This window comes from Xyrauchen texanus, chromosome 23 (assembly GCF_025860055.1).
Source record: "Xyrauchen texanus isolate HMW12.3.18 chromosome 23, RBS_HiC_50CHRs, whole genome shotgun sequence".
Taxonomy (NCBI): domain Eukaryota; kingdom Metazoa; phylum Chordata; class Actinopteri; order Cypriniformes; family Catostomidae; genus Xyrauchen; species Xyrauchen texanus.
Genome location: NC_068298.1, coordinates 36,312,820 through 36,434,953, shown reverse-complemented (window position 1 = coordinate 36,434,953; position 122,134 = coordinate 36,312,820). Strand labels below are relative to the sequence as shown.

The 122,134-nt window shown below is 39.0% G+C and overlaps 1 protein-coding gene across 2 annotated transcripts; it reads left to right on the top strand.

Moving 5' to 3' along the window:
• Window positions 1–5,070: 5,070 nt before the first annotated feature.
• Window positions 5,071–117,263, top strand: LOC127663352 (storkhead-box protein 2-like). Of its 2 annotated transcripts, XM_052154900.1 has the most exons (4): window positions 5,071–5,822; window positions 95,893–96,045; window positions 107,438–109,697; window positions 114,000–117,263. In XM_052154900.1, exons 1-4 carry the CDS (start codon window positions 5,495–5,497, stop codon window positions 114,187–114,189), a joined length of 2,931 nt encoding a protein of 976 aa, XP_052010860.1. In that variant the 5' UTR covers window positions 5,071–5,494; the 3' UTR covers window positions 114,190–117,263. The 2 variants fall into 2 exon arrangements, with proteins under 2 accessions (XP_052010860.1, XP_052010861.1); XM_052154901.1 differs by lacking the exon at window positions 114,000–117,263 and having other exon boundaries at window positions 107,438–111,923.
• The last annotated feature ends 4,871 nt before the right edge of the window (window positions 117,264–122,134 follow it).

Here is a 122,134-nt window from a genome sequence, read left to right as displayed (position 1 = left end):
ACACCTCCACAAGGCTGGAAAGGGCTACGGGGAAATTGCCAAGCAGTTTGGTGAAAAAAGGTCCACTGTTGGAGCAATCATTAGAAAATGGAAGAAGCTAAACATGACTGTCAATCTCCCTCGGAGTGGGGCCCCATGCAAGATCTCACCTCGTGGGGTCTCAATGATCCTAAGAATGGTGAGAAATCAGCCCAGAACTACACTGGAGGAGCTGGTCAATGACCTGAATAGAGCTGGGACCACCGTTTCCAAGGTTACTGTTGGTAATACACTAAGACGTCATGGTTTGAAATCATGTATGGCACGGAAGGTTCCCCTGCTTAAACCAGCACATGTCAAGGCCTGTCTTAAGTTTGCCAATGACCATTTGAATGATCCAGAGGAGTCATGGGAGAAAGTCATGTGGTCAGATGAGACCAAAATAGAACTTTTTGGTCATAATTCCACTAACCGTGTTTGGAAGAAGATGAATGATGAGTACCATCCCAAGAACACCATCCCTACTGTGAAGCAAGGGGGTGGTAGCATCATGCTTTGGGGGTGTTTTTCTGCACATGGGACAGGGCGACTGCACTGTATTAAGGAGAGGATGACTGGGGCCATGTATTGCGAGATTTGGGGAACAACCTCCTTCCCTCAGTTAGAGCATTGAAGATGGGTCGAGGCTGGGTCTTCCAACATGACAATGACCCGAAGCACACAGCCAGGATAACCAAGGAGTGGCTCTGTAAGAAGCATATCAAGGTTCTGGCATGGCCTAGCCAGTCTCTAGACCTAAACCCAATAGAGAATCTTTGGAGGAAGCTCAAACTCCGTGTTTCTCAGCGACAGCCCAGAAACCTGACTGATCTAGAGAAGATCTGTGTGGAGGAGTGGGCCAAAATCCCTCCTGCAGTGTGTGCAAACCTGGTGAAAAACTACAGGAAACGTTTGACCTCTGTAATTGCAAACAAAGGCTACTGTACCAAATATTAACATTGATTTTCTCAGGTGTTCAAATACTTATTTGCAGGTGTATCATACAAATAAGTAGTTAAAAAATCATACATTGTGATTTCTGGATTTTTTTTTTTGATTATGTCTCTCACAGTGGACATGCACCTACGATGACAATTTCAGACCCCTCCATGATTTCTAAGTGGGAGAACTTGCAAAATAGCAGGGTGTTCAAATACTTATTTTCCTCACTGTATATACATGATGTAAAAGGACAAATCTGCTGGGTGTTGAGTTCCTAATTTTGTCCTAGGTGGTAAGTCCCTTTTTCTCATATTTTCTTTTCTGGCTCACAGAATTGGAGTTTGTGGCTACTTCATATTTCAGATTGACACTCTTTGGATTCCATAAAACCCTTAGTGTGTGTGTTAGTGATAGAGAAAGCAGTAGCTATCTGAGAAATGTCAAACACAAAACACAAAGGCTGCATCCAAATATGCATACTTCCCTACTATGTAGTATGCCAAAAGATGTATGTCAGTGGAGTAGGGTGTCCAGATCCTCAGAAGGACCTATTCACATAACCGTAGGTGAGTTACTACATCATGTATTCAGGTCACGGGACAATGACAACGTTCCTGGGTGAAGTCTTGGATTGTACTCTATTCTTAATTTTCACCAGCATGCTTAAAAGTATGCAACTTTTTTTAAAGGCTGAAAGTATGCACCTTTTTTAAAGGCTGAAAGTACATTCTTCATCAAAAGCAGTGTAAACTGTGACCGTATGAAAATTGGGATGCAGTCATGGTCTTTTCTCAATTTATGTCTAATCTGCTGTTAAACTCCTTTTATCAGATTTAGGTAGCCTAAGATCATCTCATTACTGTAATATAAAAAAGCAAAACAAAATCTCATCTTGATAACTGTAATGTGAAGAAAAGAAATGAAAACCCTCACTCATTGCTGTAATGTGAAAAAATTCTAAAACAAATATCATTGTTATTAATGGAATGTGAAAAAAGCTAAACAATTTCATCCTGATAACTAATGTGGGGGCGGGGGAAATCACTAATTACTGTAATGTAGAAAAATGCTATATATATATATATATATATATATATATATCTCATTCTCAAAAGGGTAATGTGAAAAAATACAAAAATCTCATTTGCATTACTGTAATGTAAAAAAAGCTAAACAAAAGCTCATCTTGATAACTAATGTGGGGTGGGGGAATCACTCATTACTGTAATGTAGAAAAATACATAAAATAATATATACTTTTCACAACAGGAATGTGTGAAAATGCAAAACATTTCATTTTCATTGCTGTACTGTGAAACAATTCTAAAATTATCATTGTCATTAATGTAATGTAAAAAAACTCACTTATTAGCATAATGTAGAGAAAAGAAATCATATATATATAACTGTAAAATGTAAATGATTTAATTCTTATTACTGTAATGTGAAAAAATGCAATAGAGAAAATCTCATTATTATGTGAAAAAAAATGAAAAAAATCTAATTTTCTTTATTGTCATTTAAAAAGCAAAACAAAATCTCATCCTGAAAAATGCACAAAAAACATCTCACAACGGTAATGTGAAATAAAATCTGATTCTAATTCATGTAATGTGAAATAGCAAAAACAAAAAAAAATCTTATTCTCATTACCGTAATATGGAAAAGTGCAAAAAAATAACTGTAAAATTCAAAACATTTATTTCTCAGTACTGTAAGGTGAAAAAATCCCAAAGATAAAAAAATCTAATTATCTTAATGTGGAAAACATTTCATTCTCCTTACTGTAATCTGAAAAGAAATGCAAAAAAAATTTTTTTCAGTAATGTAATGTGAAAAAGCAGAAAACTCATTATGATTACCATGTTTTTATTAAATTGCAGAAGAATCTTTCATATCATTTTCATTACCGTAATGTGAAAAAATGTCCTCTTCATTACTGTGAAAAAGGCCAAAGAACCTCATACTCATTATTGTAATGTAAAAAAAGATTACAAAAAAATATCTCTTATACCAGTAAAGTAAAAAAAAACATAAAAGTATATGTTTAAAATGATTTTAAAAAATTATGCACTTTATGCATAATGGTTGTTTTGTTTGTACTAAAGTACTAAAGATGGTTCTACTGCCTTTAAATGAATTGACTTTTCATTTGCTGTATTACAGAATTTTTTAACTGTAGGTAAAAATGAGAATCTTATGATAATCATCATTGAATATAATTGATAATCATCATTGTCATAACACAAAAAAAAATCTTAATAGTTCTAAAATAGGCTTATTTGTTTTCTATGTAACGCATAATAATATATATATATATATTTTTTTCTGATTTTAGAGTGAATTGTGACCTGTGATATTTACCCGTCATCTGTTTATTCATTTATTAATATAACAAGAAATACAAACAAGGAACAGGTCTGTGTTCTGATTTTGGATTATGATTGTGTCATGGTAATAACTGCCTCTGAAACAAACAAAAAACTGTTGTGAAGTCCACGGGCAGGTTTAACATCCTCCTGTAGGTTAGCAACATACTCGCAGTCCTCATACTGAAGCATTACATTACACAGTACCTGTGGCAATAATGAAACAGGAGAAGCAAATAGCAAAGCAGAGACATGTTTACATGCCTGAGAAAACCAGAACAAAACCCTCAAACTGACATCCTCATCTCCGCTTACTGTAATGGATATCTTGTGTTAGTAACATAATGTGCTTCGCCCTGCTCTAGATGCTGTAATTCGATAATAAAAGTTCTGACACCACCCGCAAAGATGTATGTTTGTTGTAGTCTTCACAATGGCAGTGAATCTAATTCTGAGAACCTGTTGCTGAGCTAGGGGTCAAATGCATTGGTATTTGTTGTGTTTATATTGTCCATTTCAGCAGTGTTTTCTTTTACAAGTACTCTACCTGCATGTGTGGTGTACATGACATGTAATGTACTGTGTATTGTATGTTGTATGCAGTGCATTATTGTACAGTATGTCTCTGTTGTTCTGTATTGTACAGTGGCCCAGGTGTACACAACATAACACAATTAGCAATGTAAATAAAAGCTGAAAATACACTAAATTATAACACAACACAACAAAATTAAGCCACGACACAACAAAATGATCAGACAAGAAAAGGCTTCATTTCGTAGTTTTAATGTTTATTTGTGTGTGTGTGTGTGTGTGTGTGTGTGTGTGTGTGTGTGTGTGTGTGTGCGTGTGTTGTGGCTAAATTCCATCATGTTGTGGCTTCATTTTGTTGTGATATAGATTAAAATGGTTGTCCTAAAGCTTTTTTTTCCATTGTGTTGTGGCTTTATTTGGTTGTGATGTGGTTTTTCTGCTATTTTGTGATTACATTTTGTTGTAGTGGCTTTCCTGTAGTGTTGTATCTTAATTTTGTTATGTTGTGGATTTTCTGTTATCTTGTGACTAAATTTAGTTGCGTTGTGGCTTTTTCCTTGTTGTGTTGTAGCTTAATTTGGTTTTGCTGTTGTTTATTTCCACTGTGTTTTCAGCTTTTATTAGCTTTGTTTAGTTTGGTATGGTGTGTGCTCCTGGGCCACCATAGTATTGGTGTGTATGTTGTGTAAATTCTTATATGTTTGTGTGTATATTGTTCTGTGTTGTATTTAGCATCTTCCATTGTATGCTATGTTGCATTGTGTTTAATATTTGGAGCAAATTCACTTAGCGTACCAAAAAAGAAAAGTGAAAATACAGATAAATAAAAGATAATAAAAAAAAAAAAAAAAAAAAAAATAGGAAAACATGTCTTGTACTAGTTGAAATTCCATTTTTGATATCAAGAATCGGTATTTTCACTAATAGTAATTGTATCGCTGATTGTAGGTAGCGTTTATTCATATCCTGCACGTGATTCAATGTCCAAACGGAAGTTTGAGTGAGGAATTGCGCTTGCAGTAACTGCCCTCCGCCAGTAGAGGGCGTCACTGTGTGAGCTGCGGGAGCTTCAAGGTAACAACCTGCTCATACGCGGTAAATCACACAGGCATCGTCACGCACCGGCCTGCAGGGATACACCGCATCTCGACGAGTGAAAACCCCCGCGAGAAATCTCAATCCTGCTTTCGGCCATAAACATCTCTTCCCCATTCTGCGGACATTTGAATCCTGGAATATCGACAAATAATGTTTCACTGCATCCCGCATCCCTGCTCGAAGTGTATGACGTTATTTTCACGCCGCTCTCTCTGATGTCTCCGGTGAAGGTGAGGAATGGATAATATGCGGCGGTTTCAGCGGAGAATAACATGAGCATTCCTCCATTACGCTAAAATGACATCGTGCACCCAGCCAGCTTTTTGTTTGGAATGATAATGATCTCATCCTGTACACATCACCCTTATGTTCTTATAGTAGGCTATAATAATAATTGCATCACCTTGTGTAGGCAGGTCAGATGAACTAACGCGCAAAAGCGCTCTTTGTCTGGCTGCGGGTGCGCGTGTTGGCGCACGCGCTCAATCAATCAATCAATCACATCAATCGCCTTATTTTCTTCGCGTGGATCGATGGAGCCGTTCCTGCAGATCGCGCCGCACTCGCTGGCCATCGTGCTGTCGCGCGTCGTGGCGAAGGACGCGCCCGGGGTGACGGAGAGCGAGGAGCCGCCGCACCATCACACCGGCTACGAGATATTCGCCGACTTCAAAAGCCTCAACATGAAATATTTCTGGAATAAGATGGTGGCCGATGCCATAGCCGAGACCTTTTTCCTGGGCTGGATCGATGAGCATGTGTTACTGATCCAGGGGAAGGAGGATCACCTGGAGGTGTTGAGGGAAGCATGGATGAGAAGGTCCCTCAAACCCCCGCAGGGCTTCGACATCAAATATCTCGGTAAGAACGATGTGTATGGTGCATGTATTGTATTGTATTGTATTATTTATATATTTTATATATATATATATATATATATATATATATATATATATATATTGCATTCCGGCATGGTATGTCTTGCCATGTTTTCTGGACACGTTCCGTTGTAATTTGTATTCTTTGAAGCAGCTTGGTGTACCATGGTGCATGAATATAGGAATCGAAAAAAAGCGGTAGCCTATAAATCAATGTACCATAAAATTATAGTTTAGGACATATACCGTAATAGTACCATTTAAAATAAATAAATAAAATTAAGTTTTCTTTTAGGCATCTTATTAGTGCCATTGATTTTGGAGATGTACCATGGTAATTCTGTTGTATTATTTGAAGTACCATGAAATATGAATATGGTAGATATTCAGTATCATGAGTTATTATTAAGTCCCATGGTAATATCATATTATTTTTGGACATATTCCATGGCAATTTCATGTTATTCTTTGAATTACCTTGTTAGTTTTACTGAATCATCCCTTGTTCATATTACTCAACAGATGCAAGTAATCAAGTAAACTTAATGTAACTGGTGTGTTTCAATGGAAGGAAGTGTCAGCTTTACTTAATACATTTTTGTTGGCATAAACTGCAGTGAATTGTAGTTTCCAGCATGCTTTGCAGGAGGCTTGATGAAGAAAGTAAATGTTGAAATTAAGTGTTAGGCCTACTTTGTGTTTTTTGTTCAAGATGAAAAGTGGAATGTTATGTTGATTTAGAAGAGTTTCTGTAATGTAATTTTGGGGCTATCAGTGTGGTAAAATATGGAGCTTGAGTATAGGTTGAGGAAGGCAAATACTTCTTGTTTTAATATTGCTTTGTCCAATGATCTACTTGTGTGCCACTTACAGCAAGTTGTAAGAAGCAACGAGACTCATGTAACCGTTATAGCTGAGGGGGCTCAGCCCCTGACTTTTGACAAATAAGTACATTTTAATATGATTTTCTTAATCGTAGTGCAATCGGAATATTTTAGCCCCTTGCGTTAAAATCAAGCCTTTAAGACCAAGCAGAAGCCTCTGCAAGTTGGTTGCATCCACAGTATACATTATGTACGCTGCACATGCACATAACATAGGCGTTCCGCTTCTGTGTTGAGTGTGATGTCAGTGAATGTGCCTTGTGCTTTCCTGGCGATAACTGATGTAAATGTAGGTTGGAATGAAACGAGGAGATCAACAGTGCTTTTGTCATGTTGTATTTTAACACACTATAACAGTGTGTACTTTGACTATTGTAAGTTAATGTTGTTAAACAAATGAAAAGATAAAGTTTTCAAATTCTTACATCTTTGTTGTTAGTTTCACAGAAACACTTAATGACCACTAATGTCTCATGCATAACCACCAGCCAAAAGGTCAGTGACCGAGTCAACAGTGTAGACAGACCAGCCTGTCGCCATTATTAAATAATCGTCTGAGCTGTGATTACTGCGCTTTTCAAATGCCAATCACATTTTTAATGACCAGTATGATAATTGTAAGCGAATAATATAATATATATATATATATATATATATATATATATATATATATATATATATATATATATACACACTGTATAAAAACCATGAGCGGCATGATTGTGTCATTCAGTTGAGCTCTGAGCATCACTGAGCCACACCGCAGACGTCAACTGGAGCAGCTCCTATGTGGAAGAGCTCGTGAAATCCACAACAAACGCTCTGATGCTCGCACTGTCAGCAGTGGTTGCCGCAAAACTGCCTCAAATATATAAACTAACAAATATACACTTTGATATTGCACACAAAGCACTCTGATTTTATGATTTAAAGATCGTGTAATGGCAAATATTCCTTGTCATAGCGGGTTTATACATGCAGTGTTAATGACATGCTGTGACACAGAAAAAGAGCCGCGCGCTTCCTCTATTTCTGTGGAGTGATAAAATGATTAAACAAAATCTGAAAGGTTTTGTATTAAGAGAAATAAGGGCTCGTGGTTTTAATCAAAGAGCAAAATAATGCGTGAAAGTGCAGAAATTGGGAGAGGAATATTTTACTTCTGCATGATATAATATAAAATAAATGATCTAATATAAATATAAAAAATACATAATTTAAAAACTAAAATAGAATAATGAGTTTCAAAAACAACAGTCTAAATGTAAAATTGACCAAAACTAAAGTTGACCAAAAAGAGAGACGTACTGTATATTAAGAATTTAGAAATATTTTGATATTTAAAACATAATTTATGTCATAAGATTTTAAAGCCTTAAAGAAATCATATATTCCTATTTTATAATTGATATATATATTTGAATTTAAATACGTAAAAATGACTTCTAAAGATGTGAAGCACACATGTGCCTCAAGAAATATGACAATGAATATAACAATTAACCGAGAAAGCCCTAAAACGGCGTAATAGCGTGCGTACGCATATATATACAACAGTTAGTTCCGGTCCTCGAATCTGATTAGACGAAAGACGTTCCATGATTAGGCTACTGATGGTCTGACACCATCAGCACACTGACGCTTCACTGTGTGTGTATCACTCCGCTTGTGTTCGTGCCGTTCTAAACTAAAGTGTAAGAGCAGTGCAGATCTGTTAAGAGCTATTTATTTGATCAGTTTTTTTTTTTTTACAGGTAAACTTTTTTTTTATATATATATATATTTTTTACATTACATATGTTAGCCAGCCCGTGGTGGCATTTGATAATTTTTGTGTGTAATATGAGCAGTTGGTGACTTGAAGTGAATTCGTCAGTCATTGTTTACATACACCAGTGCTCCGTGATCGTTCGTATTACTACTACATTACATAAGCTAGAAAACGGCTTTAAATGGCTTTAAACGAACAACTGAAGCATTACGGCTCATCAGCTCACAGCTCACAGCTGAGAGGCACAATAGCCTGATCAACTGTTCAAAATGGCGGAGGACATTGCGGTTTCTATAGTGAAAGTTTCTTGCACTCCGGCTACCATGAAATAGGGAGAATTACCCCCACTTGGACGGCTACTTTTCCACTGAGAAAGCTGATCTCCAGAAAGCTGACAGCATCTCTGCTTCCAGTGTGGCAAAAGGTGATTACACACTCTCTCTCTCTCTCTCTCTCACACACACATCCATCCATCCAATAACTTGGTAGAAACGGCACAAGCCGTGATACTATTTTTGAATTACAAACGGAGGCTTTGATGCATCATTTGGTTTGAACCTGCAATGGCATATTCTGATCCGCCACGTAATAAAGTAGTTCCATGCACAAATGCGTTTTTATTTCCGTACTCAGTTTTTCCTCATTTTTAAAAATTTACTTGTTCATTGAACTGTTGTATATAAGCAATATCACACTCGCAATTGTGCTATATGGCCCTACATCAGGACTGCTGTGATTACCTGTGGCCAAATCACATCAGTGCTGATGGAGGGACATATCGCACTCTTGCTCATGTGATATTGCTTAAATATAATTGTGATATATAGGGTTAGACGCCCCCTTAAGAACCAGGTTTATTTAATATCAGGAGATCAGCAGTTACCAGAGGTGGGACCAAGTCATTGTTTTCCAAGTCACAAGTAAGTCTAAAGTCATTGCATTAAAGTCCCGAGTCAAGTCCCAAGCCAAGGCAGGCAAGTCCCAAGTCAGGTCCCAAGTCAAGGCAGGCAAGTCCCAAGTCAGGTCCCAAGTCAAGGCAGGCAAGTCCAAGTCAATTTACAAGTCCTCAACTTTTAGCTTCAAGTCTTAAACAAGTCATTAGTGCGCTTTTTCCAAATTAGTGTCAGAGTATTAATTACTATAGTAAATGTATACAAATTTTATCTAGAAGTTTCTAATTTTATTTTACTTTTTTTTATCGATATCTACCTGTAAAGACCAAAGAGGGTAATAAAGACGATACGTGGATCTTATCTTTGGACACACATTAAGGCAAACCAAACTTTTACTCTAAACATGCAGTGAAAGGACGCTGAACTGGTGAATGAAATCTGAAATATTACCAGGCAGTGGCTAATTGCAGACATTTAAGTTGCATATACGAGTTATATACTGTAAAGGGCTGCGAACAGAGTAAATTATCGGTTTTGTGATTTTTAGAACCATAACCAATATAATTAAATAAATATAGCTAAACGCATAACAGAGGACCAGCACGTCCGCAAAAGAATGAGTGTGTTTACATGCATGTTCTAACCAGTTATGCTCAAAAAGCACCAACGTGTGTGGTCACAATAATTGGCGTTCCTTTATCGAGGTCATACAACGGCGTAATAACACCGGGTAGATTTTGTCCATTACACCAATTGCTATAAAACGTTAAACGCTACTGACCGCGGTAAAAAGTAGTTTGCGGTTCGATATGCAGACTTTGTTAGCCTGTATATCTGCCATGTGCTGCCATAGACATGTATGTTACTGAACCATAGCTGACGTAAATTAGTTAACAACTTACCTCTGTCTGTGGATTATCAGATGCCTCACAAAATTGGACGTTGTCGATGAGGTGTCTGTAATTTTGGAACCACAGGTTCTACATGTTGCAATCCTTTTGTTGCCTTTAACGCTGTATTCAATATATCCCAATTATATCACCTTTGGTATCATTTTGCTGTGTCCTTGTCCTTAAATGCGCGCTGCGGTCTTCAAACTTGGTCCAGATTGGTTGGTTTTCTGATTGGTTGAATATGGAGTGTTGATTTGAACACTCCATATTCTTATCTTCGGTTTTAAACAGTACAAGTATTTCCAAGTCAGATGGCTGAGTCTTTTTTGATTCTGTCGAGTCGCGAGTCATCAAATTAGTGACTCGAGTCTGAGTCAAGTCCAAGTCACGCGACTCGAGTCCACACCTCTGGCAGTTACAGAAATACTGCCCGTCTGATAATGTTATTATCTAATCAACCAATCATGTAGAAGTAGTGCAGTGCATAAAATCATGCAGTTACAGGTCAGGAGCTTCAGTTAATGTTCACATCAACCATCAGAATGTGGAAAAAATTTGATCTCAGCGATTTGGAATGTGGCATGATTGTTGGTTCCAGACGGGCTGGTTTGAGTATTTCTGTAACTGCGGATCTTCTGGGATTTTCATGCACAACAGTCTCTAGAATTTACTCAGAATGATGCCAAAACCAAAAAATCATCCAGTGAGCGGCAGTTCTGTGGATGGAAACACTTTGTTGATGAGAGAGGTCAACAGAGAATGGCCAGACTGGTTTGAACTGACAAAGTCTACGGTAAATCAGATAACCGGTCTGTACAATTGTGTTGAGAAGAATATAATATCAGAATGCTCTTCTGAGAAACGGATTGGCGCTGTTTCGGTGGCACAAGGGGGACCTACACAATATTAGGCAGGTGGTTTTAATGTTGTGGCTGATCGGTGTAGATAGATGGATAGATAAAACAAATGTCAAAAAAATGTCATAGTATTTTGAGGATTTCCCTGTCTGAGCTGCTGGAGCTGAAAAAACTGAACTGAAGCGTTCGTTGGGTTAATCACCTTTTTTTCAAATGCATGCTAAAGACAAGAAATTTGAAGATGGTTTAAGGAAGTGATGTCTTTAGGTTCCTTGAACATTTCCTGCTAGTTTTCGAATTCAGACTGCGTTCTAAATAGGATATATCACCCTCCGAATGGGCACTTTGAAGGGAGAACAGTCATGTTAGTTATTCTGTATAACAGCTTTATTGAGCGGCTGTCGCTGAGGAAATAATAGTGTGCATCTAAACTATGATATAAATTCATCGCCTCTCTTGCGTAGATGCTCAGTATCAACAACACGTCTGGATAAGTCACTTCAGGTAAATGTTTGATTTTCTTTGAGAAAATATGTTAGTGTCTTATTTAAAGGATCCGTTAATGATTCCAGAGGTGCTTTCGGATCAGTCGCATTCTAAATCCTTTGTTATTGTTTACTTGCTTGAAATGGTCTATATGTATATGACATTAATCAGATATCAATAACTTGAATATAATATTACAACTTCCATCTGCACAGATTATAAAGCAAATGCACTGGTGAACTTGAACAGGTTGCATGCTATTCGTAACTTGTGTTATGAATGGGCCTGTGCCACTTCAACACCGCAGTGGGGTGGTTGTCACTGTGACCCTATCAGCCTGATATACAACCATCAATTTGATCACCTGTAAATCTGAAACTGTTGTGTCTTTTTAAGAGTCCAATGAATAGCCTGGTCTCCACTTGTAAAGGCTGTGATGTGGTTTGGTAAATCCCATTGGAAATTTGCTGAGTTTTTGAAGTTGTTGATCAAACTACCGGTAGCTTTGTGGTACTTGCCCGTGCAAAACCCTATGGTTGCCAGAACGTTGGTATGTGGTTGCTAGATTGATCTGGCAGGTTGCTTACTGGCCAAGTTGCCAATCCTTAAATCTTATGGTCCATTGATATGACTCTTTCTGTGAACTGTTCCTTTTAATGTTATGTTACACAATGAAATATTCTTTTTAAAGTATATATGCAAAGTATGTCTCGGTCCATCAATGGAAGTTTTTTTCTTCTCTCTCTTTATTGAGGTCTCTGCTGTTCCGCAAGACATGACAAACACAAAGAGGTGGATACAGCACAGCTCTTTCTCTGAGAGAGAGAGAGAGAGAGAGAGAGAGAGAGAGAGTAAAATAAAATCCTGATGCCTACAGCGACAGTTCTGAAAAACCTGCTGGTCCAAGAGCTCCTTCCACATCCCTGTACTGTTAAGAACACTCTACAATACACAGAGACATCCCATAATACTGCAGTCACAGTAATGGTTACATTCAGATAAAGAGTGACGCTGTCCTCAGTTTGTCCAGACAGATGAATGTGGGACAGTAGTTTTCTGCACTAATTAGTCTGAATAATGGAACTGAACGTCAGGGGTCCTAATGAAGAAGTGAGGACCGAACTTGAGCTAGAACTTCAGTGTAACGCTAAGGAAAGCATTACTGTTATTGTTGCTCATTTTTAGGTTTAGGGGGCGTGCAAATGTCAAACATTATTTATCTTCGGAGATTGAATTACATCCTGCACTGTTTGTTCCAAGCAACAACCTGAATACCTTTGCAACCTAGCAATATGTTAAAATCACCCAGAACAACTTGATAACCACATACTGTAGTAATGCTATTACTATTCTCAACACGCTAGCATCAAGGTGGCTTTACACAGTCATGTTTTTTTTTTTCTCTTCCCCATATCATTTTTAAATCTTGTAGGTTAAACTTGCCAAGACTGATTTGCTTTGAAGCTTTATTGGTGAAATAACTGTCCATTAGTTATATTTGGCTTTAACAAAGTTCAAGACAATGTGAGACAGATGTATGTCAGACAATATAATATCATAAGCCCTGATAATGTTAGGGTGTGCAGTTGGGTTGTGCAGATTATACATTTTCTTAACTGCACCCTTAAATTAAATAAAAAAAGAAAAACCTTATTTTTATTTCAAATTACACCATGACTAAATCTAGCATGCCTTAACAACAGTACACAGTGTTTAAATTAGGCTATGTGTGTGTGTTTGAGAGAGAATGAGACAATTCTGATTTGCCTGTAGCTAAATGAGGGTTGTGTGGTCTCCCCTGGGTGCATTTTTCACTGAGTTCTCTCAGGTGTGTGTCTGTACAGGCCGGATCTGGGGAGGAGTGAGAAGGGGAGTGAAAAGTCCATGTCCCTGACTGATACTTCTTGTAAATCTCACCGCAGTCTGAGAATTTTCCTGTGCAGTGATCCAAGATCAATTTATTGTACGGAAATCTAGAGTTTAGTAATTCTAAGAGAAACTACAAATCCATAGAGAACAGTGTGAAAGCAGCATATAGCTGTATATATTTTAAATCTAATAGACTGTGCTGCAATGCATTGCCTTCAAGTCATGGGCTGCACTTAAGAGCAAACGACAACTTGACCTATAGCCATTTCCTCTTTCTTTCTCCATCTATATGTTTTAAATATAACCTTCTCTCTCCCATATACTGTGTGTGTGTGTGTGTGTGTGTGTGTGTGTGTCACACCACATTTTTCTTAAATCAGCATCTCAACATATAAGGTAGCCATTCCTCCAGTGTCTGTTGAATTCCAACACTCTTTTGCTTAATGAGTTACTGATTAGGTGATCACCTGAACCAAATCTTATTTAATGAGGAAAAGTATAAAAACCACTTCTGTGGTCATCACCATTATCTTGGAATAGGACCAGTTGGATGGCAAAAACAGTGCTAGTATTACCTCAAAATTAACTTAACTATTGACCATTCCAAAAGAGTTGAAAAGAAAAGTTTTCAGTGAGGAAAAGGGTTCAATTCTAGCTTTACTGGCAGAGGGATACAGTGAGCGTCAGGTTGCTTCCATCCTTAATTTCAAAGACAGCGGTTAATAAGAACAAGGTAACGCAGCAGACATTGTCTGCTTGACAGCAAAGCTACAGACTGGCAGAGGGTGAAAACGACTCTCCACTGATCGGGATGACTGCCAACTCATTTGAATGTCACTCGACAACCTATGGATGACATCAAGAGACCTACAAAAAGAATGGCAAATGCAGCTGGGGTGAAGTGCACGGGGTGGACTGTTTTGAGACCTAGGGAAAGAAAAGGAAAGAAGAGCCAGGCTGAGTTTTGTAAGAGACCATAATGATTGGACCATAGACGACTGGAGTAAGGTCATCTTCTCTGAGTCCAGTTTTCAGCTTTGTCCAACACCTGGTTGTCTAATGGTTAGACTGAGACATGGAGAGCCCTACAAGCCAAAAGAGTAACATATGTAGTTTTATCTGATGTGCAAATATTAAAATGTAATTCATTGATAAAGAGAGAACACTGTTAATCACGTTGTCCTCACACAAGGATAGTGGGACATTATTTATGAAAACTCAAGACCCAGTGGGTGTAACAACCATAGGAAATCAATGGCTGTCTTAAAGCTGGAAAAGGCTGCCTTTGGAAGCTGTAGGATCAACATAATATGCCTTTCAAATTGTCCTGAGACCAGTGTGTTCATACAAAATGCTTTAGGTTAAACCATTAACTGATAGGCAGCTTACATAGCTTTCCTATGCAGCTAAGTGCATTAATTCCTGACTTTATCTTAAGAGTTCAGTTCCAGGCTACAGATGATGTTTGAACCGATTGGCATTCATTGGACTATGTTGACCATTACTTTTATTAAGAATTGATGAAGTTCAGAACTGATTTGGGATTTTTCAAATGCTACAGCACTGGCTACCACTTGTTTGTTGGACAATTTACAGAGAGTGGATTGAGAAATTGTTGCCAAAGTAGAGAAATAAATAAATTGCTATAAACCATTTGATACATAAAGCTGACATTCTACAACTTGGAATTAATTAAAAACGTTAAATCATGGACCCACTGTCCCCATATGTGGACATCCATTTTTAGGCAAACTATTTGCTGTTATAAGAAATTGCTTTGTTTTTATGGTTATCAGGCAATTGTAGTTACAAATCATGAAGGGAAATGGAAAAGCGATCTTGTCAGGGTTTCAGGAGGTTAATTGTCTGTCGAACACTTTTGGTGGTAAACTATGTGTTTTTAAGACGCTGTCAAGTAAAAGGTTGTTGTAACTTTGTAAATCTCGTCTCGAGATACATTTAGTTGTGCTTCGTCCAGCTGTAAAGAATACATTCGTCCAGTGTGACTGCCTCTCCTCCTGTGGTTGAGCTACTTGCAACCTGGTGAAAACGTGACAATATATACAATTTTGCAAAACTCGATATACGTGACTCCAGGTACAAATCGCTGCGGTTTCTAGATGAAATGAACACTAGAGGAGCTACAACACTTGTGTTTTATTCACATTCACTCTTTAAGAATAAGGTCAAAAGCTCATTAGGACTTAATAAACACTACTTTTTCTCTCTATACTCATACACTGCTATGTTAAGATATCGACACACTCTAACGCATCATTTGAAAACAATATATATTTTTTTTTTTTACACCTGTATTATAGACCTTCCTACTTATATGCGCTTATTCTGATATAATCAGCTTGCATGATAGAGCACTGGACTTTGAACCCAGCAGACCGAGTATCAAGACCGCTCAAGAACGCAAGCTGACACATGACACCACAGTGATATGGAAAGATGTGCTTACTTCATAAATTGTGCTTTTCGTTTTGCTTATGGATTTTTTTTTTCTCTCCCCTTCTCCCCAATTTGGAATTCCCAATGTGCCCAAGGAGGTTACCCCATGTGACTCTACCCTCCCTAGCAACAGGGCCAATTGGTTGCTTAGGAGACCTGACTGGAGTCACTCCGCATGCCCTGGATTCTAACTCGAGACTCCAGGGGTGGTAGGCAGCATCTTGCTGAGCTATCCAGGCCCCTCGCTTATGCATTTTAAAACACTATCTGTTCGGTTTAGTGATTAGGTTGTCTTTTTTTTTTATTGTATCATTTATATTTTAAAACACTATCTGTTGGGTTTAGGGTCTAGAGTAAATTTTACTCATTTATTTTAATACCAGTGGTCCATCTCTGCTAAAATGTCTCTGCTGTTTTATATTGCCTTTAAGTGATTTTAGTATTAATGGTGGCCCACATTTAAAAGTGCACCCTGTTGATATTGTTTCCATCTGTTGGCTTCTGTTGACACGGCAACTCAGTTGTGTTCTAGATGCGCATTGCAGTAGCTATACCACAATGCCATCTAGTTGGTGATTTATATGGATGACTAACACCAAATCGGACACATTCCAGAGCTCCTGGATTGTCGTGGCTGTATATTACGGTGTTTCACTGACAAACCGTCATAAATTCATAGAGATGGATACATTTCGAACCATTTTATTTTTACAGTGGCAGCACTCTTTTCTCAGGATGCTGGTGCCACAGTTATTGGCAGTGAGATTGCTTTATAAAGTGGTTTCCAACTAGTTGTGCTTATACCGGACATCAAGTGGTGACCCAGCATAGAACAAAAATGTCCTTAGAATCATGACATTTATTAAAATGACCATGAACTGTATAGGCCCAACAAATGCGCAAAATTATTACCATAGTTGAATTGTGAAAATTGCCATTTTTGCTTTCTAAATATCTCTTTTCAATGGTTTTATGCTGTCGACAGTTTATTTTCTAGCACAAAATAAATAATATAAAACTTGGTTGTTAACAGGCTTGACAGACATGATTTATGCAAAGAAATATGGATTGGACTGATAATCTATAACTGGATTAATGCTGGTCATTGTATATTTAGTTAAACCTGCTTCAATCATTGCCCCCTTTCTGGTGAACTGCATGGTGACACGACTCGATAGACAAGCACACATAAATGCATCAGCGTTGGCAGTGACTCAGTTTGATGAGACTCACAAAACTGAGAATTACCTGATTGGTGTTATGGTGTCTGTGGTAGTGAGGTCATCCCGATCTCATCCACTTACAAACGATCTTCAGCATTGAGATGCATTGTGTACAGATCCCCCTGGTGGTGCAGTACTGATATGAATCCTCAAGTGCTCAGCACATCCTGTGGTTGCATATATTGGAATGCCTGAAGATTTACTTAAGCTTCATGTATGGGGGAAATTATTGTTGTTCACTGCTGGATTGTGATTGTGTGCAGATATATTTGGATGATGCTAAACATCATGCAATTCTAAGATATACTGATCCTGGTGAATTTCCTTGCTTTAGTTTGCATGGAGATTTTGTAAAAAAAAAAAAAAAAAGGAGCTTTTAGAGTAGTTTAATGCTAGTGAACAGTCAAGTCAACGTGAAATCAGAATGTACCCTATTTACTTTAAGCATATTTCTGGCCTTAATGTGCACCATTTATGTGCACCAGTGCATATTATTCCATAGAAAATTTTGAAATTACTTTTCTTTTTGGCTGTTGGCACTTAGGGCACATGGGCTTTTGGTGAAGGTTACAGCCAAATATTTAGGCATTGTTTTAAGCAACTGTTGTAAAATCTTCTCAAATCTTGCTTCGGTTTAATCTGGAAATATGTCACATTACAGAGGTAGTGAATGTAGATTCAAGTTGACTGAGCATTGCCTGTTTAACTGAATTTCAAGTCATGCCCTATGCTGTGGTGGTGTAGTGTTCTCCACTAGAGGGCAGAGTTGAATAGCTATTCATCATCAGTGGTTGGACTAATAGGGCTGAAAGTGCAAAGCTTGAGTGCTAGACTTCATATAATCAATACTGTGAGTAACATTTAAAAGAAATATATATGTATTTGGGGTTTAATAACGCACCTGTACTAAAGTTCATATTTAAATATCTACTTTTTAAAAACAATATTTTGAATTTGGCAGATGCTTTCCTAAAATGCTTTTCAAAGCTTAATCTCAAGTGCCAAGATTAACACTCCTTTGCCAACAAGCTTTTTGTTTTTTTGTACCGCTGTCACAATGAACTCATTCTTTTACAGAGTCCCTCAAATCCTTTGCAGTGTTGTCACAGTTACATTTTTGTGGTTGACTTTAAGACTGATCACAAGAATTCTTAAGAGCGCCACAGTCTGATTCCAGAAGTAAAAGTATAATTTATTTTCTCCATATGCGAATACATTTTATATAAACCTTTAAAGCACAACCTACCGTGCGCTTCAAGGTTGCTAATCAAGGCTATATGCTTCTGTTGAAGCCATCTGTCCACATATCATCTTTATTTTGATAAAATTGTGTATAATAGAGCAATTCCTGGTAAAGAACTACAGTACCCATGATCCTGAAGAGAAAAATCCACCAATCAGAGAATCGCAGTCAACAAATCATGCCAAAAGAGCTCTGCAGGGACAGCCTGCTCCCATGATGCACTGTGAATTAGAGCTGCGTATTGATACAGATTTTTCAAATCGATTCTGATTCACAAACTTTTGATGTGATATCGATTCAGATGGGAATATTTCAGTTATAATGTCCATTTGCGTGTCAAAACAACAGAGCTGTGTGTGAAAAAATTAATGAAGATTGCAATTATATAGCACCTGTGACGGCAGCCATAGTGTGCCAATACGCTCCCCCAAACACCAGCTATTGATGGAGAGGAGATAGTAGAGTTATAGAGCCAATTTATGGATGGTGATTATTAGGAGGCCATGATTGAGAAGGGCCAATGGGGGAATTTGGTCTGTACACCGGGGTTACACCCCTACTCTTTTCAAGAAGTGTCCTGGGATTTTTAATGACACAGAGAGTCAGGACCTCAGTTTAAAATCTTATCCGAAGGATGGTGCATTTTTACAGTATAGAGTCCCCATTACTATACTGGGGCATTAGGACCCACAAAGACTGCAGTGTGAACACCCCCTGCTGGCCTCAATAACACCTCTTCCAGAAGCAACCTTGGTTTTTCACAGGAGGTCTCTCATCCAGGTTATCATCTGTTATCATTTTTAAAATTTAAATTTTTACTGCAAGTGTATATCTGCCCCAAATATCAGTTATCGTTCTCCTTGATGATTAATAATTGTTATCGGTATCAGCCCTGAAAAAAACATATCAGTCAACCCCTGATGATGATGATGATGATGATGATGATGATATTATTATTATTATTATATATATATTATTATCTAAAAATAATAATAGTATAACAATAGCTAAATAGTTAAAAATTCAATAACGATAATTAGTAGTTTAATAAATATATAAATGGATAATAGTTTAATAAAGTCAAAACACCAATATTTAAAAACTTGAAAATGTACTATAAAGTACTGGTGAGACCATGGACCAATCTATATACCGATATTTATCATGGTACTGAATGATTTCCATATTAATTTACCAGGCTATTTAAAACTAAACATTGTTTTTGTGATCTGTGGTAAATGGTAGAGAATGTGTAGTACATTTTGTTTACTAGTATTTTCTCTGTATAATATTAGCAGATGGCAGACTTTTTTACATTCTCTTCTCAAACAAACATAACTTTTCACACTCATTGCCGGAAAGCCTTATTTGTTTTCCATGTTCACTGAGTCTGTCTCTCATTTGATTCATAGTATAGATAATCAATAACAGTCCAGTGTGACCGAGTTACAGCAGTTGTGAAAACTGAGGAATCTGTTTATACACTATATTTAAAATGAGTATACTAAATATAATGGTGAATTAAACCTTTTTGAATGTATTTTCAAATTTAATTCAACGAAACTAGCATGAGAACACTAGCATGAACTTACGCACTAAAGCCAATCCATAATCCAACTTTAGAGATCTGTGCACATGTGTAATTCTCACCCTATCTAGGCCAAATTTTGAAATAAATAAAAAAACACATTAACTGAAGCAACCACATCCTTTTGTGTCGCTTCTATGCCACTTTTATGCATCTTCAGGTGGATTCGAACCACAGCCAACATGCCCAGTCCAACACACTATCAGATGAGGTACCAAGCAAATTGAAGACAATTAGGAATAAGTGTGTATATGTAGGTGGGTCTGTAAAACAAGTGTTAAAATATTAATTTTTCCGAATCATGCGCTAATGTTAAAGTGTTTTGATATCATAACATATTTACAAGTATTTACATTGATATGTAGAACACATGGTAAACCAGTACTGTCACTTTAAAAATAGCGGCATCTGAATAGATGGCCCTATGAAAATTCTGTTTTATTTTTTTTCCAAAATGTTATCATAACTGTCTAATCAAATTAATAGAACTTGAATCAGATGAAAACAAAACCATTACTTTTCAACATACCATTGCATTAATTTTATCAAACGAAGTACTTGCAGAAACTCTCAGCACATTCCAAAACACAACTTTGGAGTTATTTTTATTGATTTATTTAGTTTTTATGTAAAATACAATTCTGCACAATGAAACATTATTAATATGCAATATCCCACAAGCAAGAGTGCTGTTGTACTGAATAAACTTGCTCATCAACGTTTTCATTAATAATGTTTCATTGTTTCACAACCCTCTTGGGCATGGAGTTCACCAGAGCTTCACAGGTTGCCACTGGAGTCCTCTTCCACACCTCCATGACGACATCACAGAGCTGGTGGATGTTAGAGACCTTGTGCTCCTCCACCTTCTGTTTGAGGATGCCCCACAGATGCTCAATAGGGTTTAGGTCTGGAGACATGCTTGGCCAGTCCATCATCTTCACCCTCAGCTTCTTTAGCAAGGCAGTGGTCGTCTTGGAGGGGTGTTTGGTGTCATTATCATGCTGGAATACTGCCCTGCGGCCCAGTCTCCGAAGGGAGGGGATCATGCTCTGCTTCAGTATGCCACAGTACATGTTGGCATTCATGGTTCCCTCAATGAACTGTAGCTACCCAGTGCCGGCAGCACTCATGCAGCCCCAGACCATGACACTCACACCACCATGCTTGACTGTAGGCAAGACACACTTGTCTTTGTACTCCTCACCTGGTTTCTGCCACACACGATTGACACCATCTGAACCAAATAAGTTTATCTTGGTCTCACCAGACCACAGGATATGGTTCCAGTAATCCATGTCCTTAGTCTGCTTGTCTTCAAACTGTTTGCGGGCTTTCTTGTGCATCATCTTTAGAAGAGGCTTCCTTCTGGGACAACAGCCATGCAGACCAATTTGATGCAGTGTGCTGCGTATGGTCTGTCCACTGACAATTTGGACATTTTCACTTAGGGGTGTACTCACTTTTGTTGCCAGAGGTTTAGACATTAATGGCTGTGTGTTGAGTTATTTTGAGGGGACAGCAAATTTACACTGTTATACAAGCTGTACACTCACTACTTCACATTTCTTCAGTGTTGTCACATGAAAAGATATAATCAAATATTTACAAAAATGTGAGGGGTGTACTCACTTTTGTGAGATACTGTATGTATGTATGTGTGTGTGTGTGTATATATATATATTAGTAGTGCTGCATGATTAATCATATCGCAATCGCGATGTCAGCATGTGCGATTTATATGACGGCAAAATGCTGTGATTTTTATTAAATAAGTGCATGTGTGGACGTGACAGTCCATTCTCTCTGAGAGCTGTTTGCCCATTTTCTACACTGCTAATAAAAAGATGACCAGTCAGTTTAGGGAGTGGCACGTGCTGTCATGTGAGTTTCCAGTGTTCAGCATGGAAATCAGATGAAGATGGACGCCGAGCAGACCGACACTGAACTGGTGGCCAGAAAAAATAACACAGAAGCACAGATCACAGCTTGGTGATATATCTTTATTTCATCAATAATTAAAGTTAATATAATACGTGAGTGTGACATGTAAATAAGCACAAACTCGTTCTCTGTGCGGTCAGAGCTGCTTCAACCAGTCGCGGAACAGACACAATCTGAGCGGGAGTCGATAACGGGAGAGATATAAAGTTCCGCTGGGTGATGCGCACTCTAACGCGGAGACGCTCGTCTCTCACCCGCACTGTCTGCAGCTCGCAACGTGTAGCATCATTGATGAGATCATCATGATAAGATCAATCTTATGTGAAAATAAAATGACAACAACAATAAAGTGTGTGTGTGCACGCACAAGAGTTTATAGAACGTACATGTTACATCCTGATTAAATGTCCCTGTTTGTTTGGATCTTATGTTCTTATTTATTCTTTTATTTGGGTGTAATATTGAGAAAATAACACGTATGCAGTAATGCAAACATATTATTATTTTTTTTAAATATTATTTTAATTTGAAAACACTGCATTTATTGTTGTTGTTGCTAGTTTGTATGTTTGAGTTGAGAAATACACATTTCCGCATTATCAGTAATCTAATTGTGCATTTTCCTTGATAACCAAGCAAGTTGACTTATGATACCATTTGTTTATTATATCGCAATTGCATATAGCGATATTAGCCTCAATCGCAATATGACATTTTCCCCAAATCGTGCAGCCCTAATATACACACACACACACACACACACACACACACACACACACACACACACACTCACTACCTGTCAAAATTTTGAAACACTCATTCTTTATTGTATTTATAATTTTTTTTTTACATTTTAGAATAATAGTAAAGTCATCACAACTATGAAATAACATATGGAACTATGGGAATTATGTTGTGACTAAACATATTCCAAAATAAATCAAAACTGTGTTATATTTTAGCATCTTCAAAGTAGTAACCCTTTGCATAGAATTTGCAGACATGAACTCTTGACATTTTCTCAAACAACTTGAGGAATCCCGCTGGGGTACTTTTTAAACGCTATTGAAGGAGTTCCTGTCTATGTTGGGCACTTATTGTCATTGTAATGATGTGAAGAAGAGGCAGACGGGAAGTGCGGATCCAAACGCGGTTCTTTTATTGACAACAAAACAGGACAGGTTCAAGAGGCCTGGAAGGCGGCCACAATGTGGGGATTGGCCTGGGGGGCCTGGGAGCTGGCCACAAGGCGAACACCGGGTCAGGAGGTCTGGGAGTGGGCCATGGGGCTGGGGCAGATTTGGGTGGCCTGGGAGCTGGCCTCTGGGCAGGGGCCGGTACAGGAGACCTGGGAGGTGGCCGCAGGACAGAGGCTGGCGGAGCCGTGTGAGGCGGAGCCAAGGAGGACTTCGGAGGCGGAGCTGTAGAAGACTTGGGAGGCGGTGCCAAAGGAGGCGTAGGCAGGGCCGTGGGAGGCTCGGGAGGCGGAGCCGTAGGAGGCGATGGCTTAGAAGGCTCAGAAGGCGGAGCTGAGGGAGGCTCAGGAAGTGGAGCTGAAGGAGGTTCTGGAGGCTGAGGAGGCGGAGCTGTGGGAGACTCAGGAGGCGGAGCTGTGGGAGGCCCAGGAGGCGGAGTCGAGGGAGGCGGAACCATGGAAAGCCCTGGGGTCTCAGGAGGCGGAGCCGAGGGAGGCTCAGGAAGCGGAGCCGAGGGAGGATCTGGAGGCTCTGGGAGAAGAGGCATAGGAGGTTCGAGGGGGCGGAGCCCTGGAAGGCTCAGGAGGTGGAGCCCAGGGAGGCTCGGGAGGAGGAGCCCTGGAAGACTCGAGGGACTTGAGAGGCGGAGCCCTGGGAGGCTCGGGAGACGGAGCCCTAGAAGGCTCGAGGGGCGCTAGCTCTGGGACGGTCATGGCTACTGCCGCTGGTTCTTGGACGGTCATGCCTACTGGCGCTGGCTCTTGGACGGCCGAGGCTACTGGCGCTGGCTCAGGGACGGTCGAGGCTACAGGCTCAGGCTCGCTGACCGTGGCTGACGAGGGCTCAGGCTCGCTGACCGTGGCTGACGAGGGCTCAGGCTCGCAGACCGGGGCAGGCGTGAGCTCTGGCTCGCAGACCGGGGCAGGCGTGGACCGGGAGGCGGAAGCCCGTCTTCTCTTCCTCCTCCGGGCAGACGAAGTGGACCGTGCAGGCTCATGGGAAACGACTGGTGTGGGGGTTTGCTCACTGGCAGATGGGGCAGGCGTGATGGGAAGAGCCATGGGCGAGTGGGCCCACAGTGAGTGGCGAGCCGCTGACCAGCAAAGTCTCTTCCACGATTTCCTGCAGGGTCCAGCCACGCGTCGCCGGGGGCAGCCGCTCCTTCAGCATCGCGTTCAAATTGCCCCTAAAGAAGACCACCAGGGCTGAATCTGGGAAGTCCGAGACGTGTGCCAGCTCAAGGAAGTCCTGGATGTGGTCTTCAACCGGTCGGTCCCCTTGCTTTAAACAAAGCAGCTGATAGTTGGCCTGTTGGACCGCTGGATCCATTGGGGGTCGGTCGTTCTGTAATGATGTGAGGAAGAGGCAGACGGGAATTGCGGATCCAAACGCGGTTCTTTTATTGACAACAAAACGGATACAAACACTGGAACCAAAATAAAGTTCCACGAGGGGAAAAATAAACTAAACACGGGATACATACAAAGAGTGAACGGACAGCGAACATCTACGAGAGGGTAGGGTTATCCTCGAACGAACTTCACACAGCAGGGAACATGAACAAGGAACGTGAAACTTCAACATCCATGTGCAGTGCAAACAACGACCGACAAGGGAATGGAGGAACAAACAGGGTTTAAATACACAAGGACACAATAAAGACTAAACGAGACACAGGTGAGAACAATGATGAGTGCAGGCAGTGAGGGAGGCCGGGAATTGTGGGAATTGTAGTTTTCTACAAGGACCGTGAGACTCGGGGCAGACAACAAGGAAAACGTGACATGGAATGTGATCAGTGAAGGGTGAAACGGAAAACACGGGGCAGACAACAAGGAATCGTGACAGTCATCAGTTTAAAAGTTTTCTTTTTATTATTATTATATTTTAGTTTAGTAATGATATAAATTAATATGGTGGTACAATTATATTTTTGCCTACAAAACTAATTTCAAACATTTAAGCATACATTTCAGTCTTATGGGAAAAAAACACTTTTGAAACAAAAAATCAAAGAAAGGTTAGAGTGGGCAAAGAAACAGACATTGGACAACAGATAATTGGAAAAGAGTGTTATGGATCTTAACACCATTGAGTTTTTGTGGGATCAGCTAGACTGTAAGGTGCGTGAGAAGTGCCCGACAGGACAGACGCATGTCAAGTGCTACAGAAAGTGTGGGGTGAAATGTCACCTGAGTATCTGGACAAACTGACAGCTAGAATGCTGTAATTACTAATTACTGTAGTAATTAGTAATTACTATTTATATATTATTATTATTTATGTTATTTATACTATATTGTATATTATGTTTTAAAATACAGTAGTATGGTTTCTTTCGTAATTTCACACTTGTTAAATTGAGCTTTAATTTTGGCAGCTAGCCGAATGTTGAACTTTTAAGTTTTTATGTTGTGTTGTATGACGACGACAGCATCACACTTTTGGAAGCTGTTCGCTATGTGGCTATGTCCTTATCAAACCACTAGTCTTTAATTATAGATTTAATTCTATAAATATATAGTCTGCATGTGCTGCACGCTTAACAGTAAATGTGTGCTCTGCTTTTTTTCATCTATTACATGAACGACCATCTTCACTCACTTTTCAGCACACACCATATGCAGACTTTATATTTATTAATTTGCATCTAAGCCTTTTGTGGTTTAATTATTATACTTCGGCATATCACGATTTCACTTTAATTGTGCAGTTATAAATTCATAAAATGTAATATTTTTGTAATGTACCAAGTTAGAAGGTACCCTCTATATTGAACACCATTATCTGAGCGAATTTCATATATAAGCAAAATGGACATTTATAACCAACTTTAATTGAATCAAGAGTTGTGAATCAGAATCCAGTTAAATCAGGACATCTGTATCAATACTCGGCCCTATAAGCTGCATTGTGTTCTATTTTTACTGAAATATATGAATAATGCCAAGCAGGGACTTCCAAAAACATTTTTTTAAGCAACAGCACAAACAAATCGTTCAATCAAGAGTTTTGTATCAATTCACTCAACTGGATAGTTTGATTCATGGAATTAAGTCAAGTCAAGTCAAGTGAGTTTTTATTGTCGTTTCAACCATATACAGTTAGTACAGTACACAGCAAAACGAGACAACGTTCCTCCAGGACCATGGTGCTACATAAAAACAACAAAGGACCAACATAGGACCACATGAGACTACACAACGAAATAAAATACCTATATAAACTACCTATATAAAGTGCACGTGCAAACATGTGCAAAAAGTACAGGACAGTACAACAAATTACTGACAATGAACAGGACAATAGACAGTGCAGCGCCGACCAGTACTCAGTAGTGCAAAAAGATGACAGTTTCTAAAAATGTAAACATAACATACTATGAGATAATGTTCTATGCACATAGCAGTTATTGAGGTAGCAGACAGTTATAAAGTGACAGTAATTAAAGTGCAACTCAGGACACGTGTGTGTCAAACCAGTCTCTGAGTATTGAGAAGTCTGATGGCTTGGGGAAGAAGCTGTTACACAGTCTGGCCGTGAGGGCCCGAATGCTTCGGTACCTCTTGCCAGACGGGAGGAGGGTAAAGAGTTTGTGTGAGGGGTGTGTGGGGTCGGCCACAATGCTGGTTGCTTTTGTGGATACAGTGTTTTTGTAAATGTCTTTGATGGAGGGAAGAGAGACCCCAATGATCTTCTCAGCTGTCCTCACTATCCTCTGCAGGGCTTTGCGGTCCGAAACGGTGCAAGTCCCAAACCAGGCAGTGATGCAGCTGCTCAGGATGCTCTCAATAGTCCCTCTATAGAATGTAGTGAGGATGGGGTTGGGAGATGTGCTTTCCTCAGCCTTCGAAGAAAGTAGAGACGCTGCTGGGCTTTCTTGGTGATAGAGCTGGTGTTGAGGGACCAGGTGAGGTTCTCCGCCAGGTGAACACCAAGGAATTTGGTGCTCTTGACGATCTCCACAGAGGAGCCGTCGATGTTCAGCGGAGTGTGTTCACCTTGTGCTCTCCTAAAGTCAACAACCATCTCTTTTGTTTTGTCGACATTCAGGGACAGGTTGTTGGCTCTACACCAGTTCGTCAGCCGCTGCACCTCCTCTCTGTATGCTGACTCGTTGTTCTTGCTGATGAGACCCACCACGGTCGTGTCATCGGCTAACTTGATGATGTGATTCGAGCTGTGCATTGCTGCACAGTCGTGAGTCAGCAGAGTGAACAGCAGTGGACTGAGCACACAGCCCTGGGGGCCCCAGTGCTCAGTGTGGTGGTGGTGGAGATGCTGTTCCCGATCCGGACTGACTGAGGTCTCCCAGTCAGGAAGTCCAGGATCCAGTTGCAGAGGGAGGTGTCCAGGCCCAGCAGGTTCAGCTTTCCAATCAGGTGCTGGGGAATGATTGTGTTGAATGCTGAGCTGAAATCTATGAACAGCATTCGAACGTATGAGTCCTTATTGTCTAGGTGGGTGAGGGCCAGATGGAGGGTTGTGGTGATGGCATCGTCCGTTGAACGGTTTGAACGATACGCAAACTGCAGTGGGTCTAGTGAGGGGGGCAGCTGGGTCTTAATCTGCCTCATGACGAGCCTCTCGGAGCACTTCATGATGATGGGTGTAAGTGCGACGGGACGGTAGTCGTTGAGGCAGGACACTGAAGACTTCTTTGGCATGGGGATGATGGTGGTGGCCTTGAAGCACGTTGGAACAACGGCGCTGCTCAGAGAGATGTTGAAGATGTCGGTAAGAACATCTGCTAGCTGGTCTGCACATCCTCTGAGCACTCTGCCAGGAATGTTGTCTGGTCCAGCAGCCTTCCGTGGGTTGACTCTACCTAGAGTTTCTCACATCTGCCGTGGTAAGACAGAGCACCTGGTCGTTGGGAGGAGGGGTGGACTTCCTCGCCATCACGTCGTTCTGCACTTCAAACTGAGCGTAGAAGTCGTTCAGCGCATCTGGAAGGGAGGCATCTTTGTCACAGGCAACTGATGTTGTCCTGTAGTTGGTGATGGCCTGGATGCCCTGCCACATGCGCCGCGTGTCACCGCTGTCCTGGAAGTGACTGTGGATTCTCTGGGCGTGTGCGCGCTTTGCCTCTCTGATTGCCCGTGACAGTTTGGCCCTAGCTGTTCTTAGGGCTGCCTTATCGCCTGCTCTGAAGGCGGAGTCTCGGACCTCAGCAGCATGCGCACCTCCGCAGTCATCCACGGCTTCTGGTTGGAGCGTGTGGTGATGGTCTTGGAGAAAGTGACATCATCAATGCACTTGCTGATGTAGCTGGTCACTGATGCTGTGTATTCCTCCAAGTTGGTAGAATCGCCATATGTTGCAGCCTCCCTGAACATGTGCCAGTCAGTACACTCAAAACAGTCCTGAAGAGCAGAGATGGCTCCTGCTGGCCAGGTTTTCACCTGCTTCTGAAGCGGTTTTGTGCGTCTGACGAGCGATCTGTATGCTGGAATTAACATAACAGAGATGTGGTCTGAGTAGCCGAGGTGGGGGCGGGGCTCCGCCCGGTACGCGCCTGGGATGTTTGTGTAAACATTAATTGGACTTCCCTGCTAATAAGACTAGCTTAACCAGCATGCATTTCCCATGTTGGTCTAGGTTGTTTTATACTGATTTGGTGCTTGTCTAGCTGGTGGAATAGCAAAATCATGTTTTTCACCAGCAGAACTTGGCTGGTAAAGCTGGTTGAACTAATATATATATAATTTTTTTTTATTTTTTTTCTGGTAATGCTGGTAACCAAGGAGTCTTTCTGGTTAAGCTGATCAAAAAGCCTTGTTGGAACACCAGCATCACGTGTTGTTGATCAGCATTCATAAAGAAACATTTGCTGGTGGCCAGCTATATATATGTATATATATTTTTTTTTTACCAGACACAAGAGTAAAGCTGCAAGCATTTAATATCTCTTTTAATAGAGTTTGAGATTTTGTCCGAACCAGCTATGACAAGCAACAATTGATAGGATGCTTCTTTATCATTATATTTGATGTTTTGCTGGATAGCCCTGCCGATTGTAAGATTTAATTGGTCCAAAATCCTACTCCACACAACTGTGCATGAAACATCAAATATTAAACAAAGGACACTGCTGTAATGCTGGGTTTTTTTTATACTTCAATTGAAATGAAACACTGTGTTGCATCATCTGTTTTAACACTTTCATATTTGCGAGGCAAGGAATGATTGCGATACAAGTCTAATGAGTCTTCAGGAAACTCAATGGCCAAATACAAAGCACATTAAAATCATTATGATGTTCACGGAGTTGCTTTTATTTTATATTGCTTAAAGTCACCGTGAATAGTCAATATATATCGGCAAGCCCAACAACAAATATAAATCAACTGTGCCACTCTAGTGGATTTCATTTGGAAGACATCCTGTGAGCATTATGGCAACTACAGGCCAAATGATTCTGGAATTCAATCTCAGGTTTTTTCTCACAGATGAAAAACAAACCTCAGCTGAAAAAACAAACCAAAAAACTTCACATACTTGGCTCTGATTTCTTTGTTTTCTTTTGACTTGTGACCTGCAGTTATGAATGGGCAGCTCATGAGGCGATGACTTTCACTCACTCGTGTCCTAACTTTCTATAACTCACTTCCTGTCTCACTGTCTTTTCTACAAGCTCAGTGTGGCCTCCAAATGAGCTGACATTTGCACATATTTAAAAGCTTTTTTGACCAGGACAAAAACTTCCAGGTTCAATACAAGTAAAGTTCAATCAACGGCTTTTGTGGCATAATGTTGATAAGCACAAATGTATAGTCCATCTCAAGTGGTCCAATAAATGTAAAGTTGGCTGATTGACCATTTAAATATTGTTTTTAGTGACTACCTCTATGTATTGGTATTGCAAAACCACTAGTTTTGTTATTTTAATTTTACTTTGTTTAACCAAAACAGCCAGATTTGTGTCATGGCACACGACACATTTGGTTATACAGCTGTTAACGTAAACCTCAGTATCTCTGCTCAGGATGGTCCTGGCTTCTTGGAACAAAAACTGATCTCTAGCGCACATTACAAGGTACATGGACATATATAAACATTTAGCACATTCTTGTTTCTTAGACTTAAAACTTAAGTCCTATTGAAATTCTTAAGATTGACCCACATTTAGGGTCAAGTTATATTGGGAAGGTCTCAGTCTTAATTTTTTTTAGGGGGTACCTAGGTAACCATAGTGTGCATGCAAAACATTTCAGGTTTGAGACTTTTTTTTTTTTTATGGACTCAAGAATGTGCAATGTTTTACAATTCCCCTCGATTTTGGGTTGAATATCTCTGGTGGGGGACCAGATAGGAACCTGAAATGTTCACAGATATAAGTCCTCGATTGTAGCATTCTGCTGTAAATATGTTGAGTTTGAGATTTCACTGGTAACCGAGCTAAGCCTACTTTATTCATGCATTTTTTGATATAAGATAAGCATAACAAATAATACAAATGAACATTATTTTACATATTTACCTGTGCGTGTTTTATTAGAAGCTGTTATATTTCCTCACTCAGTCTGTCTGAAATGTTGTGGGAGCATCCGGTTATGTATTTTTTACATAATCGGCATCGGCCAATATCCACGCATATCAAGCCGATTATTAGGCAGGCGCATCTGTGGGCAGCCTAGTGTTGTTGTCGAACACGTGTTCGACGCACGCTGCCCCTAGAGTCATTTTCCAGCAGAGTGAGCAGACCTCATCCAGTGCCTAAGGAAGGAGCTAAGATCCTTGGAGAAAACAGTAAGGATTAAATTTGTATAACTTCTTTATATTTAATTAAAAACTTTTGATATGTTACTGCCAACTTCAAGAAAAACGCGACATGACGTTCGGCTACTTTGGATATTGATAGCGTAGTTGAAGTTGCATTATCACAGCAGAAGGGTTGCTATCATGTCACAATAAGGAAGCAAGAATTTTGCAATTACAGACAGTGAATCTGAGACTTCTGTTTGTGTGTCTTATATTTGAGAGGGTTGTCACTCAATGCAGAGAAATAAGTAATAAAAAGATACCAACGCAGTATAGGCTATTGAAGGACTGGCTTTGGTAAGCTCGGACGTTATCGGTTCTGCTGTCAGTACTGGAGAAATTAAGAAAATACATTTATTATTGCTATAAAGAGAAAGTTATTTTATCTCGCCAGCCATTTCTATGTATAATAATATGAAACCATTTGTCTGTGATGCAATTTAGCTATTCGCAGTCAGAGAGAGAGAGAGAGAGAGAGAGAGATCTCTCGCGGTGCTACAGCGAGCACAACACGAGCCCAACACGAGCCCAGCTTAATGAGTGACAGAACTAAACATTCAAACATAGCCTGGTTTAGATATGTGATTATTAGTCTGATTTTATTTTAGATTTCGCCTTCCAAAGATTATAAAAAGAATATTTATACATAAGCCGCATTCTGTCTAGCACAACTTCCTTCCCTTCACAGCGGTTCACTGACATTTCTGCCTAAAACTCAAACTTAACGTCAGAATCAGCACGATCGGTGATTGTTGTAAAATGCAGTCTAGCTACTGTTGCTAAATTGCGGGACGCGTTTAATAATAAAAAGAGCGCAAGAGATACCGTTCCCAAGGCGGTGCGCGCTCCGATACAGACCGCAAAGAGACAAGCAAAGTATAGACTACTTTTGTTTCATGTGCGTGTCTAAACGATCAAATATACACAAAAATATGTCAAAACGACCGGTTTGGAGATTCACTTAAACACAGTTTATGTCTTAAATGGACATAGTTATGGAAATAGTTGGGAGAAAATATGCTGCATCAGGAGCCTTTTAGACTTGGTCTTAAAGGGGAAGCTGTCTAATAAACATGTGACGATTGAGCCATTACTGCGAATCAAACAACAAAAAGCAAACAGAAAATCACTTACAGCTCTTGAATGAATAACTTCTGCATTAATAAGCATTAATCTATCTATGATAAACTATGCAGTGTTATTTTACAATTGATTACTTTATTAGATTTCTTTTTAGACCACACCTGAAGAGTGATGTTAGTAGACCTTCCTGAAATTAAATCACTGTGCCTATATAACGTTTATCTTTGTTTAATATATATATATAACAAAAAGAACAGTTAAGAATACCGTTGAAGTACCGGATCGATAAGCAGTATCGGTAAGATAGTAATACCATTAAAACCTTAACGATACTCATCTCTAGTTATGCCTGTGCTTCTCTTGGATGCTCTGAATATTGGATTACGTGTCTGGATTGCTCCTTAATTAAAGCTGCATTTGGATCTCAACCTTCGTGTCTCGGAGCAGTTCGTAACACCTGCTTTGTTTATTTAATATATTTGTTATACATTTTTTATACAATATGTTTTTACATTATACATTTTTAATTTAAGTGTCAAGTGTTCAATAAATGTATTTGTTGAGAAATTTTGTCTATCTTAAGTAATTATTTGTGTTACATTTTATCTTTCAAATAAAAGGTTCAAATAAGAGGTTAAAAACAAGCACATATCGGCCAAATATCGGCCAAAATAAATCGGCAGCATTAATCGGCCATCGGCCGACTCAGATTTCAAAAGATTGGCATCGCATCGCCTGATAAAACCAATATCGGTCGACCTCTAGTCATAACTGTTTTTGTCACAGACTAGAAGTTCCAGCAGGTCCTTGTAGTCCACTTTTAGCTTTGCTGACTCAACCATCAGTTTGATGTTCTGTGTGTATGGAGCTGCCACCCATATATGGTGGCATTGTCTCGTATTTAAAGATATTATGTGCCCATATCATATAAATTCTGGATGTGAATTGTCCTGTATTTAAGCTGGTCAGCTGGCGTCACAGCTTCTCAACATTGTTCCAGATCATTCATTTACCATTGATTTAAGCTGGACATTTTTCACACATTCTGATTGAAAAGTGCTAATACTGTGGAGGGTGTGGTAAGGGACTGAAGAACAGTCTACACATTGTGCAAAAACATTTTTTTTTCTATTGAAAAACAGAAGGTTCAGTATACATTAAATGTTCAATAAGATGTACAAAATTACACGGATCAAACCATGTATGAAAACATTCACTGAGTCATAAAGACAAGAAGTACAGGTGAAGGAAAATATAAACAAAATTAATAAATAAATATACATATAAACCAACACACATGCATTTATAAATGGGATAAAGACAGATTATCGAAGAAATAAAAATACAAATATTTTTATTTGCATATAAGAATGGTTATGCATTTTGTTAGTGTTTATAACTGTCAAAGCATTTATTGCTAAAACTGTGGAGGATATGGTAAGGGACCATCTGAATATGCCACATAAATTCTCCACTGGTGAACAACTTTACAGAGAGTGTCCCATATTTACAAAGAGTGTCCCGTATTTACAGAGAGTGTCCCATATTTACAGAGAGTGTCCCATATTTACAGAGAGTGTCCCATATTTACAGAGAGTTTCCCGTATTTACAGAGTGTCCCGTATTTTACATCTTCAGAAGTTGCAATCCTAGAGGGGTTGCTAGGGCATTGCTGTGCCATTTAAGGGATTCCGAGTGGATACCATTTTTGCTATGCTGTTGGCATGTGTACTGGGTGGTTGCTAGGGTGTTCTGGATGGTTACTTACTGGCCCAAGTCAAAAGAGCCCATCCAGAAGACTTTATCATATTCTGGTATTAAGATATGGCTTCAATCTCTCCTTCAATGTAAGATGAAACACTTTGAGTAAAAAAGACATTTGCTTGTCAAAGTTAAACAACACTTAAGCATCCAAACACCATCAGCTAACATTATCACACTGACTTTATGAAATGGTAATCATACAGAACCACAGCATAAAGACATCTAATACCTTGAAATCATTTTGCATAACATGTCATGCTTTTAAACATTTCAAATGCTATTTGTTTTTTATCTGTGTCTTGCACATCCAAACGTCTCGATACAGCATTTAGCAGTTTCCCAGAAAATATCTGCCAAGCTTCATAAAGTTCAAAGACGAACATAATTCAGCCATTTAGACAGAGCTTTAATGGTTCGCTCACTGAAATCTTTTCTCCAGTGAGTGAGAACAAAATCATCAGGTTTTCATTATTCCAGCATTTTTGTGCCTGGTTAACAAAGAGCAGTCTGTCTTTTGATAATGATGATTATACAGTAATGACTATCACAACAATGACAAAGAATCCGCAGCCTGGATATGCACCCTCATTAAATAAAATAATGTATATGAACAGCTTTGCAGCTTGTTGGAACAGACCCCAGTCTCTCACACACACACACACACACCATTTGTGTGTGCGAGATTACTTGTTATTCTAGCTGATGAAAGCATTGATTGCAACCATTTTTAAATGCTGGAGCTGCCAATTTGCTACAGGATACTGGCAAACCTTTTCTCTGTCCTTTTGCATCTGTAAAAGAAATGTAACGTTTTAAAGGTATAGATCTCCCAAAAATATTGTCATGACATACTAGGCATGGGTATTGATTCAGATTTCCTAAATTCATTGATTCAATTTGATTAGATTCAGATTACTTTGGGTATATTTCAGTTATAAAATCCATTTTGTTTACCGTGCATATTAAATCAATTTGACGATTTGCTAAACCAATTTGGAAACCACAACAAAATACAAATGAGTTTCAAGATATCAAGTAATTATTCAAGACAATTAAACGGTCAGTAGTAAAATAAAAACAACAGAACAAAGATACAAATTAAGAAAACTGTGCTTTAAAAAATGGATAAAAGTAATGAAATGTAACACAAAACTACTTTAATTACTGGTCTTTAATATATGATTGGATACTTTCTTTGTAATGCTTCTAAAGTTATCCAGCCTGGAGCAGTGAGTGGTTTGATCATCAGATGATCATAATGTATTTTTTACATTTTGCCATCAGTGAAGTCTAACCTGGTGCTGTGCATTTAAAGGCGACATTTTTGAGTTGAACACAAGTTCAAATGAGATTTGTGTGGCCCAGTTGAAGGGACGATTAAGTGAGAAAGAACAACAATTTTATTAATCTAATTAATTATTCCAACTAACATCTCCTTTTGTGTTTCTTGGAAGAAAGAAAACCACATGGGTTCAGATCAATATAAGGGTGAGTAAATGATGATAAAATGTTCATATTTGGAAGAACTATTCCTTATGTGGAGTCAAGACAGGTGTGGCTCTGCTGTTGCTCACTGAAGCCCAATTTAGGAAATATTGAACAATTTCTCACTTTTTAAATGTTTGCACATGTCTAAACTGTATTTTCATAAAACTGGGTTATGTTATTTTAAATCTGAACTGATATAAGCATTTATTTTCTTTGAAATTTTGTTCTATTCTGTCATGATGGTGTGTTTCCAAACTACACACAGCAGAGCTGCAGTCGCCCTATTTCTGCATGTCTTTTGTGAGTTACAAAAAAAGCAGGGACTCCTAAATTACCCCTGGACTGGAGTCAGGCCTTGGACCCTGGGAATAAATTACTCCAATATTATATTGCTCCTATCATGAAGTTTCCATCCCGGGCTACGAGCCAATGCCCATGTGCTGCACCACGGTGGAAATGGAGAGAACAATGAGTGGTAGAGATCTTGAAAAATATAACTTACCATTCTGTTCGGTGGCTCGGTATGTAGCACTGTCATCTCACAGCAAGAAGGTCACCAGTTCGAGTCCTGGCCTTGTCCGGGCCTTTCTGTGTGAAGTTTGGATGTTCTCTCCATGTTCGCATGGGTTTCCTTCAAAACTGAAAAACATGCAGGTCAAGTGAATTGGAGACTTTAAACTGGGCGTAGGTGTTAACCCTGTGATTTGATTGGCCACCTTTTGAGGGTGTTCCACCGCTTTCGGCTCGGGACAGCTGGATAGGCTCCAGTACTACCTGCAGCCCTGGTGGAGGATGAATCTCAGTTGCCTCCGCGTCTGAGACCGTCAATCCACGCATCTTATCACGTGGCTTGTTGAGCACATTACTGCGTTGACATAGTGAATGGAGGCTTCACGTTATTCTCTGCAGCATCCACAACTCGCCATGCGCCCAACCGAGAGCGAACCACATTATAGTGTCCACAAGGAGATTATCCCATGTGAATCTACCCTCCCTAGCATCTGAGCCAATTTGTTTGCTTAGGAGACCTGGCTGGAATCACTCAGCATGCCCTGGATTCGAACTTGTGTCTCCAGGTGTGGTAGTCAGCTTCTTCACCTGCTGAGCTACCTTGTTAAAAAAAAACTAACAAGGTTAACAAGACACAGCTGGGATCAATCAAATGGAACAGAGACACAACATGGAAAACACAGAACTTCAAACTAAAGGTATGTGACCTCTAGTGGCCGCTAGGGTGAATGTTCCATGTGTTACAGCAATAAACATTCTTTATTCCCGTGTCCCGACTCCTAACAGAAAACCGAGTGACCATTTGTGAAACCTCAGTTAACGGTAACCTTGCACACTCCCATGCACACTTGTAATACAGGTAGTAAGTTGTTTGGAGTTGTCCTGTTGGAAAACCGTTTCTGAATCTCCAATTGCTTTAGACGTGTAGACGTCTTAAAATCCGTCATTCGTCTGCAATGGATATCATGACATGGGCTCGGAAATACTTATGTAAACTTTTGTCAGTCAACATGATTTGCTGTTGCATCCGCAGATGCATGTTAAAGGCTTTACTATGGAAAGCAGAAGCCATACATCAACAATGTCCCGAAGTGCCACTGAGCTCTCTGGGCTCTGTCTCATCATAGATTGAAAGAATAACAGTGGAATTGAGTTTTGTAGTCCACATTTCAAGTAGTTTTTGAAAATGAACAGCCGTGATGTTCTCTGGGACAAAGAGTGAAAGGAGTATCCAAGCTGTTATCAGCATCAGGTCCAAAAGCCGGTGTCTGTCATAGTATGGGGGTGTGTTGGTGCCCATGGCATGATTAACTTGCACATCTGTGATGGCCTCATTAATGCAGAAATATATGTAAATTTTGAAGCAGCCATATGCTGTCTTTTCCAGTGACATCCCTGCATTTTCCAGCAGGACAACGGGAAACCACATACTGCCCGGATTACAAGTGCATGGCTGTGTAAGCGGAGAGTACAGGTATTAGATTGGCCTACCTGCAGTCCTGACCTTTCTCCAATTGATAAAGTGTGGTGCACTATGAAGTGCACGATACGGCAACAAAGGCCCTGTACATCTGAACAGATGAAGAACTGTATAAGGGATGAATGGGGAAATTCTGCTTGCTAAACTTAAACTTGTGTCTTAAGTGTTTTGGCACTGAAGTATTATTAGAAGATTAGAACAAATTTTCCATACTCTCCCAACTTTTCCGAAATTGAGGTTGTATAATCGTTTGTTTATAACATTTATCTCGCAATGTCCACAATCTTAAATATATTTTCTTCTCTGTGAAAGATCGATGTGATGCTGCCTTAAATTCGTCAAAAAAACAAGATTATATACAGGTGAAACTCGAAAAATTAGAATATCGTGCAAAAGTTCATTAATTTCAGTAATTCAACTTAAAAGGTGAAACTAATATATTATATAGACTCATTACAAGCAAAGTAAGATATTTCAAGCCTTTATTTGATATACTTTTGATGATTATGGCTTACAGCTTATGAAAACCCCAAATTCAGAATCTCAGAAAATTCGAATATTGTGAAAAGGTTCAGTATTGTAGGCTCAAAGTGTCACACTCTAATCAGCTAAACACCTGCAAAGGGTTCCTGAGCCTTTAAATGGTCTCTCAGTCTGGTTCAGTTGAATTCACAATCATGGGGAAGACTGCTGACCTGACAGTTGTGCAGAAAACCATCATTGACACCCTCCACAAGGAGGGAAAGCCTCAAAAGGTAATTGCAAAAGAAGTTGGATGTTCTCAAAGTGCTGTATCAAAGCACATTAATAGAAAGTTAAGTGGAAGGGAAAAGTGTGGAAGAAAAAGGTGCACAAGCAGCAGGGATGACCGTAGCCTGGAGAGGATTGTCAGGAAAAGGCCATTCAAATGTGTGGGGAGCTTCACAAGGAGTGGACTGAGGCTGGAGTTACTGCATCAAGAGCCACCACACACAGACGGGTCCTGGACATGGGCTTCAAATGTCAAACGTCTTACCTGGGCTAAAGAAAAAAAGAACTGGTCTGTTGCTCAGTGGTCCAAAGTCCTCTTTTCTGATGAGAGCTAATTTTGCATCTCATTTGGAAACCAAGGTCCCAGAGTCTGGAGGAAGAATGGAGAGGCACACAATCCAAGATGCTTGAAGTCCAGTGTGAAGTTTCCACAGTCTGTGTTGGTTTGGGGAGCCATGTCATCGGCTGGTGTTGGTCCACTGTGCTTTATTAAGTCCAGAGTCAACGCAGCCGTCTACCGGGACATTTTAGAGCACTTCATGCTTCCTTCAGCAGACAAGCTTTATGGAGATGCTGACTTCATTTTCCAGCAGGATTGGCACCTGCCCACACTGCCAAAAGTTCCAAAACCTGGTTCAATGACCATGGTATTAGTGTGCTTGATTGGCCAGCAAACTCACCTGTCCTGAACCCCATAGAGAATCTGAGCATTGCCAAGAGAAAGATGAGAGACATGAGACCAAACAATGCAGAAGAGCTGAAGGCCGCTATTGAAGCATCTTGGTCTTCCATAACACCTCAGCAGTGCCACAGGCTGATAGCATCCACGCCACGCCGCATTGAGGCAGTAATTAATGCAAAAGGGGCCCAAACCAAGTACTGAGTACATATGCATGATTATACTTTTCAGAGGGCCGACATTTCTGTATTTAAAATCCTTTTTTTTTTTATTGATTTCATGTAATATTCTAATTTTCTGGGATTCTGAATTTGGGGTTTTCATAAGCTGTAAGCCATAATCATAAAAATTATATCAAATAAAGGCTTGAAATATCTTACTTTGCTTGTAATGAGTCTATATAATATATTAGTTTCACCTTTTAAGTTGAATTACTGAAATTAATGAACTTATTATAAAATTATTCTAATTTTTCGAGTTTCACCTGTATTAGGGCTGTCGATTTAACGCGTTAATTCAGTGCGATTTAATTTGACAAAAAATAACATGTTAAAATAATTTATGCAGTTCAACGCATGCCCCCGGACCATAATAAGGAAGATTCCTGAGAAATGCAAGCTTGTAGTACCACCTGTTTACTCCAGAGGACAGTAAGTGAAATTTCAGCTGTGTGAGCAACACACAGTTATACAGTGAAGAAAACAACCAGACAGCACAAAACAGACATTCGTGACGTTCTTGCGTTCAAAACAATTGATGGAGTGCAAATCCAAACTAAGGGATCTCAAGATGTGTTTAAAGATTGAGTATTAAACTATATTTAACTTGACACAGTGACCTAAACATTTTATGTTTATGATGCAATGCACACGAGATGCTACACAAGCATGTCTGACGCAGGTGTACATTGACGGGTCCTTAAACAAGCCCTCATAATAAATATCCAACTGATTGACAAATTCACTTGTGTAATGGATTGCTGTGAACTGTATGCCAATGATTGACTTATGATCAATCACTAATATGGTAGTAAACAATACATTGTATTCTAAAACCGCTTTTTGTATTGTCTTAATATGTCTGTCTGAATATGTATTATATTTTTTATATCTAATATGTATATATATATATATATATATATACATATATATATATATATATATATATCAGGCAATGATTCCACTGCCTATGTAGGCAGCTCACTAGAATTTTGAAACAAAGCTCACATCTCTGATAATTTGGAGAGGCTGGATCAAAGACAGCTCTTGTTTAAGGATTTCTGGACATGACTCAAATTGGCCTCGCCAAACGTATGGCGCTGTCATGAAGACCTCTACAATAAAACTTTGGCACCACACTTATTGCTAAACCATGATTAACCTTGGCTAGGAGAGCTACGTGGCCCTCAGAGAGACGAGCCATATTGTTGCCAGCCAAGTCCTTAACGTACACTATGGTGCATTGGAGAGGGTTAGGACCGGAGTGCTTCACAATCAGACCATGAAAGAAGGGCTCCATGCGTTTAAAGCCAGCACTGTCTTCCGTGTTATTTATGAGAGCACAGCTCAACAAAGACGTTACAGTCATTTCTCGGCTGTGAAAATAGTGGGGGGCAACAGAGAAATCTGTTCCTGCTCGTCCCCAATGCCTTTGAAGAGCTGAGGGGTTTCCCTTTAATTGCATGGTCTGCTATCTACTTCACATGATGGATTCTGTTTGAAACAGCTGTGCCGAGCTCCCTAATGAAGCAGCGAATGGGCCCACACTCAGTGGCAGGATGCCTGACTGAAGCGACCTAGTTGCATAAATTTAGCACCGCCTCTGAGGCAGAGTTCGAACGGAGTTCACGCCACTTTCAAATCCATTGATCTTGCAGGCTGATCAAATGTCCTATTTATTTTTGTGTCTCTACGTGTATGATGTTTTCAGTGTTGTCTGGAAAATATGGTTTGTTTTCAATTTGGCCTCATAGCATGTGACATGTTCTCTGTGAACAGCCTTTAATATGACTAGCGCCCACTTACCTGACTTTCAGAAAATCAGTTAGGACTATTAGCAGAATGTTATGTCAACTAATTAATATTCACAAGCAAGGCTGATAAGGTTTACAATGTGTCAACCCCCTTTCCAGATATACCCCTTACAACAACTTTATCAGACATTTTCAGTCGTTCTACTTTTCTGAGTCTAATGGAACTGTTCTGTTTATGTTTGACAGCATTAGGTATTAATACTAACAGGAAGAAGGCAGGAAGACACTAAGCAAGACTTAACAAACCTGTCAGACAGCTTTATTTAGGATCTGCTTATATAAAAGGCCAGCCTGTAAAATGTTGTAGAACGGGATGGAATTAGTATGGACAGATTTTGTGTGTGGTTTCAGGGAGTAAGTTGATAACAGTTGTTACGTTTATGTGGGTCACCTTGATGACATCACTGCTCTGTGAGCATTGTATGTAGTTGAAAATGGCAAGTGGAGAAAACAAGCTGCTGGTGGAGAATCACCATGTGTTATTCAGGTCTCCTGTCTGGAAACATTTTCTTTTTGCAGTCAATTACAACAGCGATGGTCAAAAAACCTTTACAAAACAGGCACTGTTCGCAGACATTGCTCGGCACGAGTGCTGTATAATGGTAATGCATCGACGTATGATCATTTATGGCAAAATCACTGGGGAAAGATTCGAGAAAAGGTTTTTTTTTTTTTAGTTTAAGACCCTTATGAAAATGTTACTATAGTAATATTGTTGTAACCATGACTACTGTCACCATGGTTTTCTTTGCAGAAATCATGATTTTACAACAGTAATACTGTAGTTTCCATAAAATTCCATATAAACCATGATTATAATACATATTGTAAACACGACAGTAACCATGTTGATTTTGTGGTTACTATTTTTTTTTTTTTATACAAAGACCATAGTTAATCTATGGTTACTCTAAAACAATGGGTTTTAATTTGAACTGTTACACAGCTAATATATAAACGTGTGTGTGTGTGTGTGTGTGTGTGTGTGTGTGTGCACGCAACATCCACCTGGATGATGTGACGGCAGCCGTAGTGCGCCATTACGTGTTACAAGAAATGCTTTGTGATTTTTAATGTTCACAGAGAGTCAGGACCTCGGTTTAACATATCATCCATAGGATGGTACCTTTTTACGGTATGGTGTCCCCATCACTATACTGGGGCATTAGGACCCACACAGATCGCAGGCCTCACTAACCTCTTCCAGCAGCAACCTTTGTTTTTCCACAGGAGGTCACCCATCCAGGCACTGACCCGGTCAACCCTGCTTGGTTTCAGTGGGCAACCAGTCTAGAGCCACAGGATGATATGGCTGATGGCATAGTATGTGTGAGATGGAAGTGCTGCCTCAGAGAAGAACGAATTCTACAAAAACAGAAAATGGCCCCTTTTAAAATGGCCAAACCAAATCTTTCTAGGTTTTTCTACTTGGGATGATTCTAACCACACGATATTATACTGGGAACTCCATGCCATCCATTTATTTGCTTTCTAATCTATTCAATATAATTATATTATTCCACATTCATAACATGTACAGAATTCTTAAAAATATGTCGGGCTGAAGTCCCCCCCAAGATCCACTGAACTGCCTAGAATGGTGAAAACATTGAGCTCAGGTACTTAATGAATGCTGAAGTTTCTCCTGTATGGGTTTGAGCTTTTGGCCGAGCCATCGAGTTGTGCTTTGGCAAAGGTCATTCTGTGCTGGGTATATATTTCATGGAGGGCCATTATTACTCACTGTTTGCTAAAATTAGGCTGCAGCAGGAGTCCAGAGGCCTGGCCTCATTGGCAGCAGTGTGGCATTGGCAGTTTCCTATAGGGCATACGCATAGTTTGCTCTATTGTACACACTAAATCCACATGTATTGCACATCTTGAAATTCTCATTGCTTTCATTTCAAGGGGCCATATTCAACACTTATGTAGCATTTTGTCCCTTGAAATCCATTTATAATGTTTGTCAAGGTTTCTTGCACAGGAAGCAGTTGTTATTTAGTTTTGCATGGCTATTTTAAACCCTCTCTGAATTAAACTGACCGTTTTTGCTACTGTGCTTTTAAGACTATGTAAAAATGACCTCTGTTTCACTAATCTGACTCCAAGGTTCCATGGTATTAATCACCAATACCGGTCATGGAGTAGGGCTATGTAGACAGAACATGTAATTATTATTTTGATAATCGACTAATCTAACAATTATTTAACGATTATTCAACTATTCGGTTGATTATTGCAACGATTAATCATTCACTCTTAACCGACTCTTCAGCTTGTGCCTCAACTTTAAAGGTTGTATTAAACGTGCTTACTAACAATAAAGAGAAAATCTAAATCATCTTTTAAAAATACCTCTAAATGGCGTTCACTGAATTACAAGGAAAAGTTTAATAACTACTCTCTCACATTTAAGTTCACTTCGATCCATCTTTAAATCACAAAAACAAACTCTCTCTTCTTAATAGAGCTGTGTATCGCTGATTTTCTTAACAAGAAGATATACATTGTGACACATATAGTATATTATGATACAATATGTCACAAGTCATCACGTTATAATCTAGCTGCAGCAAACGCGAGTGTGTATCAGCCGGGTGCAGTTTCAATCTCTCCCCCTTCACGAGACTCATGGAAGTGACACTGACCGCACAGAGAAATGCCATTTTCTGAGTTTATGACCCACTTATTATTTTAACTTTAATAAAGGATGCTTTAAAGATATAATGCTAGGTTGTTTGCTTTTTAGACACTCTGACATGCAAGTTTTGCTTCTGCAGAATTCCAGATCCAGCTCTGCTTTATTTCATGATGACAGTACTTCTTTATTTACTTATTTTGTATTTTTGCATACTTTGATCTACATCACCTTAAGCTGTTTGGAAGGTTTGGAGTGCGTCTGGACTGTGACCGGTGTAATTCTTCCCCTCCTCAGTCAGGCGTGAGCTGTGGTGCTCCTCTAGCGCATCATCATTAGAGTTTAATGTGAACTCATGTTACAATAAATAACATCAAACAACTATTTGACATGAACATATTTGTCGACAACGTTTTATTGTCAATGTTGTCGATAACGTAGACTAATCATTTCAGCCCTATCATGCATTTACTATTGAGTTGAATCAAGTGTGTTAGATAAATAAGAAATCCCAAATGTGCTGTGCTGGTGGCCCCCAAGAGCAGGATTGAGAAACACTGTAGAACACCACAGAGTGAATGTAACTAGATCAAGAAAATACAATAGTGTGGCATCTCATGACTTCAACTAGGGATTAAACCACAGACTCTGTTCATTGTTGCTAAATTGTTTAACCTTGAGGCCAGTGCTGCACAATGGTTCCCAGACGTGAACCCTACTATACATTATGTAAAAAAACAGCAGGTCAAATGAGTAGCATGTCATGAAACACAGTATTTATAAGGATACTGTAGGAGAATATCCTGGAAATCTACAAAATGTAAAGGCTTTTTTTTTTTTTTTTTAAATCAATGGTTGGGAAGTTCTTCATAATGTTCATTACTTAAACAGAAAATATGGACACCGTTTATAGATCAGATTGTTCAAAATAATTTGTTTCGTTATCGCATTGCCTCCTGTTTTACACCAGTCTGAACATGCAGTCAGGAGTACATCACGTCTGGGAACCATTGTGCAGCACTGGCCTCAAGGTTAAACAATTTAGCAACAATGAACAGAGTCTGTGGTTTAATCCCTAGTTGAAGTCATGAGATGCCACACTATTGTATTTTCTTGATCTAGTTACATTCACTCTGTGGTGTTCTACAGTGTTTCTCAATCCTGCTCTTGGGGGCCACCAGCACAGCACATTTGGGATTTCTTATTTATCTAACACACTTGATTCAACTCAATAGTAAATGCATGATAGGGCTGAAATGATTAGTCTACGTTATCGACAACATTGACAATAAAACGTTGTCGACAAAAATGTTCATGTCAAATAGTTGTTTGATGTTATTTATTGTAACATGAGTTCACATTAAACTCTAATGATGATGCGCTAGAGGAGCACCACAGCTCACGCCTGACTGAGGAGGGGAAGAATTACACCGGTCACAGTCCAGACGCACTCCAAACCTTCCAAACAGCTTAAGGTGATGTAGATCAAAGTATGCAAAAATACAAAATAAGTAAATAAAGAAGTACTGTCATCATGAAATAAAGCAGAGCTGGATCTGGAATTCTGCAGAAGCAAAACTTGCATGTCAGAGTGTCTAAAAAGCAAACAACCTAGCATTATATCTTTAAAGCATCCTTTATTAAAGTTAAAATAATAAGTGGGTCATAAACTCAGAAAATGGCATTTCTCTGTGTTTAATACAACCTTTAAAGTTGAGGCACAAGCTGAATAGTCGGTTAAGAGTGAATGATTAATTGGTTCGGAATCCAGTTATATTAAGCATTTGCAGCAGTGGATTTGTTGTGCACTGGAGCTTACATGTGCAGACATATGTGAAACTTCGATTCATGTAGGCTGCATTTAAAAGTGTGTAAACACATTTTGTGTGGTATAATATAGCACAGGCATAAGCACAGAGCAGTCTTCAAATGAAACGGCATGATTATACGGTTACATACAATGTGGAATGATTGCTGACTTTTTGTACATCCGAATTGCTGTTTTAAAGCTGCCCGTAACTACTACTCTAGGATCAGTTTGCATCTGAACTTCTGTGTTAAAACATTTAATATTCAACATTAGGTTGAGTGAAACGCAACTGATTCATGCGTAAATACACACTGCGTTAAAAAAATCAGTAAACACGTTTAGGCAGAGGGATTATAAAGCTTGTCTAGGCCACGACATGATACAGAGGGTGAAATACTCGCTCAATTCACTAACTTAAACATCCGAACTGCTCCGTGTTACAGCTCCCGTTAACTAGGAGAATGGGATGAGAAAAGCTGACTCTGGATCAGCGGCTACGAACAACATACTAAATGGTTTGTGTACACAGACAAAATCTCTTAATTTCTTAAAATATTCAAAAACGTTTATTTATAATAAACAAGTAATGTGATTTGTGAAACATACTATTTTTATGACATTTTGGTAGCATTAAAAATGATTCTATAAATGTAAAATTGTGCCTAAATGATTTGCATGCGCAGAGTAGATTTGTGAAAGCTTAAATCAAATTGCAAGTGTAAAAATAAATGGCGTGTCCACAGAACATTTTGTAAAGGTGTAAATCAAGTTGCAAGTGGAAGAAAAAATATTAGCAATACTTTAATGCTTTGTATAAGAGTAATTAATGTGTTGTGAATCTGTAATTGCATATTAACAAAGTAAATTTGATGTGTATTCTTCTGACTTCCTTTTTACGCGCTTAAACTTTTGGCACTGTTTTTTCACCTAAACATGGCCAAAAACATTGCAAACCTGCAATCAGTGATATGCAAGCAAAGAAAGGGTGTCTTGAACAGCTAAACAGATTGACTGTGTAGAAATCAGTCTCTGTGTAAAGAAAACTACAGCAAATGTGTAAATGACTTTGAGAAATATTATATAAAAGAGAATAATAGAAAATATTTTCCAGAAATAATCTGGTATACACTGTTCCGTCTTCCTTTGTTGCGCTCACATTTTTGGCGCACATTTCTCACTGAAAAGAGTTTTTCAAGTGCAAGGGGGAAGGGGGTCTATCTGCTTCTAACAACCAATCAAATTAGGTTTACCTCGACCAGTTTACTCTGACCTGATTGGTTTAACAATGTGACTGACTGCTTGTTCTTCTTATGGCTCAGCATTATTCCTCTGGGTATCTCTCCTCTCTTAAATATTAAACTGAAATATTAATACATATTCTTTTTTTGTGAGTGTAAAGTTGAGCTGACACCATTTTTTTTTATTTAAATATCAATCTGGTGTTCAAATGTTTCTTGTTGCTGTTCATTATTTTAATTATATTTTAACTACTTTAAATGGATGGATGGAATTGCTGATGCGGGGAAAAAAAAGGAATGCACACCAAATTTACTTTGTGTTCATATGAAATTACAGATTCACAACACATGGATTGCACTTATGCAAAACATTAAAGTATTGCTAATATTTTTTTCTTACACTTGCAACTTGATTTATACCTTTTACAAAACATTCTGTGCATGCAATTTATATTTATGCTTGCAATTTGGTTTACGCTTTCACAAATCGTACTCTGTGCATGCAAATTTTACTATCATGCTTGTAATTTCATTTACTCTTTTACAAATCTTACTGAAAGATTTTTTTAAATATTCTAAAATTAATGCTACCCAACACTGCACATAGTTGGAGAAGAGTAGTCCATTTGCTTTATTAGTGAGCATTTAGTGATTTGTGATATTTTTGGAGGTAATGGGCAAACAGAGCTATCTGTGTAGCTTGGAGCACTTTCTGACACTCACTAATGGAGTTATGTTTGGGATTGTTTGGCATGGGAGTATCAGCAGTGTGATTCTTATAGTGTGGGGTGCTGAGATTGAGGGAGACAGAGTTTGTGATGTTACTGGGAGAAATGAGAGCATGTGAGAGTGAAAACATTTGGGTTAGAAAGTGGGGGGCAGGGTTGATAATTCAGAACACATTTCTCACAGGTATGGGGGTCTTGCTACATGGGTGCTTTCTATGAGCTTCCCAGATTTGAAAACCCCCACAGCCTACAGTACCAAGTGTGGGTTCAGTCAGAAAGCGGACAGGTATGGAATGAATATGACTGGGCAGATGGCAATAGCAAGGTTAAGAAAATAAGTGTTTTAAATCTGTCCTAAAAAAACATGGTAGCACCATGGTACTTTATGTAACTTTATGTTGCTCATAATTAGGGCAAGGTAGGGTGCACTCTGTATGATTTTTATGATCCCTTTTGATCATACCTTGTCAGAAGATACAATATGATACTAGTAAGATCTTTTGTTAAAAGCCATGGCATACTGTGGGACATTTTGTTGGACTTTACAATACACATCGTAGCAAAGACTTTGGTAGCAATCAATTACCATTGGCAATGCTGACTGGGTGTTTTATCTTATCTGGTGTTCGTAAGAGCAGTCACACTGCATGACCGTGATGTAAACTTACTGAAACTGCAAGAACTAAGGCAATCAATCAGCCATTGGTAAACATGTCACATTAAGTGATCAAAGACTGACAATTTTGCCCGGTGACAAGAGGAATCTTATTACGATCTCGAAATATGTCATAAATGGCAAAATTTTTGAAAAAATCGTGCAACCAAATAACACCCCCCTACAAGAATCCATAACGTCCTAGCATTGTGGCAGCAAGCTTTACATGGGCAAGCACCACTCCCATTCTGTTAAAAAAGTACACATTTTAATTTGCTTATGTTTTTACCCTCAATCAATAAACCTTAGACTCTGTGAACTATTTTGACTCATTACAATCTAAACAAAAGCAATCCGCATTTTATGTCATTTTCTTTAGACACAGTTCCCTCCATCCCTCCCACCCTATGTGTTTTGCGCTATGCTTCACTAACACCCTCTTGGGGTCACGCTGTCACTTTTCTCTGGAAGGAAAGGCGTGCTCCATGTGACCATGTCTGCATTCTGGTTATCACTGGTGGTCCTGACATAACCCAATCAGAAATATAAGCCACAAAATATCCAGGAAATGTGAACTCAAACCCAGAAAACTTGCACCTTGGCTTGGACCGAGATTACCGCGTCAAGGCGAGAACTTCACTGTGGCCCTGCCATGGAGAAGTTGAGGAATGAGGCTTTAAGAGTTTGCAAGGCATGACATGGCTGCAAAGAATTTTTAAGTTAAACTGTCTTGCCAAAGATGTCCATGCAGTGGAACACATTTATTGGTTGATTCAGAAACAACAGTTGGATGCACAAAAATAAACCGAACCAGCCATCTCCGCTATCCAGGACTTTAGCATATGAGGTCTGGGGTGCCGTAATTGGTCATAGAATGCTAAACTATCAAATTCTGACAATCTGAAAGATGCATTTACATTTATGCATTTGGGAGCCACTTTTATCCAAAGCAACCCTGGGAATCAAACACCTAATCTTGGTGTTGCCATGCTCTACCTGTTGAGTTACAGGAATGCATATCTTATTAATACATGTAGCAAAATCTAGATAGATGTATTGTCTTCCTCTAATCTGTCCAGACCTCCTGGAAAGTTGTAAATGGTATTTTCCAAGACTCCTGCAAAGTCTGTACATGCGAGCCAAGGTTGAAGTTGACCTACAGCAGGTTTTTGCGCTCCATGACTCTGTAGTTTTCCATTTAAAAAGTCTGTAACCCAAAACCCACTGCCTGCAAAGCATCAGCGCTCAACTAAACTGCTTCAAAACTTGGATGACACCAACACTTTCACAACACAATTTAGTTTATCAAAATTGTAAACAAAATGTTTGCTTCTTTAAATGATTATTTTTCTGACCCAAGTACTCTGTTTGGATAAGAAATTATAAAAGTGTTAATCACAAAGAAGGTTGGTTTCTGAGTTTGATTCTCAGGTTCTCCTGGAAGCAATTCATCTGGCAGTGTCCTTCGAATGCAGACATTTCTTTTGTTTCCATTCAGAAAGATTCATTCTATTTTAGAAAAGATGAACAATTGTTGATAATGAGAGTGAAGTTGGAGATTTGCTTTATTATGGATGGCTGAACTTTCACCTCTGACTTATTGGAATGACATTAGTTTCTCACTGCTCAGTTGGCTGGATAGAGAGGGAAACCTCTCTCTGTTTAATGATCTGTAATGAGAGAGAGAGGAGAGAGAGAGAGAGAGAGAGAGAGATCCCCAGTTAAAGGAATAGTTAATCCAAAATAAAATTCTGTCATCATTTCTTCGTTAAGTCATTTAGGTTTAAAATCCCGTTAACTTCAGTACCACTGCAGCCAGATCTTGGAGTTCATGTTTGTTGAACTCTAGAACTGTATCAGTCTGATCACTTTTCTGATACTTTAATGGTGCTTTTGTGCCTTTTTTTTTTTTTAAGCTTAAACTCTAGAATATTCAATCTGTGATGTACAGCTTTGAGCTGTTCATATGTACCTCTGTGTACTCTGTATTCCCCTGTGCAGCGCTGACTAAATAATGTAATATGCTTTTCCACTGAGAGAGAGGGAGAGACTCAGTCATAAAGTGATTGGCTGTGTTTTCAAGCAGCTGCACATTTGCGAACCTGTCAGAATGAGGGAGGGAGGGGAGAGAAAGAGAGAGAGCGCGAGTATACAAGCGAGAGAACTCAATTCATCCGCTCTGCTCCCTGAACCCCAGTTCCCGCTCGAGCTGCAGAGGAGAGATCTCTTTAATTATATTCCAAAGGAATTTCTCTTCAAGCTGATGTTTCAACCGTCCATTATGAGTGGGAATTGTGAATGACTCTAACTTTGTCATGTGGAAGGAGGTATTTTGGTTGAAAAAGAAGTTCTGAGGGAAAGGGAGTTTGCGTTTTTTGTCACCCCTGCCTTGCTGATTAAGGATTATCTTCTGTTACCTACACACATTCTTTACTGCAACGGTTTGACAGGCCTGGGAGCTTGAGAGACAACAGTGTGTGTAAATAAAGCACCATTCTTCTAAAGGCTGTGCAGACTGCCAGAAAGAGAGAACCAAAAAGAGACAGCAAGAGAGAGGGTGAACCCTGGAGGTTTTATTTGCGAGAAGCACATCCTGAGTGGATAGACGATTCTGAAGACGGACAGCTCCTCCAAAAGCATCAACGTGTGGAGAAGAATATGTGTTTATGAGCCTGTGGTGCACGGGAGGCGAGTTGGACAACACAGCCAAGAGAAAAACGAGAAGACGCTTTGCAACTCGCAGTCTGGTAGCCATCATCTAGACAAGTCCCACACATGCATTCCTCTCAATATTTGACATGAGTTGTGAATGCATCAGAGATCTGCTCTACATTTGTTTACACAGTCCTGTCTCCCATCTTAGTCCAGGTCACCAAGATGTCTTTCTGTGACATCATGTCTTTCGTAACTGATCAAGCACTGTCTTTCCAACCCTGGATTTAAATTGGAGAAAGAGGAGAACTTGGACCTTGTGTCTCTTACATATATTTTTTGTTTCTGCTTGTAATTTTTTTTCATGGTTAAAGGACCCCTGCCCTGCACACGTAGAGACACACTGAGACTTTGTATCCTCTGTGGTTCTCCGGTCTTAAAAGTCTAATTTGTTCTTTTGTCTCGATGGCTCTGCACAAGTGGAGTGAAGCTTGGCTGAATTGATCTTTTGTCTGGATCTAGGGTCCTTCTCACGGTTTGAAAACCCTCAGCCTCCACTCAGACTCCTGCAATCCCCCCACATCACGGACGAATCCCCTTCCTCCATCTCTCCCACATGAGTCCTGTCATACCCTTCCTCCCTCCACTCCCACATGCCTCCTCGTCTTTCATCCACATGCTGCTGAAATCGCAGAGCATGTGAGAACGTGCATGTGTGCTTCTCTTCGCACGTGAAGCCAGAAACGGTGTAAGCTAGGATTAGGAGCATGTAGGGTAATGCATCGCTGAATGCATCTGTGGCTAACTGATTCAGGAACGAGAGAGGAGGACCCAAAACCATTCTTAAAGGATTCTAGGACCGTTTTGCAAACTGAGAATCTGTAATTGTGTGGTGTTGGGGTGCATGTACTTCTCCCTGCATGTGTGTGTTTTGGAATCATGTAAGAAGAGTGAGGCGGAGAGAAAGTGTCAGTGGTGGAGTATCCTGCCATGTCAAAAGTGTGATTGTTGTGGTGTGATATTAGAAGTTGGGCTGGGGTGGGCACAGCCAGTGGCATTGTGCTGGATTTATCTGAGCTCATCATGAAAAAAACACGCAGCATCACACTGCGGAGGGCCTGGCCCAGTTCCGAATTCTCAGACCGAGCCTCCGAGCGCACTCGATCACGGAGCGAGAAAGATTACCGGCTCCACAAGCACTACCCTAAACACTTCATCACTCACTCCCCCGGAGGATTAATGATAACAGGTCAGTCGTTTCTCCATTCTACAGGCAGAGTGATGCTACATTAATTTGTGTATCTGGTTTTTAAGATATCCTACATTTCTACTTAATCCCCACCTATCCTTTTTGAAAGCTGTTGCAGAAATCGTAGCTTTTTTTTATTTTTTATGATGATGATGATGTTGTTGATGATATTGCTGGCTTTCAGTCAAGCGTAGGATGATGGTAGGATGATTATGTCTGGTGTATTACATATGCAGGTCATCTATTTTTAGTTTTCACTCCATACTGCCGCAACATTCAATTGCATGTGAGTGTCGGCCGGGGTTTTTTTTTTTTGTCTGAAGCTAGTGCACTAGATAAGAACACTCTATAAACAACACTAGTTAGTGGTGCATGTTAAGGCAAGGGATCTTTTGACTTGGCCAGTAAGCAACCACCCAGAACACCCTAGCATTATGGCAATGTGTTTTTCACAGGCAACCACCTCTTAAATTTTCTTGAGAACATTATTTGATATATTTGTTAGTTTTATGTCCTCTGTTAGATAATGTCATGGTTCAGTCTCGATATCCTCAAAAAGCGCATGATGTGCTGATGTGATCAGATATGCTGGATGTGCCGAGACCATTTGTAGCTATATCATATTTAAGCTATGTTGATTACACATGTGTTCCATTCGTGATAGTTGAAACGGCTTATTCAGACCCAGAAGGAACTCTGTAAAAGTATAAAATGCATCTCATATTTTGATCGGCTAATTAAGGTTTCCTGTTGAATGTCATATCAAATCACTGCAGACAAATCCCAGACACAAGCTCTAGGCCTAAAACAACAGAGTTCAGTCATAAATATAAATACACTTATTGTCTCCATGCCAGAACCCATCACCCCCCAGGATTACCCCATCCGTTTGATTAGTCTATGTCCAGCAGTAGTCTATATATAAGATGTGTTCTAACCGTGAACATTTCTGAGTATTCTACTGCATTTGTAGAGCGAGTTGTACCTTCACATTTAAAAATGCAATAAAAAGAAATATATTGCAAGTTCCCGGATGATCGAATTTTCAACAGAAAAAAAAAATAAGGGTGAAATATATTGGAAACTTCATGCACTCAGTGGTCGTGGCTTGCTTGGTTGTAAACTAGTCAGTAGTTTGAAATGTAGTCAACAACTTGACCATCCTGAAGCACTTTCGACTTAAGGTAAAGAAACTAGCTGAATGGGAGCATGGCTAAACCACATTGGTGGTCACTGTAGAAATTTGAGGCACAAAGCACTCACATCAGATTCAGTGTGTGGGGCTGTGAAACTGCCTGTTTCATTGGATAGTGGGAGGTCTGTTTTAAAGTGTGTTAAAATGGTTGGACATCTCCCTCTAGATTTATAGTCCTTGTGAAACTTAAATTGATTGCACTGTACAATCAGTCCTTTAAAACACAGTGAATCTTCATTGAGAGACTAACCACTGGCTATTAAGAAGCCATTATTAAGATAGTTCTAAAGACTGATATCAAAGCACTGTCATTTTGGTTGTGATGTCTCCAGTTAGTTTGTTAACCCCCTAAGCCCAAGCACGACTGCTGTGCATTTTTCCCAATTTGTATCACTTGGATAAACTTGTAGCACTTAATAAACATGCACAAAGTAAACTGCATGTGAGCAGCATGGTCAAACTAGATTCCTTTTGTGTGAGATTTGACGGTGAAGTGGCATGAAGGCGAGTTATTTATGCAGGCAGTGATGAACGAGTGAATTTAGTGCAGGTGTGGTGAATTAGAAATCGAGGGACGAGGAGTGCTGAGGGAGGCGTGACAATGACAAAGTTTTCACACATACCAGAGTTTGCTAGAAAAACAGCACGGCACAGTCGATGAATTCAGATAATAGACCCTTTGTTTCTTTCAATGGTCTAGAATCCTCAGGGGTAAGATGTTCACTGCACACCCTCCAATATTTGAGAGAATGTAGGGGTGAACTGATATCCAGGTTCAGCACGATAAACCAGAGCTTCAGTCGCTCATGATCATGTATAGGCAATCGATGAAAAGTTCATATTTTTCCCGGCATGCGTTTTCTTTTATGTGTATTGGGAAAAGCACAAATGACTGTTACAATGTGTTTTTTTTTCTACTTTGGCAGCCAAATCTGTTTGTTTTCTCTTTGCACTGTCAAACAAAAAAATATAGCCAGTCTGACGCATTTTACCAATTATAAATTAGAATAATTCATTCTGATTCAATCACTGCCAGCCATGTTCAAATATTCTGAATCTATGTATTGATTACTATTGTCCCATGTCTGCCAACCATGTTGAGTGGTACAAACATCATCTGCAGCCTGAAACTGAACTTTTCACCGGATGTTGGTAGTGAATGCATTTGGCTGCATAACAAAGCTATGGGATGCTCCCTTGCAAGTGGATGACTTAACCTACTGTGTTCTCTATGTGATCATGCACAGTGAATATTAGACTAATTTATCTTAGAAATCCTATAGTCCTTGTCAGAGTTTATCGTGTTTAGCAGTGTGCTGTTTCGAGAAAAATCGATGAAACCTTTAAAATGGCATGTCAGATGAAACTTGAGATGTTATTATTTTAATGCAAACAGATTTCAATGTAAAAACTTATTGAGGTTTCTTACCAGATGTTTTGTCTGCGTTTCTCCCACAGAAAATCTTCACTGACATCTGCGCCATGATTTGTCACATGACTGCGTCGAAAATTGAACCCTTTAATGACAGCCCAGAGAGTGTCCTGAACTGGGATCAGTTGGTTTAAATGTAATATTGCATAGCGTATAGTGAAGACAAAACACAATGTGTAACGTGCATGAGGATGCAGAGTAGCACAAGGTTATGGAGGCAGCCTTCTTTGGTTGTTTTTGATTTCTGCAATCAGAAAGAATATACCTTATTCACAGTAGAGCCATATTTACATTTTGTATGAAAAAGAGGCTGTGAGGGATAGACTTATAGTCTCTTCAGTGGCATGTACTGTATAAAGTTAAGCTCATAGATAATGTCTAATTTTCCACTACTCTTGCTTTTTGGAGTATTTTTGTCTTCTGAAATTTTTAAGATGTTTTATCAATGAGTTTTCTACTGGAAGAATCCAAAATACTGTCAACAATGGTACAACCAATTAAAGAAACTAAGTCCATCCCTCACAGCCTTGTTGTCATTCCCATCAAAACTTAAAGATGGGGCTGTTGTGACTAAGGTCCATTGTAGAAAAATCTGCTTAATTCAAGCTTGGATCAAAAAACACTGTTTCATTAACGTTAAATCCTATTTTGTGAATTAACCATTACTTTAAATTTAATGGGAAGTGTTACAGATTATCGGCTGTGTATCACCTTCATTTTCAGTATTTATTTATGAAATTGTTTGTATTCATTGCAAGTCTAATCAATACTGTAAACTTAAAACACAAATGAGGTCTGTAACGATTGCATCACCTGACTTTATTTAACCGCAATTATCTGAGAGAACGGTGACTATGGAACATTTGAAATTCTAATCGCATTGTACTATCCAAATGAAGGATTTTTAAGGGAAAATGGCAATCATGAACGCATTTCATGAATGTCGAGTCTCATTTTCTGGTGATGTGAGCGCTCCAGATAAAGTGATGCTGTTTCTAACCCGCACCTTGGTCTATTTAAAGCAGCTTCAAAGAGAGTGTGAAGATTTAATGATATAACTGTGCAACATGAAGTGAATGACAGAATTTTCAGTTTTGGATGTACTAAATAGTTGAAGTTATTTGGTTAGACTGTTTTACATATTTGGATCCACCTGGTTCCTGATATCCATTAAAAATCACAGAAAAACGTATGACTTCTCACACGGCTTATGTGATATTTTTAGTGTGGCGGTATAGTGTAGCTGGTCGACAATCTGCCTGACTTCTGGCCTGCTTTCTTGTGGATGAGTGTTGCTTGGGAGTGGGATGGTAAAACGATAAATGACAAAGGTCTTCGTGTTGATGCTAAGGTTGACCCTGTGCTTTTTCTTGTCTTTCAATATTTCTCTGCATTTTCTGTCACACAAACCTGCCATTGAGCACCAATTCATGCAGGTCAACAGGGCAGCTGCAGTATTCAAATGTGAATTCAGTTGGGTCGAGGGACCAGGTTGACAACATGCAGCTGTTGTCAGACAGTTTTGTGTGGTTTTAGATTTTCTTTGCTATTGTTTTGACTGGCTTCACATGTAGGCTACTCAAGTCATATTTTTTGTTGCCTGAAGTTTTTTTGTACCCAGTTTAGTGTTTTCTGTCATGGGTGAGTTAAGAGAGAGATTTACTTTTATCTTAACTGGCTATCTTTCAGCTCAAAATTACCCAGACTGGCTACAGGGGACCTTTTGGAGGCATTCCCAGCGTCATTAGGAAAATAATGTTAGTGTGTTTCAGGAAAGTCTGCTTTTGGTTTTAAATGTTTAATTCGTTTGTTGCATTAAGCAATATATTTTTGGTTGCAAAGAAATACAGTGAAAAATGTGTGCTCTAGGAAGAGGAAAGATTTGTGGATCGCAGTTTCAGGAAAATCCATCATATCTTTCAAATATGGAAAATGGAAATATTCTAAAATGGAAACTTTTAATGTCAAACTAGGACTGGATGTAGAGTATGACAGTATATTACTTTGCAGTGATAGAAATGTGTCAACCAGTAGAGATTGTGTTTAGATAAATTTGCATGGCTATCAATGGGAAGATCTGTTTTGCATTATTTAGCCTACATTTGAGAGCAAGAGTTTAGTTATAGCTTTTGAGCATTGTTGCAGCTTGACGCATTAATAAATCCAACTGATATCTTTTTTGCACTAATGCCAGACCATACCATTCATTTGTTATGAATAATCTGATGTTTTGGTTTGCGTCCATCAAATTCCAAATAACAATGATAAAAGACTATAATCAAATGAGAAGATGTTTATTTAATTGGAAAGCATTTATTTCACCAGATTATCCAGATATAGGCATAACCTGTTTATATTTTTTGTGTGTGCATGCATACACACTAGGGCTGTCAACGAATATTCTAAATTCGAATATATATTCGAATAGTTTTAAAAAACAGAAATTCGAAGGTGAAAATTAATATTCGAATGTGGAAAAAAAACGCGCCCGCGGTAGCAGATGTGCGGCTGTCTGCTTTGCGAGTGGGCGTGCTGCCTGAGGGGTCTTTGTTGTCACATTTCTCGGAATTGTGTGCCTCATTTTATTTAACGTTAAACAGAAACATGACTAAAATGTAAGGCTACTGTACTGACTGAATAGATGTTGCATGAATAAGGTAGGTTAGATACAGCAGTTTCATGCACTGCAGGCTTCCACTGGTTTGATTATTTACCGTTTCATGTCAAGGAAAAGTTCCATGTTTACCACAGCACAGCTCGCTCGGAGCGTTCAATGTCGGTTCTATATACTGTAAAACTTCAATTAATGTTAATAATTTGTTTTAATCACTGAATGAAGCTTGCTATATTTGGGACAAGAGTCGCGACCTTATATTGCTTGCACAAAACTCTTGATCAGCACTCAACATTTGTTTATTGTTGTTGTTGTTCTTTTAAACCGTTATGCGCAGAGAGCGTGAGGGCGAGAGAGAGAGAAAGAGTGCCTGCGCGTGCGAGCGAGAGTGAGGTCTTGGCCATTAGTTGATTTACTTGTTTTTGTGTAGGTAATACGTTGTCAAATATGTTTAAACTTAAATAAACTACCTATACAAATAGTTATGTCTCTTTGTATTAATTTGTCCTGTTATTGACGTAATGCGCGTCATTGACCAAATGCGCAACCAGATATTCGAATAGTTCGAATATATGTGTTTTTTTTAGAGGGAATATTCGAATGTCATTTTTGAGCAATTTTGACAGCCCTAATACACACACGCATATATAATGTTTGTTTAATTAATTATTTAAAATGTTTGTTACATTTCCAGCAAAAATACCTTTCATGATGATATACCATTATCATGCTATAATATTACTCCCTCCATGATGAAAGATTTTGGTTATACTGCCCACTCCTAATTCAAACCATTAAACATTTTTGATCTGCTGAGACTGTCAGATCCCCTGTACACACACACGTATGCATGTTTTCTCACTCACAGTGACAACTTTGAAGCTCCGTGACAGCTCAGGGATTTAAGCGGGATTCACTAAATGGTGACGAAATCCTAGTTTTGTTAGTTACTTAATCAGGACATCTGTTTCAGGATAGACTTGCACAAATGATTTCCACCTGCAATTCCTTCATGCTCTTAGACAAACTTACTCATGCACCATAATATTCCAAGAAAATGTGCATTAAACATGTTTTTTTTTGTTGTTTTTTTTATTCGGAAAAGCTAAGTGCCCAGACCTGAGCCTTTCTTATCTGGAAAGACTTCTTAAATCTGAAATCAGACTGACTTTTTGTACACGGCCATTATTTTTTATCTGATCCCAGTGGCATAATACTTGACATGGTGTTTCATAACAGCTCTAAAGTACATAACAGCTGGCCCTGGAGTTTAGAGCATACAGAGTAGTAGTTTGTAATTTTTGAGATGGGATTAACTTAGATGTCAGTGAACCATGTGACTGTATTTGACCAATTAGCTTCTCCACCTCTCCAGATTTTATTTTTTCTCACAGGGGAAAATGTTTCTTCTGTTACTCGTATAATTGTCTGGTGTTTTTTCTGTATAAGTTTTACTGCATACAGATACAATATTTTCTCATGGGTATCCTCATTGTGATGTAAAGAATATTGTATGCTTGCAAACGTACAAGCATTGATGGGAATAAAAAAATAATAATTTAATGGAATGAAGTATTGGAGCTACACTTTTTCAGCAAAGCTTGTCAGGACATGATGTGTTTTGAACTATTATTGAGCCCAGAAGCACTTGACAAATATTATGCTACAAAAGTCATGATTTATTGTATAATTATATGTAGGCCAAGACTATTAATTATACATTGTAATTTATGTATAAATTACTATATTACTGTCTGTATTTGTGTATTGTGTCCAGAATTTAAAGCGGTTTATATCATTTAGAAATCAGAATTGATATTTTTAAATGAGAGTTCATTTACTGCACCTTTCAGAATTTAGAAACTTCCTACCCTGTCCAAAAACTCACATTAAGTGGAATTTAGCTGCAAAAACGACTCATTCTGTGAAGCATTCATTTGAGAATATTATGACTTCCGATATATACACGTCAATGGCAGTTAATTATTCGCAAACTTGGCTCTCTTATTCATGGTGAAATAAGTAGGATAGATACTGTTATTCCTAAATGTATAGGAAAGTCCGACAAATTGTGTGTTCTTGGCTGTGTTTAGCACCTGTTGCTCTTCATATATTTCTAAAGCAACTCAACATTAGGAAAGAAAGGCTGAAGTTGAAGGTGGATAGAGGATGGACAAGGACACACAAATTTTAATTATGTATATTTTTTTTTTAGGGGCAGAAAACCTTGACTAACATTGTATGTGCACCTCAGGAGTTTATATGAAAAATGCATGAAAACAAAGGATTTTTAAGCCTTTTGTTAATGGGAGTCTTATTGCACATACAACTCTACCAGCAAACGAGAGATAAACTTTTAAATATTTTTGGCTGCTCTTAAATTCATTGTGATGTCTCCTTGTCATATGCATTCAATTTACTGTTTTACAACAACAGCCATAGAAATGCCATGAACCAGTAAGGCCTGTAATGAATTAATGTGGATGTGTTGAGGAAAATGCTACACTGTAATTCCCAGTCACTCATCAGAGTGGCTTTTGAGACAATGTTATTCACTACAAGCTGTTTTAAATGTAGAGTGTTTTTGAATGCTTTGTGTTTGTTCTGGTGCCCCATGCTTTTCCTTCCAGAATCTTAAGAGAGTCGCTTTGGATGCTGTGAAAAGGAAACTGTTCTCTAGCTGTCTGAATTAGATGGGAATGCTGAAGTATTGGCGGGCCACTCAGAATTGCTTTGTACCCACCACCCAAGAACACACGCACAACCTCAAACACACATACAATTGCACAATGTTTTCATTACATTAATTATTTGGATTCTGGAGATGTCGTAAAGTTCTCAAGAGACTTTCCTGTCAGTCTGTCCCACTCTCTCAATATTTCTGTCACAAGTGTGAGCGCCTTTTTATGTCCAGTCATGGCAATTCAGCTTTAGAATATAAATGGCAATAATGTATAATTTTGTAACTATTGCACAATGGTGTTCATAAACCATACATTATTGTAATCCAATACAGGTTGAAAAGTAGTACAAATAAAAACCTAGTTTCAACTGAAGACCACGTGAAATGACTGTACGAGTGCAGTTTTCTTTCCTGTGTTGACGTATTTCCTATTAAAACAGGACGTTGGGGCAGAACTCATCAAAATGTTTGGCCCCTTTGTTAAAGAAATACCCAAAAGCCTTTTGTTTATGTTACAGCCGTTAATCAGGATTTGGTACTAACTTTTGCTGGTCAGAGGCCGGTTGTACTGGGGGAGGTACATTCTCATTCTAAAGAGCATTTTAATTTGGAAAAACATCTGGATATGTCAGTGAGTGCAAGATGAGTCATCAGCCAGTGGATTTTGGTCTGATTTCCTGTAATATATTTGGGACATTTTCCCTAGCGGCCACTAGTTTAAGACTTTTAGTTTGAAGTTTGGTTTTTGTTGTACTTCTGTTCTCTGTGTTCCTTTGATTCATCCCAGCTGCGTCTTCGTTCTTTTGTGTGTGTATGTGTGTGTGTGTGTGTGTGTGTGTGTGTGTATATATATATATATAATTTGTCTTGTATTATTTGATGTCCTTGTAGTTTGGAGAGTTCTTGCTTGTTTTGCTTAGTTTTTGTTTGCTTAGCTCCGCTCTCATTCGTTTTGACCTTTTATTGCTTTTGGTTTTCTTTTACTTAATAAACGTGCTGCTTTTGGTTTCTAAACTCCTACACGCCAGACCCTCATAATTACAGAATGCAAGACCAAAAGATGAACCCAGCTGAACACATTGTATGTCTAAATCAAGGATCCATGACAGTGGTGGATTACAGTTTAGCTTTTTGGAGGCTGGCCTCTCGCTCTGGTGTGGGGGAGAGAGCACTAAGGACTCTGTTTTGGTGTGGGTGGAATAGGACTGTTAAAGAACTAGTAACATTGGACTGTGACTATTTCACTAATAGAGTTTGTTACTTAAACAGTTCTGGCAAAGAATCATCAGAGAAGTACTCTCTTGCCAGAGATGGTGGTCCCAACTTTGGTAATCCAGGGGTCCGTGCCTGCCGCAGACCATTAACCAGCGACCACGAGCCAGCGCCCACGCCTGCCATGGTCAGTGAGCCAGTTCCTGAAGCCTTGTCCGTCCCAGTGCCAGAGCCTGAAGCCTCGGCCATCTCAGTGCCAGCATCCTCTGCCATGGAGGCCGTTCCCACATCTGTGCTCCCGAACTTCCGAAAGAGGAGGATGAGGAGAAGGGCTCCTGCTCTCCAGTCTCTGCCAGCTCTCCCGGCCACGGAGGCCGTTCCCCAGTCGCTGCCAGCTCTCCCACGTCAGCTATGGTAAACGAGCCAGCGCCCATGCCTGTCATGGTCATTGAGCCAGTTCCAGAAGCCTCGTCCGTCCCAGTGCCAACGCCTGAAGCCTCGTCCGTCCTAGTGCCAGCGCCTGAAGCCTCGTCTGTCCCAGTGACTGAAGCCTCGGTCATACCAGTGCCAGCATCCTCTGCCACGGAGGCAGTTCCCACAGCAGTGCTCCCGATCAGGAGGAGGAGGAGGACTCTTGCTCTCCTGTCGCTACCTGCACTCATGGCCATGGAGGTCGTTCCCCTGCCGCTTCCTGCATTCACGGCTACAGAGGCTGTTCCCCAGTCACTACCAGCTCTCCCGGCCACGGGCAGTATGACACCTGTCCATCGCCCGCCGCTCAGTCTGCTGACCCCTGTCCAGCGGCTCCACCCTCCAAGTCTTCCATTGCTCTGCCCCTTGAATCCTCAGCTTCCCTGGCTTATGAGCCCTCTGAGTCCCCTAGTGCCTTGCTCTTGGAGTCCTGGAGTCTTGGAGATTTTTTTATTTTGTTTATATGTGTTAAGGAGCTTCAGAAGCTGCTCTAAGATAGGGGGTTTTGTAATATATCTGGTACATTTTCACTAGCAGACTTTTAGTTTTAAGTTTGGATTTGGTTGAGCCTCTGTTCTCTGTGTTCCCTTTGATTCATCCCAGCTGTGTCTTGTTACCCTTGTTAGTTCTCGTGTGTGTGTGTGTGTGTGTGTGTGTGTGTGTGTGTGTGTGTGTGTGTGTGTGTGTGTGTGTGTGTGTGTGTATATATCCCTTGTCATTTGTCTTGCATTAATTTATGGCTTTGTAGTTTGGTGAGTTCTTGCTCTTTTTGCTTTGTTTTTGATGCTTAGCTCAGCTCACGTTCGTTTTGACCTTGATGGCTTTTGGGTTTTGACCTTGATTGACTTAATAAAAGTGATGCTTTTGGATTCTTAACTCCTACTCATAATCTATTATTACCCGTCATTTTAATTTTCATATTTTAACAACACATTTAATAGCTTTTATTTTAGTTCACATTTTCATTTTAATCATGAACTTACAGGATGAGTATATAGCAGATTTATGAATTTATTTATGAAGAGAACAGATAAACAACAGAGACACTACAGGAAGCAGATGAATGTTTTTCCCCCGCAATGACATCGGAGACAACTACGACATAAGAACAACGCAATATTACAAAAAAAAATTAAATAAAATATGATTAAAATATGAACAAAACACGTAAAAAATGAACTGAACGGAACTCAATCAACAAGTCAAATCTTCCACCTGGTCCTCATCGACTTAAACTCGCCAGTGCGTAATCAAACGCATCAAGGGAGACTGATGCTGAGGGATTTGTCATTAGATTTTGTGTCTTTGCCTCGGACAGACGACTTCTTGTGGCAGTTTTAATTTGGTTCTGGAGGCAGAACTCCGCATTGCCCTCCACATGACAAGAGTTGCAGAAAGCGTCACAGAGGGGCGATTTTACGAGTTTGCCACATAGAAAAAAAGCCTGCAGTTGCTTTGAAAGAAAGTAATAAAAGGACTCGTTTATGTTTAGGTCTAAGTGTTTTCTTAGTTAATTTAAATTAGTTCAATAACTGGGGTCTCTGATATTCGTAAATGATAAGGTAATATTTAACTATAAGAAATTATGAGATATTCAATATCTCCACAAATTTGGACTGTTTTTAAATAATTCTTGTTGCTTTGTACTCTCAAAGACATTACTGGTGAAGCAAAAACGTGTGTGAAAAACACTTTGGTGTGACGTCACTTCAATGTATTATTTACTAAATTACTTCAATGCAGACACGAGTCATGAGAAAGACCCTTAGTGCCATACTATTCTTCATACACTCAAGAGCTGTCTCCTGCTCTCTCGCCTCTCTGTGTGTTGGTCCATCACACGTTTTCTTCGTTCTCTTCCATTCCTTCTCTAGCTTACACCAGGTCTCAGTAAACTGCAATATCTCAGTTGGCCCAAAACGAGGGCCTCTCTTGAGTTCTCCAGCTCACAAAAAAGCTGTGGTGTGGCCCTCACCTCACTTTAACTTTTTTATTCTTTTTTTATTTATTTTTTTCTTAGTTATTGTGGAAGTGACTGAAAATGTAAACCCTGTTGCTTTCAAAGATGACTTCAGCCCACAAATTGACTTTCTTTTATTTGCCCACTTTGTTTCCTCTCAGGTATTCTTTTAATCTTTGGATTCATCAAGTCTGCATTGAAACTCCTTTCAAGCCAAAAATTGCAGATTGTGCGAAAAGAATACAGGCATAAAAAGCTGCTTTAACATGGGCAAGGTTGTCATCACCTCTTTTTGAGAGGGGCTGTGCTGTGTCTTCCAACCATTCCAATGAAGGAGCATTAGACTTCAAACATATCCAGAACTCTTTGTGGTTCCCCCAGCTTATGGCTGTAGAAGGGACAACATTCATTTTGGAGTATGTCATGTTTATTGCCATTTGTGGGCCTCTTGCCATAGGACTGAATGAGTGTTGCAGTTCAGTGCTTGTATGGTAAGATGATGCCTTGACTGTGAAGTCTAATCAGTATGATGTTAATTTGCACAATGTACGGTATATCAAAATTTCATTTCCATTTGGCCACAATGTTGAGTTTTGTTGGGAAAAAGGTTGTGTTATGAGGTCATAATTTATATGGTGTCTGATTAATTTAGATTTGTTTACTGAAGGTCGGCCTCAGTCATTATTAGACCAAAAGCCTTTTATCCAGATGTTTTCACTGATTTGTTGGCGTAGTCAACAGACAGTAACTGGTTTGATCTGTTGTTGCTTTTATGCACAATCTGCATTTTATAAAAATGTTTCTGCAGTTGTTCAGTTAAAGGGGCGTTCACACAGAGCAATTCAATTGGATGCCACAAAGTGGTTGTACTATTTGTATCTAGTAGTAGTCAATATCTGCATTTCTGTGACATTTGACCGCTGCTATAGAGCACAACAGTAGGTAGGGATATTTGACTGCTGCTTTTAGTGGTGAGCAATACTGAACTGCCTCACAGCCTCTGTACAAGCACGGGATAACTCTCTTCATTAATGAGCTAATAACTAAGAGAGTGATCGCTTCATCTCCTCTGGGGATGTGCATCTAGGTAACGTAAATGCTTACAGTTTGACAGTCTGAATTTGCAATTGCATTTCAACTTTTACAAAAGTATGCTTCCATAAATGTAAGTAATTATTTTCATGCTGTTGTGTGCATTTGTGTTGATTTCTTTTCAATAGTTTCACCAGACACACATGGACAGGCATACAGAGGTGTGCTTTTCTCAACTGTAAGCACGACCTTGTTATCATCAATGTTTCATCATCAGCCACAGTTTACATTCAATGTAATTAAACATTTTAATAAAACATAATTAAAGATGCCAGAGTTAAGTTGTGATTTGGCACTGCTCTTCTGCATGGATGAATCTCATGGTTTGAGGACACAGAAATATTTACCTACAGAGTCATGAGGTTTCATTTTCATATTGAATATTATGTTATTCGTTAAACATACACATTTTGAGATTTTAGATTAATAGTAAAGTCATCACAACTATGGAATAACATAAATGGAACCTATGCTTTTTAAACAGTATTGAAGAAGTTCCTGTCTGTGTTGGGCACTTATTGGCTGCTTTTCTTTTTTATTTGGTCCAAGTCATCAATTTCAAAACTTTTTTTTTTTTTTAATTACATTTTAGTTTTATAGTAAAATAAATTAATTTGGTGGCACAATTATATTTTTGTCTACAAAACTAATTAAATAAATTCTGCATTTTCAGATCAAAAGATTTTTCAGATCATGAGAAACATGATTCAAGTGTTTCAAATGTTTTGACCAGTAGTGTATATATCCAATATATAACTTTGGGCCCATTTACACATGGTCACTTCATGTGTTTTCACTGATCAGACTGCTATCTGATTGAAAAAGCATATTCCAGTTACACCTGGCCAAATCAATGTGTCTCCGCCAACGGATATAAATCCGATCTTCAATTCTCGTGCTATATGCAAATAACACTTCCGTCAAGTTCACTTCTGTGATTATGCTCAATCATAAATGATGTGATTTATTATTTGATTCCAAGTGACTTTGAACAGTGCATGTGTGTTTCTGTTAGTGTGCAAGCTGTGTATTTCAAACCTCTGGGCTTGTGAATCCGTGTAACAGCATTTTGTACATGGATGTACTCCCTCAATAATGAACTTTTATTCATTTTAGTGCAGCTTTAAAGTGACTTCTCGGCCAGGATTTTTTGTCTTTTTTCCTCTTTCCGACAAAACACGATAAAAGCATTTCATTACATTTTGGGCAAAACATTTTTGCCACATCCCTTAATAGCAGCCAATCGTTTTGATTACAGGCTTTTATTGTGGCATTTCAGAATAACGAGCAACATTTGAAATGTTATGCAATAATATTGATGATTTTCTCGAAGTAAATTGTTACATGAAAATACTAAAACAAGTCACTAATAAAAAAAGTCACAAATGTTTTGATGCACAGCTGTATTCCTATATTTATAGTATTTTCTCGCACTTTGGAGATTTTATTCCCATCTTGGTATTTCCAGCCAGCATTTTGTATCCGATATCCAAACATCCACATAAAGACATGGATGGAAAAATTGCTACTGTTGCTCTGAGTCAAATTGCCAACTCGCATTGAAAATCCAACCGCATCAAGCAGCGGAACATATTGTAAGATACTGGAGACAATAAACACAACCAGTGTGACTGCACAGTAACTGTTTTACTGAAGAACACGGAACTTCCTCGTTGCTGGTGTTTACACACAAGGCACTGGCCCAGCCAACCCAACAGCGCGCTCTAGCGGCAACACAATACATTACATCTCCCCTCCTTCTGCTTATTTGTGGGGATACAATATATAGTAAACTAATATAACTGAAGGTTTCTTAAGCAAATTTAAAGGCAAAAATAAGCAATCCTCAAGGTACCTTCAAACTTATTAATGACATTATACAGAGGCACCACACTTGACATATTTCTTTAACTATTCAGGAGCAACTACAAATTCAGTCTTTCAGGGGGCTTAACCACTCTGCCAATCTTAGTGGTGTAGGGCAGAGTAGGCTGAGGTTGACCCACATTCAGGGGTTCCTTGGCAGGTGATGCTGTATTCCCAACTAGGGGAGGAATCAGTTCCTCTTGTTCTGGACGGACATCAGGAAACTCCTCCCAAGGCTCATCCTGCATGAGGTGACGGGACTGATTCAGCTCTTGCAGTGCTTTTGTGAAGGTGCTGACAGTTCCGGTGAACTCCATGCCACCAGAGTTTACTGATGTAAGACCTGGGTGTGCGGCTATGTTGCTTGATGACAACAGCTGGAGACCACTTGGAGTGGCCGGGGTAGGGCTGCATTCTGACTTCTTCACCTGGCACCAGCGCAGGGCGAGAGTGCATCGTCCTGCCTTTGTCGTAGTAGTACTTCTGGGAAGCTTTGGACCTATTGAGCAGGTGCCTGACTTTCAAAGAGTCGTAAGCCTTTGGGACAAGCAGTTGTTGAGCTGCAGGGAGTTTGTTTCTGGGTCTTCTGCCCATGAGCAGCTGCGCTGGGGACAACTCAACTGCCTCCAGCGGGGTTGTTCTGTAGTCCAGCAATGCCAAATGTCTGTCTGGAGCTTTGTTCCAAAGTCTTTTCACTGTTTGTACTGCACGCTCTGCCTCTCCATTTGAGTGAGGTGTGTGAGGTGATGATGTAAGATGTGATATGCCATAGCTCTCACAAAAGTCTCTGAACTCCTCTGACGCATACTGGGGCCCATTGTCTGTTCAGTAGGATAGTAGGAATCCCATGACGACTGAACTGTGATTTCAGTATTTCAATGGCAGTACGGCTTCGCTGATCTTTAAGCTCATCCACTTCAATGTATTTTGAAAAGTAATCCACGAGAAGAATAAAGTGCTTGCCATCAAATTCAAAGATATCCGAGGCCACTAGCTCAAATGGCAGTTCTGGGGTTTCAGTTGGTTTTAGAGGCAATTTTGGTAGTTTGTTTTGGAACTCGGCACATTTGCTGCAATTCTTCACTACCTCCTCTATCTCTGCACTCATGCCTGGCCAGTAGAGCACTTCACGTGCTCTCTGCTTGCTTTTACAATCCCTAAATGAGACTGGTGTATGAGTTTTAACATGTGCTGTCTCATAGTGGGTGGTATGACTATACGCAGCCCTTTGTATACTACTCCATCACATATGGTCAGTTGACTTTTGAGTCCCAATATGGCTGAACAATAGTTGGGGCATCTCTCCTGTGCTCCGGCCAACCTTGCTGGATGATGTGCTGTAAGGAGCTCAGTTCTTTTTTGTGCATTCCTGTAGCTCAGCGTACTTCTCTTCACTTACAGCCACATAGTTCAGCATGGATACACATTCCAAATGTTCCAATTCTGGAGTATTGTGTGACAGTTGCGCCCTGGATAGTGTATCAGGCAGCTCCATATCCTTTCCTTTCCTGTACCTGACAGTCAAATCATACCATTGGATGCATGACGCATCCTCTGTATCGCATGGGGGTTGAAAGAAGTGATTTCTTAAAAATGTCCTCCAGTGGTTTGTGGTCATTATACACAGTGACTGACTTTCCAAAGATATAGTGATGAAATTTAGTGCATGCATGGACGATAGAAAGCATCTCCTTTTCTATCTGTGCATAGCGGGTCTCAGCATCGGTCAGAGACCTGGAGGAGAACGCAACAGGGTGATTGTCCTGCAAAAGCACAGCACCTAATCCACTGCTGCTTGCATCACAGAAAATTTCAACTGGCTCTGATGGGTCAAAGTACTTCAGTACAGGGGATGTGAACAGAGTTCTTTGAGCCTTGCAAAGGCTCTTTTCTGAGCCGGTTGCCACGCAAACTCAACATTGCTTTTCAGGAGCTGACGCAGTGGTGCATCTTCCTCACTGAGATTCGGTATGAATTTTGACAAATAAGTCACAAACCCCAAAAAACGGCGAACCCCTTCCTTGTCAACAGGTTCCGGCATGCACCTTACTGCTTGGACCTTGGCTGGGTCAGGCTTCAGACCATCTGCAGTCAGTAAATGGCCAATATATGGGACTTTGCTCTGCCGAATGTGACACTTATTGAAGTTAAGCTTTAAGTTGTAGCTTGTTGCTCTCTCGATGACTTTGTGTAGGATTTCATCGTGCATCTGCACAGTGGGGGCCGCAATCAGGATGTCATCCATAATGGCCACTGCTCCCATAATGCCCTCTAGCATGCCATCCATGATCCGCTGATAGATTTCGGGGGCACATTTTATTCCAAACGGTAGCCTCAACCACCTAAACCTACCAATGGGTGTGTTGAAGGTTGTAAGGAATGATGATTCTTCATCTAACTCAATCTGGAGGAATCCTGACTTGGCATCAAGGACTGAGAATATTCGTGCTCCAGGCATAGATGACACGACTTCTTCAACAGTGCGCATGGGGTAATGTTCTCTTTTGATTACCTTATTTAAGTCGCTGGGGTCTATGCAAATTCTTAACTTGTCTCCCCGAGAGACCGCCACCATTGAACTGACCCACTCAGTGGGCTGCTCGACTTTTTTTATATAGCCATTTTCCTCCATTTCATGCAGTTTCTGGACAATCTGTCCCTTGAGTGCAGCTGGCTGTCTGCGCACAGGGTGGACAACACCTTTAGCATTGGTCTCTATTTTGATTGTGTACTTCCCTGGCAGAGTCCCTGTGGTGCGTATTAGCTCAGGAAAGTCACGAAGGCCTTGAGGAACAATGTCTTGTTCGAGAATGCCCTCCACAGGCGAGTCAGCCTCAGGTTCAGCAGCATTTTGTATGGAGTTCAGCCTTGTTATCAAACCTAAAGCTTCAGCCGTGGCTCCGCTGAGCACATTTTCCTGTGCAATATCCACAATTTCAAACTCTGCATCGGTGGCACACTGTTTGTAGTACACTGATAAATCTAAGGCAGCGACTGGTTTGAGCTTATGATTAGAGTAGGAGCGCAACAGCTTGTTAGAACGCTTCAATTCACCAGTGTGCCCGAGTTGCTGGTAGCTATCAAGAGTCAAAGTGTTACACTTGGCACCAGTATCTATCTTGAACTGGACTCTCTGTGAAAGTATTATCAAATGCACTGTCCATTTGTCCACGGTTAATGCAGCTGCTGGAAGCACAACGTCTGTTAGGCTAATGTTCAGTATTTCATCATCAGTCTCCTCCAGCGCCTCTACATTCAGTGTGTGGACAGCACGTTTACTGACACACCGCCATCCAGTGGTTGGGTCTGTGACAGTAAGAGCACGTTGAGCCCTTGGCTGGGCACTTTCCCTCGTTCCATTTGTGATCGGGCTGTTTACCGCAGCTAGTACAGAAAGCTGAGGGCTTTGACTGAGTGAACTTGCGATCTGGATAGCGAGTTTTTCTGCTTTGGCCAGAAAATTTAGGTTGAACACTTTCTGCTACAGTGGACACCTGAGAGCATGTAACATCATCTCTGACTATTTTCAATTGTTTCTGAGACATCTCATATTGCTGAGGGATTTCAATGGCTTTGGCTAGCGTTAATTCCTCTCCTTTGTCTAACAGTCTCTCTTGCACTCGTTTTTCACGCACGCCCGCGATAATCGCGTCAACCAACATGTCGTCAGGGTCGGGATATGCACAATCCATTAACAGTAGTCGTAAATCTTTAACGAAATGGTCGAAGCTCTCACTTACGTCTTGTTTCCTCTGCTTAAAACGATGGCGAGCTATCCTCTTGTTCTTCCTCGGTCTGATATACTTCTCAAACTTTTCTAGCACTTTCTCGGGATGCTCTTTCTCACCTTCAGCCCAGGTGAGCGTTTTGTAAATTTCTCTGCCTTGTCCGCCTATCCATGTACCCAGCCAGCCGGCTTGCTGCTTTGCAGTTAGTTCTGATAGTGGTCCATCAAAAACAAACGTAACGTGGCTCCGAAAACGGTCAAATTCCTGATATAAATCCGCAGCCTCCCAGTCAATCTTCGGGTGTTCAAACTGTGGGGTAGACATGCTACACTTCTGACACCATGTAAGATACTGGAGACAATAAACACAACCAGTGTGACTGCACAGTAACTGTTTTACTGAAGAACACGGAACTTCCTCGTTGCTGGTGTTTACACACAAGGCACTGGCCCAGCCAACCCAACAGCGCGCTCTAGCGGCAACACAATACATTACACATATGACCTCCTCTGTCTGCACTCCCATTGGGAGTCACTGTAAAACTATGTTCAACTTGAGTGCATTTCCTATACATTATTCAATCATGTTGCTAAATTGCCAACTTGCATTAAAAAAAGATTGATTTCCGGTCACTACTGTTGGCTTGTATGTGTTTCTGCTTGACTGCTGTATGCAACTATCAAAATGCTGATTTCATAAAACGTTTGATCTACACTCCCTTTGGTAGTTGCTGCATGCCGTTGCAGCACATTTGCATGAATTGAAACATAAATTTGATCACATTTTACAATCAATCTAGTCACCTCAAATGGCCAATGCTCATTGAAAATGAATGTTGCTTTGTTGCTGCTTACCAGCATCGGTGTGAACTCTTCTTTCCAATCATTGTGCTGACCCTGTCAGACTCTTTCTGTGAAATACATTATCCTCCAAATTAGAGGTCGATGCCGATCTTTTGAAATCCGGGTCGGCCGATGGCCGATTAATGCTGCCGATTTATTTTGGCCGATATGTGCTTGTTTTTAACCTCTTATTTGAACCTTTTATTTGAAAGATAAAATGTAACACAAATAATTACTTAAGATAGACAAAATTTCTCAACAAATACATTTATTGAACACTTGACACTTAAATTAAAAATGTATAATGTAAAAACATATTGTATAAATAATGTATAACAAATATATTAAATAAACAAAGCAGGTGTTACGAACTGCTCCGAGACACGAAGGTTGAGATCCAAATGCAGCTTTAATTAAGGGGCAATCCAGACACGTAATCCAATATTCAGAGCATCCAAGAGAAGCACAGGCATAACTAGGGATGGGTATCGTTAAGGTTTTAGTGGTATTACTATCTTACCGATACTGCTTATCGATCCGGTACTTCAACAGTATTCTTAACGGTTCTTTTTGTTATATATACAGTGAGGAAAATAAGTATTTGAACACCCTGCTATTTTGCAAGTTCTCCCACTTGGAAATCATGGAGGGGTCTGAAATTGTCATCGTAGGTGCATGTCCACTGTGAGAGACATAATCTAAAAAAAAAAATCCAGGAATCACAATATCTGATTTTTTAACTATTTATTTGTATGATACAGCTGCAAATAAGTATTTGAACACCTGTCTATCAGCTAGAATTCTGACCCTCAAAGACCTGTTAGTCTGCCTTTAAAATGTCCACCTCCACTCCATTTATTATCCTAAATTAGATGCACCTGTTTGAGGTCGATTAGCTGCATAAAGACACCTGTCCACCCCATACAATCAGTAAGAATCCAACTACTAACATGGCCAAGACCAAAGAGCTGTCCAAAGACACTAGAGACAAAATTGTACACCTCCACAAGGCTGGAAAGTGCTACGGGAAATTGCCAAGCAGCTTGGTGAAAAAAGGTCCACTGTTGGAGCAATCATTAGAAAATGGAAGAAGCTAAACATGACTGTCAATCTCCCTCGGACTGGGGCTCCATGCAAGATCTCACCTCGTGGGGTCTCAATGATCCTAAGAAAGGTGAGAAATCATCCCAGAACTATCACGGGAGGAGCTGGTCAATGACCTGAAAAGAGCTGGGACCACCGTTTCCAAGGTTACTGTTGGTAATACACTAAGGCGTCATGGTTTGAAATCATGCATGGCACGGAAGGTTCCCCTGCTTAAACCAGCACATGTCAAGATCCCGTCTTAAGTTTGCCAATGACCATTTGGATGATCCAGAGGAGTCATGGGAGAAAGTCATGTGGTCAGATGAGACCAAAATAGAACTTTTTGGTCATAATTCCACTAACCGTGTTTGGAGGAAGAAGAATGATGAGTACCATCCCAAGAACACCATCCCTACTGTGAAGCATGGGGGTGGTAGCATCATGCTTTGGGGGTGTTTTTCTGCACATGGGACAGGGCGACTGCACTGTATTAAGGAGAGGATGACCGGGGCCATGTATTGCGAGATTTTGGGGAACAACCTCCTTCCCTCAGTTAGAGCATTGAAGATGGGTCGAGGCTGGGTCTTCCAACATGACAATGACCCGAAGCACACAGCCAGGATAACCAAGGAGTGGCTCTGTAAGAAGCATATCAAGGTTCTGGCGTGGCCTAGCCAGTCTCCAGACCTAAACCCAATAGAGAATCTTTGGAGGGAGCTCAAACTCCGTGTTTCTCAGCGACAGCCCAGAAACCTGACTGATCTAGAGAAGATCTGTGTGGAGGAGTGGGCCAAAATCCCTCCTGCAGTGTGTGCAAACCTGGTGAAAAACTACAGGAAACGTTTGACCTCTGTAATTGCAAACAAAGGCTACTGTACCAAATATTATCATTGATTTTCTCAGGTGTTCAAATACTTATTTGCAGCCGAATCATACAAATAAATAGTTAAAAAATCATACATTGTGATTTCTGGATTTTTTTTTTTTAGATTATGTCTCTCACAGTGGACATGCACCTACGACGACAATTTCAGACCCCTCCATGTTTTCTAAGTGGGAGAACTTGCAAAATAGCAGGGTGTTCAAATACTTATTTTCCTCACTGTATATATTAAACAAAGATAAACGTTATATAGGCACAGTGATTTAATTTCAGGAAGGTGTACTAACATCACTGTTCAGGTGTGGTGTAAAAAGAAATCTAATAAAGTAATCAATTGTAAAATAACACTGCATAGTTTATCATAGATAGATTAATGCTTATTAATGCAGAAGTTATTCATTCAAGAGCTGTAAGTGATTTTCTCTTTGCCTTCTGTTGTTTGATTCGCAGTAATGGCTCAATCGTCACATGTTTATTAGACAGCTTCCCCTTTAAGACCGAGTCTAAAAGGCTCCTGATGCACCATATTTTCTCCCAACTATTTCCATAACTACGTCCATTTAAGACATAAACTGTGTTTAAGTGAATCTCCAAACCGGTCGTTTTGACATATTTTTGTGTATATTTGATCGTTTAGACACGCACTTGAAACCCAAAGTAGCCTATACTTTGCTTGTCTCTTTGCGGTGTGTTTCGGAGCGCGCGCCGCCTTGGGAACGGTATCTCTTGCGCTCTTTTTATTGTTAAACTCGTCCCGCAATTTAGCAACAGTAGCTAGACTGCATTTTACAACAATCACCGATCGTGCTGATTCTGACGTTAAGTTTGAGTTTTAGGCAGAAATGTCAGTGCACCGCTGTGAAGGGAAGGAAGTTGTGCTAGACAGAATGCGGCTTATGTATAAATATTCTTTTTATAATCTTTGGAAGGCGAAATCTAAAATAAAATCAGACTAATATCACAGATCTAAACCAGGCTACGTTTGAATGTTTCGTTCTGTCACTCATTAAGCTGGGCTCGTGTTGGGCTCGTGTTGTGCTCGCTGTAGCACCGCGTGAGAGATCTCTCTCTCTCTCTGACTGCGAATAGCTAAATTGCATCACAGACAAATGGTTTCATAGAATTAGTATACATAGAAATGGCTGGCGAGATAAAATAACTTTCTCTTTATAGCAATAATAAATGTATTTTCTTAATTTCTCCAGTACTGACAGCAGAACCGATAACGTCCGAGCTTACCAAAGCCAGTCCTTCAATAGCAGCGCGTTGGTATCTTTTTATTACTTATTTCTCTGCATTGAGTGACAACCCTCTCAAATATAAGACACACAAACAGAACAAATAAAAGTCTCAGATTCACTGTCTGTAATTGCAAAATTCTTGCTTCCTTATTGTGACATGATAGCAACCCTTCTGCTGTGATAATGCAACTTCAAATACGCTATCAATATCCAAAGTAGCCGAACGTCATGTTGCGTTTTTTCTCGAAGTTGGCAGTAACATATCAAAAGTTTTTAATTAAATATAAAGAAGTTATACAAATTTAATCCTTACTGTTTTCTCCAAGGAACTTAGCTCCTTCCTTAGGCACTGGATGAGGTCTGCTCACTCTGCTGGAAAATGACTCTAGGGGCAGTGTGTGTCGAACACGTGTTCCACAACAACACTAGGCTGCCCACAGATGCGCCTGCCTAATAATCGGCTTGATATACTTGGATATTGGCCGATGCCGATTATGTTAAAAAATGCAAAAAAATCGGCCGATTAATCGGTCGACCTCTTCTCCAAATACTCTCTGTTACTCAGACCTGCATGCAACATGACATATATTAGTGCTCCTGAGCCCAGTGATCATTATGGGTGATTCTGTCATTATTGGCTTTATCGGCCGTTAACAGCGATGTGCATCACTGCATGTCTTTTCAATTTCTGGAGCACTGGGGTGAAGCAGTTGTGAATGGATTTCAGTATTTACAGTTGTGCTGTTCAGTATTATGTTTGATGACACTTGACATATACACACACATTTATTCACACATCATCTCCTGCTAACATGCTGGCTCCCACGCAAACAGTGCAGCATAAAGGCTGCAGCAGTGCATGCCGGGATACAGGATGAACCCGTTAACCTACTGCTGCCAATTGACTGCCTGATGCAACAATGCCCCCTACGGAGAATCACAATCAGCATTATCTCTTAGAGATCAATTCAAAGCTCTCTCTCGATTTTATTCTATCTCTCCCTTTCTATTTCTCTCTAAACAAACACACACACACTTTTTACTGTCTAAATAAAAATGGAGAAACTGAGGCTTATTTTAGGACCATAAATGTTTTTGTGACATGTTCATGCCAATTACTGTAAAAATCTCACTCATTTATTTAATGCAAAAATAAAATATATTTTATTTAAATTGTAAAGTAAATAATGGTAGTTTGTTAAAAAAAATAAATAAAAGTGTGTGTATATGTATGTATGTGTGTATGTGTGTGTATATATATATATAATTTACTAAATTACTCTTAATTTAGTAAAAATGACTGCATTATAGAATTGAGAATTTAATCAACATTGATAATAATGGGATTTACATATATCACAGGATTGATTTTTAATTGCATCTAACGTAAATCACAGATATAATTGTAGCGTGTAACTGGTGCTGTTCTGACCTGTTTTATGTGGCATGTCCTGAACGATGTATGTATTTTGATCCCTCCAACACATGGGAGAACATTTGTTAAATGATAGATGAAAGCCTATCAGCTGTGTATGTGTGTCATGCATTTGTGAATTTATGATTGCAGAGCATATATAAGTATATATACCCTAGATATAACATCACACATGCGACATGCATATGCATGTCAAAATATCTGACATGCATATGCACAATATTAAATATGCAATACCATTCACGTATAGGCTCCATCTTTCCTTTGGTTAATTTTCTTGCCATCTTTAGACAACTAAGACCTACAACCCAAAAGACAAGTGTCATTATGAGAGATATAGAGCACTAGAACACAGATTAGTGTGTTTCCTAATCCAGAGCTCTATGTAGAGTGACATGAGGCAAGTACTCAGTCCTGTCAGGCGTGAGTATGCTGGATCTGATCCTGCTGTCGTTCATCGTCTGCACACACATTAGACTTCAGGGTCCCTTTATACTGACATGTAAATCTTGAATGAGATTTAAAATGTGTAGTTTAAGGAGTTGAGCTTCTTTAAATGGATGCAGGTTAAAGCTGCTGCGTGTAATAAATTAAAGACCCCATATAATTAATAAAAATCAGACTTTGTAAAAACTCTTTGAATTTAAATGCACATTCCAGAAATAGTAATAGCCACAGTATATAGAATCGATTAATCGAATGATTATTAGAACGATTATTCGACTACTCTGTGATTGTTGCAACAATTAAACATTAGCTCTTAACCAATTATTCAGCTTGTTCCCCAACTTAAAAGGTTGTATTAAACGTTCTTAACAAAAAAAGAGGACAAAATCATCTTTTAGAAATGCCTCTAAACGACATTCACTGAATTAAAGGAAAACAATTGTTTTATAAGTTTAATTCAGTAAAGAATTTCACTGCAAAAAATCCTATTGTATCCTAAGTGTTTTTGTCTTGTTTTCCATTTAAAATAGTCTAAAAATCCTTAACAATATACATTTACTAAGCAACATATAAGATATTTTGACTTTCTTTAAGAGAATGTATCTTAAATATAAGTGTATTTTGAATATACACAGGTGGCCAAAAGTTTTGAATAATGTACAGATTTTGCACTTATAGAAATAAATTGGTACTTTTATTCACCAAAGTGGCATTAAACTGATCACAATGTATTGTCAGAACATTATTAATGTGAAAAATGCTATTACAATTTGAAAACAATGTTCAGAACTTCTTAAACTACAAAGATCAAAAAATCCTCCATGTGCAGCAATGACCGCTTTGCAGATCCTTGTTATTCTAACTGTCAGTTTGTCCAGATACTCCGGTGACATTTCACCCCACACTTCATGTAGCACTTGCCATAGATGTGTCTGTCTTGTGGGGCACTTCTCACGCACCTTACAGTCTAGCTGATCCCACAAAAGCTCAATGGGGTTAAGATCCATAACACTCTTTTCCAATTATCTGTTGTACAATGTCTGTTTCTTTGCCCACTCTAACCATTCCTTTTTGTTTTTCTGTTTCAAAAGTGGTTTTTTCTTTGCAATTCTTCCCATAAGGCCTGAGCACCTGAGTCTTGTCTTTGCTGTTGTACATGAAACTGGTGTTGAGCGGGTAGAATTCAATGAAGCTGTCAGCTGAGGACATGTGAGGCGTCTATTTCTCAAACTAGATACTCTGATGAACTTATCCTCCTGTTTAGTTGTACATCTGGTCTTCCACATCTCTTTCTGTCCTTGTTAGAGTCAGTTGTGCTTTGTCTTTGAAGACCTTAGTGTACACCCTTATATGAAATCGCCAGTTTTTTCAGTGTAAGTGTATTTTTTCACTTGTTTATACTTCTGCGAGTGCAGTCAAGACATAATATACTTATATTCAAGATCTATTCTCCTAAAAGCAAGTATAAATATCTTATATGCTGCTTCTCAGGTGAACGCATCTTTTTTTTTTTTTTAGACATTTTAAAATGTTTTTGTTTTTATAATATATTCAAGATTCTCCGATAACAATTTATTCTTCTGCAGTAAAGCTGCTAAATAAAATGTTATTGTAAAGGAGTTTTAGATATTTTTATTGATATTAGATCAATAAATCAGGATACTTCACGCAACTCATAGAAGAGGCGCTGACCGCACAGAAAAATGCTAGTTTCTGAGTTTGTAATTGTTTACATGATCTGCTTCCATATTATTTTAATTTTAATAAAGCTATAACATATTAAATATAACTGCATTTAAGATGTAATGCCGGTGTGTTTCCTTTAAAGAGCTCCAGCTCCACTTATTCCACAATGACAGTGCTTCTGTATTTACTTATTTGGTATTTTTGTATAATTTCCTCATCTGGACCGTGAGCTGTATTTTCTTACTCTCAGTCAGGCACTAGCTGCAGTGCTGCTCTCGCACACCATTATTGGACTTTAATGGGATTTTACGTTACGTTAAATCAGATCAAACAACATTTCAACAACTAAAATGTTTTCAGCCCTAGTTGGCACTAATAAGTAAAATAGAAAAAAAATATATATATATATAAAAAAATATATATTTTTTTTTTTTTCTTTCTCCTTAAGTTGTTTTTTTTTTTAATCTTCAGCTTTAGTGTGTTAATAGGAATTATACATTTTAGACTCACAAACATTAATTTTGCATATAGAAAAGATTAGAATAGAAGAACAGGGAGCCCTGCAACAGATGGCATTGCCCCCACAAATCCCCCCCACTGAACATCGTGTCAGTCTGAGATTACATAAAGAGACCTAAATAGATAGAAGAACTGTGGCGAATTCTCCAAGAAGCTTGGAACATCCTATCTGCCAACAACCAAGAAAACGTGCATCTCTGAGTATTGGTGCAGTTTTGAAGGCAAAGGTGGTCACACCAAATATTGATTTAACTTGTTTATTTTTACTGTACTGTATATGACGTTAATTGAGGAATATCAACTATTGATGTTATTATTTTTAAAGAAATTCTCTCATTTTCACAAGTGCCTAAAACTTATTGTGAGAAGCTTGTGGAAGTCTACCCAAAATGTTTGACCCAAATTAAACAATTTAGAGGCAATGCTACCAAATACTAACAAAGTGTATGTAAACTTCTGACCTACTGGGAATGTGATGAAAGAAATAAAAGCTGAAATAAATAATTCTCTACTATTATTCTGACATTTCACATTCTTAAAATAAAGCAGTGATCCTAACTGACATAAGAGAGGGAATGTTTTCCATGCTTATTAAATGTCAGGAATTGTGAAAAACTGAGTTTAAATGTATTTGGCTAAGGTGTATTTAAACTTTATATAACTAATTTATAATTATTTTGTAAATGTATCTGCTGTGTTTTGATGTTTTGACATTTATTCTCTTTAATATCAAGCCAGTTGTTCCTGTTTAATTGAGTTTGTTTGTTTGTTTAATGTTGCTATAGCGCTCTGTCTGTGAATGGGTACAATTTGAATGACAACGTAGAGGCAACTGGAAAGCCCTGGGCACTGCTGGGACTTGGCAAGACAGTCATTGTCATTCACATCAAAAGCTTTACTTGTCAATAGAATCATTTGGTAGCCTTCAGTGTTTTTGTAAAATGAAGGGTAGATTTCTATGTGTTCAGCTCAAATTGCATCATGGTCGTAGGATTGAAGTGATCTTTAGAGGGTGCGTGGAGGTCAGTCATATTTCGAGCAAGCAGTCGTTTGCTTTGATGTCTCAAAGCCATGAAACATTGTTAAAAAAAGATGTGTCAAACAGTCTGAGCTTCTGTTTTCTCCGAGACGACTGCGGCTCTCATTCATTTAGATTTGGCCGTGATTGAAGTCAGGTAGATCCACGGGGCATAAAGATGAATTTGAGTGGAGCTGCAAAAAAAGCAGTCTGTCAGCTTTTGGATGTTTCGATCCATCCTGCCAGTGAGAAGCAAGATTGAAGTAACCATATAATTCTGCCACATGTGTGCTACTTCAGAAGGAATTTCTTTAAACTCCACTGTCTTGGACTTGCACACTACTACTTATCACCATCTAGTGTTTACTAGGGCTGTCAATCGATAAATGTTTTTTTATCAAATTAATTACATGGTGTCCCAATTAATTAATCGCATATACAAATATTTGCTGAGAAAGCCCCTCATGTAAATATAATTCAATATGTAATGATGAAATGATACATAGTTATCTTTAAATATAAAAATATGTATGTGTGTATGTATGCGTTTAACGTGCTCAGGGTTGCCAGATAAGAGATGCAACAGCCCAATTTGAGATTTATACTTGTGCAAATTAGAAATATTCCACCTAATGCTATACTTGTTTTGTGCAATCTGGCAACCATACACAGGAGTGTGCTCTTTCTAGCTCTCGCTTTACCCTTGGAACAACTTGGTGATCTCTAGTGCGATATTCTGCTCAAGGAAATGTGTTATACGGCCACTCTGTGATAAACATTCTCTGTGATGAAATTAAAATATATAAGTAGATCTTGCATAATTGACATGTGGAATGGTAATCATTGACACGTGAGCAAAAGCAAGTGAGAGATGTATTTGTATTTTTTTTAATTGTGCAATTTATAAATGTTGGAGTCCCCTTGTGCCTGTATGTTAATCTAACTCTTGCATTAATTATTTATCATAGTCATGCAGCCTGTTTTATTCAGTTGTGTGTTGAATGGAAACTCAAACCACCCTTTTAAGCGTGTAAATGGGAAATGCTTTGAGAATAAAATAAGTTAACTCGCTCACTTTGTGACACATTAAGTTCTTTTTTTTTTTTTTTTAAACAGACCCCTGATATAGTGTTTAAATGATTAATGAATTAACAGGGAATTATAGTAATAATTTATAATGCCTGATAGAAAAGTATCTATCTTTGTACAGCAATGCAATACTTTAGGCAATTGCAGAATAGTCGTATTAGTCACAGATACACTCCCGAACATTGAGTACACAACTATTTCTGGGCTTAAAAGATACAAAAACCAAATCAATGCAGAACATTGTATCTCAAAAGCAATACAATGTGGCCCCCCCATGCACTACTTAAAGCCCAATGTGGCCCTTTTACCAAAACCGTTGCCCACCCATGCTTTATATCCTCTGGAACTATTACTTTTAATATCTTTTCCATTTTTATCACAAACTGGGGGTATGAGTTAAAAATTAGACAGGGCACAGATGCTGAATATTCCTTTATTTCAAATTTGTTTAATTATATTTTCTTGCTGTAATAGAAGAATATCCTCCCCTAAAGTGTCTCTCCACTCTTTCAATAAACCCTATTTCGGTATTTAGTCCCACTTTAAAGTCTAATGAATAAAAAGCTCTGGTCCCTGACTCTTGTTTATGATGGACCCTGCAATGTGCTAGCGGTGTGATTTTGGAGAAGAAACTCTTGCTCACCTGTTGATTTGTTAATGTGGCATCTGGTCTCTGCTGTCACATATCCTGACACTGCGCCAACTGTGCTATGCTATTCCTGTGCGTGTGAATTTACATTAGAGTACAGTATGTGTGTTTTGTTTTTTAATATGGCACGCTTTTCTTATGTAATTTTCTATTTTAGTAACTTGTTATTGGGGGAGGTGTGTACAGACATCTGTTATGCTAGTTAGATTTATAGGAGAAAGCTGTCTAATTTGGGAATTTAGTATGGAATTTGGGAGAATTAGCAGGCTCTATCAAAATCACAGTATATTTTAATTTAAAGGTTTGTTTGTATGAGATCGGGCCCCTACATTGATTCCAGGCTAATGGTTTGTGGGATTGTATGTTTTGTTTTTCTCTGAATAAAGTTTTGCAGCAAGTTTACTTTTAACCTCAGACTGAGGTTACTAAACCTCAGTCTGAGGTTTAATCATAACCTCAGACTGCAACATTTATGTTTTTTTTTTTTTTTTTTTTAATCTTTTCAAGCTCTTTAAAATTTTAATGCAAAGAAAATATGAGTGGTGTTTGCCTATGTAAAAGTCAATGCTAGGCTTAGCTTTAGAGTTGCTAGGGTATTCTGGTTGGTGGTCTGGTGGTTACTATGTTGCTCTGGGTGGTTGCTAGGTGGTTTTAGGGTGTCTATGGTGTTCAAAGTGGTTACTAGAGTGTTCTGGGTGGTTGTCATGTGTTTACTAGGGTGTTTTGGGTTGTTTCTGGGTTGTTACTATGGTGTTCTGGTTGATTGCCAGTTGGTTATTAGGGTGTTCTGGGTGGTTTTGTTTTTAGTTGGTTGCTATGATGTTCTGGTTGTTTGCCAGGTGGCTGCTAGAGTGTTTTGGGTGGTTGCTAGGGTGTTCTAGTCGGTTGCTGGGGTGTTTTGGGTGTTTTGATGTTGTTGGTTGCTATGCTGTTCTGGTTGTTTGCCAGGTGGCTGCTAGGTTGTTTGCCAGGTGAAATGGTGAAATGGTAAATGTTCTGCACTTATATAGCACTTTTTTCTAACCTCAGAGGTTACCAAAGCACTTTACACTGTGTCCCAATCACCCATTCACACACACATTCATACACCAATGGCGGCAGAGCTGCCATGCAAGGCGCTAGCCTACCATTGGGAGCAACTTGGGGTTCAGAGTCTTGCCCAAGGACACTTCGGCATGTGGAGTCGTGTGGGCCGGGAATCGAACCGCCAACCCTGCGATTAGCAGCCGACCCACTCTACAACCTGAGCCACAGCCACACCTGGTGGGTGGTTGCTAGGGTGTTCTAGTTGGTTGCTGGGTTGTCCTGGGTGGTTGCCGTGTGGTTCTTGTTTGTTGCCATGTGGTTGCTAGGTGTTCTGGGTAGTTTAAGGGAGTTGCTACTATGGTGTTTTGGGTGGTTGCTAGGGTTTTCTGCTTGGTTGCTTTGAGGGTCCTAGGGTGTTCTGGGTGGTTGCTAGGGCGTTTTTTTTTTTTTTTTTTTTTCTAGGCGGTTGCTGTGGTGTTCTGGTTGGTTGCCAGGTGGCTGCTAGAGTGTTTTAGGTGGTTTTCTTGGTGGTTGCAAGGGTGTTCCGATTAGTTTTCAGGTGGTTGCTGGGGTGTTTTTGGTGGTTGCTAGGTGGTTCCTAGGGTGTTTTTGTTGCTTACAAGTTTGTTGCTTACTAGCCCAAGTCAAAAGACCTCACCATCTAGTTTCTATGATTTTCACCATATGAAAAGAAAAGTAAAGTAGTACACCTCTCCTCAAGCCACATTTTTTTTAGGTATCATTGATGTCCATTTCACAAACAGTGCTGGACGAGTTAAGAGGTTTGTTCAAATGATCTTTAAGTACAATAATAGTAGCTTGTAGTGCTGCTTGATTTGGCAATCACTCTAACAATTGATTTAAAGATTGCATATCCTTTTGCCATCTAATCTCATCCATCTAATAATAGCCTATTTGTAAAAGTGCTTATTTATTTTCTATTTTAAGTAAATAGATTATAGTAATCATTGCATTGGGCTATGCATGGTTTATCATACTGTATTAACTCACAATGTGATTAACGGCTCCTTGTATGGGGCCTTTTCTCAATCAGGTCTGGGAACCTGAATTCATTAGATGGGTCAACAGCATGAGACAGCAGATCCTGTGTTTCTGAATAAACCCTGAGACCGTTGTGATTCCCCCATGTGTCTTTTAAGAGATCACCCTTCCCCCTTTCACCCTAACCCCCTCCCCCTTCTATCTTTCAAACCACTGATCTCGCACTCCCTCACCATATAACAGCTTCACTACAGTTCATTAATTGCCAGCATGCAGATACACAATCTTAGTTTACATTTACACAAAATGGAAAGATGTTGGATTCTGGTGTAAATGTTGTTTGTGATGTGTGTTTGTGGGGCTCCACACACGGTGCAGCAAGGACATTATTGTTTATGAAAATTATTACCAAAGTGAAAAAGTTAAATAAACAGGGTTCACATGATCAGAGAAAGCCTGGAAATATCAGGAAATGTAAAAATTATGTTTGTCAGTACTATACTTTTTCCTAGTTATGCAGATCTAAAATATTTAAACAACTAGTAAAGTCTGCTTGCAAGCCATGGTGATGTCTGATTTGGGAGCAACTCGTTCTTTTGAGTTGGTTATTTTCAGTAAACTGTTCGAACTGGTTCACAAATCAGAAAGATTCATTAGCAAATCAGGCTGAATTTGAATGATTTATTTGAATGACTATCTGTGTATTCTATCAAATAAACAAAACACTGACTAGACAAGAAGTGTCTGTCTGACAAGTAAAACAACCAATCACGGTTCGCTTGTTAGATTTTCTTATCAAGTGTCGTGGTGCCACCCCAAGCAGATAAAACGATTGGAGGTGCTGTGTTTTTGAACCCTTAATTAAAACATATTTAGACTTTTAAAGCCACTTTTTGTATTGTTTAAATGCTTTGTCTGCTGCCGCAATATATGTATATGTTTCAATGTATTTCAATGTATCAGAATAATTGTTTTTATTATTATAATCATTTAAATTATTTTAATTGGGGGCCTTTCTTAGTAATACTGATATATTATTAATTTGATCAATTAATTGGAACATCATGTAGATAATTTGATTTACAATTTTTAATCAATTGAGAGTTCTAATACTAATGGATGAAAACTAATACTGAAACAAAATAAAATTATTTGAAAACATTTTAATTTTCCATAAAATCAAAGAAAAGAAAATGTATTTATGAACAATTAACGCTAAAACGAAACTGAAAATCAAAAATACAAAACAAAAGAAATTATATAATATAATGCGTATTATATGTGATGCGTTTTTATATACAGAAAGCACTACAAAATCAATATATACATTATACTGTGTATATATACATACACATACATATACATATAACACAGAAAAGTTAGTGGAGTATAGTCAAATAAAATGAAACTCAGAATAAAAAAATCAAAACCACCATAACCCTGTAGTGGTGTAAGCCTCACGTCAAGCTGCTTTGGTCTCTTTGGCCAACAGCCAGCATACGGCTCTGCTCTTTAATTGGATAAAAAGCAGGAATCGCCTTCCCCCACAATGCAGTTCTTCCCACATGTGTTTCGTGAAGAAGTGTGTCATAGGGCTACACTGTTCTTTCACATCCCGACAACTGCTTTGAGCCTCATTCCCTTTAAATATTAATTAATAGAATGGCATGGTGGGAAAAACAAGGAGACACTGAAGTTGGAGAGTGACAGAAAGAGAGACAGTATATAGCTCTAGGTACACCGTGGATGCATTGCCATAACTTTTTCCAAGAGGACCTCCCACTAGATTGTGTGTCAGTGGGCATTCCTGGGAGTGAGCAAGTGTTGTAAGAAAAAAAAAAAAAAAAAAGAACAGTGCAAGCTCAGCCCTATAGTGTGATTGGTCACACCTCCCCTCTTTTTGTGTGGACCAGAGCATGCTGGGTAAAGACCCTGGATTGAATGCTCATTTGTCTCTGGAAGCCTCTAGAAGGATCCCAAAGACTTGCTTGGATTTTAGGAGCTGGAGCCACACAGAATTAACCAAGGTAGAGCAGGATTTAATTCTCTCTTTCATTGCGGCCGTCTGTGTTCGGTTTGCACGCTGTAATTAGAATGCGTGCCGTCGTGTTGTCAGAATGAATCACAAAAGAGGGGGTGGGGTTGATCGGGTGCTGTTTGGACAAAGAGACCAAGCTGTGGGGGATTGTTTACTACGGCAGCGTCAAGCGTGAGCACGTCTTTTGCGTATGTCCTCCTCAATTATCACTTCTCCGGCAGCTCCATTCAATGGTGTACACCTCTGGAGTAAAACACATGAATGTTTGCAGATTCAAGTATGGCTGTCTGCAAGTAAAGCTGTGTCTTTTTATCTCTCATTTAGTCGACTACTTTCTCTTTCTTTTTTTTGTGATTTGTTGTATTACATTAAACCTCTGTTTTAGCAGTGAATGGGTACGTCACATTCAGTGTGTGATGCAGCTGTTGCAGGAGGATCAGATAAACTGGCTGTGTTTTCAACCTCAGATCCCCTGCACTTGTGTCCATTCCCCCATCCCAATCAGATGAGCCCCCTGCTCTGGGCCTATTGTTTAGAAGGGGAGGGGGGTGGACAAATGCAGCAGGATGGTCTGAAAATGTCTGCCACACTCTTCAACCCTTACAGCATATCACACGTTTTCCATTTTATTTCTGATTATGCATCTGGAAGTTTAATGCTACGTTTCTGTTTCAAGCTGTTTAAAGCAAAGAAAAGCAAAAGTGACTTTTCAGAGTTGGATGAATTCTGTGGCTCCACTTTGGCGGTGTTGTGATACAGGTATTGGATCAGATGGTAATACCATACTACTTTGATATGTACAATGGTCCTGAATGATTATCATATTCATATACTATAGTATTTGCATTATATTTGTACTCCAAGCAGGCTTTCCAATTTGCCATCAGTTTGCCTTCCGTTTAATGTAGTCTGGCGTAATACCTTTAATTACCAAAAAGATTATGCCAATGGTGTAGTATGTCCAAATCCACAGTATTCATGAAGCAGTAAGCGAGAAGTACACAGAAGACCTAATATTTCAGAATCTGAAGTGCGGATCAACTGGATGCTTAACAATCCCATCCTTCGGGAGCGGAGGCACGTTCAAAATGCTGGATTTAAAAAAACTGCAGTGAATTGCAAGTCAGACGGCTAATGTCAACTGTAAGTGCTATATATACCAATATAATTGTTCATTGTGCTTAAATGCTGCTTGTTAAACAAAACCAGAGCAGATAATTTCTTGCATCATATATGCTGGTCACAGGTCAACGTCCACATGTCCGGATGTCCAAAATCTATTTATACTACTCGCATACCTAAAAGAATGTACAATTTTGCCTGCAGATAAGTAATTTATCAAATCCAGTACAGGTGGTGACATTATGCGGTTTCGGATAACCATACACACAAGTTACGAAGGTTTCTGTACTTCAAGAATGAACAGAGTGACATTGAGGTGTTTGCAGGTTAGTGTACAAAACTGGTGTAACTGCGCAAACTAAACAATCAGAAATGGCAACGTTTGTCATGCTATTTCTTTATATGTAGCTTTAAATGGGTTTCATTCAAGCTGTCACACAACAAAAATACATACTTGTAACTGAAAATACATTGTGTAGACTTTTTGAATGCACAAAATATCATCCAATGATGGCTAGAATAAATAATGTCCTTTGATGTTGATTTGGGTCGAATTTAATTGAAAGCTATGACACCGACAGACACTAGAATTGTGTGCATACTTTCATTGAAAATTCTTTTTTCAAATTTTAGAACATGCCATGCAAATTGGCTGATGCGTCCAGTGTGCAACCACCTTTAAATTACTTTGCCGCTCACACTTTACCAAAGTTGTTTTGAGAGATACTTTATTTATGTAGAGACAAAACTTATTGTGCAACGATTAGCCCTGTTTATATCTGAAACAATTTTCTGATTATCAATGTGTTTGAAAGGCATCGATTCCAAGTCTGGCCACAGCAGTTCACATATCAGTCGGATTGATTAAAAAAAAAGTCATGGAAAAGTTGGTCAAGAAGGGTGGGAACCCAATGTACATATAAGAATACCATGGTATTACCACAGTAACCTTGGCACAATACAAAACATTGCAATACTAAAGAACTTGTTTAGAATGGTCTCCTTCACAAAATGATCTCCCTACTACAGTTATTGATACTACTGTAAATCATCATAATGTTGTAATTTATTTTTTAATGACAGTAGATCACAGTTTTACTTTAGTAAAAACATCTAAAAAATGTTTTTGGTTGTTTTGGGTGGTTTCTAAGGTGTTGCTTGTGACGGATCTCCAAGTATCAATGATATTCTGGTTGCTGGATAAGATATGGTGTAGGTCTCTTTCAATTCATGTCTGTGGGATTTTTTTCACATTTCATTGTGAAAATTCAGAAAGTCCAGTCGCTTTGAAAATGAATGGCACACCTCTATTAGTGTTCAGTGAGTGATACCAGGGTAAATTATTTTCTTCAAAGCTGCTTTGTAACAATATTGTTAAAAGTGCTGTGCAAAAATTTTTTTGAATAATATGAACTGATATTTGTTTCTAGTTCAAATGAAAATTACACTGGGAAAAAAAAAACTGGTAACCTGCATGGATCGAACCCATAACATTACTTTTGCTGGTGCAACCTAATTTGTCAGGTTAATTTAGTCAGATTAAATTTTTTGTCTTGAATGAAACCAGTTAATTTGGATGTTACCACATGAAGTACAGTTCTTATGTTATCTGACCGAACATCACTATATCACTATGAGTACAGTATTTAAATAGTTTATAGTTTTCAATTCTGATCATATAACAGAACATGGAGATTTCAGTCCAAAAACACTGACAGATTGAACTGCTGGTATCCTGCTGTTGAATACTATCAACACCATCACAAACACGCATGGACCATCAGAGAGATATCAAAGACTTGCAGACTTGCTCAGGAAGCAGACCACAGCACATCCCCTTTGTCCTCTATCACTACAGCTATTGTGTAATGAAACCAATTCTTCTGGAACAAGGCCTAGTTCGAGAAAAACTAGGAATTGTGTTGTGGGGAGTTTTGGATAATTTTTGACTTTTTTTGCACCCTTGCTTGGAATTTAGAAGAGACTCAAATAGAGCTGTTTTACACTTCATTACTTTAACCCTTCACTTTACCTTTGGGGAATAACACGCAACCTTTCGGGACAGATATGGTACAAATACATTCCGATTGACATCTAGAGGGTACAGTGACTAGCTGTTGTACCCCTAAAGTTAACAGTTTTGCAAATTGTTTCTGACAGTGTATAAGGTGGTCTAGTAGAGTAGTTCTCTTTTTTAGAACATACTGTAGTGATGTACAGTGAGCAATCCCTCTGACCGCTGGTGCAGTGATGTTTGGAGCGGAGTACGGTTACTGTACAGTATCTAGTCAGCAATGAATGGGTGGTAGGACCACAGTCTCAGTCTGCTGGTTTGAGCTTTCCTGGAAAGGAGAGAAAAATGGGTCTTTTCCACTGTGGATAGTACCTGTACCTGATACTGTTTTTAGTACCACCTCGGTGGAGGTTCCATGCGAGCCGAGCCGATACTAAATGTTATGTCAAAATCCTGCAGATCACTGATTGGTCAGGGAGAATCGTTCTTACCAGCGTCACTGGATTTCCGACACGCGACATCAACCCACTAGTTTTAAAGTTAGCAACAGAGATAACAGTATCATTTGTTCACGTGACTTAGGAATTGTGAAAAAAGAAATGGCTGTGGGCAAAACCACGCCGTGGTCAATAAATGTGGTGCAGACGGTCCACTCGTTACCAATGAACGAAAAAGTCTCTCAGGAATTGTGTCAGCTGTTGGCCGCACACGGCTACCACCGGACCTACCAACAGTGTAGGGAAAAGTAAATAAAAACTTAAGTGACTACAGAACCATCAAGGAAAAGTGGAAGTGGTTCGACTAAATGGACACCATCTAAACTGGCGAGCAATGGAGGGAGAGTACCCTGGACTGGCGTTGCTCCACGATGGAGGATTGTATGTTTTGTTATGTTAACTCTATACTCTGCTGAAAGCTTCACTTTATTTAGTTGACCAGCTACTGGAAGCTTCTAAAACAACCAGGCCAATTTAACTGATACACTCGTGTAAAATCACCATGCAACAACTGCTTTATGCAGCGCAATGAGCTAGTAGCTAACAGCTAGCAGTCTTGTTATTGTTTTGGTCATGTCAAGATGTCATGGCAGTAGAGGCGGCGCAACAATGACGATCAGCCTATAATTCCACCAGTCCCGGCGCCATGGGCGGGCTTGGGGGGGCTGGCCCACCCTGTGAGTCACTAGTGCCCGCCCTGGACGATCCTGTCTCCCTTCATCAACTCTACGTCACGTCTCACATCTCATTTAATCGCGATCTCACAAAGATCTTTTATTATGCAGCATGCAGAATTCAGCACTGAACAAAAACTCCAACGTTTTGAGCGGTGAGTGGATTTTGTCTGAAATGCATCTGATTGGCCACTGCGTTTTAGAAATCAACACATGTCTGTGATTGGCTACATTGCACAACGCTGCAAAAACACGTTATAGGCTAATGAGAACATCTACTTATGCTTGCGACTGTAAATCGTTATTTTGTTTAGATGTTCTTATTGCTTTTGTGCATTAGATGAATAACAATGTATTTGTTTTTGGATGTTTTATTTAGATAGGGAGTCCCACGAATCGTTTTATTCTCCCGCAACCCATTACCGCCTGTGCCCGCACTCGACCATCAAATCTAGTCGTAAATGTTAGTAGTCCCGCGGGAGTTGACCAACCAGTCCTTGCTTGTTTGCACTTTTATTTATATATTTTTTATCAATAGGCTACTGTAACTTTCGTTACAAGTTGGTAAGTTGTCGTTTTGTATATACATGATGAATAAACTCCTGAATAAAAATAAAAATGTGTTTGGTCTGATTTAAAAAATAATATTTTTAAATGGATTTGATTGGTTTGTCGATGTTGAGCGCGGGAATATTTGTTTGTGTACTAAGCATAGTAGCGCTTAATAACGATAGCTGTTATTTTTTTTTAAACAACTATGCTGAGCTATTTCGTGTGACAGTTACCATGGATATACGGCGTTTCTTTAATCAAAGACCACCAAAGTTGGCAGAAGAGAGCAGCGAGGTAAGGGGAGAAGACCCAGGGTGTAGCAGTTCACAAGAGGTCGATCCAACTCCCAACACTGCAGAGGCTAGCCATTCCAGCGATACTAGTTGGTCTAACGTTACTTGCCAAAGCCATAGCCTCAAGCAAGGGACGTCACGGCCACAGGTGGCTGGCGGTTGACTGTGAGATGCGTTCTGTTTCTGCTGGGATCTTTGTTTTAAAATAGAACAAAGTCAATATTGCATCTAAAATGTAAGTGACTTAATATGAATTACTTGTTTATTGAACTGTCGAAATCAGTGTTACATTTTCAATCGTGATGGTATTCAGCACTTGGTTGTATGGTGTTGCTTCATGTTATAAATATAAAAACTAACTTGCACATTTTGAATTTTTTACCGCAGTATGCTAACTGAGATTCTTTGTGTGAGCTGCAGTTAGGCCTATTTGTTTCATCGAGAGGCTGCACGAGCCTAAACAGCACAAATCTTTAGCGTCAGTTATGAATTTGAATAGCGTCAGTACATTATGTAACAGGCTACTATCGATCATTATCATTGTATCATACATATTCAAGTCATAATCGGTCATATCGGTCTGAATTCCACCCATGTTGAGGAGGCACTAAACTACAGTGGAAATGCAAACTCAGAAAAGTAAAGCGAGTAGAGTTGAGGCGAGTCGAACCGTAACGTGCCGTGGAAAAGTGCCAAAACAGTGATGTCATTGTCTTGGGAGGGTATTAATCTGTCAGGTTGGTTCTGCGATGGTAAATAATATTTGTGCTTGAACTAAACCAGTCAATTTAGATGTAACCACATGAAGCACTTTTTTAGGTTAAAGGATTATCGTACCAAATTCATGAAGAATTTGCTAGGCGAACTGCTGACGAAAGGTGTAGTCACATAGAGACAGAAACCAAGAAAATGAAAAAACGTTTTACTGCTGTACCGTAGGCATTCTGCTTTATATCTTTGTTTTCCTGTTCGGATCTTATTCATCTATCAGTGCAAAAGATTAATATTTTTAAATGTTGTTAAGGCATGTATTTGGCATAACTATTTAATTATGTTCTTTACAGATTTGAATGCATTTTAGGGAATATAGAATCTGTTTTTTATACAAGAAAGATGAGTAATTGATCAATGCTGTTGTGTAAATAAACGTCCTCTTTATATTTGCACATGTACTTTGCTATGAGAATATTCCAAACGTAATTTTGTACAAAAGGCAGGTGATATAAATATTAAATGATGTACATTAAGACTCACCAGGGATATTATCAAATATGAGGTATCAGCACATTACATAAATATTCTTAAAAGAATACATTTACAGATTCTATACTATTTATTTACTGGATATTTGCATAGAGTAAAATGGCACAGCACCTACTATACAACCTGCTGGATTGTTCAGCTGCAGTGACTCTGAAAAGTTCTTATTTCATTGGCCCATCAGTTTTCTTCACAGTCTGAAGAAAATAAAACTGACTGCTCTCCGGAAAAAAAAATTTTGGATTGACGGTGGACGATTTGTCGGACCCAGTGTGAATGGTGCCATGGGAATCCATTGTTCATAGTCAAAAACTCTGAACTGCAAAAAAAAGGCTAGGGGTGAATAGGCCTAAACATATGTTTTTTCAGTCCGTGTACACTGTAAGAAGTGGTAACCTGCAATTGTTCATTCTTTTGGAGCAATGTCTACCTTATGTCTACCCTAACCTGGTAAAAATCACTCTATTTGGTGTAACCTACTGTATTCAGGTTGATTTATTCATGTTAAAACATTTAACTTAAACCAGTATATGTAGATAAAGTATTTTCTGATTACCTAACAAAACTAAAGTGTAAACTCCATGGACCCTTTTCACATAAATTGACAATAATTACAATTTCTAGATTTATGCTGCTAAATTAAGGCAGACATGTGTCATCACAGACTGTGAAAAGGGTTGACAGAAACTACTGTGTATTTAATCATGCACCTTATTCCTTAATCGAAGTAGTGGTGCAATGACAACTTTTAATCCAAAATATCATTTACATTTGTGTTAAGTAATATACTTAGTACCTGGTCATTTGTCTGTTAGTCTGTATCTATCGACTATCGACGTATGGTCTGTTCCACTTTGCAGCTTTTGCCGCCCATGACCTGCCCACTTAGACAGGAAGAGTGTTTGACTGACATGCCGTTTAGATGAAATGTGTGTGTGCACAGAAATGTGTGTGGACTATGTAATCAGAATTTATTCCAATCCCAAAAAAATAAAATAAATTATTTCACAAATGTAACTCGAACAAAGCTAAAAGTACCATTTTGCTTGTGGATATTAAGGTTTACCTATTGTTAAGGGCCTCAAATAAAACTCTGAAAATCTTTCAAGTTGTAATGCAAACTTCAACAGATCCAGTGATTAGTTTTCCACAAGAGTGCTTATTGTATCAGCCATGAACCTTGCAAAAAAATCACTTTCAGACAGACTGGTAAAAATTGTGCACCCTGATTCTAAGAATTTGGGAAAAGCCAGCCAATCATATTGAAACTGAGGATTTCATCCATTTCTTGCCACTTTTCTGTACCACGTGCATGACAGACTGTGAACCACGGGCATAAAGTCTGCTCATAATCATGTACGGATAATTGTGAGATTTATGTTTCACAAATCCTGAAGTACAGTACATTTTTAGACTCTTTTGATTCACACTTAGGTCAGATATTTCTCGTTTGACCCCTTGCAACAGGCTATTCTTTATTGTGCATATTTCTGTGAAGAGATTGCCTAGAACCCACATCGCTCACTACAATTGTATGGAGTCCTGTTGATCTCATGTCGCTTGTACACCTGTGTTATATGAGCTGGTTTGACAACTTCCTTGACAATTGCACCATGTGCTAATGGCACCAAGCCAAACTATATATGGGACACCCATGGATACTGTATCTATCCTGTGTGTGTTATTGCACATCTATGATCTACAGCCCCTCATTACCTGCATCTAGTGGTGATAATAAAGAGATCTTGGTCAGTGTTTCATCTTTATCAGTCTTAACCGAGTTATTCAGTCCTACAGATTGTATTGAAATGTCTACTGCAAGATGTTGTTGAACAGGACGATTCAAGAGTCAATCCCAAACACTGACACGGACATGTGCAATTCTCATATGTGCTTTTTGTCCTAATCAGCTCACTGATGTTATATACCGGCCAGGAAGGTGTGTTAACTGTGATTCTATCCTCGCTTTGCCTCCATGATAAGCCTGATTTGGATCGTAAGTGTCAGGGATCCTTGCTGAGCTGCTTACCCAGGTGCCAGGTCCTGCTGGTGGGGAGCTCTGGGTGCTTCTTCCAGAGTGTTATTTTTGGGTAAGATCTTTGAGGCTCGGAGTTGTACAGAATGTGGGTCAGTCGTGTTCTGTCGGTAGTTAAGGATGATCGAGTTGTGTCGAGGGCAGAGATTTGATTTCAGGAGGGGAAAGATGGAGCACTTTTCTATGTGTTTGGATTTAGACCTTTAGCCAAAAGCTAAAGATGTAAGATTTAAAAACATTGTCTATGTTATGGATGGAATACTAGTGTACAACTTGTTGAATACCGCACAGTATATTCTGTATGCAGCGAATTCTCTGGGCCAACAAAGCCTTCTCTGCTGGCCTAACATGCCTAGTAAATAGGTTTTTTTTCATCCTGTCATTTTCATTCACCTTTTTGCCAATGCATTTGTAATTTGCTTTTCACAATTAATTAAACTACAAAAGAATAGGGAAAAACAAATTTTATCCAATCAGAATTTACTCCTCGACACTTACAAGCGAAGCGTGACGCCTGTTAGACCTTCAGAAATTTCTACAGCATCCCTCATCTGTGCAAATGAATAGGCATCTATTATCAGATTCATCAGCCAATCAGATTGATTTATTTCTTCTTTGTGGGTGTGATCTTTTAGATATGTCCTTGTCGATGCCTTCTAGCTGGCTTTGAGTGACGCAATCACACATTAAGAATTGTATGCAATTCGAGAGCGAAGAGCGCGAGAGGCGAGATCAAGATTGCTGTCATCACTCACTGCCGTTATTGCCATGGACAGGGTTTCTGCAGGTCCTGAAGTCTTAGACTTAAATTTACTTTTTTAAATTTAAGGCCATAAAAAGTCTTAAATATCTTAAATTACAAGAAGTATTAAATTACATTTGCTGAGGTCTTTTTTTGTATAGAGCATGTATAGAGATGCTTAAAACAGCAGAATCTAAAAAGTCAAGTCAAAATCATCTCTCTCGTGCATCCATCATTTTGCAGCTGACGCTTAAGTTTAGCGTGAGCGTGTGCAGGGAAGCGCATTTTTACCGAACTTACCATGTTACACATGTATAAACATTCATAAACCCGTTAATCAAAAATACAAATGGTGTTTTTTTTTTTGCATCTCTGTAAGCGAGCGATGCTCCTGTTTATAGTCAACAAAGCTGTCAACGTTACAATTTGCAAGTGCACGAGGTTGGAGCGGTCTTTTGACACCTTTCAAATCTTGGTGTTTCCTTATTTTACATTATCTTTGACAGTAATTGTAAAGATAACAGAACTACTCAGCTGCAGAGTTACACCTGTTACATCTCTCATCTCCATCTCTCTTGAGCTCTGTCTGACATTTACAGGTATATTCTCTGCCATCTGAATCAAGTCATTTAAAAAAAAAATTGCTCAACCCCACCGACAGTGTTTTAATCATTGTGAAACTGTGTTTTCTTAATGGCATGAATCAAACTGAAGGCCTAGACTTAAAATGCACAGGCCGCCACTGGTATACAGCCTACTAAAAGTAAAAAATAAAATTGTATGTGAAACAGAGTGCAACACGCAGGTTTTCATACAGTAGTATGCTACATTGTTGTCACATGACCACATCATGTATGTCTAATTCATTAAGTGCAGATCAGTAAGTTCAGTCATGACATCTCCCAAAAGATTTGGCATGTTAATGCGGGTATGACATATTGATAGGATATTGGTCTTGGTGGACTAGATCTGTTACGCTGTTGCTGCTGCAGAGAAAGTACGAGGACTTGATACTGCTAGAAATTACACAGACATACCGAGCATGTGGACATGTTGCTGCTGCTGTTGCACAATCAAAAAAACATAAGACATACTGCATCGAGTGTGTATGACATCCTGCTTCACAATTACACATACAAACAATCCCCATGTTGCAGATCTAGACCTGTGCATCTGGGGAGGAGGAGGGTTTCAGAGAAAACTCACGCAGCGTGCTGTAGTGAAACCGGCTTATTGCAAAATAAGTACATTTTAATGTTAGGCAAAAAGAGTACGCATGTTGATTTGCTAACAGATTACATATCAAAGGACCCATCAGCTTACACAATGCGAGCTGATTGGCTTGACATATCACATGTGAGTGAGCTGACTGGCTAACAGATAACAAGTTCACAGAAGCTATCAGCTTGATCCATTCTGAATTTCATGCCTGAACTTTGTCATTTACATTTCTGGAAAGTACCATGAAATTCTTTGAAATACCTTTAAGTGCCATATTAATGCTATGGATTGGATGCATGAAATGTTAATCGTACTATATTTGGTATATATAAATGTAACTATATGGTATTACTTTCTGATATCATCACTGCACCATGGTACCACCACAGTACTTTTTCATAAGGGTCTTGTTCCCGCTTTAGGGCACAGAGTAAATCTCTAAATTTAATGCCAGCAAATGTGATCTATAAATGTTTACCTGTTTGTTTTCCTTGTCCACTATAGAAAGTCATGATGCCTGCTCCTCACTCCGGAAACTCTCTACCACTGTAACCTTTGTGCCACTCTGAGTAAACCTTTGACCTCTGATCTTTGTGCCCCTACAGGTGATGTGTCTCCCATCAGCATGTCTCCTATCAGCCAATCCCAGTTCATTCCGCTGGGAGAGATCCTGTGCCTGGCAATCTCTGCCATGAACTCTGCCCGGAAGACTGTCACGCAAGAGACGCTCATCGAACACTTAGCAACATGCTTCCCAGGTAACGTTGCCTATCAGAGAAACATCAGTGAGGCTAACTGAACATCTTTCAAATCCCATTTAATTAAATATCCTTTATTAGTTTGTTTCAGCAGGTGATTCACATTTTAAAATGCATCTGTGACTATTATTAGGCATAAGCTTTGAATACACCTAGTTATTAGTTTTAAATAAGCAACAAGAGGTTGCACTATATCATGAATATACTAAGGGTTGGGTGAAAATATAGTTTGTCTTCTGCATTGCGATCTTCATTTGACGATCTCGATATCATTTCATAATTCAAGATCAATCTTTCACTCAATAGGGGGCTAAATAAATAAAATGATTCTGTGAGACTGTACGGAGGGGCTAAACTGGGGCCAAACTTTTGGTCTGCATTTATTTTACCTAACACATTTTAACTAACATGTTAACATGGGAAAGAAAAACTGTTAATAATATGCATTTATTTACATTAAAACATGTAATATATATATATATATATATATATATATATATATATATATATATATATATATATATATATATATATATATATATTTTTTTTTTTTTTTTTATTTATTTTTTTTTTTTTTTTTTTTAAAGGTATTTAATTAAATTAGGTCTGGCTATAAATGAAAAACAAAAATCACCTCACACTTAAGAGCATTTAGATCTGCTTAAGTCTGAATCTTTCACAATATCAACCCTCATAAGAGGAGAACTGTCTTATTACACAAAATAATGTAGCCTAAAACTGAAAAAGAGCTTTATGTCTTTTTCCTTTTTTCTTTATTATCCTCCCAGTCGGTGAGGCGTCAGTTAGCCTTTTCTTGTCCTGGCCCCTGCACACATGAATTTGCACACAGGAGCCAGATACTTGTGCAGATAATAAATAATCCGAGAATGTTTGAGAATGTTCAGGACTGTGAATGCTGACACACATCTGTATACAACTAAACTCTGTCAGGATTTATGCAAAGGCAAGTTCAGTGACACTTCACATAATATTTTATGAGCACTACAGAAAAGAATTGAGAATAAAATGCAAATTTTCCTGTGTATTTTATTTGAAGCTTTGGTTTTCGTCATCGAAAAAGATAACAGTAACAGCTTTGAATTTTTTTTTAAAGTCTGTAGAATTAACTGCACCCAGCTGCTAAACAATTTGCATAAATGCATTTGATTGTATAAGACTCGATAAAATGCTATCACCCAAAAGTTGCTGGTTCATGTTTTGGAGAAGAGTGTAACTGAACTATGTCCAGACAAGCTTAAACGCGCGTGATCCTTCGGAACTGGACCACGGATCACTTAACTAGCACCGATGCTGTTGCACGTCTTGAGTGCTGTTAAACTCACCGCTGAGTTTTATGCAGAGAGGGCTCCGATGTTTTACCATTTGGAAGCTCAGATAAAAGTGATTGGCTGGCCTCATCGAATCACTGACTGACATTAAATAAAGACATTACGTTGTACCAGGAGACTCTGAGAATTGGTGGGATGCCAGTAAAACTGCCGGTACTCTGTAGACAAATTTAGAGAAGTGCAGGTACCACTGCATACCGCCCCACTTTAAGCACTGTTGTTAAAGAGACAGTACCATGTGTTCAACAAATCAATGTAAATAGTACAAATTATTTTAACAATAAATATGTAACAAATAATATATGAAAAATATCTTATTTATTGATTTAATACATTTATTTGTTCATATTTAAAAAGCCAAAATGTGACAGGATGAAACATTTATCAAATATAATTAGTAACATTAATATTTTCCTAATGAACATAGTTTAAAGGTCCCTGTATATTTAACAGCAATAGCTGGGAGATAATATATTTTATATGTAAGTAAAAGGGACATTATAACTGAAATAAACCCAATTTAATAGATATCGAAATTGGAATTGAATCGAGAGCTTGTGAATCAGAATCTAATTGAATCGGGAAATCTGTATCAATACACAGCCTTAGAATATAGTCTTGGTTAAATGGTGTTATTCATTTTCGAAAATGATTACTACATAAAAGAAATACTAATGACACTAATCATCACGAACTAATGCATTTTCATTTAAATATAAATTTACTAATTCAGTCAAGTTGAATTATTTAAAGGAATAGTTACCCAAAAATGAAAATTATACAAAAGGAGATATTATATATAATATACTGGTCTACAGTTTTAATATAATGGCAGTGGATAGTGCTTCACTTTAAAGCATTATTAAGAGTTTAATACAAGTTAAACTCAATTGACAGCATTTGTGGCATAATGTTGATTACCACAAAAATCATTTCAACTTGTCCCACCCTTTTTTTAAAAAGAAGATAATTTCAAAAGAATATGCTGACATCTAGGGCCAATTTTTTGAAGGGGTTAAAGGCAGAAATGTAAGCTTACAATTTAATAAAAGCCCTTAAATGTATTATTCAGTTAAAACTAGTGTATTATTTGAGCTATAAAGTTGTTTAAGTTGTCATTTTTTTCGTGATCACAGGGTTTAAGCTGTTACGTCATCATGGTAGTGAAATAGTCAAATTGAATATAGCCTAAATTGGCAGAAGTTAGTAAGTGATTTTATCACACTAAAATCTTGTACACACTTACGGTTTATGTGTTGTGGCTATACTTTTGAAACAGAGTATTTTAACATTTACAAACTGGCCACATTCACTTCCGTTTTATGTGCTTCACTGTAATTTTAATTTTAGTTTTTTAAGAAAAGGTTGGGCAAGTCAAAATACATTTTTTGTGGTAATCAATATAATGTCACAAATGCTGTTGATTGAACTTAACTTGTATTGAACCCAGAATATTCCTTTAATGATACCTTTGTGTGCTTTTCTATCTTTAAAGAAGTCCATGTGACACATGCGTTGTATTCCAAGTCTTCTGAAGGCATACAGTAAATCTGATGATCTAGAAAAGCTATTGATAGTGATTCAAAAATGTATTTGCCCCTTCCTGATTTCTTCTGTTTTTAAGTATTTTTTTTATACTTCAAACAATATATAGCATGAAACAAAGGCAACTTGAGTAAACGCAAAATACAGTTTTCAAATATATATATATATATATATATGTTTTTATTAAAGCCAAAACGTTATCCAACACCTATATCACCCATGTGAAAAACTAACCTCCCCCTTAAACTTAATAGCTGGTTGTGCCACCTTTATAAGCAACAACTGCAACCACAAGCTTCCAATAACTGGAGATCAGTCTTTCACAACGCTGTGATGGACGTTTGGCTCACTCTTCTTTGCAGAACTGCTTTAGTTCAGCCACATTGGAGGGTTTTCAAGCATGAAGTGACCGTTTACGTTCCTGCCACAGCATCTCAATCGAGTTCAAGTCAGGACTTGTGTGTTTGTATGTGCATGTATGTATGTATGTGTGTGTGTGTGTGTGTGTATGTGTGTATGTATGTATGTATGTATGTATGTATGTATGTATATATATATATATATATATATATATATATATATATATACAGGTGAAACTCGAAAAATTAGAATATCGTGCAAAAGTTCATTAATTTCAGTAATTCAACTTAAAAGGTGAAACTAACATATTATATAGACTCATTACAAGCAAAGTAAGATATGTCAAGCCTTTATTTGATATACTTTTGATGATTATGGCTTACAGCTTATGAAACCCCCAAATTCAGAATCTCAGAAAATTTGAATATTGTGAAAAGGTTCAGTATTGTAGGCTCAAAGTGTCACACTCAAATCAGCTAAACACCTGCAAAGGGTTCCTGAGCCTTTAAATGGTCTCTCAGTCTGGTTCAGTTGAATTCACAATCATGGGGAAGACTGCTGACCTGACAGTTGTGCAGAAAACCATCATTGACACCCTCCACAAGGAGGGAAAGCCTCAAAAGGTAATTGCAAAAGAAGTTGGATGTTCTCAAAGTGCTGTATCAAAGCACATTAATAGAAAGTTAAGTGGAAGGGAAAAGTGTGGAAGAAAAAGGTGCACAAGCAGCAGGGATGACCGTAGTCTGGAGAGGATTGTCAGGAAAAGGCCACTCAAATGTGTGGGGGAGCTTCACAAGGAGTGGACTGAGGCTGGAGTTACTGCATCAAGAGCCACCACACACAGACGGGTCCTGGACATGGGCTTCAAATGTCAAACGTCTTACCTGGGCTAAAGAAAAAAAGAACTGGTCTGTTGCTCAGTGGTCCAAAGTCCTCTTTTCTGATGAGAGCAAATTTTGCATCTCATTTGGAAACCAAGGTCCCAGAGTCTGGAGGAAGAATGGAGAGGCACACAATCCAAGATGCTTGAAGTCCAGTGTGAAGTTTCCACAGTCTGTGTTGGTTTGGGGAGCCATGTCATCGGCTGGTGTTGGTCCACTGTGCTTTATTAAGTCCAGAGTCAACGCAGCCGTCTACCGGGACATTTTAGAGCACTTCATGCTTCCTTCAGCAGACAAGCTTTATGGAGATGCTGACTTCATTTTCCAGCAGGACTTGGCACCTGCCCACACTGCCAAAAGTTCCAAAACCTGGTTCAATGAACATGGTATTACTGTGCTTGATTGGCCAGCAAACTCACCTGACCTGAACCCCATAGAGAATCTATGGGGCATTGCCAAGAGAAAGATGAGAGACATGAGACCAAACAATGTAGAAGAGCTGAAGGCCGCTATTGAAGCATCTTGGTCTTCCATAACACCTCAGCAGTGCCACAGGCTGATAGCATCCATGCCACGCCGCATTGAGGCAGTAATTAATGCAAAAGGGGCCCAAACAAGTACTGAGTACATATGCATGATTATACTTTTCAGAGGGCCGACATTTCTGTATTTAAAATCTTTTTTTTATTGATTTCATGTAATATTCTAATTTTCTGAGATTCTGAATTTGGGGTTTTCATAAGCTGTAAGCCATAATCATCAAAATTATATCAAATAAAGGCTTGAAATATCTTACTTTGCTTGTAATGAGTCTATATAATATATTAGTTTCACCTTTTAAGTTGAATTACTGAAATTAATGAACTTTTGCACGATATTCTAATTTTTCGAGTTTCACCTGTGTATATATATAAATAAATAAATAAATACTTTTTCACACATGCCCAGTTGGTATTGGATAATTATTATTTTTTATTTTTGCTTCAATAAATAACATTAAAAACTGTATTTGTTTTCTCAGATTGCCTTTTGTTTTATGTTAGATTTTGTTTAAATTTATGAAACAATTTAGGATGAGAGATACATAAAAACAGAAGAAATCAGGATGTGGGCAAATACTTTTTCACAGCACTGTATATTGTATATTTTAGCACAAATCAAATGCTATATTAACAAATCAGAACTGTAAATATCCATTCCAATTCTTTTATTCAGTTCTGTGGAAATAAAGAAACCATTCCTAATTTGGTACTATTTATTGATACAGTTATGGATATAGGATAGTAAATGATTGGGAGTAGAGAGGGCAATGGGAACGGGAAATGTTACAACCCATATGCGAATTTGCATACCTGTATTAACACCACAGCTCAATATGTAAAAGCACATACATATGTAAAAGAACAGCTCTGACATCTTTGCATCTTTGCCCAACTGTGTAACTGTTCTTTACATAGTATTTCCATGTTTTTAAAGAACTGTTGCATGCATACAAACAGCACATGTTATTTTCACATGCTGGGTCTATTTTGTAAAGGTTTAGTGCTTTCGTTTACTTTAGTTTTTGCCAGTAACACCAATTATAACTGTTCACAATCATTTGCACATGATAATAGCCATATCCTGGAACCTCTGGGCACAGCCTCATATTTAGAGAGCTGCAAAGCAAAATGTGGTCATGGCAGTGAAATGGAAAGTTTCACGTCAGTTGTTATAAGCCGTTTCTGTAGAAACAAAGCACAGGATAATGGTGCTTTGCTGAAATTAGTGGTTAGATTATGGGGGAAATGTGTGCTTTTAAAATTTTATGGATATGGTCATACCGAATTGTTAACGCAGATGTTATCACACACATGTGTAGTGAAGCTTTTAGAAATTATTCTGGACTGTTTACACCAAGAGTGATAAAAATAAACATTTGTTGCATAAAATATGAAGTTTTCTTTTATAACAAACCATTCAAACCGATGCCAAATGTCCTTAATGCATTGTTTGGCATCCAAAAAAAATGTAATTTAGGTGATATAAAAGTAATAAGCCTCGAGAGGGCTACATACACTGACTTCACCTTATGTAAAACACTTGAGTTAAAAAAACAACAACCTCAATATATGTAGTGCATTTACAGTTACAGTAAAATCAAGCTACAGCAATTTTTGTGTAGTCCAGCTACAGTCTTCGTCTGTCTTTCCAAGAATGCATGACACAATGCATAGTCATATATTTAAAATATCAGGAGAGGAAGTGCCATTAACATGTGCTGTGCTTTGAGGCCTATTGTCTATACTTGCTAGACGAAGCAGAGCTACATTCGCATTATTATGGACTATATGTCCAACTTTGGAAAACAAAATCACTTAAAAGTTATTATATGATTCTTAAAAAGACAATTTACTTATTTAGTCCAACTGAAATCAGACTTTTATAGTGCATGTACATATATTGAGTAAAACTAACATTGTAAAACTGATAGTTCGGACTATAAAATTTGATTGGGTGAGACTCATTCGAAGCTGTTTTAAAAACAAAGCTGTGTTCACACCTGTGAATGCACATCAATGGTATTATGTTTTTCCGTCAAATTGCATCGTTGCTTGGCTTTATGTTGTCTCACAAACACCTCTTAATAACAAGTTTTCCAGAGTGTCCTGGGTAGCTCAGCGAGTATTGACACTGACTGCCACCTCTGGAGTCACAAGTTCGAATCCAGGGCGTGCTGAGTGACTCCAGCAAGGTCTCCTAAGCAACCAAATTGGCCTGGTTGCTAGGGAGGGTAGAGTCACATTGGGTAACCTCCTCATGGTCACTATTAGCGGTTGTCGCTCTCAATGGGGTGTGTGGTGAGTTGTGTGTGGATCACGGAGAGTAACGTGAGCCTCCACATGCGGAGTCTCTGCGGTGTCATGCACAACAAACCACGTGATAAGATGCAGACATCTCAGAATTGAAGGCAACTGAGACTTGTCCTCTGCCACCCGGATTGAGGTGAGTAACCTCCACGAGGACCTACTAAGTAGTGGGAATTGGGCATTCCAAATTGGGAGAAAAAGGGGTTAAAAATAAGTTCTTCCTCTTCTTGACTTGTTTGGGACACACCCCACTGTGCATTTTGCATTACTCCAATGTCTTTGCCATTTATACATAAAAATAACCTAAAATCCTGCCCAACGGTAGTAGAGGTGGACCAATCAATCGGCCAGTCTTCATCTTAAATCTGTCATTAGACTATCTTTTTTTTTTTTTTTTAATTGCATCATGCATGAAATCACACAAACTCCGCAAAAAAAGGAATGTCCTCTCTCTTTCAACTGCTTTTATTTTCAGCAAACTTAACATGTGTACATATTTGTATGAACATAAAAAGATTCAACAACTAAGACATAAACTGAACAAGTTTCACAGACATGTGACTAACAGAAATAGAATAATGTGTCCTTAAAGAAAGGGGGGTATCTGGGGGTAAAGTAACAGTCAGTATCTGGTGTGGCCACCAGCTGCATTAAGTACTGCAGTGCATCTCCTCCTCATGGACAGCACCAGATTTGACAGTTCTTGCTGTGAGATGTTACCCCACTCTTCCACCAAGGCACTTGCAAGTTCCCGGACATTTCTGGGGGGAATGGCCCTAGCCCTCACCCTCCGATCCAACAGGTCCCAGATGTGCTCAATGGGATTGAGATCCGGACTCTTCGCTGGCCATGGCAGAACATTGACAGGAAATCACGCACAGAACAATCAGTATGGCTGGTGGCATTGTCATGCTGGAGGGTCATGTCAGGATGAGCCTGCATGAAGGGTACCACATGAGGGAGAAGGATGTCTTCTCTGTAACGCAGAGTACATCCCGCTCCAGAGTACAGGCCTCGGTGTAATGCTTATTCCTTCGACGATAAAGGCACGTTCGACCGTCACCCCTGGTGAGGCGAAACCACGACTCATCAGTGAAGAGCACTTTTTGCCAGTCCTGTCTGGTCCAGCTAAGGTGGGTTTGTGCCCATAGGTGACGTTGTTGCCGGTGATGTCTGGTAAGGACCTGCCTTACAACAGGCCTACAAGCTCTCAGTCCAGCCTCTCTCAGCCTATTGCAGACAGTCTGAGCACTGATGGAGGGATTGTGTGTTTCTGGTTTAACTCGGGCAGTTGTTGCAGCCATCTTGTACCTGTCCCGCAGGTGTGATATTTGGATGTACCGATCCTGTACAGGTGTAAGTACACGTGGTCTGCCACTGCTGTCTTAGGCGTCTCACAGTACGGACATTGCAATTTATTGCCCTGGCCACATCTGCAGTCCTCATGCCTCCATGCAGCATGCCTAAGGCACATTCACGCAGATGAGCAGGGACTCTGGGCATCTTTCTTTTGGTGTTTTTCAGAGTCCGTAGAAAGGTCTCTTTAGTGTCCTAAATGTTTATAACTGGGACCTTAATTGCCTACCGTCTGTAAGCTGTTAGTGTCTTAACGCCCGTTCCACAGGTGCATGATCATTAATTGTTTATGGTTCATTGAACAAGCATGGAAAACATTGTTTAAACTCTTTACAATAAAGATCGGTAAAGCAATTTTTGGGATTTTTACAAAATTATCTTTAAAATACAGTGTCATGAAAACGGGACGTTTCTTTTTTTGCTGCGTTTATATGGCTACTCTCATAAATGAACACTTAATTAGCTGTAATTCAGATAAATATACTGGTTTTGCTTTAAAAATGTGTAGGTATTACATGTGTATGAGTTGTATGCTGCCTATTTGCAAGAGTCATTATGGTAGTATAGATGTTGTAAATGGATATAAAAATGAATTAAACAAATAATAAACATGCAATTTCCAAATTTTGAGTGATAATGCACACTGTTTTACTCCTTCAACACATGTTTTTTGGTGTGAGTCAAGTTTTGAGCTTGTAATGGATTAAACTCATACCGCCTAGTCCTACAAGCATCACTGAGTTGTAATATGTTATTCCATAGACCGCATTTGATACTCTGTCATGTAGCAGTTGCACCTCGCTGCACATATCACCAAGCTCCCACTGTACAATTTCTGTTTTGGGTTTGGTGCAACCCCACCAATGTTTATTTTATTGTCATTTATCTGATGATGTTATATCCATGACATTGAAATGTGTTTTAAGGACTCCCATTGCTGTCTGTAGATTTCAGTCCTTTATCTTCAGGACGTAATTGCAGAGGATGTTTTGCTTGAGTTCTTTCTAAATCGGCAAGCATCATCAAGTTCCGTTTGATTTCTGACTGATATACAGTGCTTGCAGAATGATGTTGGGCATCATGTCTCTTAGCATTTGCATGCATGGAGAAAGCTGTTATTAGCAGGATGTTGCACTTTTCAGAATTCTCTCTCTCTCTCGCTCTCTCTCTCTCTCTCATATATATATATATATATATATATATAATGAAATACCAAATTCAGAAATATGGACAAGATGGATAGAAAAACATACGCACATGTGACGTAATCGCTTTGAAACAACTGAGAACTGACACACGTGCGACACGGCTGGAAGAGCAGCGCTGTTTACAATTGAGGAGGAGGAATGCTGTACAGAAGCTTCAGTAGTCTTGGTTTAGATCTGTTTCATTAGTCACAATGGTGCGTTTGTGTGCTTATCCTGGATGTCTCAACTGAGTGGAGAACGTGAGATTACATCTGTATCATGCCAACACGAAAACGTAACACGAGAGACCGTGTGATCTCCACCCTCTCGTGAAGCTTACCCTCACGTTGGATTATAGTTAAGTACTTAAATGTTTATATTTTTTGCACCAAAGTGATCCTATCCATTTAGAAGACATTAATTTATCCACTGGTGTTGTATGGATGACGTTGATGCTGATTGTCTGTGATTTTTGGAGCATCAAAAGAGAAATCTCCATTCAATTGCATTTTAAGGACCGACTTTTCTTTTTTTTTTTTCAAATGTATTCTGGTGAAGAAAGTCATATACAACTGGGACATCATGAGGGTGAGTAAATAATCAGAGAATTTTCATTTTTTGGGTGAACTATCCTTTTAGTTCCAACATTAATTATACTGTACAAAAACCTCTGAATGTATTCCACTGCTGGTTTAAAAGAGTGGAAACTTAGTTTGGTTGGATGTGTCTTGATATGCCCTTATAGTTTTTATAAAGTTTTTTTAGGTCACTAAAGCAGTAAGCCATGAGAGGCTGTGCTTTACAGTGATTTTACCACCTGAAAGGGGTGTTCCTCTTAACCATGGTACAGTCCCTCTACCATGAGCCTATCTTCAAAGTTTGCAAAGGTGGATCTTTACTTCTCAGCTTATTCACTGAGTGTTCACAGAGCCACTGAGAAATGCTCTAGGACTTTGCAACAGAAGTGAATTTCTGTGAAAAGTTGTTCTCAATTGGATAAGACAGTCGCCTAAGTGCGTGTGTGCGTGCATGTGTGTGTGTGTGTGTGTGAGAGAGGTAGGGAGAAAGTGTTTGTAAGGATGAATTAGGATTGCACCTCATTGACAGGGATACTAAACAAGCAACCATGATGTAAGTAATGGCAACCATTCTCTACCTCTCTGCCTACATATAGTAGAGACATACACTGGACTGCTGCAAATGATGACGCAGAATGGATATAACTATTTAACTCTGTATTTTGACTCATGTGGATGCTCCTTAACTGTTAGCAATAAGTAAAGAAGTGGAAAAAATCACATGGTCTGTTTCCTGTTAAACTGACATCACAAATGTGATCACGTTAGATTTTCTCACATATATCTATGAGTTTATTCAGACTGGAGAGTTTTATTGCAAAGACATAGACCTATATATTGTAGAATCTTTCTAAAATGTGGACGTTTGAACGGGGTGTTGCCTGCTGCATTTTTTGCTGCAGTGGGGGGGGGGTGGGTTGCGTCACACCAGGCTGCTTTAAAGGACTTCATGATGTAATGGGGAGTAATGCCAGTGGAGGAGCAAAGCTCTGAAACAAGTCAACCAGCAACCACTGTTCTCCTGTCTATATGCTACATTAAACACATCCATTTATACAGTATTGCACAAGACAAAATGTAATCGCGATGAATGGTTATTGAAAAGATCTTATTACGTATAGTGTATATTTCATGTCTTATTGCTATAATAGAACCTCTTGTTTTGGTTGTAATCATAGTAACATTGTTGTGTTAGTGTTATGCGAGTATACTTAGTGTTGATTAAATCAGCTGGTTTGTTTTACTGCAGAGACCTGATTGTCTTCTGTCTCTGTGTCTGTCTGGTAGGTGTCCCGACTCCAAGTATGGAGATTCTGCGGCACACGCTCAACATGCTGGTCCGAGAACGGAAGATATACCCCACCCCAGAGGGTTATTTCATAGTCACCCAGCAGACGTACTTCATCACGCCTTCCCTAATTAGGACTAACAGCAAGTGGTATCACCTGGATGAGAGGTTACCGGACCGCATGCAGCAGCAACCATGTACCTCTCCTCACTCTGGTACCATGACCCCTTCCACCTCCAGTTGCGTCCGGGAGAGAACTCACCAAAAGAACCATAGTGACTCCTATAACAACAGCTATCGGGAGGAAATACCAAGTACACATACCTCAACCTTACAAAAAAGGTCTAAAGAACATAAAGAGTCTTCTCCTGTGTCACCACCCCCTCAGCAGCCATCAGAGAAGAGTACACATACTAAGAATACACTTAGTTTTCCATTTAAAACAGAGACAAACAGTAAAAACAAAGACGGAAGCAGCAGCAATGGAGAGAAGCAATCCAAAAAGTTTGGGCTGAAGCTCTTCAGGCTGAGCTTCAAGAAGGACAAGACGAAACACGTTGCCACGTTTTCCGCCCAGTTTCCACCTGAGGAATGGCCATTGCGGGATGAAGAGATACCCACCACTGTTCCTAGAGAGGTGGAGATGGAGATCATCCGTCGGATCAACCCAGATCTGACAGTGGAGAACTTGGCTCGCCACACAGCCGTGATGAAGCGCTTGGAGGAGGAGAAGGCGCAGAGGAACAAGGCAAACTCATCGGCTCAGCAGAGTGCACGCAGTAAGAGGAGCCGCAGCCATCGAAAGACCCAGCAGGGCAAGGCCTCACGTTCTCAAAGCAAAACACGAGCTTCCAGGGGGGACCCGTCTGAGGGATCCAATCTGGATATATCCTACGATAGGGATTACAAATTCTACAGCTCCTCATTAGTACGTTCTCCACGTGAAACCATGATGTCCATGGAGCGGAATAGGGGTAAGTATATGGTACACAGCAACCCCAATATTGTGGAGTCACATTTTACCACTGCTCCAGAGTGGGATGTTTCTGGAGAACTGGCAAAGCGGAGGACAGAGATGCCATTCCCAGAACCCTCAAGGGCACAGTCGCATTCCAAAGTCCACCGAAGTCATAGTCATACTCAAGAGAGAAAGTCCCGAAACGAGAGGTCAGATAAGGCCAAAGAAAGGTCACGCTCCATGGACAACTCTAAGGGGCCACTTGGTGGTCCATACTTGGGTTGCCCAGAGGACTTTGAGTGCAGTCCAGATGACAGAAGTCGGTACTACACCGATGATGGTACTTTGAGGGCATCTGCGAAGGCGACACACTATTCTCGAATCATGCTCTCTGCTGCTAGATTACACTCTGACGTTTGTGTGCCTGATGTTGGAAGAGGATCTTCAGAGGATGCTGTGCTTTACAGGACACTGGAGAAGAGTAAAAGCAGGGACAGTCTTCCTGCTTACAATGATCTGAAGTCTTGCTCTCCCAAAGCAGCTGTGGATGACTATTTCCAGTGCACCGCGGCAAATGAATCCGCTCTCTCCGCCCCATCTCCTCTCCTAAAGCCCAGCTATGATTTTACGGATAGTGTTTGGAAGGGAATCTCCTCAGACCGACAGACTCCTCATCTTACCCCTCCTCACCCTATGGAATATAAAGAGGAAAAAACAAAGGGACAAAGTAGTATCCCCATAGCAGTAACAAGCCAGACTCCTGAGCCTCTCCCTAATGGACGATTGTCGCATCAACACAAACCAGACTCAGGTGACTTGGACACAATGCCAGAGGTTTACAGCCAAGAGACTTTGTTAAAACCTCAAGAATACATTGAGAGCAGCTTTTCAAGGCCAGGTACGATGGGTAGGTCCCCTCACACAAAGTCGCCAGAGGTGCTAGAGAATCAGGAGCATTTCGATAAACCTTTACCGCTTACCATGCCACCGTCCTCTGCTCAGGAGCAGGCTTCTTGCGCAGAAACCAACTTCGACTACTACAATGTGTCGGACGACGACTCAGAGGAGACTAGTCATAAGAACAGGGTAGAGGGGAAAGTTCATGAAGAGGGAGGGACAATGCAATGGCTGCTGGAACGAGAGAAGGAGAGGGATTTGCAGCGGAAGTTTGAGAAGAACCTCACCTTCCTAAGCCCAAAGGAGGGTGAGGGCAACAACAGCCAAAAATCTGTCCATTCAACACGTTTGGACAGTATGGACTCCAGCAGTGTGACTGTGGACAGTGGATTTAATTCCCCACGGTAAGGCACTCAGGCCACTTTAAGGGTTTGTTTAATTTGTTTTGTTGGCAATAGGGTGTGTCTAAAATGAGGGAATGCTATTCTATGAATAGACATACATTATTATACTTGTTTTTAACTCAGTGTTATCTCACAGGAACATTTAGGGTTTTTTGCTTTTATAGACACAACAGGATTCTGTAGAGCCTTAGCTTAATTCCAGTTCATGCAGAACAATTTTCTTGTTGTAAACAGTGGTAGCAACTTCTGTAAATGAAATTAAGGCCAGAAACATACCCTATACAAGTAGGAAAATGCTTGGCCAATGCATTAAAAGCATGCAGTCCCATTGTACAGTACATACTTAACATACTATAATTAACTGTGGTGGTAAGAAACATCAGTACTCAAGGGGGCAGTACAGTTACCTTCTAATATCTGTGACAATAAATTGTTATATTAGCGTAGCTATCTATAAATCAGCATGTTGACATATAAACTAACTTGCTCAGCAACCTTGTTCAGCTTTGCCCCCAGTAGAAACACTCCAAATGTAATGTGTACTTGTGTTGTTGTATGAATTGTGTTCCACAATTCATGAAACACAACAATGTGTGAAATGGAGCTGCTGTTGCTAGAAACACTTGCATTCACATACTTGTGTAGAATATGCCTCGTCCTAATGCTACTGTACTATGAATCATGTTTTTACTTAAATGGGAGGGGCCTTAAGACGTGAGCGGTACCAATTACACCTTAATGTAGGTCAACCACTACCAATTTTGTAACTGCAATCTTTAAAAGTGTTTACACAGTTTTGTTTTTTATACTGAAATTATGTTTGAAATAGAATGTTATATTAGTTTATAGAATGTTTTGTTATTTTTGTCCAAATGAACAATGTTTGTATTCCTGCAAGTGTTGCATTGTTGCATCATGTACTCAACAAAACTCAGTTAGGTTCATTAACTATATTCTCAGAACTATTGCAATATAAAATGGATAAGCACACTTCAGTCATTATATCTATTGATATATGTGTGAGGCCTTATGCAAAGAAACCTGAGCACATGGTGCAACTTTGCAATTTTACATACTACAGTCGTCCTTGTTCTCCCTGTCAACCTGCACTCTGACATTTGTCCTTATGTCTTCCTAATGTATTGAAACCTCTCATACAGTGCAATAATATTGACTCAGAAAACATTTGGTTGGGTTCAAAAAAACTTATACCAACCACAGTGATATTTGTCCACTTGAGAAAATACAGTATGTGTTTTAAGAGTCTGACCTCTTAAACTGTTGAAAATTCATGAAGTGGATATTTCCCTTATATTTGGGTTAACCTACGAAGCAGAGCGGGTCAGGAACAATTCACTGTAGTAACAATGACCCCGCGCAGTGCCAAAGGCCTGATGAACTGATGAGATATTTCAAACATTTAAGGAACAAAATGGGCCCCCATGTTTTTTTGTTTTTGTTTTGTTTTTTTAAAATTAAAGTATGTGGTTTTTCATACTATGGTTCAGTTGCAGTATTTATCCTTTGTGTGTATGTGTGTGTTAGTTTTGTGCAGCTCCTTCCTGTGTTTTCATTCTTCCCACTTCCACTTTGGTGACACACCATTGTCAAAACATGATTAATAAAAGTGAAATTTAAGCTAAAACTGTATAGAAACCGCAATTTGTCAAAAATGTAATGCCCTACATCCCTGTAATAGTCCTTCCCATATTTCAAATATATTTTATAATTTTGGATTCGCTAACTTACATCTGCAGAGTTCATAGTGTATAGTAAGCACAATAAAACATTTAAGCCTTGTTTTTACAGTGATATTTTCAGAAGAGTTCCAATTTGATCATGACTCCAAAACCGGTGGTTAAGATATGATTTGTTGTGCTGAGGTAAAGCTGTATAGATTAGTTTGTTTACACTATATTATCCATTTAATTTGACTTAGAATGGAAATTTGTCTTTGACTCTGGCATAAAGATTGCTCTGTTGTCCATTGATTTTATTTACTCCAACAAGTGTACACTCAAATTTAGATTTCCACTTATGAATTTGGGCAGTTACATTTTAAATGTACCAATTATAATGTTTTCTACACAACCAGTGTAAGCTCAAGACAGTGGCCTCAAATGTATTTGGACACCTATTGGCACCCTTCATGTGCTATCGGGATTATTCACTTCCCTGAAGTCGTGATTATGAGTATGTAACATTAAAATGCTTTGTTGTCAGAAACATGGATGACGCCAAATTCATTCTTGCATATTTCTTGAGAAACTCTTACTTTTATACCTTGATGCTTGTTACACCACATGCTAGTTAACTTGCTCATGAATTGTGGTCAGATACATTGCATGCCATTATTGTCTGTGGAAATATTTACATGTGTCAAATAGTTACAGATATATATATATATATAAATGTGTATATACCGAAATACCAAAGTGGTGATAATGGAAACTCTGGTATCAACAATATCTGAAAGTTTATCAGTTGTAATTATGACTTCTAGTAGGAAACTCGTATTTATGACCATTTCAATGCACATGAAGGGGGCATTAAATCGTACTACAAAATGTATTTGCATTAAATAAAATATCAAACAAGTGGCATAAAGAAATATATTGCAAACTTTTTATGCTAAATATTTATTTGGACACTTTTCTGGTTGTCATACAGTATAGTGGAATATGTTCATTGTTAATGTAAAGAACTAAACCTGTGGACTAGATATTATTTGCACCCATATTTAAATACTAACATACAGGATATGGACATCACTGCAGTGTGTTTATTATGTTTATTTAGATTCCCACCGACACACTACATTAACCCCTAAACCTAACTGTAACCTTACTTTACAAAAAATAACCATCATGGTATTTTGTTGTAAATGTACAGTAACCACAACATTAACCATGGTTACTGTATTACAACTATTTTACTGTAGTAACACCATGGTTAATTGCATTAAAACTATGGTTTCTGCACAAAAATAAAAAAATAACATGGTCACTACAATAATACTAGGCCTATAGTAATTAAGTGATGTAATCCCAAGCGATGCTGAGCTGAGGGAACGTGTGCGATCGATAGACCCCGCCTCTGGATCAAACATTTCTCTGCACTCCTTGACATTCACAATGATTAAATCACTGCAATGAAATCAACATTTATATTTATTTTTGTCTATTATTTTTACTAGTATTAAAGGAAATATTAAAAGTGGAAATAGGAAATCGGATGGGGAAAAAAAGTGGGACAAAACGCAGATTTGAACCGGGTCACCAGAACAACACTACTCATTCACACCGTCTCTACACCGCACGCCACACCAGTTGTTGTGTTTGTTGTATATTCCTGTGGTTTCACCAGACTATTGGGGTACAAATATCTGCACTGTGTGGCTGATGTTATTTACACCTTGATGCAAATAGTCACTCTGAAAAAGGAAGGCTCAGAAAAGTAGTTCGTTCTGAGAAAAGCTCTTCTATCAATTGTTTGCAGATAACACTTGGTTTGATGTTTTGTTATCAAAGCAATTACATTTTAACACTTTTGTGTTACTTAAGAGTCCAAAAGTGGCACTTACAATGGAAGTGAATGGGGGCTAATGTTTGAACCTTAAAATACTTTTTCAAAAGTATCGGCATAAGACAAAGGATATGTGTGTAAACATGATTTTAGTGTGATAAAATCACTTACTAACATTTTCTGTGTAAAGTTATAGCCAATTTTACAACTTCATTACCATGACGATGTAATATCAACAAACCCTAAAATGACTGTAAAAATTACTATATAGACAACTTTACAGCTCAAATAATTAATGAGTTTTAACAGAAGAATTAATCTAAGTGCTTTTAGAAAATTATAACCTTCATATTTATGTCTTTAAACCAGCCAAAAAGTGGCAACATTCACTTTCATTGTAAGTGCCTCACTGTAACCTTGATTTTCGCTTTTTATTTTTTTAAAGAAAACGAGGAACGAGAAAAAAACCAAAACATAATCATCACCCTAAAATGTTGTAAATGTTCTGGTCTTTCATGTTTATATCACTTATGTTGTCGTGGTGTTAAATGTTATCCTCTTCTCTTTTTATTTCATTCCTGTACTGTCCTGTCTTTGCATTGCTGTTGTTCTTTATTTACTTTTCTCTTGGCGCTAATAATAAGTGATCCATATTATTAACCTAGATAATCCCATTGTTCCCTCTATTAACACTGTTACTGATCAATTTCTCTTTCTGGTTTCTTCATAACACACTTTCATTCTCTTTCTTTCCTCCCTCCTTCTATACTGCTTTAGCACACGGGAAAGCCTCGCATCAAACACCTCAAGTAATGTGGAAAATAGCAGGCGCCAGAATATGGCTTTGAGTCCAGGACATATTGGCACCAAAAGACCCCCGCCACCCTACCAGCCCCCCAGCTTCCGTACCATTCGTGAGCCACCTGCCAACCGCACGGAGAAACAGGCCTCCATCACCAGCGTGTAGTGGCACAGCCGGGGCAGGAGTGGGTGTCACCTATTAAACTGTACTTCATCAGGACTATTACAAACTTAAAGGCCAGGACCTTCTGAGCGTGTGAGAAGACTGTCCCAGCTGTATTTTCCCATACAGAAAAGTTTCAAACATAGTTTGTCATAATTCATTGGAGGCATCTTTTTTTATATTTGGAACAAATACTGCTGCAGACAAAAAAAGTCACTTATTTAGGACAACATTTAGGGGTTTGGCGATCATATTTGGGATAAATTGATCAAAACGCATTTGTAGGTGTCCTTTATAGCTTAATGTATCCACTACGGGTCTTGTCTGTCTTCTAATCCAAACTGGCTGCATTGCCTCTGCTTATTCATACATCGCTGTGTCTCATGTTTCAATCTGCACTCAGGTCCCTCCAAACTCTACTGATTTGCTGGCTTGTGACCATTGCTGGCCATAACTTGAAGGCCACAGTAATTACTATTTGTGGCATCATCCCTAAAATCCGTACAACATTATACTCTCTATTTCCTCTGGAATCGTTTAATCACATTCTTGTGTATCGTCCACTGTCCAGGGATCAGTTTAATCAGGCTGTCGTTTTGAATGGAATGCCCAAAATCACATCTTTGCACATTTGAGTGTAATGATAATTCAAATGACGGCCATGGATTTAAATGAAATTTAACAAGATATACCACCATCATGGAATTATTTGTTTTGTAAAAGATCATTTAGATTCTATTGGTGCTTTCTCATGGAATGGACTGTCTTAATTTAATATTTCGTTTTTTTCAATATTCTCTTTTAACCAGGTGCTCTCAAATATAGAACAAGGCGACACCGAATACACACATTGCTACCTCCACAATTTGTACAGTCTTAGGAGACAAGAGTGATTTCCATTTCCATCCCAAATGTCTGCTGTATTAGACACATCACTATCAGTTTGCAAACTGTGAATGTACTGCTAGTGCTTTTCAGACACATCTAGATCTTCTGAACTTGGTCAAAGCGTTAGTAACCTACCGTCATTCTAATACAGACACTTCTCATTGTAATATAGGAGGAGACTTGTGTAGGGTTTGGAATTATTTAGGACCCATATATAGAATGTCAAATTTAGACTTTCATATCTCTGATATGTCCAGCCATATTAAATTATTTATTATTATTGCAATTATATTTTTTTCCAGTTCATTTAGTGTAGAAATTCAAGGTTAAGCATTTAAATATTATTTCACTGATTCTTGAGATGTTGGACAAAACATGTTATCTTGAAAATAGCAACATTTTCACTTTAAATTTTAATAGAGATGATCAATAATGTGGTTTTAATAACAATATACCATTTCATTTTATATTATGGAATTGATATCATATCACACTCACTAGCCTCAAAACTAAATGTCCTCATACTATAACTCAAAACTTCTCTTTCCATACAGAAATCTAAGGGTGTGTTCAAACTTGTAGCTCGGTTCTCTTTGTTCGGACCAAAAAAGAAAATTAATACATTTAGTCCTGGTTCGTTTAGCGTTCACACTGGCATTTTTAACAGCGACCCTAACGATACAAAATCAAGGGCATCAGGAGAAAGTCACGACCTGATTGGACAGATTTTATAACGTATATTTTTTTTGACGGAACTTACCGAACATTCAAAACAAAGTGCGCCCGTTGGATGTATATATATGGTGGTATTTTTACCAGCTGAGAACAAACGTAGAGTTAATAAAATGTGTAAAGGAGTCAAAACAGCGGCAGGAATTCCTCCATTGCACACACAAACGAAGATATGCTGCAAGGACAGCTGACGGCGGTTCCGACGCCAGTACCGAACTGTAATGGGCAACAGCTCATATGATGAGAAGAACCAGATATGCTTGAGGTCAGTATTAGGCAAATTACTTCCTGTTTTTGGTCCGTTTAGACGTCTTTGGTCCATGTTGCGTTCATATATCAATCGAACCGCTCCAGAGTTCGTTTGGAAGCGGACCGAGACTGCCTGAAAAGTGGGTCTCGGTCTGCTTCCAAACGAACTATGGTGCGGTTCGATTGATTGTTAACTTGGTGTTTAGTGCGCATCAAGTGGATTCTGGTGACAGCGTTCACACTTGTTCAAATGAACCGCACTAACAGAGCAATCGCACCAGAGTTCCTTTTAATCGAACCAAACCTGCCATGTGTGAACACACCCTAATATATTGCCATATATAAACAAATATGTGTACAGTATAGTTCATATAATTGAACATATATGTACATATTTAAATTAAACTTGTACCATATATGAAAATATATTTCTGGTATGTGCTTTGAATATTTTGCCATGAAAATATTTAATTTATTAAATATGAAAATAAATTATTTGATAATTAGCCTAACTTTAAGTGGGTCTTTTTTGTAGCTAGTAGCCTAATACCAGAAATACATACTGGATCCTGCATTTAAAACATTAAAAAAAAATCTGAATACGCATCACAGTTGTGAGTTTTGCACCAGTTCTCAAGAATCAGTTTTAAAGTTTTTAAATACGTTTTTAAATCATAATCGGTCTGGAAAAAAAGAGGTTCATGTAAAATGACTTTCCATTTAGTAACCATCTGTTATATTTCATCGCTGAGTAGAAGTTCTAGAATGGATACTGGAGGATTATAAAGGGTCATGCTTTCATATAAATGGATAAACTGCAGCCAGGACTACCTTGTTATACCATTTTGCACTAATGCCTGTTCTCTGGTGACTGTAAAAAGAAAAAAAAGGAAAGAAAAAAATTCCAAGTGTATGCTCTGTTTATAATGAACATATTTGAAATGAAATACTAGTCCATAAAATGTCTTCCCTAAACATGATGGATTTCTTATGGTTCTCAATAACATTGTTCCTTATTGTGACATAACGTCATTTTGTTAGAGATGGCTATCTGTCAAGCGGAGTATAAAAACCTACAAGGGGGATTTCTTGTAAAGTATATACTATTTAAAAGATTCCCCAATTGTGTAGTTGTGCTATTAAATGTTTTAGTGTACTAAATCCCTCCCTTGGGGATTGTGTAAGTTTTTAAGACAATAAAATAAAATGAGAAGATAAATTTAACTGTGTCACATCTGTTAGAGGCAATCAAAGCAATGTATTTTACTGTGCAGTGCTAAGCTTGAAGAGTAATTGTGCACATTAAGGTACAGTACACATGTAACCACTAGAGAGCGCACAACAAAATCTCATGATAAAATAGAGCTCGGACATTAAGTACCCCAACTAAGAAATGTAGATTCTAGCCAAGTTAAACTCCACTGTTCGAGCTGCAAGTAAATTGACAAATTAGGATGTTTCTCTTTGGACAGTGTGACAGTACAAATCACACTCTTCAACACAACAACTGCACACAATGTAAAATGTCCCTTATCCTACAGAGCCATACATTATTTGTTATAAATTCCTAGGTTTATCATAAACTAGTAATATTGTATTTTAAATACTAAACCTAGCATTGCCAAACTGGGTCCTCAAAGGTATTACTAGGGGTCCATAAACAGAAATACAAAATCTTTTGAATATTTAGAAGCATACACTTTTTTAAAATTTTATAAGAAATGTCTATATATCAAATGTCACGTCCACACATATATATTTTTGATTGAAAACGCATTAATTTTGATATGATTACAGATCTCATCCATAATACAATGGCTTCATTCACAGAAAACATGCTTTCCATATTCGCATACTTTGGAAAATGATGATGTTAGGAAACGTCTTGGTTTCTTCGTGCAACCTTGGTTCCCTAAGTGGAGGGAACGAGATGCTGCTTCAAAAACTGACGCTATGGGAGAACCCATCAGGGAGCAGGACTTTTGAAACCCCATACAATCACGTGCATTTCTCATCTTGAGCATATAAGCTGAAGCCCAGGTTCATATTGTCAAGATATTCCTCCTGTAGGTCTTACTTTCAGGGAACCAAGTTTATGCAAAGTAACCGAGACGGCTCCTTTCCAGAAGGTAACTTCGACACAGCGTCAGAAGCTGACACTATGGGAAGTCAATAACACTGCTGTAGTCACACCTTCATATTAAGAAATTGGAAGGGAGGTGAGAACAATAAAATGTAACCTTGTAACACCAATACTAACCAATTGGCCAGTGATCAACCTTCTTCCTCTGTAAAAATCTGGGAAGCGAAGGAAGATTCATGCAGGTTATAAAACCTGGCAAAGGTGTTAGGGGAAGCCTACAGCCAGACAAATGTCTTCTAGAGACATGCCCTTTGCCCATGCTTAAGAGGAGGCCATACTCCTGGTAGAATGGGCTTCTATCCCCATGGCACATTGTATGCCTTGTGAGTCATACAGTATGTGAGCACAATAGCATCCATGACCCAGTGGGACATTCTTTGCATGGAGACGGCCAAACAGTTTGTGCGGCTTACAAAGCAACCAAAGTTGTTACACTGAATTGACATGTTTGATCAGTGTACATGTGTAACGCTCTCACAGAACCATGTACAACTCAAAGGAAGGAGGGGAGAATGCTTGTAAGGTAACAACCTCAGCTTTAAAGGGGGTTGCAATCACTTTGGGCACATAACCTTGCATGAGCTTTGACAGGCCTGGTCCGAACACTCCACAGGAGATATTGACTGAAAGGGCCTGAAGGTCAGACGTTTGACTGATGCCAAAGCGAGTAACTGCACAGTCTTCACTGAGAGTATGTGCAAGCTTACCGCCTCTAGTGGCTCAAACGGTGGACCTGCAAGCACATTTAATACTGGCGCTAACTCTCAGAAGTCTTGCACCTTGCAATAATCTACTGACCAGAGTGTGTTTACCTACAGTCAAGCTCTCTATGAGGCCAAGAGTAGCTGCTATGGCAGCGACAAACAGTATACTCTGAGCATGGATGGACTGATTCCTGCATCCAAATTCTATTGTATAAATGAGAGTGTTGTCTGCACAGGGTAATGCTTTGGGTCCTCAACTCGGGAGGAGCACCAATTAGCAAAGTGTAACATAGATCATAATGTTATACAGTGGTATAATAGATTTTTGACTCCCCTAGTGAGTAAGGTGAAACCAGAGTTCTAGGTTAGTACTTCCTGTCAACCAAACGCTGCACTATAACAAGATTTTTAAACTTTGCCGGTTACATGTGGGTTAAAAGGAAATAACTATCCAGTCGGAAATGAAAAAAAAAAAAAAGTGCATACGTACACAAGTTCACAGAATCTGAATTGGATACTACACAAAAATAACTAAGGATTCTGCTATAAATGTAATGTTTGCAATTAAATTAAAAGTATAATTGCCAGAAACTATACCGCTTTTTCCATGCTTTCATTTGTTCTTACAATTTTTAGCGCTTTATTATCTTGCAGTAACACAGTGATGTAATAAAAAAGGAATGCAGTCATGAAATTAGAGTCCCTCTCCTTGAAATCTGAACTCAACTGGTCAAAAGAGACGCATTATCAGGTGTAAATGCCTATCCACTTCTGATAGGATTGCATATCTATAAATGGGACATACACACACTCACAGTGGGAGAGTGAGAAGTCAAACTGATGCACTAGGTTAAACTGCTTTTCTTGTTTCTTTTTCATCTGTCAAAATTATGGACGGCATTTGGATTTATCCGTCAATGTTTAAAAAAAACAAAATCTATAAATGACAGAGAATTTACGGTTAACGCAACCCCTGGTCCTGACAGCCTGATGCATGAGTAAATCTGCTCTGCTGTTCAGACATGAAACCCAGCACTTGCTTAAAAAAAAAAAGGATAAGTGGCTAGTGATGGGCATTCTGGCTCTTTTCAGTGAGCTGGCTCATCCGGCTCATCTCACCAAAAAGGCTCTTTAAAAAAATGTTTTGTAAGTCAAACAGTTTGCGATTAGTTTGACTATGATTGCTGTTAAGGCAATTCTAATTAAATGATTAGGGTGCAGAGTTCGCATATGCCGGTGTCTGTTGTGCATAGAACCGGCTTTATATGAGATTTTGTTTTGGCAAATTCTACACTATGCTCTAACATTGTCTACATTATTAAAATGCATCCAAATGCTACTGTGCTTCCAACTCATTTTCCACTTTCCAGCTGTTGTTTTCACAGCTGTCCTTCCTCTCTCTCCTCGGCTGCTAAGTGTGTGACTGTGTCTATGAGTGAGTTGGCTCCGCCCTCCCTCACACATCTTTTGTTCATTGGTTGGCACTGCGTGTCTGATTGACAGGAACAACAGGTGAGGCTGTTAGTCTCAGCAGACAGTCAGAACGAATGAGAGTGTGCTTGAGCATTTAGGTCTATATTATTTTATTACTTTTTTCATTCTTTGAATTAGTTCATTCTATTCATTTAAATCTTTTGATTATTCATATCTTAATTTAAAAAATTTGTAATAAATAGATTCGGCTCTTCTGATATGCAAGCTGGCTCCCAACGTTCCCCTACAAGAGCTGGCTCTTTGAGCCGAATCGTTCGCGAAAGACCAATCACTATAAGTGGCCGCTCAGCTTCAGCTGAGCCAGCACAGCATCAACACATTTCATGTATGTGCAAGGAGCTAGGGGTGTGGCCTGTGGGGTGGCCTAGGTAGCTCAGCGAGTAAAGTCACTGACTCCAGCCTGGTCCCCTAAGCAACCAAAGATGCGCAGAGTGACTGTCAGATGCGGAGGCAACTGAGATTCGTCCTCCGCCACATGCATTGAGGTCACTATGCCACCACAAGGACTTAGAGTGCATTGGGAATTGGGTATTCCAAATTGAGGATAAAAAAAAAAAAAAATGGCCTGTGGTGAGGGGGCAATCTGCACATGAAAATATGCATATTTCAGGTCGATTGATACAAACCAGTCCAGTAGGTGGACATGAGACAAGATCTGTCTCCGAGTCACCTTATTGAACCGAGACTTCCTTAGTGTCCAATTCAAGGGCCTCATGTCCAGTATGGGCAATAGTGTCAGTGTGAAAGAGGAGGGGCATTAATGTGCTGCTTCTGCCTCTTCTAATGGAGGAAGCTGGAAATATCCTATAAGCTAGGTGAGGTCCAAAGATGTAAAGACCACTGCACCTGCGATGTAGGTTCTCGCAGGGTATGCGAGCGCCACGTTTTGACCAGCTGGTCCTGCAGCTCTGGAAAGAACGGTCCTGGGCAGTGTAATATTTGATTACACCAGCTCTGTTAAAACAGTTCTTCCAGTTTTGAGTGCTCTGGTGCAACAAGGATGGGCCATTTTAGCTAAAGCCTCTCAAATGCTTGCCCGAAAACTTTGTTCAACTCAGCTTCAGAGGCAGACATCATCCACCACTTGAGGAGAAATACATGCACCCTGCCCATCCACTGAGCAAGACCATGTCTCCGCTTCTGAGCCCTCCAGTGATATAGAATCATCATCTTCGAACGCACCTCCAAATGTGGTTGAACCATGCACATTGATCTCAAGATGCAAGCCATCATGGGCGAACCCTACGGGAGAAGTCGCCATGTATGGTGGACTGGAGGTGCACAAGGCTTGAAACAGCAACAAATGGTGTTCATGTATTCACAATGAACACAATTAGACCCTATGAGTGCTGCTTCAGCATGAGCTCAGTCCAAGCAAAAAAGACCGTCGGCACATTCTAGTGTGGATGAGAAGTTTAAATGTAGTGAAAGCAATGCATTTGCAAAATAAAATTTAGTAGTGTGCACGTTGCCTAAATGTGGTTAATTTGTTCATGTTTGAATGATTTGGTTGCTATTTAGAGAATAAAACCATCATTAAACATATGCAAATATTTTCTGTAAGATAATAAAGTGGTAAAGTGGTTGTTAATTGAGAAACTAGGTAAGCAACTTTTTTTTAAGTTTGTTTGTTAATATTATTAATGAAATGCATTACACATTTCTACCAAGTCACTGTGTGTGCTGAGATTCAGGGTGGGAGGTCCCCAGGTAGAAGTTTGACAACTCCTGTTCTAAA

Coding starts and splice junctions, on each gene's coding strand:
- LOC127663352 (XM_052154900.1), top strand. CDS start 5,495: ATGGAGCCGTTCCTGCAGATCGCGCCGCACTCGCTGGCCATCGTGCTG. Junction 96,046..107,437: donor CTTAGCAACATGCTTCCCAG/GTAACGTTGCCT, acceptor TCTGTCTGGTAG/GTGTCCCGACTCCAAGTATG. Junction 109,698..113,999: donor AGTGGATTTAATTCCCCACG/GTAAGGCACTCA, acceptor ATACTGCTTTAG/CACACGGGAAAGCCTCGCAT.